Source organism: Sus scrofa, chromosome 6 (assembly GCF_054392235.1).
Source record: "Sus scrofa isolate SSC_HxYL_T2T_F1_AM1 chromosome 6, Sscrofa_HxYL_maternal_Yorkshire_Landrace_v2.0, whole genome shotgun sequence".
Classification (NCBI taxonomy): Eukaryota; Metazoa; Chordata; class Mammalia; order Artiodactyla; family Suidae; genus Sus; species Sus scrofa.
Window position 1 is genome coordinate 13,410,776 of NC_139388.1, and position 143,588 is coordinate 13,554,363.

Below are 143,588 nucleotides of genomic sequence, written 5' to 3' on the forward strand. Positions count from 1 at the left end.
GGCTGTTCTCTCCTAATACATTGCCTTTTTTTTTTTTTTTTTTTTTTTGTCCTTTTGCCATTTCTTGGGCCACTCCCGCGGCATATGGAGGTTCCCAGGCTGGGGGTATAATTGGAGCTGTAGCTGCCAGCCTACACCACAGCCACAGCCATTTGGGATCCGAGCTGCGTCTTTGACCTACACCACAGCTCATGGCAACGCCAGATCGTTAACCCACTGAGCAAGGGCAGGGACCGAACCCGCAACCTCATGGTTCCTAGTCGGATTCGTTAACCACTGTGCCACGACGGGAACTCCTACTTGCTTTTAATAATTTTTTTTTTTTTTTTTTTTTTGTCTTTCTGCCATTTTCTTGGCCTGCTCCTGTGGCATATGGAGGTTTCCAGGCTAGGGGTCGAATTGGAGCTGTAGCCGCCAGCCTACGCCACAGCCACAGCAACGTGGGATCCGAGCTGCGTCTGCAACCTACACCACAGCTCACGGCAACGCTGGATCCTTAACCCACTGAGCAAGGCCAGGGATCGAACCCTCAACCTCATGGTTCCTAGTCGGATTCGTTAGACACTGAGCCACGACAGGAACTCCCTACATTGCTTTTATAAAACATAATTCTGCCAACTGTATGCCTGTTGTACAGTGACCGATTGCCCCATTTGCCCATACCGAGCAGTTTCCACGGTTGGTCACCCTAACCTGTTGACAAATCTGTTTTCCCATTGTTTCCAACTCTCCAGGAGGGAATGGAAGGCTTCTTATCTCTATTCATGCAATGGCTTGCATGTAAAAGCAGCATTAATATAAACACAACAGTAAGTTGTGGCTTAGCTGGTTACGAACCCCAACTGGTATCCATGAGGATGTGGGTTTAACCCCTGGCCTCGCTCAGTGGGTTAAGGATCTGGCATTGCGGTGAGCTGTGGTGTAGGTCGCAGATGTAGCTTGGAGCCTGGTGTAGGCCACCAAAAAAACCCAATAGGGACAGTTTACACTTGAGGATTGGTTATATTCCAGGCCTTGTGGTTAATGGTTAACTCCTTAGGACAACCAAATGAATTTTCTTCTTCTGTAGAGAAACTGAGGCTAAACCAGTTAAGCCCAGGATTTCAGAGGTTGGAGCTGAGGAAGAGAACTTAGTGGCCATTCCCTGTATTAGCATAGCGGTTTTCCAACTTTTTGATCTCAGGTCCCCTTTGCACTTTTTTTTTTTTGGTTTTAGTTTTTGGCTGGGCCCATGGCATGGAAGTTCCAAGGGCCAGGGATGGAATCTGAGCCACAGCAGTGATCCTTAACCCACTGTGCCACCTGGGAACTCCCCCTTTACACTCTTGAAAATTATTAATGATCCCCCCAAACTTTTATGTTGGCTATGTCTAGTTCATCAGATATTAACACTAATAATTAAAAAATTTTGGCATTCCTGTCGTGGCGCAGCAGAAACGAATCCTACTGGGAACCATGAGGTTTCAGGTTCGATCCTAGCCTCGCTCAGTGGGTTAAGGATCTGGTGTTGCCGTGAGCTGTGGTGTAGGTTGCAGACGTGGCTCGGATGTGGTGTGGCTGTGGCTGTGGCGTAGCTAACAGGTCCAATTAGACCCCTAGCCTGGGAACCTCCATATGCTGTGGGTGTGGCCCTAAAAGGACAAAAGACAAAAAAAAAATTAATTTACACGTCAATGAGCGTTAACATTAATAATACATTTTGTAAATGAAAAGTAACTTTATTTTCCAAAACAAAACAGCTTTAGTGGGAACAGTGGCAACTTTCTTTAATGATTGGCTTAAGAGAAAAATCCTAGATTTTCACACCTGCTTCTACATTCAATCTGTTACAAATATGTATTAAGGAGTTCCCGTCGTGGCACAGTGGTTAACGAATCTGACTAGGAACCACGAGGTTGAGGGTTCAATCCCTGGCCTTGCTCAGTGGGTTAACGATCCGGCGTTGCCGTGAGCTGTGGTGTAGGTTGCAAACGAGGCTCGGATCCCGCGTTGCTGTGGCTCTGGCGTAGGCCGGCGGCTACAGCTCCAATTCGACCCCTAGCCTGGGAACCTCCATATGCCGCGGGGAGCGGCCCAAGAAATAGCAAAAAGACCAAAAAAAAAAAAAAAAAAAAAAAAAGTATTAACTAACCTGTGAAAAACACTGTGCATTTGTGAAGGAAAAAGAAAAAAGCAAATAACTTCTTAGTATAACAGTGACATTTTTTTGCCTTCGTAGACCCCCCTCCCCCAGGTCCCTAGACATTTTAGCTGGCGCTGCTGTACTGTATAAAACTGTATTGAATCGCGCATTTACCCTTTTCAATGCCTTTGCGCCAGGCTTCGAGGTAAGAGGTAACCATTGGTTTGTACTAATGTTCAGCTTTGGTTTTTATACAGTCTGGGCCTTGCCATTGACACCACCGAGGAGACGGAGAGGAAAAACACGCACCTCCCCTCGGCCAAACTCTAACCTGCAAGCTCTTCCCCGGTTGTCCATACTTTGGACTACAACTCCCGGCAGAGCTCGCGGCAGGGGGGGGGCGGTATCCGCAGCCGCGAGGGGCGAAAGTGACCCACGCCGTGACGGAGTGAAGGGGGTCGTACCTTTTTCGGGGGGCAGGCGCCGTGCCACAATTGGAGGATCCGGGAAGAGGGGGTGGAGCCAGTGTTTGGGTCAGCCAATAGTTTGCGGTCAGGCAGAAGCGAGGACGGGGCGTGGCAGCACTGACTCGCGGGCTGCGTGGGGCTCGCCGAGCCCAGGAACGCAGGTGTCTGAGGTAGGGACGCGTAGTTCTCGTGTCCCGACGGCTGGGCGCGGAAAATGGCGGCGAGATGGAGCAGCGAGAACGTGGTGGTGGAATTCCGCGACTCCCAGGTGAGCTGGGGACCAAATGGAGCCTTCTGAGCATGCGCCCTTCCCAGTTCCCCTCCCCCACGCTGCCGGGTCTGTCTCAGGGCGGCTGGCGACCCCCAGCCCGGGCTGGGGAGATGGTCAAGGGGGTGACCTGGAGGTGTCAGAGCTGAGTGGGTGAGGGTTACCTTGAAGACCGTTGGGGGTGGTTGGGGCTGCCATGGGCGAGGTTTCGGGGTTTCCCTCGTGGATACAGGAGTGGGGTCGGCCTGAGGATATCCAAGTGCAGATATTGCGCTCTAGTGAGCGCTGAGAGAAGGCTTCCCACCACCAGAGTGGAGAGCGAGGGGGTGTTTGCTCCCCCTGCACCTAGTGACTTTGGTCAAGTTGCAGAACTTCTCTGAGCCTTAGGTAGATGTATTGAACCCTGCCTCACAGGACTTTGATGGAATGGAGTTAATAAAAAACTGCACGCGAGGTGCCCGTTTCAGCGCTTAAACCTTTAAGTGGTCTCTGATGCTAGGGTAGTGGAAGATACCGCGCAGTGAAGAGGCGTATGCATTTCGTGTGTTGCTCGGTTCGAATCCCAGCTCATATCTTAGCCTGTCATTACCCTTTGTGCATCTTTTCTCACCTGTACGAGGTGCCAATTGTGTCTCTCTTAAAGGATTGATGTGAGAATTTTTATGAGGTCATACACTTAAAATGTGTGGCACAGTGCTGGACACATGGTGAGCCTAAAGGAAACTTAGTACTTTTTTTTTTTTTTTTTTTTGTCTTTTTGCCATTTCTTGGGCTGCTCCCGCGGCATATGGAGGTTCCCAGGCTAGGGGTCCAATCGGAGCTGTAGCCGCCGGACTACACCAGAGCCACAGCAACGCGGGATCCGAGCCGCGTCTGCAGCCTACACCACAGCTCACGGCAACGCCGGAGCGTTAACCCACTGAGCAAGGCCAGGGATTGAACCCGCAACCTTGTGGTTCCTAGTCAGATTCGTTAACCACTGAGCCACGACGTGAACTCCAAGAATTTTTTTTTTTGAAGTTCCCGTCATGGCTCAGCGGTTAATGAACCCGACTCGCATCCAAGAGGATGCAAGTTCGACCCCTGGCCTCGCTCAATGCGTTAAGGATCCGGTGTTTCGGTGAGCTGAGCTGTGGTGTAGGTCACAGACACGGCTCTGATCCCCTGTTGCTGTGGCTGTGGTGTAGGCCGGCGTCTACAGCTCCGATCCGACCCCTAGCTTGGGAACCTCCATATGCCACAGGTGTGGCCTTAAAAAGACAGAAAGACAATAATAATAATAATAATTTTTTAAACCGTTTTTGTATTCTGTGCTTTCCATATGCCCAGCCTTGTGCTAAATGGTATATATACATTTCCTTTTTCTTTTTTCATTTTTTTCCTTTTTTCTTTTTAGGGCTGCACCCACAGCATATGGAACTTCCCCAGGCTAGGGGTCAAATCCAAGCTACAGCTGCCGGCCTGTACCACAGAATCCAGATCTGGGCCTCATCTGTGATGTACAGCTCACTGCAATGCCAGATCCTTAATCCACTGAGCGGGACCAGGGATCGAACCTGCATCCTCATGGATACCAGTCGGGTTCGTTACCTTTGAGCCACAATGGGAACTCCCTACATTTCCTTTTTCTTTTTTCTTTTTTTTGTCTTTTGTCTTTTTTGTTGTTGTTGTTGTTGCTATTTCTTGGGCCGCTCCCGCGGCATATGGAGGTTCCCAGGCTAGGGGTTGAATCGGAGCTGTAGCCACCGGCCTACACCAGAGCCACAGCAACGTGGGATCCAAGCCGCGTCTGCAGCCTACACCACAGCTCACGGCAACGCCGGATCGTTAACCCACTGAGCAAGGGCAGGGACCGAACCCACAACCTCATGGGTCCTAGTCGGATTCGTTAACCACTGTGCCACGATGGGAACTCCTACATTTCCTTTTTCTAATTCATGAAAGAACCATGCAAGATAAGTAGATGTCACCCCATTTTTTCAAATGGGGAAACTGATCCCCATTTGGCTGATCTCAAGTGACGTGGCCAAGGCCTCCCATTATGGGGCTGCATTGGGATTTGATTGCAGCATCTGGCCCCAGGGCTTCATTGGACTCATTACATTCTCTGCTTCATCCTTTGTGAGCCTGTCATGCAGTCCACAATAAATATGTCATGCTCTTTTTTTCCCTGCGACAGGCAGTGTCTTGTTGGCTATCTTCATTCATTCAACCATATTTATTGAATGCCTTCTTGGTGCCAGGCTTCCATTCACTCATTTATGCAGTGGGATTTATTGAGCTTTTGCCAGGTGAATAATGTGCCAGGCACTGTGTTGGTGCTCAGGTGATTTATACTGAAGGGGAATCTAGGTTTAGGATAAGGGGGTGATGTGATTTTTCCTTTCTAAAACCCAGCCCTTCTTTTGCCATAAAAATGAACGATTGGAGATCCTCCCATGGTTTTGCTTTTTGGTGCTCTGGATACACAGCCCCCATGGAAAATGTGAGCAGCCACATTTGCATTAAAGAATCCTAAAGCTCTTTGCACTGTTAGCATGTGTCTCCAGGAGGCCTGCTCTCCCGGGGGAGGTGCCAGACTCCTGGGGAAAAAGAACCGCATTCTTGTTACCCTTCTTGTTAATTGCTTTCACCGGGGACTCAGAACAGAATCACGTGTCCTACCTCTGAGCCTGCTAATTTGGAAGTTACTAATCTGCAAACCCTTTAATTTTCACAGAAGCCCAGGTAGTCTCACCCCTACTTCTCTACAGAGATGTAATTGAAAAGACCTGCAGAGAGAGCGCTGTCACACAGATTAGGATACTATGAAGTCGTATCAAATAATTAAACCTAAACAGCGGTTGTCATAGTAAGAGAACAAAGTAAATTGGGTAATTTAACTGCCTTGCAGGAGTTTCTGTTTCTCTGATTTTTCTGTTCATTTGGAAGGGTACGTCTTAGTGAGAATTAACATGGCTTTGTGATTAATTTTGGTGATAATTGGGGGGGTTAGGGACACATTTTATTAACAATTCATTAATGCAGAAAGGAAAAAGTTAAAACACTTCACACTGCCTTTCTGAAAAGGCTAGAACAATAAACTTTCAAACACCCCACCACTTTTATTTATTTATTTGTTTGTTTATTTATTTATTTATCTATCGTCTCTTAGAGCTGCACCAGCAGCATATGGAGGTTCCCAGGCTAGGGGTCCAATTGGAGCTGTGGCCCCTGGCCTATGCCACGGCCACAGCAATGCAGGATCTGAGCCCCATCTATGACCTACACCACAGCTCACAGCAACGCCAGATCCTTAACCCACTGAGAGAGGCCAGGGATCCAACCTGCATCCTCATGGTTGCTTGTGGGGTTCGTTAACCACTGAGCCACGATGGGCACTCCGCCACCGCTTTTAAAAATCATTAAAAGGGAGTTCCTATTGTGGCTCAGTGGATTACAAACCCGACCTTTATCCACGAGGATGGAGGTTTGATCCCTAGCCTCGCTCAATGGGTTAAAAACTCTGGCATTGCCATGAGCTGTGGTGTAGGTTGCAGATGAAACTCAGCTCTGGCATGGCTATGGCTATGGCTATGGCTGTGCCCTGCTATTACAGCTCTAATTTGACCTCTACCCTAGGACCTTCCATGTGCCACAGATGTGATGCTCAAAAGCAAAAAAAAAAAAAAAAAAAAAAATCTTCAAAGCTTTCAGGTTTTTCAGAGGAAAAACCCCAGCCTGAAGGGCAGAATTCTTTTTTACAGTTTCTATGTTCCATTTACTTTGTAAAACAGAAATTATGTCACCGATTAATTGTGAGGAACCTGTGCTGCTTGGCACCTCCTCTGAAGTGGTCCCTGGAATCAATGAGTGCGAACACTAAGAAAGCTTAGACAGTGGAGTTCATGTTGTGGCACAATGGATCGGTGACATCACTGTGGCACTGGGACGCAGGTTCGATCCCTGACCTGGCACAGTAGGTTCAGCAGCAGCTTAGGTCACACAACTGCGGCTCAGATCTGATCCCTGGCCTAGGAACTCCATATGCCACAGGGTGGCCAAAAAAAAAGAAAGACAAGAAAAGGAACCAGAAAAAAAAAGAGAAAACTTAGAGGTAGTCTACTAGAGCACCAGCATCCAGATGTAGAACTTTCTGAGATGACGGAAATGTGGCTCTTTGATATTTGAATTGAGGCTAGTGCAGCCAAGCTGCCTTTTTTTTTTTTTTTTTTTTTTGTCTTTTTGTCTTTTCTAGGGTCATGCCCGTAGCATTTCCAGACTAGGGGCTGAATCAGAGCTGTAGCTGCCGGCCTACACCACAGCCACAGCAATGCCAGATCCAAGCCACATCTGTGACCTACACCACAGCTCACGGCAACACCGCATCCTTAACCCACTGAGCAAGGCCAGGGATCGAACCCGCAACCTCATGGTTCCCAGTTGGATTCTTTTCTGCTGCTGTATTTTTAAAGTGAATTAAATTTCATTAATCACTTGAACAGCCACTTGTGGCTGGTGGCTGTGGTATTGGAAGGTTCAGTTCAGGGGAGTGGAGAGGAGTTTCTACTCAGAGTTAAAGTGGTGGACTGTACAATTAGGAAGTCTCCAGCTGGACAGTAAGTGCAAAAATACTACAGATGGAGACTGCTGTGATGAAGATAAGAACTCTGCACACTGGGGTGTAAGGAATGATTGGCTACCGGGACCTGCGGTGTAGCACAGAGAACTCTACCCAGTATTCGGTGATGGTCTATGTGGGAAAAAAATCTGAAAGCGAATGGATGTGTTGGAGTTCCGTTGTGGCGCAGCGGAAATGCTTGGATTCAGCATTGCTGTGGCTGTGCATGCGGCCCTAAAAAGGCCAAAAAGAAAAAAAAAAAAAAAAGAATGGATGGGTGTATATGCATAACTGAGTCACTTTGCTTTTGTTTGTTTGTTTGTTTTGTCTTTTGTCTTTTTAGGGCCACACCCTCCGTGTATGGAGATTCCCAGGCTAAGGGTCTAATCAGAGCTGTAGCCAACACTGGATCCTTAATCTACTGAGCAAGGCCAGGGATTGAACCCACCTTCTCTTGGATACTAGTAGGGTCTGTTGACCACTGAGCCATTACGGGAACTTCTGAATCACTTTGTTATATAGCAGAAATTATCACAACATTGTAAATCGACTATGCTTCAATAAAACTTTAAAGAAGTGAAAAAACAAAACAAAACTGTGGACTCATAGAAGCTCCACTTTAGCAGGTCACACTTGCATATGTGACATATCTGAAACTCACTGTATATGTGACATACTGTGCAAACTCACTTGCGTATGTGACATATCTGAAACTCACTGTATCCAAAATAGCTGGACATATTCTGGAAGCACTCTCCCTCTATCCCAGCTTCTTGCTTCCTTCCAATCTGTCCTCTACACAGAGTGATTTTTTTTTTTTTTTAGAAAAATCGAGGTTTATTGAGGTATAATTAATGTATAATAATAATTTACTTTTTTTCTTTCTAATGATTTTTATTTTTTCCCATTATAGCTGGTTTACAGTGTTCTGTCAATTTTCTACTGTGTAGCGAAGTGACTCAGTCACACAAAATTCACCCCGTTTTTTGTTTTTTTTGTTTTTTTTCTTTTTGCCATTTCTTTTTCTTTTCTTTTCCTTTTTTTTTTTTTTTTTGTTGTTGTTGTTGCTATTTCTTGTTTCTTGGGCCGCTCCCACAGCATATGGAGGTTCCTGGGCTAGGGGTCCAATCGGAGCTGCAGCCACCGGTCTACGCCAGAGCCACAGCAACGCGGGGTCCGAGCCACGTCTGCAACCTACACCACAGCTCACGGCAACGCCGGATCCTTAACCCACTGAGCAAGGGCAGGGATCGAACCCGCAACCTCATGGTTCCTAGTCGGATTCGTTGACCACTGCGCCACGACGGGAACTCCTCTTTTTGCCATTTCTTGTGCTGCTCCCACGGCATATGGAGGTTCCCAGGAGAGGGGTCGAATCGCAGCTATAGCCACTGGCCTATGCCAGAGCCACAGCAGCGCAGGATCCGAGCCGCGTCTGCAACCTACACCACAGCTCACGGCAACGCTGGATCCTTAACCCACTGAGCAAGGGCAGGGATCAAACCCGCAACCTCATGGTTCCTAGTCAGAGTCGTTAACCACTGCGCCACCCCAGGAACTCCAAAATTCACCCTTTTGAAGTTCCCTCGTCACTCATTGGTTTAAGGATCCAGCGTCACTGCTGTGGTGTGTATTTGATCCCCAGCATGGAAACTTCCATAGGCCACAGGCATGACCCCCCTGCCTCCCCCCAAAAAAATCCTCTTACACTGTTAAATGTATAGTTTGTTGAGTTTTGAAAAATGTGTGTAGTCCGGTAGGCACTACTGCAATTAAGATAGAGAACCATAGCATCACTCCAAAAAATTCCCTTGTGCCCTCTGTAGCCCGTCTCCTTCCCTCACCCCCAGACTGTGGCAGTGCGCTGATGTGCTTTCCATAACAAATGGAATGTACAGTGTACAGCCTTTTGAGTCTTGCTTTTCTTTCCTTTTTTTTTTTCTTTTTAGGGCCACATTCGTGGCATGTGGAAGTTCCTGGGCCAGGGGTTGGATTGGAGCTACAGCCACTGGCCTACACTCCAGCCACAGCAACTCCAGAACTGAGCCTCACCTGCAACCTACACCACAGCTCAGGGCAACACCATATCCTTTTTTTTTGTCTTTTTGCCTTTTCTAGGGCAGCTCCCTTGGCATATGGAGATTCCCAGGCTAGGGGTCTAATCGGAGCTTTAGCCACCGGCCTACACCAGAGCCACAGCAATGCTGGATCGGAGCCGCATCTGTAACCTACACCACAGCTCACGGCAACGCCGGATCCTTAACCCACTGAGCAAGGCTAGGGATCAAACTCGCAACTTCATGGTTCCCAGTTGGATTCTTTAACCACTGTGCCATAACGGGAACTCCAATGCCACATCCTTAACCCGCTGATTGAGGCCAGGGATTGAAGCTGCATCCTCATGGGTACTAATCCAGTTCCTAGCCTGGTGAGCCACAATGGGACCTCCAAGTCTGGCTTTTCTAACTTGGTCTAGTGCTTTTGAGATTTGTCCATGTTGTGGAACATACCAGTGAGTCTGTTCCTTTTAGTTGCCCAGCAGTGTTCCTGGGTTTGGATAGACCCCAATTTGTGTATCCATTCACCTCTTTATGGACATGTACTTGTCATGTACCAGGCGTTGTGCTAGCGTTCGATTCTCTCAGGGAGTTGAAGTCTCATGGTGGAGACCTATGAGTAAATAGACGACTATTATAAAGTAGCAGAAGTGCTGTATAGAAATAAGCCTTGGGTTCTGTGGAAGCACAGAGGAGGTGCTAGATGTGTGCAAGAGGGCGTAGTCCAGGATAACTTCAGGGAGCCTGAACAGAATCCCGAAGGACAAGAGGGAGTTGGCCCGGCGAAGAATGGGGAGAAGGCAGAGGAGGCAGCTGGCGTCAGAGTCCAGAGGGGAAAGAGTGTGTGCTTGAGTTTGGGGGCTGGAAGGAGTTCATTTTAAAGAGTTCACTTTGTGCTCCTGTTAACCGCACACGCGCAAGGATTCATGGAGTGTTGGAATGGGATTGGGAAGGAGAGCCATGAGACGGGCTGGAAAAGTGAGCAGAAGAGATGTCTTTTTTTTTTTTTCCGATCTTTTTGCCTTTTCTAGGGCCGCTCCCACAGCATATGGAGGTTCCCAGGCTAGGGGTCGAATCTGAGCTGTAGTCACCGGCCTACGCTAGAGCCACAGCACCACAGGATTCGAGCTGCGTCTGTGACCTACACTATAGATCACGGCAATGCGGGATCCTCAACCCACTGAGCAAGGCCAGGGATCAAACCCTCAACCTCATGGTTCCTAGTCAGATTTGTTAACTACTGTGTCACGATGGGAACTCCAGAAAGTTTTTTTTTTTTTTTTTTTTTTTTAAAGGGCCGCACCTGCCACATATGAAAGTTCCCAGGTAGGGTCTCATTGGAGCTTCACTGGCAGGTTTACACCACAGCCACAGCCATGTGGGATCTGAGCCTCATTTGCTTACCTGTGCTGCAGCTTGCAGCAACACCGGATCCTCAACCCATTTAGCGAGGCAAGGGATCGAACCCACATCCTCATGGACACTAGTTGGATTCTTAACCCACGGAGCTACAACAGGAGCTCCCGAAGTAGCTGATTTAAATTTTAGTTCATTGTAGGGTATGAAATTCCACTCTCCTTTACTCCTCTAAGTTGTCTTTAATCCACAGCAAGCCCTGCTTGCAGACTGTTGGGGCCTCTCTCTCCGCCTTTATGGGACTCCCTCTCTTGCAATGGGATTGTGTCAAAACCCTCACTCTTCACCCTCTGTCCAGACCTAGCATCTCTCAGCCGTGGCCTCTCAGGTGCGGTGAGGATGGCCAGGCCTTGCGGGGTTGTCCTGTCCTCGGCGAGCACCATCTCTTATTCTGGTCAGTTTATTTTCGCATCCTTTGCTTGGAGCTCTTCCCTCTCTCCATTTCCCACTTTGGCACACCCTCCTTCGTGCGCTTCTGCAAGCATACGGTGGCTTCTTTTTTTCTGGGGTAGGGAAACAACAGGTGTGGGTTTTTTGTTTCGTTTTCATTAAAAAAAAATAACTTGCTCTATTAAGATAATATGGTGAGTTATGTACTATTTTCAGGCTTGGCTCCATTATCTTTCTTTTTATTTTTTTTATTTTTGTTGTTGTTGTTGTTGTTGTTGCTATTTCTTGGGCCTCTCCTGCGGCATATGGAGGTTCCCAGGCTAGGGGTCGAATCGGAGCTGTAGCGACCGGCCTACACCAGAGCCACAGCAACGTGGGATCCGAGCCGCGTCTGCAACCTACACCACAGCTCACGGCAACGCCGGATCGTTAACCCACTGAGCAAGGGCAGGGACCGAACCCGCAACCTCATGGTTCCTAGTCGGATTCGTTAACCACTGCGCCACGACGGGAACTCCTCCATTATCTTTCTGTGTCATTCTTTTTTTTTGCTTTTTAGGGCCGTACCTGCAGCATATGGAGGTTCCCCGGCTAGGGTTTGAATCAGAGTTTCAGCTGCTGGCCTGCACCACAGCAATAGCAATGCGGGATCTGAGCCACATTTGTGGCCTACACTGCAGCTCACGGCAGTGCCAAATCCCCAGCTTACTGATCGATGCCAGAGATCCACCCGGTACTCATGCATATTGGTTGGATTTGTTTCCGATGCGCCACAATGGGAACTCTCTTTCTTTGCATTCTTTAATCCTTCTAGAACATGCCATTGTATAGATATGCATAATTTACTTATAGATAACATCAATTAAATAACTCTGAGTGTGAAAGTTTTGCTGTGTTTTGAATAGGTTCTGAGTCAAAGGGTGTGTTTGTTTGGGTTTTTTTTTGGGTACTGTTACCAGATCACACTTTATTGTCACTGTACCACAAACTTAGCAGCTTGAAACAACACCTGTTCATTAGCTCATAGTTCTGTAGGTCGGAAGTCTGGGCTCTGGGAGTTCCCTTAGGGGCTCAGTGGTAATGAACCTAACTAGCATCCATGAGGATGTGGGTTTCATCCCTGGGCTTGCTCAATGGGTTAAGGACCCAGCGTTGCTGTGACTGTGGTGTAGGCTGGCAGCTGCAGCTCTCATTTAACCCCCAATGTGGGAACTTCCATATGCTGCAGGTGTGGCCCTAAAAAGAAAAAGAAAAAAAAAAAAAAGTTCAGGCTCTGCATGGTTGCTTTCTCTGTTCAGTGAAGGCTGAATCCAGGTGTCAGTTGGTTGTGTTCTTGTGGGTGGGTGGTTGACTAGGGAACAGTCTGCCAACAAGCTCATTGAGGTTGTTAGAAGATTTTGATTCTTTTTTTTTTTTCTTTTTGCCATTTCTTGGGCCGCTCCCATGTCACATGGAGGTTCCCAGGCTAGGGGTCCATTCGGAGCTGTAGCTGCCAGCTTACGCCAGAGCCACAGCAACCCCAGATCCAAGCTGCACCTGTGACCTATACCACAGCTCACTGCAACTCCAGATCTGTAACCCACTGAGCGAGGCCAGGGATGGAACCCACAACCTCATGGCTCCTAGTCGGATTTGTTAACCACTGAGCCACGATGGGAATTCCAGAAGATTTTAATTCTTGAGGGGCATAGGACTGAGGTCCCAGTTTTCGTGCTGGTTGTTATGTAGGGGTCACTCTCAGCTCCTGAAGGCCACTCTCAGGGCCTTGCCATGTGGCCCTCCATCTTCACAGCCAGCCACAAAGACTCTTCCTCACGTTAAATCCCTCACCCTTCTAATCTCTGACTTCCTCTGTTTCTGATCTCTAGACCTAGCTTTAAAGGGCTGCTGTGATTAGGCCTCTCTATCCGCCTACCCCCGCCAGCCCAAGAATTTTTTTAGGGGGCTGCACCTGCGGCGTATGGAGGTTCCCAGGCTAGGGGTCAAATCGCAGCTGTAGCCGCCGGCCTACCCCACAGCCACAGCAACATGGATGGAATCCTAGCTTCATCTGTGACCTCCACCACAGCTCACGGCAATGCCACATCTTCATGGATACTAGTTGGGTTCTTAACCTGCTGAACCACAACGGGAACGCCCCCAAGAACTTTGGAATCATTCCGTATGGAAACTCTGTACTCAAACAATAACACCCGACTCCCACTCCCGCAGCCCCTGGCAACCTCTATTCTCCTCTCTGTTTCTCTGAATTTACCTATTCCAGGTACCTCATATAAGTGGAATTATGCAGTACTTGTCCTTTTTTTGGTCTAACTTACATTTCATGTCATGTGTTCAGGGTTCATTCGTGCTCTGGTATGCATGCCGCTGTGTGTATGTACCGCGTTTTATTTGTCCATCTGCTGGCGGGCATTGAGTTGTTTCATGTCTCCTATGGTCACCTGATTTGGGACTTTAATTACATCTCAGAATCCCTTCACAGCAGTACCTATTTTAGTGTTTGAATAATGGGGAGAATGTATACATACCCCAAGAATCTTGGGGCCACCTTGGGATTCTTGCTACCACATACCCTCTAGAAGGATTGTACTACCCCTGGTTGGAGGTACCATTTTGCCTTTTTCATGCCCTTAATGTCTAAATTGCACAGAAGAGTTCTGGGAGTGGCACCTCTATTCACTGCCTGCCATTCCAGATGATTTTTCTCTGCTCACAACTCCAGTGGAATGAAGGATGCATAATAATCCCTTTTCAGCCTCCACTGAAAGCACTCTGGCTTCTTGTCCCTAATATTACTTGCGACATGTTTCTTGAGGGTGTACAAGTGTGAAAAACCCATTAATAAGACCAGCGAGAGGGAGGAAGAGAATTTCTGTTCACCATTTGTGATTTGTGAATATAGCAGAATGTAGAAAATGCTTTCTCTCTTGATAGTCTCTTAGAAGGAACGCAGAGCATTTAATAACCAAACAGAGGCACAAACTGTTTCCAATAATGCCCTGAGGATGCAGCAGGACTTGAACTTGTCCAAATTAGAGAATTTAGGACTGTAACTACCATGATTAAAGTTAGCCTCGTGTTTCAGCCTGAATACAAATCCATTTTTTTGGTGTGTTCTTTTGGAAATCGGATATTGGACCCTGAAAAGATGATTCTTCCTAGAAATTGGAAGACCTGGGAAATGGAAACCAGTAAAAATGTGCTAGAAATCTCAAATCGAGGAGTTCCTGCTGTGGTACAATGGGCTAAGATTCCGACTGCAGCAACTTGGGTCACTGCGAAAATGTAGGTTTGATCACCAGCCCAGCATAGTGAGTTAAAGGAGTCAGTGTTGCTGCAGCTTCGGTGTAGATAGAAGCTGCAGCTTGAATTCGATCCCTGGCCTGGGAGCGTCCATTTGTGCTAAGGGAGGGAGAGGGAGGGGGAGAGATGCCCTCAGTTAGAGTTTGCTTGGAAGGGGCTGTTAGTATCTCTGTTGCCTCCAAGCTAGGCAGGACTTATTTCCTCAATTTCGTCCTCAATTTCGAATATGCCAGCGCATGGTTGTGTGTATTCCTGGTATTCAGGGGCACAGATAGCAACTGCCCTGTTGTAGAAGGTGAATGTGAGATTTGGATGACAACTAGAAGGGGTTAAAATGTCCCCTGGGGAGAACTCGTGATCCCTGCCAGCTGGGGACGACCGGGTGTGGGCAGAGGAGACCGCAGGTGCCTAGGCGCCTGTCTTCGCCAACCTGAGCTGGCCTTGCTGGCAGAACTGAACCCGTGTTCTCTCTCATAGGCAACTGCAATGTCTGTGGACTGTCTGGGGCAGCATGCGGTGCTTTCCGGGTAAGTGAGCCCCCAGAGCTCGTCTGCCACGATCTCTGGGAACACATTGCAAATCAAGGGGTTTTTGGGAAATTGGAAAATACTTTTTTATTTAAGGAATATAGTCGTAGGGTTGAGTTCTGCTGTTCTAGTGACCTCAAGGGTAGTTGTCGGGATTATTTACAGCTTATTTTTATCTCTGCCCCAATAGGTAAGTAATAAACTTCCTTTGAAATTTGAGTGACTGGTAGTTTGGTCTTAAAATTGCCCTTTTGAAATTGCCCTTTGCTGCTTCGCACGTGGTGGATTTTTTTTTTTTTTTTTTTTTTTTTTTTTTTTGCTTTTGAGGGCTATACTGTGGCATATGGAGGTTCCCAGGCTAGGGGTCTAATTGGAGCTACAGCTGCCAGCCTACGCCAGAGCCACAGCAACATGGGATCCGAGCCACGTCTTCAACCTGCACCACAGCTCAGGGCAACACTGGATCCTTAACTCACTGAGTGAGGCCGGGATCAAATCTGCAACCTAGTGGTTCCTAGTTGGATTCGTTTCTGCTGCGCCACGCGGAGAACTCTGCACACGTGGATTCTTCAGAAGGATGCTGCAGGGTATGGTCTAACAGGTAGTTAGCTACTGGGATTGAGGGGATCTGGGTTCCAGTTTTTGTTTTTTGGCTGCCCTGCGGCATACTGAGTTCCTAGGCCAGGGATCAGATTCGAGGCATAGTTGCAACCTCACCTGTTGAAACACCGGATGCTTACTCCAGTGTGCTGGGCCAGAGGTTGAACCTGCATCCCAGGGCTCCAGAGACCCCACTGAGACCCTGTTCCACAGCAGGAACTCCCAGGTTCCAGGTTGACGGTGCCATTGATTATGAGCCCCTGGAGGCTTATTCAGTTGGCCTCCCTGGACTTATGTTTTCTCATCAAGGAATTCAGGTTCATCATGAAGAAATCAAACTACATGATTTCTCTAGTGTCTTCTGGCTTAAAAGTTTAAAGGTTATGGCAATTAAGGTTCATGCCTGCGTTTGCTAATCAGGCTAATGTTGAAGCAGTCTGGTGGCATCTGATGGTCAGAGAGCCTTCCCTTTCACGTTGCTCTAGATACGCCTCACCTTCAGCTGTGTTTTCATTGACTTAGTTGATGAACCCATATATAAAATGAAGTCTTTTCTAGTAACTTCATTATTTTACGTTGAAATCATGTTTTGATTTACTTTTTAAAAAAACCACAGCAAGCATTTAAATCATTCAAAAGGATACACAATGCAAAGTAAGTTTTGTTCCTCCCTCGACTGTACTCCCTGAGACAATTATTGATACCATTTTCTGTGTCACACTGGATACATGGACAAGGAAAATTGGTATGTCTCTTTTCTGACCCCCAAACTCACTTTTTTTTTTTTTTTTTTTTCGTCTTTTGCTATTTCTTGGGCCGCTCCTGCGGCATATGGAGGTTCCCAGGCTAGGGGTCGAATCGGAGCTGTAGCCGCTGGCCTACGCCAGAACCACAGCAACGCAGGATCCGAGTCACCTACACCACAGCTCACGGCAACACCAGATCGTTAACCCACTGAGCAAGGGCAGGGACCGAGCCCACCACCTCATGGTTCCTAGTCGGATTCGTTAAGCACTGCGCCACGACGGGAACTCCCAAACTCACTTTTTTAAAAAACAACTTTAATCAAGATATAATTTATATACCATACAGTTCACCCATTTAAATGGTTCAATACCAGTGGTTTTTGGTATATATTACTAATCTTCCAATCAGTTTTTAAACCTCTTTTTTTTCATTTATGTTCTTATTTATATATATAATTTATTTATTTTGCTTTTTAGGGTTGCACCCATGGCATATGGAGGTTCCCAGGCTAGGGGTCTCATCGGAGCTACAGCTGCCAGCCTATACCATAGCCACAGCAACACCAGATCTGAGCTGCATCTGCAACCTATACTGCAGCTCATGGCAACGCCAGATAACTTAACCTACTGAGCGAGGCTAGGGATGGAACCCACAGCCTTGTGGCTCCTAGTCACATTCGTTTCTGCTGTGCTGTGACGGGAACTCCTTTTTTTCTTTTAAATCATGTAAATGCGGAGTTCCCGTCGTGGCGCAGTGGTTAACGAATCCGACTAGGAACCATGAGGTTGCGGGTTCGGTCCCTGCCCTTGCTCAGTGGGTTAACGATCCGGCGTTGCCGTGAGCTGTGGTGTAGGTCACAGACGCGGCTCAGATCCTGCGTTGCTGTGGCTCTGGCGTAGGCCGGTGGCTACAGCTCTGATTCAACCCCTAGCCTGGGAACCTCCATATGCCGTGGGAGCAGCTCAAGAAATAGCAAAAAGACAATAAATAAATAAATAAATAAATAAATCATGTAAATGCCTGTTCATAGTTTAAAAAATCAAGGGAGTTCCCCTTGTGGCTCAGCGGTAACAAACCTGACTAGTGTCCATGAAGATGCAGGTTCAATCCCTGGCCTCGCTCAGTGGTTTAAGGATCTGGAGTTGCCATGAGCTCTAGTATAGGTCAGGAACGAGGCTTGGATTCCAGGTTGTTTGGCTGTGGTTAGGCCGGCAGCTGCAGCTCTGATTTGACCCCTAGTCTGGGAACTTCCATATGCCACACATGTGGCCCTTAAAAAAAAAAAAAAAAAAAAAAATTCAAGTAGTGTTTATATTGTCAGACAGCAGAATCCTGCCTCATCTCTTCACCCTAATCCCACTCACCAGAGGCAGGCACTTGAAAATGGCTATTTTCTTGAATTGCCTCCATTTTTCTAAGTGGTATACTGCGGAAACTGCTATTCTTGATTTATCCAGAAGATGAGATTCAGACTGACTTCTTACAACAGAAGACGAGGGTGGAGCACTTTTGCTTTGCTCTGTGCGTCCCCCTTACGTATGTACTTGACTTTCTCTCCTTCCGATACAGGGTTGAATCAGAATTTGGGGTTACTGTGGAGAGGTCCTATGCCATTCTGACTCTGGACTCTGTATGGGACCTATTTTTACGCTTTGCAGAAATCCTGGAGTTCCCGTCGTGGCGCAGTGGTTAACGAATCCGACTAGGAACCATGAGGTTGCGGGTTCCATCCCTGCCCTTGCTCAGTGGGTCAAGGTTCCGGCGTTGCCGTGAGCTGTGGTGTAGGTCACAGACGTGGCTCGGATCCTGCGTTGCTGTGGCTCTGGCGTAGGCTGGCAGCTACAGCTCCGATTTGACCTCTAGCCCGGGAACCTCCATATGCCGCAGGAGCAGCCCAAGAAATGGCAAAAAGACAAAAAAAAAAAAAAGAAATCCTGTCTTTGTCCCAATGTTATCTTTACCTCTTGTCTGTGAATTTTTTACTGCGACCACTTTGAGGCCCGTCTTTTTCCTTCATTATGCTGGGCTCCCCTTTTTGACATTATCACCAGTTTTATCTAAACAAAAAAACAGCATAGACTTGGCATCATACAGCTGTATTAACAGCCCATAAAATACTTTCAGGTGCTCTAGAATAACGGTGTCTCAGGTTCTTGTCATTTGTAGCATTCTAGGAGAGAACAGGATTATGCAACTGGAAATTCTGCTGGTCTTCCTGTTTTGGTGTGTTCTTAGACATGTGTACATTCATACTGTTTTTTAAATGGTCTTGAAGTCCATCATTTGATTATCTTATGTTAAACTTTAAAATATGTGTAGTAAATGAATAGTCAGATGAATTTACAAATATATACACCCATGTGATCACTCTTCAGATTAAGATACAGAATAATTTTTAGCACCCTGGAAGGCTCTTTCAGTCTGGAAATCCGTTTCTTTTAGTTTGGAGAAATTTCCCTGCATTATGTCTTTGATGAGTGTCCTCCTTCTTTCTGGAGCTCCTCTTGGAGCATGCTGGATGTCATGTATGGGTTCTGTTCTTTTTGTCTGCCATTCTGGAAGTTTTTTTCATCTTTAACTTCCAGCCCTCTATCAAATATTTAAAATTTCAATGAGTATTTTTATTTCTAAGAGCTCGTTCTTGTTCTCTACGTTGTCTTCCTTTACATCTTTGAGAATATTAATTCTGGGCTTTCTTTCTCCTGTGCTGCCCATTTCCTTTTTTTTCCTTTCAGTCGCCTTGGCTTCTGTCTTTCAGGTGTCTCTGGATGACCGCTGCTCACAGGTTCTCTGTTAATATTGACGAGTGACTGGAGTCTCTGCGTGTGCGATGGTGGGGTCCACTGTAGGGGGATCAGGTGGGAGCCAGGCCCTTTGGTTGGAGGGTGCCCGGGTGTCATTACATCCAGGGCTTTGTCCTTGTTGTTCGTTTGTTTGCTTTTGTTCTTTCTTGGTCTGATCGTTTCTTCTTGAGAAGAATCCTCTTGTCACTTGTCACGGTCTGGAGGCTAAAAGCGGGTGTTGTGTGTGCTGAGCAGCGGAGTAGTGAGGGTCTCACCCTCTCCTCATGCTCGCCCTCTGCTGTGCGTCTTGTCCGGCCTGGGCCTCCTCTGAAGCAGGTTTTCTTCCCCTCCGGCTCGTGCCGGCCTGGATATTGCGCAGTGAGTCAGCTCGCTCTGTGGCCACTTGGATGCTTGCTGTCGTTCCTCTAGATCAGTTACCATTTTCCTGCCTGCTTTCCATTTCATCTTTCATTTTCTTTTCTTTCTTTTCTTTTTTTTTTCTGGTCTGTTTAGGGCCACTCCTGCGGCATATGGAGGTTCCCAGGCTAGGGGTCTAATCGGAGCTGTGGCCGCTGGCCTACGCCACAGCCACAGCAATGCCAGATCCTTAACCCACTGAGCAAGGCCAGAGATCGAACCTGCAACCTCGTGGTTCCTAGTCAGACTCGTTAACCACTGAGCCATGACGGGAACTCCTTCCCCCCCCATCTTCTTTGTCTTAGTGGGTTTCTGTCTTCTGTGTTTTCACTCTTACCTGAGTGGGTCTTCAGTGGGGAGTGAAGGTAAATGTGTATGTTTAGTCAGGCGCGTTGATCCTCAGGCGCCTGCCTTCTGGTGGGTCTGCATTTGCTCTGTAATATCTCTGAGCTCCCCTGTTGATACACCTGCTGTAGAGAGAGTGCTTGGCTCTTTCCCTGTTTTTGTTCCAAGGGAAGATGCCGGCCTTCCTTAGGAGGAAGTCAGAGGTTCTAGGTCTTTGTTCTACACCACCTTTCTTGAAAGTCCCAGAAATTCTGTGAATATGGGTCTTACCTGTTCTTTCTTTGTCCCTTAACCTGTCCCTCCTAGGGTTTCTGCTAGAGGTCTGTGTGCCGTTTCTACTTTTCACTTCCCGTCTCTCCTGAGCAGGGACAGTTAATATTTTTCTTCATTATCGAGCCCACCTGTCCTCCTTGGAGGGCTGCCGAGAGGTTGATTCACACACCAAGGATTTTTTTCTTAAAACGGAAGGAAAATAGGTGGACAAAAGATATCCCCATTTTCACATCCTTTATGTTGATTGGCACCTTGAACATTATTGTCACTTAATAATATTATTTTCATAATTATTATTTTTGGGTTGCTGTTTTCCCTTCTAATAGCGTTAACTTGGTTCCTGACACTAGGTAGTCAGCTTGCACAGGAATTTGAAGTTATTGGCTAAGTGATAAGCGGTGTATTTAATTTTACACACACTTATTGATTTTTATTTATTTATTTATTTATTTATTTATTTGTCTTTTTGCCATTTCTTGGGCCGCTCCCTCGGCATATGGAAGTTCCCAGGCTAGGGGTATAATCGGAGTTGAAGCCGCTGGCCTACACCAGGGCCACAGCAACGCTGGATCCGAGCCGCGTCTGCAGCCGGCACTACAGCTCACGTCAACGCCAGATCGTTAACCCACTGAGCAAGGGCAGGGATCGAACCCGCAACCTCATGGTTCCTAGTTAGATTCGTTAACCACTGCGCCATGACGGGAACTCCTACACACACTTATTGAATGCAAAGCACTGTGCCCAGTGATGAGGGACGTAGAACAATATATGAGACCTGTTTCATACCCCAGACACTCGGTGGGCTTGGAGCAAGAGCCTCTACATTAGTAGTTCGGCTTCGGAGCTAAGTGCTGTAATCAGAGTGCAGGCTGCAAAGTGGGCGTCCTGGGGAAGCAGCTACAGCCCTTGCTGGGCGATTGGAAATGCCTGGGGAAGGACTGGGCTGGAGCTGAATCTGGGGAGAGGAGATCAGACTAACAGTTCTAGAGGCTGACCTCACAGGGGTATGGCTCCCGCTTGCCCAGCAGCCACCTCGAGTTACTCTTGTCACTTGTATGCCTTTCAGAGTAGATAAACGTCATGCACATCTGGGCATTTTTTGAGCACTGCTTGTGAACCGTATGTAATTCCCAATGGGCTTTTCGATCTTAATGCTAACACCGTTCTGTTGTCATAATGTCGATGCTGTTTTCCTAGCCGCCGATTCCTTTACATCGTCAATCTGGATGCCCCTTTTGAAGGTCACCGAAAGATCTCACGCCAGAGCAAGTGGGACATCGGAGCCGTGCAGTGGAATCCTCATGACAGCTTCTCGCACTATTTTGCAGCCTCGGTGAGCTCTTTCAAGGAGTACAAGAAAGGGCTTTTTTTTTTTTTTTTTGTCTTTTTAGGGCTGCACCCTGGTACATGGAAGTTCTCAGGCTAGAGGTTGAATTGGAGCTGCAGCTACCAGCCTACACCACAGCCCCAGCAACGCCAGATCTGAGCCATGTCTTTGACCTACACCACAGCTTACGGCAATGCCGGATCCTTAACCCACTGAGTGAGGCCAGGGATCCAACCCGCATCCTCATACTGGTTGGGTTTATTTCTGCAGAGCTACAATAGGAACTTTGGAAAAGACCTTTAAACGTGAGGTCTGGACTGGCAGGTCTGTGTTGTATGTGGAGAGGAGAATGTATCTCATTTCTCAGCCAGAAGGAGGCGTGTGCATGAATCTACAAGGAAGATGGAGGCAAATTACAGATTCACGTATATATGAAAAGAACTGGGGTGCCTTCAGTATTTCTAAGGATGGAATCCCGATTTAGAAAGGGAAACCGGTAGCCGCCTCCATGTCTTTCTGTGCTAAGAACCCGTTTTCATTCGCAGGACTATCACTAGGCACCGAGTCTGAAAGAGTCAGAGGAGGGACCTGGTGATCTGGTCTGGGGGTGAGGGCACCGTCATTGCTGTCGGAGGGCTCAGTTGATTCCATACTCCCTTCCACTCAAAGGAAGGGAGTCTCTTCTCATCGGGATTCGTTAGATTGGTTAACCCCATGAAACTTGATGGGTCTGTTTATATGTGAATTTTTCCTGGGAAAAGTTGTGTACGTTTTATTAGGGTTTTTCCTATGGATTCACGACTGAGAAAAGATCTGGGCTAGATCATCTCTGGTGTCCCTCCCCAGATTCTCCATCAGAGTTCTGTTCTGCTGAAACAGTTGGAGATCTAAACCTGTGGCTCCTTTTGCGCTGGGTGGGGAGGGCGGTACTTAACGGAGCTTCTCCTGCCAGGGGCTGTGACTGTGCCCAGTGCCGGCTGGGTCTGTCCTTATCGGGAGTGACAGTGTGTGAGAGGAAGGCGGCTGACAGAGGAAAGGAGAGCACCTCGTCAGCTTTGGAAGGAACACAAAGCTGCTCTTCCCCATCGTGTCCAAAATAGAATCCGACTGTTTGACTGTAACCAGGACGACAGCTGGCTCTCAACTGCTTCTGGGGACTGTTCTGAAAGGGCAGGCTGTCCGTCCTCTGCGTCCTGCTCGCGGCCTCTCCTGTGAGTGAGGGAGGATGCCCTCTCTTGGCTTACGCCTCTCGCCTGTGGCCTCCCCCAGCCCCTCAGCCCTGACCATCGGGTCCAGGGTTTCTTGGTCTTGCACTGTCAACAGGTCGGGCCAGATCATTCTGCGTGGCAGGGACTGTCCTGTGCTTTGTAGGAGCTTCGCAGCATCCCTGGTCGCTCCCCACGAGATCCTGGTAGCATCCCCACCCCCACTATGACAACCAAAACTGTCTCTAGCCATTGTCAGGTGTCCCCTGGGAAGCAAAACGGCTCCTGATGGGGAACCACAGATGTCAGCTGACCCCCCCAGTACTCTGCCCAACTGGGTCAACCCTGCATGTGTTCGGGAGTGGCAAGAATGAGCCTTACTTACTCACTTTTTTCAGTCATTTAAAGGACAATTCAGTGTCATTTACTCCATTAACTGTTATGTAACAGCCACCTCTCTCTAGTCCCCAAACATGTCCATCACTCTGAAGTCAGCCCCCTTAGCGTTTCCCCGGACCCAGAGCCCCTGGCCACCTCCAGTCTGGGTGCCGTCTCCATGGATTTAGCCGTTCTGGATATTTCATCTAAATGCGGTCATACAGTACATGACCCTTTGTGTCTGGCTTCTTTATTCGTGTTAAAGCATGTATCAGTAGTTCAGTCCTTTTTATGGCTGAATTCTATTCCATGGTTTGGATACACCATATTTTGTCTTTTCATCCACCGATGAACATTTAGGCTGGCTATTTGTTTGCTTGTGTGTTTGTTTTTGGCCCTGCCCACGGCATGCGGAGGTTCCTGGGCTAGGGCTTGAGCCTGTGCCACAGCAGCAGCCTGAGCCACTGCAGTGACATCAGTGGATCTTTAACCTGCTGAGCCGCACAGGAACTCCTTGGGCTGGCTATTGCGAGTAGTGCTGATATAAGAACATGTGTGTACATGTACTTTTTTGAATACTCATTTTCACTTCTTTTGGGTATATTCTTAGGAGTGATTAGAGGCCAAGTGGTAAGTCTGTATTTACTCTTTGAGGAGCCATCAAACTCTTTTCTACAATGGCTGAACTGTTTTGCAGTCCCATCAGAGACACAGAAGGGTTCTAATTTCTCCACATCATCACCAAAATTTGTTTTTTCCTGTTTTAGGTTTTGTAATTTAAAAATTCTATCTATCTTAGTAGGTGTAAAGTGGTGTCTCTCTGTGGGTTTGATTTCCATTTCCCTGATGACTAGTCATGTTGAACATATTTTTTTCATGTGCTAGTTGGCTGTTCGTATATCACTTTTTGGAGACAGATCTATTCAAATCCTTTATTCTTTTTTTTTTTTTTTTTACACCTGCAACATGGGAAAGTTTTCAGGCCAGGGATTGAACCTGCCCCATAGCTATAACCAGAGTCAGAGCAGTGACAGTGCCGGATCCTTAACCCACTGAGCCATGAGGGAACTCCTTTGTCCTTTTTTGAATTGAATTGTCTTTTTGCTGTTGAGTTGTAAGAGATCTTTATATACTCTTGTTATTAGACCCTTATCAATGATATGATTTGTAAATATTTTCTCTAAATCTGTAGTTTGTCTTTTCACTTTCTTGATCATGTCCTTTGATACATAAAAAGTTATAGTTTTCTTTTTTTTTTTTTTTGCCTACGGTGTGCAGTGGCTTGATACGGGCTATCGATTCCTGGACCTGGGATTGAACTTGGGCCACACTGTGAAAGCACCAGTCCTAACCGCTAGACCACCAGGGAACGCCTCATAAGAGTTTTGCTTTTGATGAAGTTCAGTTTACTAACCTTTTTTTTTCCTTTCATTGCTCTTGGTTGTAAGGCAGGCGTTTTCAAGAGAAAGAGCTTTGGAGTTAGGCAGATCTGAGGTCAGGTCCCAGTTTTCGCACTCACTGTTTTATCCTCAGCACCCACCCAGCTTTCAGAGCCTCGCTTGCCTCATCTGTGATGTGAGTGATGACACCTAGGGTGCAGTGTGCTGGGAAGGCGCAGAGGGCCGGGTTCCTAAGGTTCCTGCATCAGCGGGCACGGCCAACCTTGGGGATGGCAGGGAATATTATAAGATGAAGGGGCTTTCCTCTCCTCTTCCCATTGGAAGCTAACCTTTTTTTTTTTTTTTTTTTTTAACAGTGATTTTTATTTTTTTCATTATAGCAGATTTACAGTGTTCTGTCAGTTTTCTGCTGCACAGCCAGGTGACCCAGTCACACATCCATATATACATTCTTTTTTCTCACATTATCCTGCGCCATCGCAAGTGACCAGACATTGTTCCCAGTGGGAAGCTATCCTTTTGACAGGATGTTTTCCTATTTGGAATTGAAAACTGACGTTTCTCGGTAAAAATCTCAGAGAGCTTTATACAACTATCTGTCTCTGAGCTAAAATGAATATCAGTCGCATATATATTTATGTATAAGTTTCAGAAATTATTAAATAGCTTCTATTAGTAATCTTTATTCATTTTCAGTGTTTCATGAACGCATGATATTTAGGAAGTGTTTGCTGGCTTATTTCCTTTAAGAGAAATGTAGTTTGATCAAAGCTTCTTTTTCCTTCCTTATTGTAGTTACAGTTTCTTCCAGCCCATTGCCCTGTATCTTTCTGCTTAACCCTTAAAGAAGTTCGTATTTCTTCTTTTTTTCTTTTTTTTTTGTCTTTTCTAGGGCCGCTCCCGCAGCATATGGAGGTTCCCAGGTTAGGGATCTAATCAGAGCTGTAGCTGCCGGCCTACGCCAGAGCCAAAGCAACAGGGGATCCGAGCCGTGTCTGCAACCTACACCACAGCTCACTGCAACGCCGTGTCCTCAACCCACTGAGCAAGGCCAGGGATTGAACCTGCAACCTCATGGTTCCTAGTCGGATCTGTGAACCACTGCGCCACAGCAGCAAGTTCATATTTCAAGGAGTGTTGTCTAATTTTGCCTTCTCTTTTCTTTCTCGTGTTTTTCATGTGTGGTAGATGGCCTCCAGGCATTTGATAGTGGGAAGGGTGAGCTGAAAACATCGAGTGACAGCAGCTGGAGAGATGGGTGATGACCTTCAGAGTGGGCTGATGGTTCCTCTAATGGGCAGGGGACAGCTCCATAGCCCATAGCTCATGTGCTCAGGACTACACTTGTAGCCTCAGTTCTGCTGTAACTAACTGTTCAAGATGGGTCTCCCCTTGTTTCTTTTCAGAGCAACCAACGGGTCGACCTTTATAAGTGGAAAGACGGCAGTGGGGAAGTTGGCACGACCTTACAAGGCCACACTCGCGTCATCAGGTAGGCGCTGCCCTCCGCAGCTCCCTGGCCTGTCCCGCTTTGTCACGGTTCTTTGGAAACTGAAACAAAGACATCCTTCTCCAGGCTTGACTCTCTGTTGCGTTGGCCCTGGGTGACTGCTGGGTCCTTAGCAGTCCTGACGCGATGGCCTTCACAGCAAGGAGCAGCCTGCATTTAGGAACTGGCATCCGTGTGGCTGTTAACCCCCATCGCAGGAGACACTTAGATGGTTATAGCCTGGTCCAGAGTAAAGGGTTAGAGCTGGTTTGCTGCGGGAGGGAGATGAAGTTACACCTGCAGAAGCCTCCAGCTCACGGTCTGTGGTGCCCAGGAGCACGGAGACTTCAGGGCAGAGCCTTCTGCTCTCTCGTCAGCCGCTGTGGGGCACTGCCTGGAGCTCCTGCATCACTGCCCGTTATCCACATGCACAGCACAGTTGCTTCCCACTCGTGGCCTTGGAGCAGGCTTCTGGAGTGTTCCTAGTCCGTCCTTTCCTTGGTCACTGTTTCTGGGTGGGGACAACTTGTGGGAAGTAGCAGCAGGAAGTGGCGAAGCTGACCTTGGAGGTGATGGGAAAGGCCAGATCCCTGGCCTGTGTTGACCGCGTGTGTAGTAAGTGCCTTTTAAGACGTCAGGATGTGGGTGGCGGGGACCAGAGGCCTGCTTGGCACCCCCTTGAGAGCTGCGTGGCCACGTAATGGTGACTTTCCAAAGCCACTGGAAAGGAAATCTGCTAATGCTTTGGACCTGGACTCTGAATTTTTTCTCTTCATTGTGGTCCTGTTTATTGCTTATGTTTCCAGCGACTTGGACTGGGCGGTGTTTGAGCCAGACCTCCTGGTCACCAGCTCTGTGGACACCTACATCTACATTTGGGATATCAAGTAAGAACAACGAAGAGCATAACTGTTTGGCTGTGGGATGATCTGGGACCTTTGTCTTAAAAATCAGGGGTTGTACTTGGTTTCCTCTGGACAAGGACCCTGAGACAAGGAGACCTTGCAGATACGGTATTTAGGAGGTGGCAGCACTGCTGGTGGGGTGGGGAGGAGAGACAGGATTGGGAAGAGAGCTCATTATCCACCTGCGACCAGTGGAGCGTGGTCTTACTGGGGACACTGGGTGCTGGGGTAAAGCCCCCTCCTCAGAGGGGTCCCACGCCCAGGACCGAGGCAGTCATTGGTTGAAGGCTGCCTCCAGGGGCACTTCAGGCCTGTCACAAAGGTTTGCGAAATGGCTTTCAGCAGCCAGGGAAATCCCACTGGCAAAGAAACACAGGAACTGGGATTTCGCGGTCAGGCTGGAGTTTCCTGAAGTGGCAGGTGGCAATGAAGGGGTTTTGATGGGCACAGACCCACGTGGGCTACAGGGGGCCATGCCCCAGGACCACCGCTTAGCTCCCGGTGACGCTTTGCTGCCCCTCTGGAAAGGCGGCCAAGAGCCACCTCTTAGGGTAACTCTTGATGGAGCCAGGAGTGGAGGTGTGCCGAGCCCAGGGCCTGGCGCAGCCCAGGTTCTTCATAAACGTCCATCCCCTTCCCGTCTGTACGGCACGTTTCCTTCGCCATAACCATCAGGGTGACTGACTGGAGGCGGTGGCCTATGGAGACCCCAGGACAGGACACCCTCCCTGTCACCAGGCCTCTCCCCTCTGCTCCTGGACGGCCATGACTGTGTGTATTTTGCACTGAAAGGTAAACTGTGGGCAGAGGACAAGCCCAGTGGTGAGGTCTGCACACCAGACAGGCCCCTGAGGGGGATTCGTAGGGAGTAAGGCTTGCACGGCTGCCTTCACCTGCGTCCCGCGCAGGTCAGCGCGTCCCAGGTGATGAGTCTAAAGGCAGCGCCAGAGGCGAGAGGAGGAGCCAGCCAAGCCCAGGGGGCTCGTGACAAACAGATGTCCCCCTGGGAGCTCTGCAGCAAGGTCCCTCATTGACATGAAACAGTTGTTTCCATCATTTCGAGATCGAAAGACCTGCGCTGACTTGCCTTCTCGGGGTTTCTGAACAGTAAGCTGAATCTGCACACGGTGTATCTGTACCCCGTCTTCTCGACCCCCTCCTCTGTCCACGGCCATTCAGGTCGCTTGCATGTCTTGGCCGTTGTAAATAGTGTTGCAGTGGACATTGGGGTGCATGAATCTTTGTGCGTCCCGATTTCTTCCAAATATGTTCCTGGGAGTGAGGTTGCTGGATCATGTGATAGTTCTAGTTTTGGTTTTTCGAGGAACCTCCACATGGTTTTCCATCGTGGCTGTACCATCTTGACAGGTCTGTTTAAGGCCTCACGTCCCCAAGGAAGTTCGCGTACCTCCTGAAAGGAAAGAGGAGAGGTGTGAGCAGAGGGAGAAAGGCACCAGGCAGCTGGTGGCACAGGAATGGGCATTTGATTTCTGCCTCTTGTGTTTCAGAGACACCAGGAAGCCCACGGTGGCGCTCTCTGCTGTAGGTGAGTGAACCCCTGGCGGCCCCGCTCCCTTGTCTCCATTGCTCCTCTCCCCTGACCTCTCTGTGCCCGGGCCCCGGGCCCCTGGCCCCTGGCCCCGGCCCCGGCCCCGGCCCCGTCCATGCGGACCTGTAAGCCGCACGTGGCAAGGGCCTGGCTCCCGCTGCTCTCAGGAGGTGGCGTCAGGGCTGTGGAATGTGGTCAGGAACTTACTTCAGAATTCCAGGGCAGGGGCCCCATGGGTTTATTTTTAAACGTTTTATTGTGGAAACTTTCCAAAGTGTATAAAACTGGAAGAGGATGAGTTGCCCTGCGTTCGTCATCCAGCTTGTACAGTTGTCATTGGACAGACACTCTGCTTTCTCTGCTTTCATCTTGTACCTACTAGCCTACCCCCAGCCCCACCCCCTTTAGGATTATTTTGCAGCAAAACTCAGGTGTCATGTCATTTCATCAACAGATATTTCAGTAAGTATCTTCTTTACAAGAAAAGAATCCTTAAAAAAAAAAAACCCGAACCATAGTACCATTTAGCATACCTCAAAATATTACCAGGACTTCTTGAATATCATCAAATTAACGGTATTCAAATTTCCCAGTAGTCTCAGTAGTCGTTTGTTTGTTTTTTTTAACAAATGATTTGAATCGTAATCTGCATAAAGTCCATATTTATAAGTGGTTGATGCATTTCTCATCTCTTTCAGTTGGTGGGTTTCCTGTCCCTCCTCTTTTGTGGTTGGTTGGTTTTTCCTTTCTTGCAGTGTATTTACTGAAGGAATCAGATTGTTTGTCCAGTGGTTTCTGCACAATCTAGATTATGCTGTTTGTGTCCCCGTGGTATCATTTAATGTGGACATGCTGAAACTTTGAAATTACTTTTTGATCTGCCTGTTTTCATCCCTCATTTGGAATTGACTCTTTTTGGCAGTTCTGCCCTGGGCTGTTGCTGAGCCCATTCTCACCCCTTCCTAAGAGTTGAACTCGGTCGGAGACCCAGTGTACCTTATCCACCATGCTGAAGCCCAGTCGTCAGTGTTCTCTTTTGGCAGCCTTGAAAAAAAACAGGGTCATATTATCTGTCTCTTAACCTCTGCTTTTTTGTATCTTCTTGGGTCATTGGAACTCACATTTGGCGTTTCCTCCAAGAGAATTACACGATTCTTCTTTTTCTCCCCTGCTCCTCCCTGCCTCATCATTTAAAAGCATTAAATGTATTAAGCAGGGGGATTGTTGGTTCTGTGAGGCTAGGGACCACGTCTGCCTTGTTCATTGCTGCAGGCCAGGGGCAGCCCGCATGCCTGACCCGAGGAGCTGCTTCGTGAGTGTTTGTTTTGTGGATGTAGGACTCCAGCACCTGTGCCTCAGTGCTGAGGGCTTCACAGTTCAGTGGATCTGGTGCCCACCCCATGCCCACCCCTGCCTCCTGCACACATGCACCTATAGGCATTTAGCATCTGAGGCGTGTAAGGACCCACAGATGCGGTTACAGGGGACATCCAGCTAGCTGCAAGAAAATATGCATGATCTGTGAATTACCTCAGTCACCCGTCCCTGACTTTGTTCAGGTTTCTGAGGTAAATGGGTTGTTAGAGGACCTCTGAAAAGAAAGGCTGGGAGTTCCGGTTGTGGCTCAGTGGTTAACGAATCCGACTAGGAACCATGAGGTCGCAGGTTCGATCCCTGGCCTCGTTCAGTGGGTTAAGGATCCGGCGTTGCCGTGAGCTGTGTTGTAGGTCGCAGATGCCACTTGGATCTGGCGTTGCTGTGGCTGTGGTGTAGGCCGGAGGCTACAGCTCCCATTGGACCCCTGACCTGGGAACCTCCATATGCTGCCGGTGTGGCCCTTAAAAGACAAAAAAAAAAAAAGAAAAAAAAAAAGACAGGCTGTTTGAGTTACTCTGCTTTCTTTCCAAAGGCCTTCTGAGAAGACAGAGGCAGGAGACTGCTTCCCTTTTTGCACCTCGGTGCGGTTTCTCAGGGGTGGCCAAGCTGCCCTGGGAGAAAAGAGGCAGCTGAGAGGCTTGTGGGCCTTTATAAGCTACTTGATGGAATATTCCCTGAAAGTGGCAGCCTGGATGCTGCTGTGTGGTCCCATCTCACTGCGAGCATGTTGTTCATACCTTGGGGCGGGGGAGCGGTAAGAGCATGTCTACCTGTGCTCCAGAGCATTCTCTGAGTCTGAGAGCTAGTAGCAAAGGCCTGGGACCTTGGTTTGACCCTGGTGTCATGATCCTGGTAAAGCAGGTTGAATTAGGGGATTCCCAGAATTCCTGGGGAGGTTTCATGTTCTGATGGACCACCTACTGGGAAAGATATATTTTCTTGGAACTCTTTGTTTTCTTTACCTCTTTTTTTTTTCTTTCAGTTTTATTGAGATCTAGTGGACATTAGGCAGTGTCTCAGTGTAAGGTGCCCAACATGATGATTTGACTTATGTACATCACGAAATGATTTTTGCTGTGAATTTAGTGACCATCCGTCTTCTCATATAGATACAACATTCATTTGTTAATTAATGAGTTCATTAATTGATTGATTTTTGGCTGTGCTCACAGTGTGTGGAAGTTCCTGGGCCAGGGGTCAGAACGGAGCCACCGCAGTGACCATGCAGAATCCTTAACCGCTAGGCCGCCAGGGAATTCTCATAGTGCAACTTACAAAGAAAAGTATTTTTTGCTTTTTTGGCTGCCCAGAGGTATATGGAGTTCCTGGTCTAGAGACCAGATCCCAGCCGCAGGCGTGACCTAGGCTGCAGCTGCAGTAATGCCAGATCTTTAACCTACTGTGCCAGGCTGGGCATCGAACCTGCTTCTCAGCGCTCCAGAGACGTCGCCGATCCTCTTGCGCCACTGCGGGAACTCCGAAACAGAAACATGTTTATTTCCCTTGTCTCCTTGAGCTCTTTGGTAACTCACACAGAGGTAGAACAGTCTTTTCTTACACATTTTTTCTTCTGATACTCTTTCTTGCAAAGATGCTGGGTCTTCTAAGTTATCGTCCTCCAACTTTAGGGGTCCCCACTCTTCGTTCTTGGGTGATTTAAGGTGCCTGTGTCTCAAGGAAAAACACAACAAACAAACAAATATCTTCACCCAAACTAAGCCAGGATAAGGCCTGGGCCTTCCCCTATCGCCTGTTAGGTCCTAAGCCCTTGCTTTCTCTCTCGCCCTCTCCCGAGTTCTTGGATCAGATTGATTTCCACAGCCCTGGATCTACTCTGGTGGCCCCAGTAATAAACACTCACCTAAAGGGAGAGGGTGTCAAAGCAGAAATGTCATGTGTTGGCTGAGCAAGAACAAGATGAGGTGGGAAGGAGAGTCGTGTTGTTCGGGTTTAACTTAATTAACGTGATTATTTTAAGAGCCAGCTAAAAGTGCCGAGGTGTCCTAGTTTTCTGCTTCTTCAGGCCCTTCTGGCATCTGCCAGTGTGCCTCCTCTCTTACGTAGCTCCTTGGTCATTGTCGTTACCTCTGTGTCCTGGCAGAGGACCGGGTTCCCACGATGGCAAGAGCGCTCACTTGCCCGGGCTCCATGCAGGGCCGGTCTAACCGCAGCCGGGGCGATGGGAGGAGGGCGTGGGGTGCACGAACTTTCGGAGGGCAGAATCGGGCCACACTGGGGCTTCTTCAGCTGTGCTGCAGTTGAAGGCTGTGTTTGTCTAAGATGGTCCCTCAAAAACCGCCCCCCAAAACAAAACCCACGTGGGGAGGAGCAGGCCTTGAGCGGAGGCGCCCTGGACCAGGAGCGGCGGGGATCACGAGGGCCAGGCTGTGTGGCCAGAGTCACTCCCAGCCAGCAGAGCCGGGCGGGGCTGCTGCTCTGTGAGAAGCTCCGTTTCCCGGCTGATTCTGCTCCGAGGTAACCTGAAGATTTTTTTCCTCAGTGAGGTTATTGCCTCAGTTAGACGGCTCTGATCCTGTTCCCGTGTGGTAACTCCTTTCTTTTTGTGGCTTCATTTTCTCTTCCATGGTGGAGCCGATGCAGTCCCCGAAACTCGAAGAGCTCTCTTCTTATTCCTCTGAAGCGCATTATCCAGCTCCCCTGGATAAGCTCCACTCTGGTTCCGAAGGCCTTGAAGGCAACAGCTTTTCTTCCCCTGATTTTTCTTGGCAGCGGGTGCCTCACAGGTCAAATGGAATAAAAAAAACGCTAATTGCCTTGCCACCAGTCACGACGGGGACGTTCGGATATGGGACAAGCGGGTGAGTAAGCGCGGTTCCCCTCCCCCGGGTGCGAAGAGGATGTTGTGAGCGCAGGGCTTGTCTTGAGAGGCCAGGGTACCCTGTGCAGCGGGGTTCATTGCCGTGTTCCGATCCTGGTACCAGATGACATTCGTTTCCCAAACAGATGGGTGTTGAAGGAACACAGGGGAGAGAGGCATTATGGTCACTGGTTAAGAAAATGAACTTGGCCTGACCTAAGTTAGAGTCCCATTTGCCGATTTGAGGCGAGCCACGAGCTTTCCAAGCCTGTTTCCTTATCTTCAGAATAAAGATAATAATAGTGAGGGAGAGGCTATCACTGAGGGGGCGCAAGCCTGGGGGACCAGCCACTGTTCTAGGATGGCCGGCAGGGCCTCTTATCCCCCCCGCCCAGGTTGCCAGTGGAAACGCATTGTTCTAGGAGGCATGCCATCCAGAGTTCAATCACTGAGGGGCCCTCAGCATGCTCACATCTTCCCCTAGACATCTCGCTTTGCTGTCAGCCTCTAAGGAGCCCACAGATCATACATTCTCCCTGCAGAAGCCCAGGTAACTGATAGGCACGAAAGGGGTGCAGAGCCCTGGGCTGCTGCTCTGACGGAAAGTCTGTCAGAAGTTCGATATGTTGGCATCAGTGAGAATAACGACGCAGGGAGATGCCTCCCCCATATCTACCTGCCAGAGGATTGGGGAATAATGCATAATGCATAGAATGGCTGACTTCTGTAAGATCTGGGGTGTAAGTTCTGGTTCCTGCTCTGTGAAACCTGAGGCTGGAGATCCTATCTTTGTGGGAGGACCTACTGCTAGTTTTCCTGAAACTTGTTCGGGGAATCTTAAAGAAGTCAGCTGCTCTACGTGTTATGCCGCAACTACAGAGCCCCCACTTCCAAAGGGGAAGAACACCCATTACCTTACATCCTTGATTGAAACCGTGTCTGGGGCTGGAGCAGAAAGAGAGGAGGCTCATCCGCCCAATACAGAGCAGGCATGGAAAGCTGGCTAAGGTTTCGGTCCTTGTTTCATTTGTTTTAAACAAAACAGAGTGGACTTTCTTAAGAATAGAGATGGTCTCTGCTGGTATTTTTTTTTTCTTTTTTTTTTTAATGGCCGCACCTGTGGCATCCCAAGCTAGGGGTCGAATTGGAGCTACAGCTGCAGGCCTACATCACAGTCACATCAATGCCAGATCCGAGCAGCGTCTGTGACTACACCACAGCTCACGGCAACACTGGATCTTTAACCCACTGAGCGAGGCCAGGGATTGAACCTGCATCCATGGATACTTTGTCAAGTTCTTAACCTGCTGAGCCACAATGGGAACTCCTCTGATGATATTTTTGTATCTCCACTTGGTACCCAGTAGACACTCTGAATTCTTTCCTTCATTTTTTTTTTTTTTTTAGTGTATAGTTGATTGACAGTGTTGCATCAATATCTGCTCTACAGCGTAGTGACCCAGTACACAGACATTCTGTTTCTCATACTATCCTCCATCGTGTTCTTCCCCAAAAGATTGGACATAGTTCCCTGTGCTGTACTCTGAGTTATTTTAAGTGGACACACCCAGTGCTGATTCTCTTGCAGAAACCCAGCACGGCAGTGGAATATCTCGCAGCCCACCTCTCCAAAATCCATGGCCTGGACTGGCACCCAGACAGCGAGCACATTCTCGCCACCTCCAGTCAGGACAACTCGGTCAAGGTGGGTGGCGCTCCTGGGGCGGTTGGGGGAGTGTGTTTGGGAGGCATCAGGGCACTTTCTTTGGAAGGAAAGCTGCAGTAGGGCAGCGTAGGTGTGTTGCAGGGGCACATGTGCTTCTTGACCTGGGCACGTACACCTGGTTCTGTGGACCAGCAAGAGTGATGGAGTAGCACGTGCCTGATAGGGCTTCTGATGTCTGTTCCCAGGGTTTTCTTCTTTCCCTTCATGAAAGGAAGGTAGAGACAAAAGTATTGAGAAAGAAAAAGAAATTTACTTGCTCAGAAGTTGCCAGGAAGAAGTCACATTTTAGAAGGACTGGCTCATCAGAGGAAAAGCACAGCAGATACACAAGTAAAGGAGAAAAGCTGGAGTACCCGTTGTGGCACAGGGGTCTCGGTGGTGTCTCTGGAGCGCTGGGACGCAGGTTCACCACCAGCTGGGAACAGTGGGTTAAGGATCCGGTGTAGCTGTCGACTCAGCAGGTCAGAGCTTTGGCTTGGCTGGGGGAACTCCATATGCTGTGGGGCGGCCGGAAAAACAAAATTCTAAAGGAGAAAAGCCTACACCATTGTTCAAGGTACCAAGTTTACCGTGAGTCTGGGGTGGAAGAGCAGCCGTTTCCTCACATGACTGACATACCTGCAGAGGTTAAGATGTCGTCTGTCATCAGCCTTGCACAGGTCGGGGCTGAGACTTGTTAGAGTCTCACAGGACGATGCTCAAGGATGCACGTGTGGTGGCGACCCTCCTACTTTTGGTTGATTCCAGGCTGCAGTGTCACGCGTGTGTTTATCCACTCTGACTGTGGGATGTCACATGCACCTTGTTCCTCCTTGTGGTCAGGTCTCTGCCCTGAAGGATGAAGGTTTGACCACAGAATTTTGCTTAGCAATGTCGGGATTCAGCTTCAGCACTTAAATGCTCTGTTTTGTTAAAAACAGGCGTATATATCTTTTCGGTGTGGTTGGCAAAGCTAGAATCATACACTAAGGCTTAAAAATTAACTTCTCTCTTGAGGTTTGTTGATCCCCTAGGGTTGTAACTTGCTTTTATGTGCCAAACGTGGCTTGTTTGTTTGTTTGGGGGTTTAAGTTTTTGTCCCCATACTCTGATGAGCTTGTTTCCCCGAGTTCAAGAACCAGAAACCATCCAATTCAGCCTCTCCTCTTTCTTGGAATTTCCCTGGTTTGTCAATATTCAGTGACGTCTTTGCTACTCTGGAGGCTGGGATTCCACAGAAATAAAGCAGGTAACAGGCCACTTTCCAGCTGTGAAATACAGTCCTTGTATCTTACTGGTCGGCTTAGTTTATGAATTAAATGAGATTTTTGACATGATATTTGATTTATTCCACTGTATCCTGATAGGAAGGAAGGTAACTTTTATTGAAAATATATAAATGACATTAAAAAAGTGAAGCAATTCAGAGGTGCCTTGTATAATTGTCAATCATTGTTTTTAGTAATTAGGGTTTTTTTCCTTTTCTTTTTGTGTTTTTTTGGGCCACACCTGCAGCATATGAAGTCTAGGGGTCCAATCCGGAGCTACAGCTGCTGGCCTTCACCACAGCCACAGCAACACCAGATCAGAGCCGTGTCTGAGACCTACACCATGGCTTGTGGCAATGCTGGATCCTTAACCCACTGAGCGAGGCCAGGGATCAAACCCAAAACCTCATGGTTCCTAGTTGGATCCGTTTCCACCGCGCCATGACGGGAACTCCCAGTAATTAGGGTTTTTTTCAAATCCGTTTGTTTTGTTTCTTATGGCCACGCTTACAGCATAGGGCAGTTCCCAGGTCTGGGATTGAATCCGAGCCACAGCTGGGACCTATACTGCAGCTGCAACAACGCTGGATCCATTAACCCACTGCACCAGGCCTCTTTAGTGACATGAGCCGCTGCAGTCAGATTCTTAACCCACTGCACTACAGCAGGAAATCTAACATGTTGATAAGGACCTAGGCATGCCATTTTTCCTACATAATAATTTTCTTAAGTTTACCTGTGAATTTTTTTTTTTATTTTAATTTTCTTTAAAGCAGAGCCTTTATTAAAGGAAAGGAAATAGCTCCCAGGGTTGCTGGGAGAGGGCGAAGAGTCCTGTTACCTGTGAATTTATTAGCTTAAAATTTATAGTAGTAATTTTTTTATATGATTTTTATTTTTTCCATTGATTTATAGTATCCTGTTAATTTCTACTGTACAGCAAAGTGACTCAGTCATTCATATGTATGTGCATGGTCATATGTATGACCAGTCATACCTACACACATATATATATATATTCTTTTTTCACATTAATCTCCATCATGTTCCATCACAAGTGACTAGATATAGTTCCCTGTGCTCTACAGCAGGATCTCATGCTTATCCTCTCCAAAAGCAGTAGTTCGCATCTATCAATCCCAAACTCCCAGTCCATCCCATTCCCTCCCTCTCCCTCTTGGCAACCACAAGTCTGTTCTCCAAGTCCTTGAGTTTCTCTTCTGCGGAAAGATTCATTGTTCCATATATTAGATTCCAGATATAAGTGCTATTATATGGTTTTTGTCTTTCTCTTTCTGACTTATTTCACTTAGTATGAGAGTCTCTAGTTCCATCCATGTTGTTGCAAATGGCATTTTCTTCTTTTTTATGGCTGAGTGGTATTCAGTTGTGTATATATACCACATTTTCTTAATCCATTCATCTGTTGATGGACATTTAAGTTGTTTCCACGTCTTGGCTATTGTGAATAGTACTGCAATGAACATGCGGGTGCATGTGTCTTTTTCAAGGAAAGTTTTGTCTGGATGTATGCCCAAGAGTGGGATTTCTGGGTCATATGGTGGTTCTATATTTAGTTTTCTGAGGTGCCTCCATAATGTTTTCCATAGGGGTTGTACCGATTTACATTCCCACCAACAGTGTAGGAGGGGCCCCTTTTCTCTACACCCTCTCCAGCATTTGTTATTTGTTGACTTGTTCCTGATGGCCATTCTGACAGGTGTGCGGTGGTACCTCATGGTTGGTAGTTTTGATTTGCATTTCTCTAGTAATTCGTGATGTTGAGCATTTTTTCATGTGCTTATTGGCCATCTGTATATCTTCTTTGGAGAAACACCCATTTTTCCATTGGGTTGTTAGATTTTTTGCTGTTGAGTATAGTAGTAATTTTTAATTCCATTTTTCTTTTGTGAATTCTAAGGGGTCAATTGGAACAAGATACCACTGAATGAGTTTCACTTCAGTTTGTAGATTATAAAATAAGTGTTGAGTTGAGGAGTTCTCATCATGACTCAGGGGTTAACAAACCCGACTAGTATCCATGAGGACATGAGTTCAGTCCCTGGCCTTGCTGAGTGGATTAAGGGTCTGGCTTTGCTGTGAGCTGTGGTGTAGGTCGAAGATGTGGCTCACGTCTGACATTGCTGTGGCTGTGGTGTAGGCCGGCAGCTACTGCTCACATTCAACCCCTAGCCTGGGAGCTTCCATATGCTGTGAGTGCAGCCGTAAAAATACCAAAAAAAACCCCCCAAAGCCCCAAAAAACTGTTGAGTTGAGGGTCAGAGCTGGATCAAGAAGAAAGAAAAGTATTTTTCTTCTATGTCTGTTAAAAATAGAATATGAACCATAATGAAATTAGGTTGTATCATTTTAGATGATCATTTTTTTCCCCTGATCTTGGGTTAAGCAGTCTGTTTTACAAAGTTTCTGTCTTCTAGACTGAGTTCTGGAAGTGCAGACCTAGTCCCTTGGTCCATTCTGACATGTTCATGGTTCAAGGTCAGCCTTACTGAGAAACCTTTGCTCCCAAGGTTGTTCCCTGTGATGTCGACAGTTGGGAGCCTGCTTCTTGACCAACGCTCTTCTGACACTTCTTCAGGAAACATCCTTTCTGGTCCATCGCTTGGAGCAGAGGCTCTTTGGCAGTGGTCAGGGGAAAGCAGAAGTCACCTGTGGATGGGAGGCAACAGGGTTCTGGTTACCTTATTATGACAAGCAACTCGATTGGACAGAAACAGACTAAAGCCCTCCATTCGCAAGTAACAGGTAGTCAGTTATTCCATAAGACTCCGTCAGTGATTCCCTTGAGAATAAGCCCATATTATGAAGGGCGAGGACTTTTTCCAGGGTCCTCTAATTTATCCCATAAATTATATGTTGTATATGTCACCAACCGATGAGCATATTTAAATCTAGAAACAATATATATATATATATTTATCTTTTTGCCTTTTCTAGGGCCACACCCTTGGCATATGGAGGTTCCCAGGCTAGGGGTTGAATTGGAGCTGTAGCCACCGGCCTGTGCCAGAGCCACAGCAACATGGGATCAGAGCTGCGTCTGCGACCTGCACCACAGCTCACGGCAACGTCAGATCTTAACCCACTGATCGAGTCCAGGGATCGAACCCACAACCTCATGGTTCCTAGTCGGAGTCGTTAACCACTGCGCCGCGACGGGAACTCCTAGAAACAAAATAATTAAATTTTTGGGCTCCCGAAGTTCTGTAAGCCGTGGCATGCAGGAGTTCCTAGGCCGGGAATTGGACTTGAGCCACATCAGTGACAATGCTGAATCCTTAACTGCTAGGCTACCAGGAAACTCCCAGAATCTTTTAAAAATTTTTAACCTTTTTCTTTTTATGTATTTATTTTTGCTTTTTAGGGCCTCAGCCAAGGCATATGGAGATTCCCAGGCTAGGGGTCTAATCGGAGCTACAGCTGCTGGCCTACGCCACAGCCACAGCAACGCTGGATCCTTAACCCACTGAGTAAAGCCACGGATTGAACCTGCAACCTCATGGTTCCTAGTTGGATTCCTTTCCACTGCGCCATGACGGGAACTCCTGAACTTCTCTTTCATTTGCTCTTTTTTCACATATGGTAGACCTGATTCACAGGAGAGCATTCACAAAGTGTTGACCTAATTAAAACTATAGAGAATGCCAAGCAGAACTAATTATTTCTAGCTTTACTTCTTTTATAAGTTGAGGGAGCAAGTTATCGTTTAGCCTGTGACCATCTCAAAACCTAAAACCTCATTTCTAGATGGAAATGACATCTTAACATTTTATTATTTTGAATATGGGACTTGAATTTGGCCAAAAGGATTGTCAGAAGAAACAAGAACTACCTCGTGCCATCCCTTTGTAGTCCCACCCTCCCCAGCCCCTAATTCTGGCAACCCCTGATCTAGACTCCGTCAGTGTAGTTTTGTCTTTATGAGAATGTCATTTAAATGGAATCAGGCAAAATGTAACTTTTCGAAGTTGGCTTCTTTCACTTGGCATAATGCCTTTAAGATTCCCCCAAGTTGTTTTAAGAGTCAGTAATTTTTATATATATATGTGTATATATATATATATATATTTTTTTTTTTTTTGCTTAGTAGTCATACATGTTTTTATGTATCTGTGCATGTATGTCTTTGGGGCTGCACCCACGGTGTATGGAGGTTCCCAGGCTAGGAGTCAAATTGGAGCCGCAGTCACCCGCCTATGCCACAGCCACAGAAACGCCAGATTCGAGTTGAATCTGAGACCTATGCTGCTGCTTGTGACAATGCTACATCCTTTAACCCACTGAGTGAGGCTAGGGATCAAACCTGCATCCTTATGCATACTAGTCAGGTCCTTAAACCGCTGAGCCACATGGGAACTCCTGAAAGGGACGTTTTCTTTGCGTCTCTGTCACAGAAGCATGGTCATGGGGGCTCACTCAAATACACTCTTTTGAATTTTTTTTTTTTTTTCGGCTGCACCCACAGCATGTGGATTAAACCCATGCCATAGCACCCACCTGTGCCACAGCAGTGATAATGCCAGATCCCTAACCCACTAGGCCACCGAGGAACTCCCTCAGATGTATTGTTGATTTTATCTTTAGAGGACAGAACGCAAAGAGTTTGAGGGCAATGCTTATTTCAATAGGGGAATTGGGGTTTTTTTAGTGGCATTTATTTCACAAATGATCCTGCTTTCTTTATTACAGTTCTGGGATTACCGCCAGCCTCGGAAATACCTCAGCATTCTCCCTTGCCAGGTGCCTGTCTGGAAGGCCAGATACACTGTGAGTGAGATGTGCTACCTTTTCCTTGGAAACTTCCCCTGGCTGTACTGGACATGAGGGGCCTGGCGTATTTTCTCTTCTTTTCTTTGTGAGGCAGTTTTCTCTTTCTGTCTTGGTTTAGGCATGGAACAAAGGTGGTAATGATGGCATAAAAATTGTTATTTATGGAGTTCCCATCGTGGCTTAGCAGTTAATGAACCTGACTAGCATTCATGAAGATGCAGGTTCGATCCCTGGCCTCACTCAGTGGGTTAAGGATCTGGCGTTGCTATGAGCTGTGGTGTAGGTTGCAGACACAGCTCTGATCCCGTGTTGCTGTAGCCCTGGTATAGGCCAGTGGCTAAAGCTTCGATTAGACCCCTCCCCTGGGAACCTCCATATGCTGCGGGTACAGCCCTAAAAAGACAAAAAGACAAAAAAAAAAAAAATTGTTAATCTATTAAAAAATTTGCCCTTGGAGGAGTTCCTTTCGTGGCTTGGAGGAAATGAATCTGACTGGTATCCATGAGGACGCAGGTTCAATCCCTGCCCTTGCTCACCTGGTTAAGGAACCAGCATTGCCATGGGCTGTGGTGTAGGTTGCAGACATGGCTCGAACCTGGCATTGCTGTGGCTGTGGCGTAGGCCAGCAGCTACAGCTCCAATTCGACCTCTCCCTGGGAACCTCCATATGCTGCATATGGCTCTAAAAAGGCAAAAATAAAAAATAAAATTAAAAAAAATTTGCCCTTGGAATATTGAGTGAGAATCTGTGATAGAATGCTGGGCGAGCTGGGTGGTGTGAAGTGGTCAGTGACGATGGAGGCTGACCACCTCCCATCAGTAAAGGTTAGAAGGCTGGAAGTCAGTGGATTGTGCTGGAAAGAACTCTGGCTTTAGATTCAGAAGGTCTGGATTTTAGGCTCTGCAATGCCATTTAATTTTTCCCCCAGCTTTCTTGCTTGCTTGCTTTTTCTTTGCTTGCTTGCTTGCTTGCTTTTTAGGGCCGCACCTGTAGAATATGGATGTTCTCAGACTAGGGGTCAAATTGGAGCTGCAGCTGCCAGCCTACGCCACAGCCACAGCAATGCGGGGTCCTTAACCCACTGAGCGAGGCCAGGGATCGAACCTTTGTCCTCATGGATACTAGTTGGGTTCATTACCACTGAGCCACAGGGGAATTCCGCATTTTTCCTTTTAAAAAACCTTATAAGTAATAAAGGTGGATTCCTCAGAAAGAGTTCAGTACATGAAGACAGAGTCTGTGGTTACCGTAAACAAGCGTCCCACATGGAGGCTGCCGGCCCGTGGTCTCCAGTTTAGCTTAACGCCAGCGAGGTCCCAGGGCTGCAGGTTCGAGATGAGGCCCCCGGCTGTGGCCCAGGGGGACAGGGCATGGAGGTGAGGGCGACGCCTTCCACAAGTGACAAAGGTCAGGTAGAGATGCCAGAATGGCCTGCTTCCTGTCTGAGGGCAGCAGTTGGAGAAATAAATGTCAGTTGTCAGGGTGGCTGAGGGGGTTCTCCTAGGCCCCCCTTCTCAGTGGCAGTTTCTAAACTGAGAGGCAAACCCTTTTTGGAAATACCTCATTAGTAATATAAATATCAGCCCAGGAGGCTTTTAATTTGAATGATCAATATTAAAATATCAAATGCTGCATTGTTTTCTAAATTTAAAATTTACACCACATGGCTCTCTCTAGGGGGAGAAAGGAAGGGAGGAAAGATTGAGAGCTAGAGAGAGAGGGAAAGAGCTGGGGGGGGCAGTCCCAGAGAGAGAGAGAGAGAGAGAGAATCTCCCCAGCTTTATTGGGATGTAATTGTCATATAACGTGATACACATTCAAGGTCCACCCATGTGCTGACAAATGGCAGGATTTCCTTCCTTTTTCCTGAATAATATCCCATTTATATATATCACATCTTCTTTATCCACTGATGGACATGTAGGCTGTTTCTCTGTCTTGGCTATTGTGAAGAATGCTGCAGTGGCCCATTTAATATTTGTGTGGCCTGGGACAAGCCACCTGATGTTTTTTGAGCAATAGTTTCTTCCCCTGTCGAATATGAATACTAAGGTTTACTATGCCTTGCTCTTTTTAAAAAAAAATTGTAATGAAATTCACTGTGTACAATTTCAGTGGCATTCAGTCTCTGTACAGTATGCTTCCCCTTCCACGAAAGCTGTGTATGAAGAGGCGGTATGAACCTGAAATGCTACAGAGGTAGCACGTAAGCTCTTAACAACCTTCCCGCAGGTTTTTCCCTGCCACGCTGATAGCTGCTGATCAGAGACACCGTATTCACTTCAGTGTCTTCTTGAAAGGGAGCCCGGGGTGCATAAAGCTCCATCAGGCTGTCCTTGTGGAGTGTAGAAGGTATTCGAGGTCTTACCTGGCCTTCACATCTGGGAGCGTTTGGGAAGACGCCAGACATTGTTCTTATGAGTTGAAATTCTTCTCTGGATTAATAGATTTGCTTTAAAAAAGAAAAGCTCAGGAGCAATGCCCAGAGGTGAGGCGAAGAGAAATGTGCTCTTAGGCGGTTGTGGTTTGTTCCTTAAAGAACAGAGTCTGCACATCAGCCACATGGGCTCCCAGGTGCCTCGTAGATGGGGTGTTGATAAGTGAAAGTGCCTGTTCTGAAGTCAGAAGGTTTTCCTTTGAAAAGCTGTGGTCTTGGGGGCAGTGGGGAGGGACACGTGATGAGGAAGGTGCGTTTCTGGTGCCTCTGCACATGGCAGGGGCTGTTGGCTATCTGGGGTTGCCCCTGGTCCTTGCGAGCTCATTTTGGGAGAGCCCTTGGTGACCCTCGGAGCGGGCTCATGGAGAGGCGCCGGATTGTGAGACGGGCTGTTCTCATGTGCAACAGTCAGAGCCATTGGCTGGTTTTTATTTTTATTTTTAATTAATTTTTTTTTTCTCTGCTTCTTAGGGCTGTACTCATGGCATATGGAGGTTCCCAGGCTAGGGGTCGAATCAGAGCTGTAGCTGCCGCCTACGCCACAGCCACAGCCACACAGGATCCAAGCCCGAGTCTGCGACCTACATTGCAGCTCACGGCAGCACCAGATCCTTAACCCAGGGCCAGGAACCCAACCTGCATCCTCATGGATACTAGTCAGATTTGTTCCCACTAAGCCATGACGGGAACTCCCATTTGCTGATTTTTTAAAAAAAATTTTATTTATTTATCTTTTATTAAGGCCGCACCTGTGCCATATGGCGGTTCCTAGGCTAAGGGTGGAAGTGGAGCTGTAACTGAGCCCTTTCCCACAGCACAGGACTGCTGAGATCTGAGCCACATCTGCGACCTACGTCACAGCTCGCAGCAACGCCGGATCCCCGACCCACTCAGCAAGGCCAATGAACCCTCATCCTCATGGACACTATGTTGGTTCTTAACCCACTGAGCTGTGAAGGGAACTCCTTATTTTAGATCTTAAACAGTTCTTCTCTGAGAGTTTGGCTTTGCTTTAGTTTCCCTTGCTGTCGTCCCTTCCGTCGGGAAGGAAGGAAGAAAGGCAAACGTAACGTGTATGTGATGGTCAACTTAGGGAATTGGGGAAACATTCCCCAGGTGGGTCGAGGCCTTCTGTCACCTGATTTGTCCTAGTGAGGCTAGAATTCCAACTTGGGTAACTGAGACCTCGGCTGATTCTCCCTGGAATAGTTGCTGCTTTTCTCTTTCCGGCCATAGCCATTCAGCAATGGATTGGTGACGGTGATGGTCCCCCAGCTGCGGAGGGAGAACAGCCTGCTCTTGTGGAATGTCTTTGACCTGAACACTCCGGTCCATACCTTTGTGGGCCACGATGACGTGGTGCTGGAGTTCCAGTGGAGGAAGCAGAAGGAAGGTGGGTGGTAGAGAGACCGCTGACCCATTTCCTCCCGGGCCCTGTTCACCAGCGATCGGAGGAGAGGGTGCGGGGCCAGAGCTGGCTCAGGAGCGGGAGTCAGGGTGCCTCCCCCTTCACTCGCAGGTGGGTGAAAGGATGTGTGGCTGTGGTTCTTGCCCCAGTTGCCCTCCTCTTCTCTTGTGTCCTGTGCAGTCTTTCTCCTGCATGGAAGGGATCTGTAACAGGTTGGTAGCCTTGCTGTTGGGTCACTTCCAGAGCTGGAAAACTCTGGGGTCATGCCCAGAAATCCCTGGCCCTTGGCCCTTGCTACTCCCACATAGTCCCAGTTCTGCTCAAAAACACGTTGTGGTCTTTTACTTCCCATCGCCTTGAAGGTGGGTTTGGCCACATGACCTGCTTTGATCTTGAACCATGAACGGAAGTGATGCCATCTCTTCTGGGTTGAAGTGGAAACAATCAGTGTGTGATTGTTCATGCTCTCTGCTTCCACCGTGGCTCTGGCAACACGTCATGTGGAGTGAGGGTGAGGTGGAGATGCAGAGAGCAGGAAATCTTTGCTTTAAGCCGCCGAGACTTGGGTCTGATTGTTACTTCAGCTTAATCTATCCAGTCCTTACCAATGCAGCCTAAGTGTCCTGGGAGTCAGGAAGCCCTCGACCTGGGTTTCTCCACCAACTCACCATGCAGATTTCGTTGCAGCCTCCCGTCTGGTCTCTAAATGTTTTCCAGACCAGAAGTCTGTTTTGTGGTCCTTGCATATCACAGAAGGAAATCCAGGCAGGGGAGTGACATGGCTTGGCCAGAGCCTGGGAGAGGTCTTTGGTGGACCTGGGATTAGAATAGTTATCTTATCCCAGCATGTTTGTGACCCTGACAAGCCTTTTCAAAAGCCTCAAAAAAAGGATTTTTTATTTTTTTATTTTTGTCTTTTTGGGGACAAAGAGAAAGAGAACAGACGTGTATATGTGTATAATGAATCACTTTGTTATATAGCAGAAATTGCCACAACATTGTAAATCAACTAAACTTCAATAAAACTTTTTAAAAGTGAAATCAAAGATTCAACTCTTTACCAAAAAATTCTTCCAAACAATAAGATGCCACAATGCATTTATTTATTTTTTATTTTATTCTATTTTATTGTTTTGTCTTTTTAGGGCCACTCCCATGGCATATGGAAGTTCCCAGGCTAGGGGTTGAATTGCAGCTGTAGTTGCCAGCCTGCGCCACAGCCACTGCAGTAGTGGATCTGAGCCGGGCCTTTGACCTACACCACAGCTCATGGCATGGCTGGATCCTTAACACACTGAGTGAGACCAGGGATTGAACCTGTGTTCTCATGGATACTCGTTGGGTTCCTTACTACTGAGCCGCAATGGGAACTTCTCCAGGATGCGTTTAAAACAGTTCATTTTGGAGTTCCCGTCGTGGCGCAGTGGTTAACGAATACGACTAGGAACCATGAGGTTGCGGGTTCGATCCCTTCCCTTGCTCAGTGGGTTAACGATCCGGCGTTGCCGTGAGCTGTGGTGTAGGTTGCAGACACGACTCGGATCCCGAGTTGCTGTGGCTCTGGCGTAGGCCGGTGGCTATGGCTCCGATTCGACCCCTTGTCTGGGAACCTCCATATGCCGCGGGAGAGGCCCAAGAAATAGCAAAAAGACAAAACAAAAAAAAAACCAGTTCATTTTACAAATAACGTATTCGTCTCCAGCTCCTCCGGAGCACATAAACGGAAGATCACTTGTGGAGGTGAAGGTTCAGTGTGACGTTAAATCCCAGCATCGATCTTCACATGCTAATTTTGCCAGCTGTTGTTTCACTTCATTTAAATTTCTGCTCAAATGTGACTTCCTCAGGGAAGTCTGTCTAAAAATACTTCCCCCATCAGTTTCTGTCCTCTTATCATGTTTTTTTTTTTTTTTTTTTTTTTTTTTCCTGCCTTATTTTGGCAGATAGAGTTCCCAGGCCAGGGATCAGATCCAAGCCACAATTGCAGCCTGTGCCACAGCTGCAGAAATGCTGTATCCTTGTAACCCACTGTGCTGGGATGGGGCTCCAACCCGTGTCCTGGCGCTGCGGAGATACCGCCGATCATGTTGTGCCCTGGTGGGAACTCCTATCTTTTGGGTTTTTTTTTAATAACACTGTCACTGCTGGACATGTTATTATATGTGTGTCTGTTTCCACTCCTGAAGTGTGAGATCTGTAAAGAGAGAGATTCTCATGTTCACATTATAGTCCTAGTGCCTAGAACGGCACCTGGCCTACAGGCAGTGTTCCATAAATATTTGTTTGGTGGATAAATGAATGAATCTCATGCCGTCGTGACCTGTAACAAACTTGATGTTGAATCCCGAAAAATCTCCTGGATTCTTATCTGGTGATTTCTAGGGTCCAAGGACTACCAGCTGGTTACGTGGTCTCGGGATCAGACCTTGAGAATGTGGAGGGTGGATTCCCAGATGCAGCGGGTACGTATTCACGTCTGTGGTGGAGGGAAGTAACTGCATACACCGGGAACTTAAAATAGAAGCTTTGGTAGTGGCGGAAGTTAGAGGATACGGGAGGGGCATTGAATACATGGCGCTGGTTGGCCAAGAGGCTGGTACCCTACATGGAGGCTTTGAGGTCTTTAAGAGCCAGCTTCAGTGTCACTGCTTTAAGGCTGCAAAGCCTCTGACTATCTCTTTTTTCTCTTGTTCTGGTCTAAGATAGCATGCATTAGCATACTGAGCAAGTGGCCTGGAGGCTTCACTTCTATTCCTTCTAAACAGGCCAGAAAAGTCTCCCTCACACTCTGCAGTGGTCGGATCCCGGATCCCTTCATCACAAGGACTGTCGCTTGAAGCCCTTTCCAGTTTTTGCCCCCTAAATTGTATCTCTTCTTTTATTTTTTTTTTTGTTTATTTTGTCTTTTTGCCTTTTGAGGGCCGCTCCCGCAGCATATGGAGGTTCCCAGGCTAGGGGTCCAATCGGAGCTGTAGCCGCCGGCCTATGCCAGAGCCACAGCAACGCGGGATCCGAGTCGTGTCTGCAACCTACACCACAGCTCACAGCAACGCTGGATCCCTAACCCACTGAGCAAGGCCAGGGATCGAACATGCAACCGCATGGTTCCTGGTCAGATTCGTTAACCACTGAGCCACGATGGGAACTCCTAAATTGTGTCTCTTCTATCAAGCACAGTGGTACCTGGTGTGAATTGCTTGTGTGGCCCTTGGTTTGTTCTGCCCCATCAGGAGTTCTGACTCCTTACCTGGTGGCTGAATTCCTTGAAGGCGGGAACAATCTCTCACCTCTGTCGTATCACACAGAGCACTCTGCACAGGGCAGATAGAAAATGCTGGGTCACGGAGTTCCCCTCGTGGCTCAGTGGTTAACGAATCTGACTAGGAATCATGAGGTTGCAGGTTCGATCCCTGCCCTTGCTCAGTGGGTTAGGGATCCAGCATTGCCGTGACCTGTGGTGTAGGTTGCAGACGCGGCTTGGATCCTGGGTTGCTGTGGCTCTAGTGTTGGCTGGCAGCAGCAGCTCTGATTGGACCCCTAGGCTGGGACTCTCCATATGCCATGGGTGTGGCCCTAGAAAAGACAAAAAAAAAAAAAAAGGTTTTCTTAGATTTGCATAAACTGTGAACAGGATAAAACATTTTACAGGGTAGAATAATAGAGTCTGTTATCCTTTGGGTTTAACCAGGGAGAGTTGGTGATGGGCAGAACCTATTTTGATTGTGTTGTTTTGCAGCTGACATCTTTCTCCTTTGTGATTCCCAATTTTTTTTTTTTTTTTTAATTTTTAGGGCTGCACCTATGGCATATGGAAGTTCCTGGGCTAGGATTTGAATCGGAGCTGCAGCTTCTGGCCTTCTCACAGCCACAGTGACTCCAGATCCAAGCCGAGTCTACGACCTATACTGCAGCTTACGGCAACGCTGGATCCTTTAACCCACTGATCAAGATCAGAGATCAAACCCTCATCCTCATGGATACTAGTAGGGTTCCCAACCCACTGAACCACAACAGGACCACCCACCCTCCTTTTTTTGGTCTTTTTAGAGTCACACTCAAGGCACATGGAAGTTCCCAGTCAAATTGGAGCTGTAGCCACTGGCCTACACCACAGCTCACAGCAACACTGGCTCCTTAATCCACTGAGCAAGGCCAGGGATTGAACCTGTGTCCTCATGGATACTAGTCAGATTTGTTTCTGCTGAGCCATGATGAGAACTTTGTCTTTTTTTTTTTTTTTTTTTTTAAATCATACTGTTGTATGTGGAAATTCCTGGGCCAGGGTTAGAACCTAAGCCACAGCAGTAACCAGAGCCACACAGTGACCATGCCAGATCCTTAACCCGCTGAGCCACCAGGGAACTCCATGATTCCCATTTTTAAGTCAGAATTGAGCTGAAGATAATGATCATTTCCTGAGACTTCTCCAGACCTAGATGTCCCCCCCTCTGTTGCAGCTGTGCGCACATGACCTCTTGGATGGTGTCGATGAGTTCATTGAGGGCATTTCTCTGCTGCCAGAACCAGAGAAGACCCTTCACACTCAGGATGCGGAGCACCAGCACAACTCAAGCCACGGGGAAGAAGAAGGTAATGGGTCGCCCTGATGTTTTAGGTGAGGCGCCCCCCCCCCCGTGTCTCCGAGTCGTGGCAGATACCCCAGAACTGCTCTCTGAATCCATTTCAGAAATGTTTTCCAACAGTGGAACCTCTCTCTCCTGCTAGTCTTAAAGGAAGACCCCCCGAGCAGTCTCCTGGAAGAGAAGAAATCAGACCCGCTGGGCCTGCCTCCGACTCTGCAGCAGGAGTTCTCCCTGATCAACGTGCAGATCCGCAACGTCAACGTGGAGGTGCTCGCGCTTCCCCAGCCGTCCTCTCGCAGGCTGGCGGGTGGCCCTTGGTGGGGCGGGACTGGGGGCCAGGATTTGGGCTGGCAGACAGCTCTGTGCTCTAACAGGGACACTCCGCGCTTGCTTTTTCGTTTCCTTGGTTTTCTAAAGAAACATGTTTTACAAAGGCAGACTCCCCCCCACTCCTTAGATGTTCCAGCACCTCGTTTTCCCAGATGGGAAGATACTCAGACCCAGAAGGTTTATCGCGTTTTGGCAGAGGTTGCTGGTGGAGTTAATGGCAGGGCAGAGTTTGGAAGCCATTCTCCTAACTCTGCAGGGCTCTTTGTGCTTTGCTGTATGATCTTGCCTTGTTATTGGCCATTTCCTCGGGGATTTAGATTGCTAATGAGAAGGTGACCAAGCCTCTCTGTTCATTTAACACATAGGCAGGTATTGAAGTTCTTTGCTTCAGAGAATTGAGTCTCTCTGTGAAGGGGTTTCAAAACTCAATTAGTTTTTCTTTTGCTCAACTTCATTTAACAGTAGGCCTGGGAATTCCCTTGTGGCTCAGTGGGTTAAGGATCTGGCATTGTCACTGCAATGGCTCTGGTTACTGCAGTGAAGCAGATTTGATCCCTGGCCCAGGAATTGCCACATACCACAAGTGCCACCAAAAACAAAACGAAACAAACAAACCCCAGTAGGCCTGGATATGTGCACCTACATAAATATCTCATTTGGCCTTTAAAACAACTGTGCAGTAAGTGGTTTTATCCCCATTTTACAGAGGAGGAAACAGAGACACTAAGAAATGAAATGGAAGTTCGAGTTGTGGCTCAGTGGTTAACGAGCCCAACTAGCATCCATGAGGATGTGGGTTCAATCCCTGGCCTTGATCAGTGGGTTAAGGATCCAGCTTGCCATGAGCTGTGGTGTAGGTCACAGACGCAGCTCGGATCTGGCTGTGGATTAGGCCGGCAGCTGTAGCTCTAATTGGACTCCTAGCCTGGGAGCTTCCATATGCTGTGTGGCCTTAAAAAGACAAAAAAAGAAAAAAAGAAATGACTTGGGTGAGGTCAGCAGCTATATCTGAGTTTCCCATGTGTATGGCTCTTTTTGCTGTCATCTCTAGATGGTGGCATAAGAAATTGAAAAAGATAAAGGATTCTTTGGTTAATTGGTTATCTATATCAACTCAGTTTATACTCCCTTTGTCCGAGTTGAGAACAGTGTGGCTATTCACTGATCAAGTCTGAGAAGGAGATCTTGATTCCTTTCCCAGAACTGCTTTTTTTTTTTGGGCTTTTTGGCTTTTTGGGCCACACCCATGGCGTATGGAGGTTCCCAGGCTAGGGGTCTAATTGGAGCTGTAGCCTCCGGCCCACGCCACAGCCACAGCCACAGCAATGCCAGATACAAGCCGCATCTGCAGCCTACACCACAGTTCGTGGCAACGCTGGATCCTCAACCCACTGAATGAGGCCAGGGATCGAACCTGCCACCTCATGGTTCCTAATCGGATTCGTTTTGGCTGCACCACGACAGGAACTCCTTCCAGGGCTGCTTTTTAAAAATTACCGAGATATAATTCACATACCAAGAAATTTGCCCTTTTTGAGTGTACAGTTTAGTGGGTCTTGGTGTTTTCACAAAGCCCTGCAGCCATCACTGCTGTCTACTTCCAGAGTTTGCATCATCCCTAAAGAAACCCTACATCCATGGGCAGCCTCTCCCCAGTTCCCGTCCCCTTGGCTCCGTCTTTCTGTCTCTGTGAACTTTTACATATTTATTTATTTTTGTCTTTTTAGGGCTGCACCCATGGCATATGGAGGTTCCCAGGCTAGGGGTCTAATCGGAGCTGTAGAAGCCAGCCTACACCACAGCCACAGCAATGCGGGATCCACGGTGCATCTTCGACCTACACCACAGCTCATGGCAACGCCAGATCTTTAACCCAGTGAGTGAGGCCAGGGACTGAACTCGCAACTTCGTGGTTCCTAGTTGGATTCATTTCCTCTGCGCCACGATGATGGGAGCTCCCACCCTATGGACTTTTAATTTGAGTCAGGTCTTTAACGTCTTCCTGCTGTATTTTCCCATCTCAAAGTAAACATAAGTTTCAACCTTTATTGCAGCTTTGGGATGAAGATTTTTTAAGTTGAAACACCATGACCTTATTATATCGGTGCCGAAGTTAAACATCTGTTTCGAAAATGAGGTTGCCCACATCTTTCACATGCATTGTCTTTGGAAACCCTCTCCCTTCACTTGGTTACTAGATACCTAGAGCATTCACTTACCTTATTTAAACCCATTTGCCAATGAAGACTATTTGCAGTTAGTTCATCTCCAAAGCAGCTATGCATTTGTCCCCTGCAGATGGATGCAGCAGACAGGAGCTGCACGGTGTCCGTGCACTGCAGCAACCATCGCGTCAAGATGCTGGTGAAGTTCCCGGCGCAGTACCCGAACCACGCGGCCCCTTCCTTCCAGTTCATTAACCCCACCACCATCACGTCCACGATGAAAGCAAAGCTGCTGAAGGTGGGCATCTCTGTTGGCAGGTTCTCCTTGATATCCTAAGAGGGAGGCACTGCTCATGTGCATCCGTGTTTGAGTTGAGGGGTAAAGTTGAATGTCAGTGCTGATCAGAAGTCATTGCTAACGATTGTATTCCCTTTGTATAGAAACCAGTGAGCACTGGTTCTTAATCAGTCATGGCCCCCCCTTTGAAAGTTCAGTGAAAACCATGGATCTTTCCACAGAAAAATTTGCACACATGTTGCATATAATTTCAGAAGTATTGCATATAAAAAATAGGAAATTCTATATTTGCATGTAGTCTACTCACAGATCTCATTAATGCTGTGCAAGAATCCCAGGTTAGTAGAATACAGTATCATTTATCTGCAACAATAGGCAAAGAATGTTCTAAACCTAAATGATACTTTCTAATCAGAAAAAATGTGTGTAAGGGCATTACAAAAAATCCATTGCATAACAGAAGATGTGTTGGCTCAGGTTGAAGCTGGCTGGCTGGACAGCCAGGTGTGTGACGGCATAGCGGTTCCTCCTGAATGGAAGGGGCCAGCCTGGCATCTCATCTTTACCTCTACAGGTTCAGAAATTTGATTTGCCAGTTCAGGCAGAATCCCCATCAAAAAGCCCCACAAGCTGGGCTGATATACCTTTTTTCAGTCTGAGCAGCATGACATGTGAAATAGTGGCAGGGTGTTGCTTAAGCCAAGTTGACCTGAGAGCTGTTCGTTTTTTGGCTCCTCGGTATTGCACACACTTGATTATTCCATCTTCTTGTGGCATGATCCATAACCTAAGACTTTATCAGGTGTCTTTTTCAGGTGTCTGAAATGCTAATTTCTCAGATTTTGTGGTACCTGATGTTTTGTCCTTGGAGTCTAAACATTTCACTGTCTCGTTTGGACGTACAGAAAAGATAGATTTTTCTTTTGGCATAAAAATGATAAGATTAGGAAGAGTATTTTTCTTTTTTGGCTGCACCCATAGCATGCAAAAGTTCCTGAGCTGGAGATCGAACCCAGACCACAGCAACAACCTGCTCTGCTGCAGTGATAACGCCAGATCCTTAACCCACTGAGCCACAAGAAAACCCCAAGAAATGTCTTTAAAGGTCTAATTCAGTTCTGTCCAGTAGAAATATAACGCAGACCACATGTAATTTTAAATTTCCTAGTAGCCACACTAAAAAACTTTAAAGTAGCAAGTAAATTAATTTCAATAGTATTTTTATTTAATTCAGTATATCCAAGGTATTATCATATTGAGAATTCCCTGGTGGCTTAGCAGGTTAAGGACCTGGTGGTGTTATTGCTGTGGTGTAGGTTCCATTCTTGGTCCAGGAACATCTGCATGCTTTGGGCTTGGCTGAAAAAAAAAACAAAACAAAACAAACAAGGTATTATCATATCAACATGTAACCAATATAAAAATTGAGATAGTGTACATTTTTTTTTTTTCCTTTTTGTCACCAAGTCTTCAACTTTTGGCGTGAGTTTTACACTTATGATGTATCTCAATCCAGACTTGCTATGCTTCCTGGGCTCTGTGGCCCCATGTGAGCCGTAACTTCCATGCTGGACAGCCCAGGGCCAGTCGACATGCCTGTCTTCATTGAGTGTGTCACTTTATTTCTGTAGCACATGCTTTAAAATGATAGGCTTTTGTATATTTTAAAGGACCAAAAAAAAAAGGTATATTTTCATTTTCACCAAAGTGAAATCGGTTCCCCCTGGCATCTGTGTATCCCTTGGAACAGTTTTCAGTCCAGACTGGAGGATATTACTTTTTTTTTCCCCTACAGAATGCGGAAGTTCCTGGGCCGGGGATTGACCCCAAACCACAGCAGTAACCAGAGCTACAAGGGTGACAACACCAGATCCTTAACTCGTTGAGCCACCAGGAAACTCCAGGAGGATCTTACTTCTAAGTAATCCTGGAGGAGGACGATGGGGTCAGGTGGGGTGAGAGCACAGGCGTAGAATCGGCTGTAAAGGAAGCATAGTTGTTCCAGTACTAGAAACATGTCCTCTCAAAGTGCTTCTTGAAGAGGACACGCAAAAGAATCTTGCTCTGAGCTTCCTGGAGGTTGAGGGCTGAGGGGGGTGTGCTGCGTCGGCAGCCTCAGACCCAGCCACGCTGCAGTCGCCCAGCATCCTCAGCATCGCTCCTCTTTCTGATGCTTCTCATAAATAACAAAAGCGAACCGGAAGAAAGAATGTTGCTATTCTTAACTGTGCTTTGCGCCTTTTCTAGATCCTGAAAGACACTTCCCTGCAAAAAGTGAAACGCAACCAGAGCTGTCTGGAGCCCTGCCTGCGCCAGCTCGTCTCCTGCCTCGAGTCTTTTGTGGTGGGATCCTTGTTAGCAACCTGTGCTTTGGGGTTTTATTTCCTTTCTTCCTCCCTAAACCCCTGGGCTCCCTGATCTTGTAATAACGTATCCCATTTTGTAATTCAGCTTGAAGACAGAGTGTGGGTTTTAGTCTGTTGATTTTAAAATTTCAGAACCAAGAAGACAGTGCTTCCAGCAACCCCTTTGCGCTCCCGAACTCCGTCACGCCGCCCCTACCAACGTTCGCCCGGGTCACCACCGCTTACGGATCCTACCAGGATGCCAATATTCCTTTTCCCCGGACCTCAGGGGCCAGGTTCTGTGGGGCAGGTTGGTCTCTTTTTGGTTCTCTGATTATAGATTTTGAGAGCATGCAGCTAAGAATGTCTATTTAAAAATTTCCGTCACGGAGTTCCCGTGGTGGCGCAGCGGTTAACGAATCCGACTAGGAACCATGAGGTTGCGGGTTCGGTCCCTGCCCTTGCTCAGTGGGTTAACGATCCGGCGTTGCCGTGAGCTGTGGTGTAGGTTGCAGACGCGGCTCGGATCCCGCGTTGCTGTGGCTCTGGCGTAGGCCGGTGGCTACAGCTCCGATTCAACCCCTCGCCTGGGAACCTCCATATGCCGTGGGAGCGGCCCAAGAGATAGCAGCAACAGCAACAGACAAAAGACAAAAAAAAAAAAAAAAAAAAAAAAAAAAATTTCCGTCAGAATATTTGTCTTTGTTTTTCTTTCCTGAGAACTCAGAAGATTTCTGTCGTAGTGTCATGTGGTCTGATGCCTCAGTGGCAGCTAGGGACACATCCTGAGAATGTTTCACCAGAATTACAGTCTAAAGTTTTTTCGTTCTGTTGAGTGTGAATTTGAGTTTTGCCTCAGAATATCGAGAACGTACTTAGGAATAGAAAGTGCCTGTGAAGACTGGTCCAGACCGCATACATCCCATCTCTCCCGGATCCCGGAGATTCTCACCCTTGTCTGTGTGAAGTATCATGCCTGTTGTGCGCCTGTGTAACTTGGGTTACTATGTCTTATCCTTCAGGCATCCCAAGGTAGACAAAAGACTGGCCAGTGCTGTCTTAGGGTTTCCCACGTCCAGCTCATTGACCCTGATGTGCACATGTACTAACTCCTTTGACAGGGTACCTGGTGTATTTCACGAGGCCCATGACGATGCATCGAGCAGTGTCTCCAACAGAGCCCACTCCAAGGTGAGTCTGGAAGGTACAGGCATAAGCGGTGTTCATGGACCAGAAGTGGGCAGACATCTGGGAGCGTGTCTTTGGACAACTGGTTCTAGTTCTTCAGCAAACACTCATTCTGAGATTTCTTCCCGAAAGATCAGGGTTCGTAAACTGGCAGCTCAGCTGAGATTTCTACTGTGAAGTTACTCCTAGAGGGAGTTATTTGATAAAAGCTGTTGTCAAAACAAGGCAGATTCTCTTTTAATGTGCTTTTCCCCTATTTCTAAGGTATTAACTGGACATTAAATAAAATTAGAAAAATGGCAAGAGATCATGTGTAGTCCCATAACACAAATTAGCCACTCTGAAGCGTTACCTCCCGTGTGTAGTGTGTGTGTGGCCATCACTGCAGGCAATTCTAGAACCTTTTCATGACCCCAGAAAGGAACTTTGCGTCGCTTAGGGGTCACACCAGCCCCCACGTTCCCCATTCCTCCAGGCCTGGGCAAACACTGATCTACTTTCTATCTATAAATTCACCTGTTCTAGACCGTTCACATAAATGGAATCTGTGTGTGTTCCTTCTTTCACTTAGTGTATTTTCAGGGAGCATGGATGTTGTAGCTGTATCTGAACTTCATTTCTTTTTATTGCCAAGTGATGTTCCCTCACTCGTATTCTCCATACTTCATTTGTTCATTCATTAGTCAGTGGACATTGGGGTTGTTTCCCCTTTTTGGCTGTTAGGAATAATACTGCTGTGAACATCCTGTTCCAATTTGTATTTGGATATATATGTTTTCATTTTTCTTGGGTATATACCTAGGAGTTGAATGGCCGGATCAGATTATAGATTTTTTTTTCTTTATTAATATATTTTCTCTTTTAGGTTCATAGCAAAATGGATTGCAAAGTACAGAGCATTCTCACATACCCCTATTCCCACACGTTTACGGCCTCCTCCACACTGCCGACTTTTTAAACTTAAATATTATATTGTAGACTTCTGGTTCTAAAGTGTGGTGACCAAGATAACTTAGCTTCCTGCTACAAACACTGGTTATGTTGGATGTGATATGATTAGCATACCTATAATGAACAGATAAGCTAATAAGAAAGAGAGGACATTGCACCAAGGTCACGAGCAGACACTACTGCTGCCCTGAGAGTTTGCTAGTTGCTGTAGTAAACCTGGCAGTTGAGACCTTGTCCCCACAAGAACTGGGAGTTAAATGACAGAGAGCCTCCTACATCATACCAGGTTCCTTAGTCAAAAAGTTGGACAAAGGGAGTTCCTGTTGTGTCTCAGTGGTCACGAACCTGACTAGGATCCATGAAGATATGGGTTCGATCCCTGGCCTCGAGCAGTGGCTTAAGGATCTGGTGTTGCCATGAGCTGTTGTATAGGTCCCAGACGTGGCTTGGATCTGGCATTGCTGTGGCTGTGGTGTAGGCTGGCAGCTGCAGCTCCAATTTGACCCCTAGCCTGGGAACTTCCATACGCCCCAGGTGCAGCCCTAAAAAAAAAAAAAAAAAGAAAAGTTGAACAAGGAAACAGTTACCTTCTCATAAAGGGAAACAGCAAATACCTGTATCTAGACTTTGGATCAGAGGTGAAATGTACCTATGAGAACTTTTTGGTACTGTTTTTGTTGTATAATTTAGGGTACCCAAATGTGAAGTCTACCTTGATGACCAGCACCCAGATCAAGATACATAGTGTGGCCCTTATCCCAAAATGTTCCCCAGTCCCTCTACCCAGAGGAGAGCGCTTTTCTGATTCCATCATTGTAGTTTACTTTCGCCTGTGCTTGAACGTCATCTAGAGTGATGCAGCATGTACTCTTTTATTCTGGCTTATTTTGCTTAACTGAATGTTTTTGGGATTAATCCACATTGTTGCATGTAGCAGTGGTTGCACTATATGAAAATAATACTGCTTGTTCATACTTCTGTTGATGGACATTTAGTTTATTTCCAGTTTTTATTTTGTTATGTATAGACCTACACATACAAGTCTTTTTATGGACATGTGTATTAATTTCGCTACCCAAGGAGTTGCCTCCCTGGGTCATATGATAGGTGTGTGTTAGTTTTATTAGAGTTGCCAAAAAGTCTGTCCCCAGTGCTTTGCCATTTTACTCTCTTACAGTAAATATTTCAGAGTTCTGGTTACTCCACATCCTCTCCAAAACTGGGTGTTTTCAATCTTTTCAGTTTTAGCTGTCGTGGTAGTGTGTTGTATTAGCTCCTCAGGTCTTTGATTTGTGTTTCCATGGTGATGACTAGTGATGCTGAGCTTTTGTGCTAATTGACCACCTGGGTATCTTCTGTTGTGATGTGCCTGGTCTAGGGTTTTGCCCAACTTTTTTAGACTGTTTCATGACCTACGCCACAGCTCACGGCAACATCAGATCCTTAACCCACTGAGAGAGGCTAGGGATTGAACCTCCATCTGCCGTGGATACTAGTTGGGTTTCTAACCCTCTGAGCCACAACGGGAACCCGCATTGTGGTAGTTCTTTATCAATGCTTGTTACATATCCTTGGCTGGATATGTGTATAGATTTTCTTCTAATCTGTTGCTTGTCTTTCTCCCTCTTTTTTTTTTTTTTTTTTTTGTGCGTCTTTTTGCCTTTTCTTGAGCCGCTCCCTCGACATATGGATGTTCTCAGGCTAGGGGTCTCATCAGAGCTGTAGCCACTGGCCTACGCCAGAGCCACAGCAACGTGGGATCCAAGCCTCGTCTGCAACCTACACTACAGCTCACGGCAATGCCGGATCCTTAACCCACTTAGCAAGGCCAGGGATTGAACCTGCAACCTCATGGTTCCTAGTCGGATTCGTTAACCACTGCGCCAATACAGGATCTTCTTTCTCCCTCTTTAATGATTTTTGGCTCTCAGCAATTTGTGATTTTGATGCAGTTCAGTTTGTTTAAGATTTAGGGTTAGTCCTTCTATGTGCTGTCTGAAAAAAAAAAGAAACTGCTTATCAAGAAAATAGGAAAATATTCTTGTGTTTTCTTTAAAATTTATAGTTTTAAATTCCTTATGTGGAGTTCTCATCGTGGCTCAGCAGTAACGAACCCGACTAGATCCATGAGGATTCGGGTTTGATCCCTGGCCTCAGTCAGTGGGTTAAGGATCCAGCATTGCTGTGAGCTATAGTGTAGGTTACAGACACAGCTCTGATCTTGTGTTGCTTTGTCTGTGGCGTAGGCCAGCAGCTATAGCTCCGATTCAACCCCTAGCCTAGGAACATATGCTGCGCCTGCAGCCCTAAAAAGCAAAAATAAATTTAAAATAAATAAATAAATAAATGGCTTATTTAAGGTCTATAATCAATCTCAAATTAATTTTTGTGTTATGATATGAGGTAGGGAGTCAGCTTTTTTTTTTTTTTTCCAGTAGAGATAGATAGTTGTGACACATATAGCATCATTTATGAAGAAGATTTTCCTCTTATTGAATTCACATTGATACCTCTGTTGAAAATCAGTTGACCATATGTTTTGGATCTACTTCTTTTTTTTTTTTCTTTCCTTTTTTTGCTTTTTAGGGCCTCACCGATGGCGTATGGAAGTTCCCAGGCTAGGGGTCAGATTGGAACCATAGCTGCTAGCCTGTGCCAGAGCCACAGCAATGTCAGATCCGAGCCATATATCTAACCTACACCACAGCCCATGGCAATACCAGATCCTTAACCCAGTGAGCAAGGCCAGGAATTGAACCTGTATCCTCATGGTTCCTAGTTGGATTTGTTTCCCCTGCACCACAACAGGAACTCCTGGAACTATTTCTGAATTCTATTTTTTCCTTTGCTCTATTGGTCTTTCCTTATGACAAAATTACACTCTCAATGTAGGTTTATACAGTAAGTCTCCAAATCCGGCAGTTTAAGGCCTCCAACTTTAGTCTTCTCATTCAGGATTGTGTTAGCTATTCTAGACTTTTTGCATTCCTATAAAAATAGAACTCCGCTTCCTGGTTTCTACAAAAAAGTCTACTCATATACACACACACACACACACACACACACACACATATGTATTTTTTGTTTTGTTTTGCCTTTTTAGGGCCACACCCCTGGCATAAGGAGGGTCACAGGCTAGGGGTTGAATTGGAGCTACAGCTTCCGGCCTACACCACAGCCACAGAAACGCCAGATCTGAGCCACATATGCAACCTACACCACAGCTCATGGCAACGCCGTATCCTTAGCCCACTGAACAAGGCCAGGGATTGAACCCGCAACCTCTTGGTTCCTAGTTGGATTTGTTCCCGCGGTGCCACAACGCGAACTCCTTTACTCATATTTTGATTGGAATTGTGTTGATTTTGTAGATCAATTTGGAGAAAATCGACATCGTAACAATATGGAATCTTCCAGTCTACTGACATGGTGTACTTTTCTGTTGCTTTGAGTCCTCTTTAATTTCTTTTCTTTTTTTTCTTTTCTTATCTTTTTTAGGGCCACACCTGTGGCATATGGAGGTTCCCCGGCTAGGGGTCAGATCAGAGTTGTAGCTGCTGGCCTATACCATAGCCACAGCAACACCAGATCCAAGCCGTGTCTGTGACCTACACCACAGCTCACAGCAACACCGGGTCCTTAACCCACTGAGCAGGGCTGGAATTGAACCTATGTCCTCATGGATGCTAGTCAGATTCATTTCCACTGATCCATGACGGGAACTCCATCTCTTTAATTTCTTTCAGCAATATTTTATATCTTCAGTACACAATTTTTTTTTTCATTAAGTTTGTTCCTAGGTATTTAATGTGGTTTTTGTTTTTTGTTTTTGGATGGCTTGTGGCATAAGGAGTTCCTGGGCCAGAGATCAGCTTTAAGCCTTAGTTGTAGCCTACACCACAGCTGTGGCAACACTGGACTCTCTCAACCCACTGTGCTGGCTGGGGATTGAACCTGTGTCTCCAGAGACACTGCTGATCCCATTCAGCCACAGCAGGAATTCTTAATGTGTTTTGGTTAAGAGTTAAGCTATTGGAAATACAATTTTATTTTATTTTGTTTTATTCATTTATTTATTTATTTATTTTTGTCTTTTTGCCGTTTCTTGGGCCACTCCCGTGGCATATGGAGGTTTCCAGGCGAGGGGTCGAATTGGAGCTGTGGCTACCAGCCTACGCCAGAGCCATAGCAACGCGGGATCCGAGCCACATCTGCAACCTTCACCACAGCTCACGGCAACGCCAGATCCTTAACCCACTGAGCAAGGCCAGGGATCGAACCCGCAACCTCATGGTTCCTAGTCGAATTCGTTAACCACTGTGCCACGACAGGAACTCCTGAAAATACAATTTTAAAAATGTTTATTTTCTGAGTGTTTGCTTTTAATACATAGAAATACAGTAGATGCCTGTAGATCGACCGTGTATCTGAATTAAGTGGTTTGTAGATTCTTTTGAGTCTTCTGTGAATACAGTCATAGACACACTCTGCTTCTGCAGACAAAGCATTTTTCAGTTCTTAAAAGTGCTGCTTGGTTCTTTTTTTGGAGTTTCCATTTTTCCTCCACGTTATCTGTCTTTTCCTCCTGATTTCATCAAGGGCTAAGCAGAGCCCTCCTTAGAAATATGCAAAGACTGACGCCAGTTTGGATAATCGTGCCTTCTCAACCCCAGATCTCTCTCGGCCTTGTCTGCCTATCACACTGGCTTGATTGCGCCCATGAAGATCCGCACCGAGGCCCCCGGGAACCTGCGTTTGTACAGCGGGAGCCCCACACGCAGCGAGAAGGAGCAGCTCTCGGTCAGCTCCTTCTACTACAAGGAGCGGGTAAGTGGCAGAGCCCCGCCTTTGTCTTGTCCCTTCCCTGGACTCTGGTTCTTTGCCTCCCTGCCTGCCCCGCACGCACGGCAGCTAAACTAGCCCCTGTGGTCAGTCCCGTTGGTAGTTAGAGTGTTAAAAACCATTGCTTCCTTCTTCAGTCGGTTTTACCTTCTGTCAGTTGTTGGGGGGGAGAGGGGCTGGTTGGTTCTTGTCATCCAGACGCTTCCCTCCCCTTCAGCCCTGATCTTGTGATGCTCATTCAAATGAAGCTGATTCCCGGCCTCTCAGAATCGTTTAGCTTCAGGTCTTCCTTGCAATTCTGATGTTTGTCAGCAAATTAAAGGATATTTTGGGAGGCTTGGAATCTTGATTTATTTGGAACTTCATAGCTGTGGGACGTTTTAAAGTTGACCTCTGCGTTTTTATGCCTTTACTAAGTCTGCACTGAAGGACCCATTTGAATGGACCCGTTTATACAAAAATCGCCTGAAACCGTCCTTTTGTGCCTGGGTTCTTAAGGGACTTGTTGTCCCTAAAGTAGCTGTTGAGCTGTCAGAGGCCTTTGGTGACCAGAAATGTGGAGAACATCGGATGATTCTGAGAACTCTTTCTCTGCTGTCAGGTCGAGTCTGGCTTAAACCAGCTCTTAACTGGCAGGACGTAGTCAGCTTACCTCTTAGGTTCTCATAAGCTCAGTCCTTAGGAGTTCTTTGTTGCTTTCTCCTGCTAATTGAGACAGCATGAATTGACTATAATTAAATCTATTTTTTTTTTAAAAATTGAATTACTTAAAATAAAACCCTGATTTCCAGCAAGTTTTAGAAATTGCTGTGTTAAGGTCTCCCCTTCCCAGTTCGCACTACAGGTGGCCGTCTGATTTGTCCAGTCTTAGGACTGTGTGTGACAAATGAGTGACAGGAACTGGTGCTTGAGACAGGACTGGTCTCTGGCAAAACCTCAGTCAAATAGGGCAAAGGGCTTTTTGGCTGGTTGTCTTTCTGGTCACCTTTCCAGAGTCTGCTTCCTCACGTCACTGACGGAGGGCTGCCCTGCCCACTGAACTGCCGCAGACCTTCTTGGAACACCTTCGTTTTCTCAAGTCCTTTACATTAAAGAAAAAAAAAAAAAGACAATATTTTTGCTTTTAGTGTAAGCTAGCAGGTAAATGGTGAGATTGGTTTGATAAACTGATTGGAGCTAAGGCATTTTATTTTTGATTTAATAGCCAAACAAACTCAAGGCTGGGAAATGGGGGAATTTTCTTTAGGGTCAGGGCCAGGTTGAGGGGTGCTTACAGTCAAAGGGGCAGTTCTGAATTGCCCTTTGGATCATACCGCACGCTTCTCGTGCTTGGGTTCGGATGGGGCAGCATAGATGGACTAGCACTTTGGATCCCGTGGTGGTCTGTAAAGGCCACGTTTCACCGAAATGGCTCCCGGTCCAGGGAGGGAGCTCTCCTAATCGAGAAGCGCTCGTAAAGCCTGCATTTATGTTGTTGAGGGTCTTGGCTCTTTTGCTACAAACACCGTAATCATGAAGAGGAACTAAAGGCGGGTAGATAATTACCTCTGTTTTTTAATATTATTATTTTTTTATTGAAGTATGGTTGGTTTACAATGTTATGTTAATATCTGCTATACGGCAAAGTGATTCAGTTTATATATTCATATATAATACATATATACATTAATACATATACATGCATATATACACACACACACATATATATATTCTTTTCCATTGTGGTTTATCATAGGATTAAAAAATGTTTTCATTGTTATAGTTGATTTACAGTGTTCTGTCAAATTCTGCTGCACAGCAAAGTGACCAGTTATACATTTATATACGTTCTTTTTTTCACATTATCCTCCATCATGTTCTGCTTATCCCATTAGATTATGGGGTGGGGTGGGGAAGGGTCGTGATATAGTTCAGCTGGGGGGATTCCCAGTGTCTGCTTCTCCACAGAAAGTGGGCTCCTCTGGTCCTCTAGGGTGATATAGTCAGTGGCTCTGCATTTTATTTCAATAAATAAAATTATTTATTGAGCAAATAAAATTAGGGGAGGTAGTGTCACTGTAATTTCATAGGAAACCTTTGTATTGATGTATAAGATACAGAGAAAAGTTCACAAATCATAGCTTTGTAGTTCAGAGAATTAGCAGTCACACAGGCCAAGAAATAGAATATTCTACAAACACTAGAAGCCTTGGGGTGGGAGGCACTTTTTAATGGATGAGGCATAGTAATTACTGGGTCAAGTCATATGAAATTGCTGCTATTTGAACATTTTTGACTTGAAAAAAAAGTTTCATGTGGTTCAACCTAATAAGTTAAAATCAGTTACTAATAACTGGTACATCAGTTTTTTGTGATGAAGCTGAAAGAATCTCTTAAGTTCTCCTTGAAGCTTGTTCTTGTCCACCCCATTTACATGGGGCATAGGGGAAGAGTTAAAAGGAATGAAATATGGCCATGGTATTGTATGTACACAGGCCGTCTTATTTTCCTCGTGGAGGGCGATAATGGTTTTGGCTCTCAAGGAATATTTCCTGATTCTTGGGTATCTAGTTTCAAATGTGAAATAATATCACTTTTATTACTTTTGTCCCAGAGATGATTCCAGTTTACTAAATTTCTCTGTGCTTAACTCTTCATTTTCAGCTGAAGTTTTGTCTCCTGCATACTTTCATTCTTGTTTAGATCGCTTACCCCTGAAAGCTTTAAATGAGTAAGAATAAAGGAAGAGAATATAGCTGCATTAAAGCATAGCACTGAAGGAATTATAGCATATTTTGGAGATTGCAAAAAAGAAAAAATCTTCACAGAGCCACGAGGGCCTAATATTCATTTCTCTCATCTTTTTGTGTTTTTAACCTGCCTTACTTCAGTCATATTGTTGTATCACCCAAATGGAATTCCAGTGTTCACTCTTAAAAATTTTTTTAATGTGAGAGATGTAAAAAAAAAAAAAAGATTAAATTTCATAGGAAGTTAGAAAGTGCAGAGAGATTCTAACTAGGTAACTAGACAAACAATTAATAGCTGATGAAATATTGTTTATTCTTAGGTTGAATCAGAAGGCCCAGAATTTGAGACAAACTTTAGGCATTGCCCTATAAACATTGAAAAATGTAAATTGTATTGGGGAAATAACAATTAAAAAAAATAATAAAAAATAATAACAAATACACACACACAAAATAAAACCGATAGTGCAATAGGTTAAAAAAAAATGTTTGCAGCTTCCCACGTTTGCTTGCATTTATGTCACTAAAATAGCTGTAATGTAAATACGCAGGGAGTTCTTGAAGTTAATAGAATAATTTCTGATTTCCCTGAACCGTGTTTTGTGCCCCCAGTTTCATACTGATGCTGGTGTGGGTAGTGTGAGCCCTGGGGCGGGTCACCCTGCATTCCTCAGGGGCTGTCGCTCCCTCGTGGCACCAACTCTGAGAATGTCCTGCCCTCCCAAGGTCAAGACTTCAGGTTCTCCAGCACTGCCCAGCCACAGGCCAGACACTGTTCGGTGTTCAGTCTACGGAGGAACCTTCGTGTTCAGGGGCGAGAGTCCTCTCGCACATACGAGTGCTCTTGAAGGGGCAGCAGAGCTCTCCACCTGTTGCTCGTGATCTTCATCCTCGTAAGAGAACCACAGATCCCCACAGTATCCTCTGTCAGCCTCCTGTTACCTTGAGATGTGTTTCAGACTAAAGGACGGTGTATGGATTGTGATGGATTGAGGGAGGGGGGTGAGGGAAGCCAGATACTGCTGTGCTGAGGTTCAGATTTTTCAGTCATTCCCATCCGATTTTGCAGTATATTATGGTACCTTTGAATCCATCAGATGTATGGGAAGCTTTTGTTTTATTCTATATTTTTCCCTTTTAATTTTCTTGGTGTTTTTCTTCCCTTCTCCTGGGTGTAACGTTTTCACGCACAGATGTCTCCTCGCTCTGCCCGGCGACGTTGGTCCATACAAGCAATTAACGACTTCCCGGTACTGTGCGCTGTGCAAATGCTCTCCTTAACTAATCCTGTCTCTGCCCAAAGGCCCAAGAATAAAATGCCACCTGCCTGGCTTTGAGGAACCTGAAATGACAGGCTGACTGGTTTTCAGGACCAGCCTGATCAATTTTTCACTCTTGGGAGTCAGGTGCCAGGGACTGCCTCCTGGTTCCATCCGTTTCAAATGGGTGAATACGGATCCCGGTAAGGATTGTGAACGGACTCCTATGAAAGTGAAGGCAAATCCTGGGTTTCTTGGAAGGAACCCCAATAATAAGCCTTTAGCTCACCTGATTTCACTTGAAATATTTATACAACTTCATAGAGTTTCCAAGAGCCTACCTTTGGCATTGAGGGCAGCAGAGGAAGATATAAGAGGCTTTTACCATCTTGTCTCTGTTTTTATCGTCTTGGTCGAGTTCAGAGAAGGACATGCCTGCTTGCTTCATTGGCGTGACGCAGAAGCTAGTTTGTAATCCTTTGGGAATTTCCTGGAACAAATTTTTCCTAACCGTCAGTATTTTGCATTGACAGTAAAACCTCTGCTATGGACACCCTCTCTTCCTTTTCTCTTGCTTACTCTGTCCTCTTCTGTCTTCCTCTCCCACCCCCTTCGTGTTTCAGTCACGCCAAGGTGAGCTCAGGCTGTGCAGGGCAGCCTTGAGGCATTTGTGTAAATTTCATTTGGTGTTTAAAAAAAAAAAAAAAAATGTATGTATCTGTTTAGGGAGATAGTCCTGTAGCCTTTACATATAAAAAACAGTTGAAATCAGGAGCCCTGATTAACAAGTGCCACTGCTGCCTAACAACTTGGAGGTGAAGCCACCACCGTGGCCACCTTTCCTCTCTGTCCCATCACCCTGACTGCAGCGTTTCCACTGATTTTCCCACAAGTCCCTGCTCCCACTGCTATTTAAATAGGAACTGATTTTGACTCACTGCCCACTCTACTGATTATGCATTGTCGACGGGGTTGCTGCGAAGCAGTTGGTGGCTTATTCTTGGGCTGTTTTTACATTTAACCCATTTATTGGCATCGATGTTGCCTCCGGTTGTAGCAGTAACACTGGTGGTGCAGTCGCAAGCTGGCTCTCAGTTGTCATTCAGCGCTCTCTGCACCCGTGCCTCCCTCCCCACCCTCTCTCCACCCGCTTCCCCCCGCCCCGCCCCCGTCCTCTTTCCCTGTAATTCCATGAACACCTTCTTGGTCTGTTCAGAGGAGCATCCTGGTCTCATCGTGTGATAACTTGTCTGTCTCACTTTGTCTCTCCTCCCTCGATCCCTGCTCACGGAATCTGTGGGGAAGGGGCGTTTTCTATCGATGGGGCATTGAGAAAGACCTAAGAGCAGTGCAGAGTCCTGGGCCTCCCAAAGGGACTGATTTTACTGCACAGAAAAGTTTCCACATTTAAGCCCGTCAGAGTGGGACTGGAGCAATGCAGGGGGTTTAGGGGGCTTTGGGGCCATGGTGCCCTTCCCTCACCCAGAAAGGGCAGCCACGCCTCAGCCCCTGTGTCACCGCTGTCCTTGCCTGACAGTGGCTCAGACGAGAGAGGCCGTCCTTAACAACGTCAGCGCAGTACTCGGGCAAAGAAGTTTTGGGGAGGTGTGGATGCGACAGGAACTGTGTTTTGTTGCCAGAGTTCAGGAGGAAACACCCTGAAACATTGTCTGAGCCTGATAGGGACGAGCAGGGACCTGAGGCCCTGTTGCCTGATTGGGAATTTACCAGATCTTGGTTTAGGCAGCCGTGTTGGATTTGAATCCCCAGAATAAGTGGCCACGAGACAGGATTACTGAGTGAACTCCGTAACCTGAAGGGGAGCTATTTCATATTTAAAAATCATCAAGCACCAAATTAAAAAACAAAACCAAAACGAGAATGAAACTATTTTATGACCCCCTTAAGAATTTTTTGTCATGTTCTTTTGCAGCTCTTTCTTGCTGGATTAAATGAACAAGAAGAGCTGTCTGTCTCTCAGTGGCTTTTACAGTTTGAGTCTTGGCGGCAGCTTCCTTAGGGCGATCCTGGGCAGGGCATCTCCTCTTGCAGGCTCAGAGGCAGTTTAGCAAGGTCCAGAAAGCAGCCATCCCCTGTACATCAGTACAGATCGGACAGATCACCCAGAAGCCTGGCGTCTCAGGAAGTCGACAAGGTGGTCCCAGGAAATGCTGTGCTCTCCGTAGCCCAGTGAAGGATGGTTGCGGAAAGTTACCTCAGACCACCGTTTATATTTTCATTAAGTACTTGGATGACTCGCCGGGGCCGCCTCCATGGACCCCTGTCACCCAAGACTGCAAAGCGAGAAAAGCCCCGGGACCTCTCTCTGGACCCTGAGTTTTCTTTTCTCTGAAGGTGCCAAATCCTAACAGATTCAGAGAGGAGTTAAAACAGTGCGAAGTGCACGCCTGAAACAAGGCACCTTGGCCCGATCCTGGTGTGCGAAGCCCTGCAGCCTGGAGCTGCTTGCCTCGGCCCGTCTCCCGCCCACGCTGAGTGCAGCCCCCAGGCTTGGCAGAGAAGTGACTTTGGAAGGGAGTTATTGTAGGAATTCCCTGAGGGCCTAGCAGTTAAGGATCTGACATTGTCACTGCAACTGCTAGGGTCACTGCTGTGGCCCGTGTCCAATCCATGGCCCGGGAACTTTCGTATGTTGTGGGTGCAGCCAAAAAATTTGTTTTTAGAAAGTGAGTAATTGTAGATGCTGGCGTGTTGGACAGGCCTCACTAGAATGGATATATTTTTCAAATTTTTATTATTTATTTTCTTGGCTGCACCCACGTCATATGGAAATTCCTTGGCCAGGGATCAAATCTGAGTGGCAGCTTCACTCTTAGCCACAGTTGTGGCATTGCCAGATCCTTAACCTACTGTGCCCCAGTGGGAACTCCTGGATCCATTTTTACTCCTGGACCAAACTACTTACATATTTACAAGTAGCTTAGTCAGGACTTAATCCTCCCCCCCCCCCCTTTAAATCTAAACTCTTGCTCCTGAAACCAGGTGAACAAGTATGGGCTTAGCAGGCTGCCAGCCTGAGTGCAAATCTCAGCTCTTAGGAGTGGCATTGAGTAAGCTCCCCTCCTCACTGGTACAGTCCAGGACGCCTCTCATTTCCCACACTTAGGCTCCTCCCTGGCCGTCGTAGAGGAGGCTCTGGGGAGATGGGATAATTGCTCATGGTCTTCTTCCATGACCATTCCCCAGGTCCCTCTGCTCAAGTATTTTTGACATTCTGAAAATGATCCTTTTTAGAAATATTTCAGGTCTGCTGGGAAAAGCATTCTTACATGAACTAGTCTATTTGCAAATGAACCACTTTGGGCACGTGGGCCTTATTAACCTTACGCTTTCATGAGGTTTGCTTAAAAAGTCAGGGAATTGTGACTGTTGCCAGTGTCATCTGAAAGCTGTAGCCCCCATTCGTCCTGAGGCCTCTTTTGGTCTCCGCTATTGAGTGGTAACAGCTCCATTGCCCAAGGGCTTCTCATTTCCTCTTTGTATTAAGGAGCCAGAGTCAGTGCCTGGAACAGCATTTTAGAAGCCTTTCAACCAGCCTGGAAGAGTACATTAGATGGAGCCTGTTGGATTCCAGGTGGAATCTTTTTAATATAGATCTTTTCTTTCTGCCTAAAAAAAAAAAGAAAGAAAGAAAGAAAGAAAAATCCAGTACCCTAAGTCTCATTTGAGGTGACTAATTACGTGGGGCCTGTGGGTGTGTCGTTTCTGGGAATTTTTAAACCCCCAGAAAGCTGAATGAGGATCCCAAATGAAGAGTTTGTGCCCTCCCTATAATAGTTAACCATACTGTGCTGTCCTGTCACCGCCAGGTTACTGTCCCTAAAATGCGTCACAGTGTTTAGTGTACATGCGGCCACACTGTCTCGTGTCGGGGAACGCTGCCTGGCTCCAGCCCATTCTTACAGGCCATTTGCTCGTTAGCTCACGCTCCCCTTCCTTGCACCCACATCACGATTCTTCTCTAGAAAACAACCAGGGCTCACAGAGGAATGAAGGGCTACCTCGTGACAATAGATGAGACTTCCTCTTGGCTTGCAGAGTAATGGCTTGTGGATGGACACCTACCACTTCTAAGACCAGATGGGTTAAGGCTCCAAATTGACAATGTAGCATATGTATTTACAAATTATGATCAACAATCCAGGTGCTTCAGTTAAATGCCTGCATTTACCTGCCATGCCCTGAGTCCAGCTGTGCTGGATTTAGGAGGCTCCACGCATGGGACAACTTTGGGGCTCAGGTGGGACATCAGTGGTCAGAAATGCCTGAACATAGACCGAGACTGGCTTACAGAAGAGTGATTGGATAAAAATCGCTAGAGGAAAGCGAATTTCGCAAGAGTCATCTGATGAATGACCTAGTCTCTATGCCCGAGAGTTTGTGTACATTGACAAGAGTTACAGAGTTTTAAATTGCACTTTTTCAGTTCACGCTTTGTACTCTCACTTTTTAATTGTCCCCTGACTCTCCTTGTAGATTGGAACCACAGAGCTTGCCATGAGCCCAAAAGTTACCAGTGAGCGAAGAGCGAGTGACATGACAAAAAGGCAGGGGCCCAGGGTCACATGACAGTACACCTTGGTTTTCAGACTCCATGTTACAGGGTCTTTCACCAGTTCCTTTTGCCTCCTTGTTAATATGTCACTTCCCTCCTGAGTTGAGTCACTTTCGCGGCCCCCTTTTTAACTTCTGGCAATAAAATAGACTATTGCTCCCTTGGCTGGTCATCATTTTGAAGATACCAGTTGGGGCTGCACTCTAATAAGTCTCATTTTCCAGGAGGTCTTCCATTTCCCACATCAGGCTTCTCTTTAGCAGTTTGTAGGGATGCCTCTGGGGAAAAAGGATAATTGCTCATGATCTTCCACATCTATTACCCCGGTCCCTCTGCTCAGGTATTTCTGACATTCTAAATGATCACTTGTAGGAATAATTCAAATCTGTTAGGAAAAACAGGGTAGTTCTCCTTGAGTTGCTAAGTTTCTGCCTGCCTCCCGTAGATGAAGGTTTGCAGATCCCACACTGCTGTGTCTGAATTAAATTTCCAAAATCCAGTTAAAACTGTCCAGGGAAAACAACAACAACAAAAAAAACTTTCATTCGTTTCAAGCAAGAACTTTGACCCTGGAGCTGAACCCAACCTTAAAAGTTGCTCTTCTCCCACATTTTTTGTGGTCTTTACTAACTTATTTACCTCCTGTTCTTTCTTTCTTTATTTTTTAAAATTCTGGTGTCAAGGCATCTATTTTGAGCCCCTGCAGCTAGTGCTGCAGTCGGTGCTTGTTTTCCTGGTAGGATTTTGGACCATGAGCTCAATGCCCTTCGCCATCCTTTTACTTCCTACAGACGCTGATTCATGTAATTGTGGGCATGATGTAATGCACAGTCCCTGCAAATTACCAGTGGCCCGACTAGGATGTGCTCTGCAGCTGTAGGTTCCCATTCCTCAAAGTCCCCATCAGTCATATCTTGTCCTCTCCCTCAGAAATCGAGGAGATGGAAAAGTAAGCGGGAGGGCTCGGACGCTGGCAATCGACCCATCAAGGCTGCTGGGAAAGTGATCATTCAGGATATCGCCTGCCTTCTTCCTGTTCACAAGTCCCTGGGAGAACTGTACATGTAAGTTCAGCATCTCAACCATGCCGGAGTATCAAAGTTGGTTGGTTGGTTGGTTGGTTGATTTTCTAAGGTATCGGACTCCTTTCTTCAAAAGCAGTTTTAGGAGAAGCCCAGTGCCTTTGCTGTCTTTGGCTGCGAAGCAAATGACCACAGCCCTTGCCATTTAAACACACCTGTATTATCTTGCAGTTTCCGTGGGTCAGGAGTCTGGGCTTGACTTATCTGGGTCCTTGCTCAGGTCCCCCCAGGCTGAAATCATGAAGTCAGTCAGGTGGGGGCGGGGGAGTCTTAGCCAATGCTCAGGGTCCTCCTGCAGGCGCCTTCAGGTTGTTAGTAGAAGTCAGTTCCTTGCAGCCCGAGACATCAGGGAAGTTCAACTTCTCCCAGACCAGCCAGTGTCACTGATGCTTCATCTTCTTGCTGAGACCTCATCTGATTAGGGCAGGCCCACCCAGGAGCATCTCCCTTTTGACAGTCATGGGAGTGATAATGCCTCAGTATTCACTGGTCTCTCAGGTTCAAGGGAGGGTTTATACGAGGCATGCACAGCAGGGGGCAGAAATCTTGAGCGCAGTCTCAGAAGTCTGCCTCCTACATGTAAAACAGTTAAAAGCAGAGCCACTTTAGTTGAAGGGAGTTGGGAGGTGAGCGATAGGCATACAGAGGCTGCTGACCTGTGGTTTCCCCTTCCAGAACTTGAATATGTTACAAAAATAGTTATTTTTTTGTTGTGGTATGTACATAGCGTATACCCTTTGTGTTAGAAACTACAGTCAGTATTATAGCCATCTAAATCCATTTTTATACAGCCCTTAAGCCTGGGAAACTCCCCAGAAAAGCTGACTGGCAAATTGGTCTTTGAGTCTAGCCTCCTGTCCTGACTACAAAGAAGTGAGCAATTTGACCTTCCCCAGGTCTGAACTCACAGCTTAAGGTCAGCTGTAGATAAGCTTTTTCTCCACATTACATAGAAAGGGAGCTTAAGGCCAGTCCAAATAAAACTTGCTTTTTTTTGTCTTTTTGCCTTTTTCTAGGGCCGCTCCCATGGCATATGGAGGTTCCCAGGCTAACGGTCAAATCGGAGCTGTAGCCGCTGGCCTACACCAGAGCCACAGCAACGCGGGATCCGAGCCTCCTCTGCGACCTACACCACAGCTCACGGCAACGCCAGATCCTTAACCCACTGAGCAAGGCCAGGGATTGAACCTGCATGCAACCTCATGGTTCCTAGTCGGATTCGTTAACCACTGCACCACGACGGGAGCTCCCCAAATAAAACATTTTGAGTGACAACCAAAGAGTCAGTTTTTAGTTTATTAAACTAAGCTATTATTAAAATTATTATTATTTAATTTATATTGAAATGTATTTATTTAAATTATTGTTTAAATTATTTAGTTAAACCAGAAGGAGTTACTGGAGAAAGGCAGACTAGGAGGAAACTATTAAATTGTTTTTTAATTTCAGATTGAATGTGAATGATATTCAAGAAACGTGTCAGAAGAACGCCACTTCTGCCTTGCTTGTCGGAAGGAAGGATCTTGTCCAGGTATTTTCCATCCCTTTTGTTGGCTGTCTGGATTTTTCTTTTGGGGCAGGTTCTTTTTGCTTTATAGTTGTGGTTTAGTAAAATTTCAGGGTGTGCCTCCTATTCTGTAATTCCTTTCCCATTTTCTTTGCCAAACTATAGGACGAGAGCAGCTTTCTAAATCCTTCAGATGTTTTTCTTATTAGTGCTTTGTTGAGAAGATCCTTAAGCATTTATTAAGTTTTTATAACATCCCTTTTCTATTCTAGTGCCATGATGATTGCAATGTACCTAAATTTGGATATCTATATCCTTGCCATTTGTGCCGATTTGGTTTTTTTAAAAACTTTTATTTAGTTAGGTTTTTTTGGGTTTTTTTTTGGTCTTTTTGCCATTTCTTGGGCCGCTCCCATGGCATATGGAGGTTCCCAGGCTAGGGGTCGAATTGGAGCTGCAGCCGCCAGCCTGCACCAGAGCCACAGCAACGTGGGATCCAAGCTGTGTCTGCAACCTGCACCACAGCTCACGGCAGTGTTGGATCCTCAACCCACTGAGCAAGGCCAGGGATCGAACCCGCAACCTCATGGTTCCTAGTCAGATTCGTTAACCACTGTGCCATGACCTAGTTAATTTGTTTTTGTCTGCATCTGCGGCATGTGGACGTTCTTGGGCCGGGGATTGAACCAGTGCCACAGCAGTGACAGTGCCAAATCCTTAACCACTAGGCCAACCAGATAACTGCATGTTTTTTACTTTGAAAAATGCTTCATTTCATAAAAGCTTTACCAAGGCATCCCTTAAGATGGAGACATGTTCACTTTTAAAATGTGATGTAATATTGTAAAAATTTAAATTTCCCTCATCTTTGCGGGAACACATTAGTGCACTAAAGCAGGTTGCTCCTATATTGGTTTTTTAGACAGCTTCATGAGATTGTAGCTCATAGACCATGCAGTTCACCCATTTAAGGTGTGTCATTCAATGGTTGTTAGTATATTCACAGACTTTTGCAATCATCACCACAAGCATGGGACATTTCCATTACTCGCTGAAGGCATCCCACACGCCTTAGCTGTCACTGCTCAGTCCTCTCTTGCCTGACCCAGCCCTCTCCAGCTATTAATCTCTATCTGTCTCTATCGCACCCTTTATTCTTTAGTGTGAGGGTTGGATTGAGGATTGGAAACCACTAGCTATTGTTGTTTCTGGTGTTTTTCCTTATAACCCTCCAAAGTTAAGGCCTTCCCTTGATTTTTATCTCCCTGAAAAAAAAATCCCAAGATTTCCATGCATGTATATATAAATAACCTGGTCACTTTGCTATACAGCAGAAATTGGCACAACTATACTTTAATACAAAAAAAATTTTTTTAAAGATTTCCTGGAGGAAGCTTCCACGTACATCTCATTGGCCAAAATTGAATCATGTGGCCACTCCTAACTGCAAGGGAGTCTGGGAAGGTGAGCCCTTTTAATTGGGCATCATACTGCCTTGAGCAAAATTAGGGTTCTGTGGGTAAAAAGGAGAGTGATGAATATTGGAGAGGCCACTCGCAGCATCTTCTAACTGCGTCCAGAATGCTGTCGTTGTACACTTGTGAGCTCTTGCAATGCAGATAGTCTTTTCAGTTCTTTACCATCAAGAGCCCAGACTAAGAACACTAGCGGTCATTCAGAATGCAAATGTTTACAAGACCCCATTACACATCCTTGGCAAGCTTCCAAAAAAAAGAGACAAGAAAAATCCCAGGATTTCCTTTTGTCTCCTAGTAAACACTGTCAAGTCCTATGCCCCAAATCCTTTAGGTGAAACTTAGTCATGGGCTATTTCTCTAAGAACCCAGCTACCCCAAATTCTGTGAACCCTAAGAAAGCAAAACGAAGTGGGGGAACTAGTGGGGAGTTTCTCACAGGAGGCCCAGGTCCAAGGAGTATAACCCTGGGCTGAGTATTTCAGACTCTCTCAGCCTCTAGGTAGAATGAGATGCGCAAAAGGAGTTACCTCGTAGTGTTTGAGGAGGAGATTAGTTCCCATTCTGAAAATACATTCTCTGAGAAAAATTACTGCCTAAAGTAGGTTTTTTTTTTCCCTTTTTTCTTCACGTTATCCATACTTTTCTGGCAGAGTTGATTTGGAAGGTCAGGCTGGTCCGAGTGAAGTGAAAAGACCCCTCCCTGGCGTTCAGACACACCTGGGTTTACATCTGGGCTCTGTCCCTTTTGTATTGTGTGATCCTAGGCAGCCACCTCATCATTCTGAACTTTAATTTCCTCAACTGTAGAGTAAGAACAACACCTCGCAGGTACTTATGAGACATATGTAAAAATTGCCATGTCTTTATCTGGTGGATGGTAAATACCCAATATGTGCTAAGTTACTGCTGCTGCTCCTGCAGGGAGTCATTACTATGGTGTGGTATTGCTTAAAGGAATGGAAATGACATCTGTGTACATGCTGGGAGAGCTTTTTTTCATTCTTCACGCACATGTTGAAAATAACGTGTCTGCCACATATAGACTCCTGTATGTCTTCCGCGGAGAGATGCAGAAATAAACCTAAGTGTCAGCCATTTCTGTTGAAGACGTAGGAAATGCATATTGTAAGGGAGGGAATAGTGGACCCCAGTTGTCAGCCAGGGCAGTGCAGATCCTTTCCTAAACCAGAAACCCGTTAACTGCTTTCAGCAACCATCCCAGTGGGCCATTGCTCATAGAAATGAATATTTCTCATTTGAACCCATACTTTCAGGCATTATTTAAGTATATTGGTGCCACATGATTTAATTGATTTTTTTTTGCATATCTGATATGTTTCATACCTGTTTTTTTTTTTCTTTTTCTTTTTTTTTTATCTTTTTAGAGTGGCACCCAAGGCATATGGAAGTTCCCAGGTTAGGGGTCGAATTGGAACTGCAGCTGCTGATCTGCGCCACAGCCAGAGCAATGCAGGATCTGAGCTGCATCTGTGACCTACATATACAGCTCATGGCAACTCCGGGTCCTTAACCCACTGAATGGGGCCAGGGATCGAACTTGTGTCCTCATGGATACTAGTTGGGTTCATTACCGCTGAGTCACAACAGGAACTCTGTTTTTTGATATTTTTATTTGCTTGTTCTTTTTTCCTTTTTTTTATACTTCTTGATTAAAAGTCTGTATCTTCTTCCTCTCGAATTTCTCTGAGTAGAGTATAGTTTAGTGGGCATACAGTGATGTATTGCTAAGAAAGATTTCCCCAAAATAGTATTTCATTTTTAAAGGTCTGGAGGCGAGGGGGCTCTGTTGATGGCATGATGTATTTCTTTTTTTTTTTTGTCTTTTTGCTATTTCTTGGGCCGCTCCCGCGGCATATGGAGGTTCCCAGGGTAGGGGTTGAATCGGAGCTGTAGCCACCGGCTTATGCCAGAGCCACAGCAACGCGGGATCCGAGCCGCGTCTGCAACCTACACCACAGCTCACGGCAACGCCGGATCGTTAACCCACTGAGCAAGGGCAGGGACCGAACCCGCAACCTCATGGTTCCTAGTCGGATTCGTTAACCACTGCGCCACGACGGGAACTCCGGCATGATGTATTTCTATTTAGCGTGTGCTAAATCTTAAATTTAATAGACACTTCATGGATATTAGTTTCTGCTTGATGACTCTGAGCTTTCAGATTTGGAGATATTCCTCAGACTTGAGGTCAACAAAAAGAAAGCTGAGTCTATTTTTCTTTAGCTTCAGAAGGTATCCTGAAACTTTTATAATGGAAGCCACGAGCAGAGGACAGGTCTTAAGTGTGATACCAAATGTGTATTTTTTTTCCTCCCTGACAATTCACTAATGAAGCAGTGGAAAAAGTCACATGAGTTAGTGGTTAAATAGACAGCCTGGTGAAATTATTGCCAGTGTCATTTCTCTGAAGTTTGTTTCATAAAAGTTTTTTTTTTTTTTTTTTCTGATGGCTGCACATGTGGTATATTGGAAGCTCCATGGCCGGGATTGATTCCAACCACAGCTGCATCCTACACTGCAGATGCAGCAACACCAGATCCTTTAATGCACTGCTCCAGGCTGAGGATCAAACCTGTGCCTCTGCAGCGACCCAAGCCGTTGCAGTTGGATTCTTAATCCACTGTGCCACAGTGGGGACTCCCATAAAACTTTTAAAGGCTAGTGTTTCTCAAATATGCATACGAGTCCCCTGAGAATCTGGCTAAAATGCAGATTCTGATTGAGCAGGTCTGGCACGGGGCCTCTGTTTCTGCCTTTTAGTAAGCTGGCTTTGGCCATCCCCAGAGGAGCAGGGCTTTGGGCTGCGTGTGGAGGGGAGGGGGGGTTCGCTCCCATCCTGCTTCTGTGCTCCCCAGTCTGAGTGTGGGTGTTTCTCTTTGTTCTGTCCAGGTTTGGTCACTGGCTACAGTAGCTACGGATCTTTGCCTTGGTCCGAAGTCTGACCCAGATTTGGAAACACCCTGGGCTCGACATCCGTTTGGGCGACAGCTGCTGGAGTCCCTGTAGGTTTTGAGAGCAAAAAGTGAGGAGAAAGAGTGAAGTCTGTTTTAGGTCTGTGAACACTCTCAGCGACACCGTCTGAGAGGAGGGTGCAGAGGCCTGAGGCCTGAGCAGGGGAAGTGAGGCCTCTCCTCTGGTGCCTCAGTGCTCGCCGGGAGAGCTCCCTTCTCACAGCGGAAGGAACCATTCAGTACTTACCCTGTATGACAGGGACTTGAGACTCTTGTCCTTGAGAGAGTCATGCTTCAGCCCAGAAGGCACGTCCGTCTCAGCGCAGGAGGTGGGCTCTTGAGGTGGGAGGTTTCTCGGGTGCTGTGTGTCTCGCCCCTGAGAGCAGGTTAGAGACGTGCACGCCGGCCTTTGTGCTTTCCGAAGGCCCCGATGCATCCACCCTCCTGGGCAGTTCCTAAAAACACGGAGTTTGCGTTTGATTTATTGCACTGACGTATGGCACACTGGAAATACCATGTGCAGAATGGTTTCCCACCTGGAAAACCACATGCGCCTCCGTGGCAGGGAGACCTGGGTCCTGACAGGGAGACGGAGACGCTCCGGGCCTTCCGGTGGAGGTTCCCTCTCCTTGCCTGTTGAGGCCAGACCTGGGCGCGTGATCAGGCTTCCCGTCCTCACAAGCAGGTCTGCTAGTGCTTGTTCTGCCTGCCTCCTTTGGGGGCTCCAAAGATGGTGTGAGAACAGCTTTGAAAGATGAGACGCTGCTTAGTAGGAAAGCATCCGTGTTCATCCAGCGTGGAGGCCGCGCCTCGTGGTCTAGCCCAGTGGTCCTGAAAGGCACAAAGGGGTGCAAGTACCTAGAAGGCAGCCCTCTCCCCTGCTGTTCTGATTCAGTAGCTCACGCTGCCACCTTCCGAGTCTGCGACACACTCCCCGCCCCATGGTGGCACCGTGCTCGCTGAGCACCTGCACGGGGCCTCCGGTTGCGTGAGCGGAGGGAGTAGGACCCCCCTCCCCACCCCTGAAAGCAGCGTGATGCCTCCCGCATCGGGGAGGCCGAGAGTGCGTGTGGCCTCCCTCGGATGGGAGTTGAGTCTTCTTAGTTCTCGGAGAAGCTCCCTTCAGGTCTGAGCCCACCAGGAAGTGTCAGGTTGGTTCTGTGGGTCATTTGACGACAGATTTAGCCAGACTCAGAGTCAGCCAAGCCCTGGATATGCGGGAGGCCCTGGGTCCTGAGCGGGTGTTTGAGGCGGAATTGAGAAATCTCCCTTCCCTACCCGATAGCAACACCCGCTCGTGACTCTCCCGTTCTCCAGGTTGGCTCATTACTGCCGGCTCCGGGACGTGCAGACACTGGCCATGCTGTGCAGCGTGTTTGAAGCCCAGTCCCGGCCGCAGGGGGTGCCAAACCCCTTTGGGCCTTTTCCCAGCCGCTCCTCTAACCTTGTGGTGTCTCACAGCCGATACGTAAGCTGGGGTTTCCTGGTCTGCCTCTGACTTTGCCCGGAGGTCAGCCGTCCCAGGGATGGGTTCTCATGCTGCTCCCGTTTGCTCTGCAGCCCAGCTTTACTTCCTCTGGTTCCTGCTCAAGCATGTCCGACCCAGGGTTCAACACCAGTGGCTGGAACATAGGTTGGTACGGAGCTGCCGGGCGTGCTGAATGCGGTGTGTGACTTAAGGGGTTATCTGTAGTTGATAAACAGTCTCCTGATTTCCCCTGGTTTCTCATCTTCCTTTAAACTGAGTTCATCGGAAATGCTGTAGTCAGCAAGGCCTGGACTCGTGTGTTTGAACAGGCTGGTTTCTGGTACGACATTGTGCCCGACCTTGAGAAACTGACACTGGGACTTCCCAGTGTCCAGCCCAAACCCTAACCCGTATCCTTTCTCCTGCCTGTGGCCCTGCGGGATCACCTGCCACGTCTGTTACCTCCCTCGTCCCGTGCACCTCCTTCAAGGTCGCGGAATAAACTGAGCCTGATTCCAGCTGGCCCCAGAGATAACATAGGCATATTTGTGTTTTCTGGATTTTTAAATTTTCTTTTTAAAAAGGATCTTAATTTTCTTGATTATAAAAGTACCAGATGCCCAGTGAAGGAAAACAAACAAAAAGTATTAGTGGAGAAAATAGTAACCGTTGATGATTACCTAAAAATAACATCTGCTAATGTTCCAGAACATTTTCTTCCCATCTTTGTGTGTGCGGGATCATGGTGTATTTGTGATCTATTCCATTTTTTATCGTGAGCATTTTCTCATGTCATGTAAAGAGGTTTTGTAAGTAATGCCTGCCATCAGTGAGGTCCTAGTGTATAGCACAGGGAACTATATCTAGTTTCTTGGGATAGACTCTGATGGAAGGTAGTATAAGAATGAACACACATGGAGTTCCTGTTGTGGCGCAGTGGTTAACGAATCCGACTAGGAACCATGAGGTTGCGAGTTCGGTCCCTGCCCTTGCTCAGTGGGTTAAGGATCCGGCGTTGCCGTGAGCTGTGGTGTAGGTTGCAGACGCGGCTCGGATCCTGCGTTGCTGTGGCTCTGGTGTAGGCCGGTGGCTACAGCTCCGATTCGACCCCTAGCCTGGGAACCTCCATATGCCGCGGGAGCAGCCCAAGAAATAGCAACAACAACAAAGACAAAAAAAAAAAGAATGAACACACACACACACACATTGCTGTACACTTTGCTATACAGCAGAAATTGGCACATTGTAAATCAACTATGATTGTTTAATGATTTTTATTTTTTCCGTTATAGTTGATTTACAGTGTTCTGTCACTTTTCTCCTGTACAGCAAATTGATCCAGTCACACACATATATATACACATTCTTATAATTTTTTTTAAAAAGGGAAGAAAATAAGTAATGCTTGCCTAATCTTGTCACTCTATTATAATTTGGTTAATCGTTCCGTGTGTACTTAATTATCAGGTTACCGTACTAGTAGATACCTAGACGCAAAGGGAAGGCTGGGAAAGTGTTCGCTATAGTTCACATTTCTCAGGATCTGTAACTTGGCTTGTTTTTCTTCCCGACAATAAATTGGACACACGCTGTGTTATGCGAGTTTTCAGGTACTTCCCATGCCGTCTCTGATTTCCATCTTCCCTTCCCATTTGATTTTCTTCAGCGGGCAGAGAGACAGAACACATGTCTTCCCCTTGGGGAGAGTCTTCACCAGAAGAAATCCGCTTTGGGAGTCTGACCTACAGCGATCCTCGGGAGCGCGAACGTGACCAGCACGATAAAAATAAAAGGTAACGAGCGCCCTTCCCAGGCGGGAGCTGCAGGTGCGTGAGGCTTAGATTCTCCGAAATCAGGGCGCCCGCTTTAAGAAAGGTATATTAAGGGCCGTCGGGCATTGAAGGTGTTTTCTCTTAAAGGAGCTGACAGGAAGTCTCTTGAATTTGATTCAGGCTTCTGGACCCGGCTAACACCCAGCAGTTTGATGACTTTAAGAAGTGCTATGGAGAAATCCTCTACCGCTGGGGTCTGAGAGAGAAACGAGCTGAAGTGCTGAAGTTTGTCTCCTGCCCTCCTGATCCTCACAAAGGGATCGGTGAATATGAGTCTCTTTCTTTTCCCGTCCCTCTCCTGAAGGTCCTGGAAGTTGATGTGTTCATCACATGATACTTGGCCTGACGTCCCAGCTTCTCATGTCTCAAGCATCTTGAGTCTGTTTTAAGCTTCTGAAAACTCTGGTGTTTCCTGAGAAGATTACGCTTCTATTGTAAGGGAAGAGGTTTTAGAGACAGTACTCGGAGATAGATTGGAAGTAGGGATATTTATTCAGTTATCAATATTTATCACACTCCCCTTAGTCACCGGTACACTCCTTCCCGTCATGGAACTCACAGACCAGTGGGGGAGAAAAAGAATTACAAATTGTAGTCAGTATCTATGAGCCAGCAAAGAGGATGTTGGGGTAGGGACCAGGGTGGGGGTGGGGGGAACATTTGGAAGAAGCGTTGAGGTGAATTGGGAAGGCCTCTTTGGGGCGCTCAGGTGTGAAGGGTGGGATGGAGCCATCTGTGCAGCAGGAAGGGCCTCCCATGCAGAGGGAGCAGGCCCAGGGGAGAAATGACTTGTTCATGTGAACACGTGAAGGAAACCGGTGGTGGCCAGAAGACAGCGAGTGACAAGAGAGGCATCAGTTAGACTGTAGGACAGTCAGGGACTCAAAAGTCACGGTTAAGAATTTGGATTATGTATTCTGAGTCCATTGGTAAGCTTCGAAGGACGTTAAGAAGTGAGTGATAAGCTCTGGTTTCCATTGTAAGAGGATCACTTTGGCCATTAGAGGAAGAAAGGGTTAGCGGAGGGCGGATGTAGAGGTAGGAAGGCAGTTTGAAGACGGTTAGAGAGTCAGAGAGAGATGGGCCGTCTAGCCTCAGGCGACATCAGTGGAGATGGAGAGAGAAGGACGGAGTTCAGGTGAGTTTTAGCGGTGGCTCAGTATCACTTACTCTCAGGTTGGTTGTGGGCTTGAGGAAAAGAGATGAAACTCCCTTGATTCCTAAGTTCCCAGCTTAAGCAGCTGGGGAGATGGTGGTGCCATATTGTAAGGGAAAAAAGATTGAGGGGTTCGCGTTGTGGCCCAGCAGAACCAAAGCTGACTAGCATCCATGAGGATGAATATCCGTGATGAAGTGAGTTCCATCCCTGGCCTTGCTCAGTGGGTTAAGGATCCGGCATGGCCGTGAGCTGCGGTGTAGGTCTCAGACGCAGCCTGGATCCCGCATTGCTGTGGCTGTGGTGTAGGCTGGCAGCTACAGCTCCAGTTCGACGCCTAGCCTGGGAACTTCCATGTGCTCCAGGGGTGGCCCTAAGAAGCCAAAAAAGAAAAGATTGGAAGAAAATTGAAAACTCAGTGTGGGACAGTTGGAAATGGTGGCGAGGTTGAGACTGTAGAAATCCTGTAGGCAATTGGATGTGCGTCTGGAGCTTAATTAAAGGAGCTTTTAGGGCTAAGACTAGGAATTCGGGAATCTTCAGCACATGGTGCTGTTCACGCTGTGAGAATGAATGCCTTTACCTGGGAGCGGGGGTGGGGCGGAAGAGTATGGGGGGAGCAGGCGGAGAGACCCACTCCCTCTGGGCCAAGAGAGAAACCAGGACGTGGAGCTTCAGTCTTGGAGGAAGAACCGGAAACAGACTTGGAAAGAGATAGCAATGCGTTTTGAGGAAAAGCAAGACTGTGTTATCAAAGAAGCTGAGAGAAAGAGTTTTAAGGTTTCTAAAGAGTGACAGGGAAGATACATAGAAAGAGTGGCCTGAAGATGCATTAATTTCCGCTCTCCTCCAGACCCCACTGAAGTGCCTGTACAGAGCTTTTCTTTTTTCTTTTTTAGGGCTGCACCTGCAGCATATGGAGGTTCCCAGGCTAGGGGCTGAGTTGGAGCCACAGCCACAGCAGCACCAGATCCGAGCCACATCTGTGACCCACCCCACAGCTCACGGCAACGCCAGATCATTGACCCACTGAGCGAGGCCTGGGGTGGAACCCGCGTCCTCCTCGATCCTAGTCAGGTTCGTTAACCGCTGAGCCACAAAGGTAACTCAATGACTTCCTTTCTTTCTTGCATATTTTGTTTTTAAAAGAATTAGCCGTGGGTTTTTTGGTTTGTTTGTTTGTTCTTAGCTACATATAGAATGCTAATTCATCTCCAAACATCTGAATCTTCTATAAATACACTGAATACTGAAATACACTAGATAATTTCTTGATCTTTTCTTCTTGGAGACAATGCCCTGAAGCTCCAACCTGGACCGGTCCATCTCTGGGTCTGTCAGGTGCCTCTCCCCTCATTACCATCCCGCAGCCCTGGTTCCCCGGACTGAACCCACTCCTCCTCCTCAGATAGGCTGAAGGTTTACTTTCACACTTTGCGGATCATCTGGGTGCAAAATTCTCAGTTAGGATCCTAGGAGATTGAAAGAGGAGCATTTTCTTGAGGGGTAAAGCGCTGCTGCACTGTTACTGTCTAGTTCCCTGCTCCTGAGAAGCATGAGGCCATCCATATTCCTTATTCTTTTAATTTTTTTAAATTTTTCAATTCTTTTGCGTTTTAGAGATGCACCTGCGGCATACGGAGGTTCCTAAGCTAGCTGGGATCTCATCAGAGCTGTTGCTGCTCGCCTGTACCACAACCACAGCAATGTGGGCTCTGAGCCTCATCTGAGACCTACACCACGGCTCACAGCAAAGCCGTCTCCTTAACCCACTGAGCGAGGCCAGGGATCGAACCCACATCCTCATGGATCCTAGTTTGGGTTCGTTAACTGCTGAGCCGCAAAGGGAACTCCACATTCCTTATTCTTTATGTGTGACCTGTTTTCTCCCTCTAGAAGCTTCTAGGATCTTCTCTTTAACTGTGGGTCTTTCCTCATTTGTTTGCTAGCGACTTGCAGCCCCTTTATTGGGAAATGTGCTCTCCTTTTCTGGAGGATGAACTTCCAGCTCTTGGCTGGAGCAGAGGAAGAATAATAATTGCTCTGCAGACTAGGAGGGGGGACCTGGGGACCCCAGCAAAGCCATCACAAAATACTCCTGTTTCGGATCTTACCTCCGTGCCACGTGAAGACGGACCGGGTAACACTAACTCCTGAGCCATTTGGGGACTCTGTCATGTCCATTTACTGTTTTTCCGCCTCCAGCTCGGGATTCAGCTTTCTCCCTCTAAAATCAGCTGCCACGAACCTAGCTGACGCCCAGGTCCACAATTTTATTGCCAGCATTACTTCTCCTTCACAATTGCGCCTTTTCAGAAAAGCTCTGTACGGGAGTTCCTGTCATGCAGCGGAAACGAATCTGGCTGGGAACCACGACTCGGGCCAGTTCCTTAACCATGAGAGAAGGGGTTAAGGATCTGGCGTTGCCGCAGGTTGCAGACACGGCTTGGATCTGATGTTGCCGCGGCCAGCTGTGGTGTAGGCTGGCAGCTATAGCTCCAGTTGCACCCCTAGCCTGGGAACTTCCGTATGCTGTGGATTCGGCCCTAGGAAAAAAAAAGAAGAAAGAAAAGCTCTCTACAGACACTTCAGTGGGGTCTGGAGGAGCTCAGAAATCTGCGTCTTCAGGCCACTCTATATGTGTCTTTCCTGTCACTCTTTAGAAAACTTAAAACTCTTCATCGTGGTACATGGCTTGGCTTGAGTAATTTTTACCTAGAGAAATAATGGTAGAATGATACTGATCCAACCAAATGGTAACAGAACCGTGTGGGGAAGATGAGGGACAGGTGGAAGGTGAGGCCGGTTGGGGAGTGAAAGCATTTCCATCGCGGAAAGTCAGTAGTGCTTAAATGTGACCACTAAGAAGTAGCTTTATAAACATGTTGAGGAGGTAGAAAGATAAAAACAGAAGAAACAGTTAAGTAGGTTGGAAGAATTTCTTCCAGAGAGTGATGGAAGTTGGGATGGAAGGGAATGCTGGTTTTGGTAATATGATGTATAGAATAATTTGACTCTTTAAGTCATCTGACCCGTGGTTTCACTTTAAAAAAACAAACCAAAGTAATACATAGACTTAAATACTGGATAACAAGGATCATTTTAACATGGACCAGATATGGTGAGTGCACGTGAAGAAATGCAGATACAAAATCCCATTTGGGTAATGTATTTTTCAGAGTATCTTCATGCATGAAAGTGTATCTGGGAGAAGTTAATGATGGCCTGGAGCAATTTGTCTTTTAAAATTAGTTTTCAGGCAAATAAATGAATCACAGAGATATGTAACTGCTGTGACAATCCATCAGCCCGCTAGACTTTTATTGAAATCTATTACCAAGGTCTGCTGGGTTCTGTGGGCTGGACAAAGAACTGCAAGATGTGGTTTGGGAAGGGGGTGGTTCAGGAAGTCTGTAATCCAATCAGAGAGATGAAACATAAGTTTATGAAGACTTAAATGATTTTCAAGAAGATTGGGGACTTCCCAATTTGACAGACAGTGATGAGGCCGACTAGAATCCATGGGGATGTGGGTTTAATCCCTGGCCTCCCTCAGTGGGTTGGGGACCTGGCGTTGCCGTGAGTTGTGGTGTAGATTGAAGACGGGGTTTGGATCCCACATTGCTGGCTGTGGCTGTGGCCGGCAGCTGCAGCACTGATTCAACTCCTAGCCTGGGAACTTCCATATGCCATGGGCACATCCCTAAAAAGGCAAAAAAGACAAAAAAAAAAAAAAGAATAGGAGTTCTGTGGTGGTGCAGTGGGTTAAGGATTCAGCGTTGTCACTGCAGTGACTCGTCACTGCTTCGGCACAGGCTCAGTTCCTGGCCTGGGAACTTCTCTGTGCCATGGGCGTGGCCCAAAGCCAAACAAAAAGAATGAACAGCATGTCCTAGAACCATTACAAAGAATATCACAAAATGTTTAAAAGTGGGAATGGGGTGGATTGTGAAGGAGTCATAGACAAAAACATTATGTGTTTCATCCTTAAAGTTTTTCCTTTGGAAGAGTCAGACTGTCCAAACACAGGACACGGCGAGTATTGAATATGATGAGGATGTAAGCCGGTCCCATCCTGATGGAAGGACCAGCATTTTCCTCTTGGACGTAGCACATCCACCAGGGTCATCCCGTATTGGTGGCAAGATTTGAGGAATAACGTTGTTTTCATTTAGGGGATTAGATATTTATAGATATAGAAAGACTCAAGACGTCATTTATTTTGAGGGGATAATGCTCAACAGAATATCCTTTCTTCAGAAAATCTCCATATGAAAGGTGACTTTTGTTTTTGTTTTTACCACTGAGGTATGTTTTACCACGGAGTATGGGCAAGTCTATAGTACAGTCAGAGAGATGAAACATAAGATATGAAGAATTAAATGATATTCAGTCATCTGCCAGGTCAGAATGGTGGCCGAGAATGTTGCAGCCCTCACCCCCAATTCCTGCCCCAGGGGTGCAGAACTGCTCACCAAAATTTTACCCAGCCATTTTCTGTTTGGGTTTATTAATTTAATGTCTTCTTTACCTGGCTGGTTTTATTTACATACATGTGATGTGATGTTAGTTTATTATTATTTTTTTTTTACTCAGTGGATTTTATTACATTTATAGTTGTACAACAGTCATCACAACCCAGTTTTATAGCATTTCTATCCCAGACCCCCAGCCCTTCTCCCCACCCTCCAACCTGTCTCCTTGGAAACCATAAGTTTTTCAAAGTCTGTGAGTCAGTATCTGTTCTGCATAGAAGTTCATTGTATCCTTTTTTTAGATTCCACATGTAAGTGACAGCATATGATGTTAGTGTCTCACTGACCATATAATGTTAGTTGACACACTCAGCTCTTCTACATGGTTAACATAACTAGAACTATGTGATGCTAAGCCTTTGGAGTTCTCTTCTGCTTGGAGGTTTCCTAAAGCCTTGGGAATCGTAATTTGATTGTTCCATGTACCAGCACTATTTTTATTGTTCTTATTAGTTTTTCTTTTAGGAACCAAGAATGATCCATTTTGCCTCTACCAGATTTCAGCTTCAGAGGCTATGCCTGTGGTTGTCTGCCTCCTTCCCCAAGATCCCCAAGTTTGTCAGTGTTCCTATGAAAGGCACTTGACAGCTTGGTGATTTTCATCCATGCCTTAGTTTTCTTAGTACTGGTCTTTTATCTCCTTAGGTTGGTCTATTCCTAGATATTTTATTCTTTTTGATGTGATGTAAATGGAATTGTTTCCTTAATTTCTTTTTCTGATAGTTTGTTATTAGTATATAGCAGTGCAAGAGATTTCTGTATTTTAATTTTATATCCTGCAACTTTACTGAATTCTTTGATGAGCTCTAGTAGTTTTCTGATGGTGTCTTTAGGATTTTCTGTGAATGGTGCCATGTCATCTGCAGATAGTGACATTTTTGCTTCTTCCTTCCCAGTTTGGATTCCTTTTATTTCTTTTTCATGTCTGATTGCTGTGGCTAGGATTTACAGTACTATTTTGAACAAAAGTCACGGGAGTGGGCATCCTTATCTTGCTCCTGATCTGCATCTGTTGATACAGTCACATGGTTTTCTTTTTCTTTCTTTCTTTCTTTTTTTTTTTTTTTTTTTTTGTCTTTTTAGGGCCGCACCCACAGCATATAGAGGTTCCCAGACTAGGGGTCTAATTAGAGCCGTAGCCGCCGGCCTACACCAGAGCCACAGCTAAGCCAGATCTGAGCTGAGTCTGCGACCTACACCACAGCTTATGGCAACACTGAAATCTTAACCCATTGATTGAGGCCAGGGATCGAACGTGTGTTCTCATGGATGCTAGTCAGATCTGTCTCCGCTGAGCCATGATGGGAACTCTGGTCATATGATTTTTATTCTTCTGTGTGATAACGTGTTGTATCATGTTATTGATTTCCGGATATTTGGAAATCCTTGAGTCCCTGGGATAAATTCCACTTGATCATGTTGTATGATCCTTTTAATGTATTGTTGGATTAGTTTGCAAATATTTTGTTGAAGATGTTTGCATCTACGTTCCTCTGTGATATTGACCTGTAATTTTCTGTTTCTGTGATATCTTTGTCTGATTTTGGTACCAGGGTATTATTGTAAATTACAGAGTGTTGATTCCTCTGTAATTTTTTGTAATCGTTTGAGAAGGGTAAGTGTTACCTCTCCCCTGAATGTTTGGTAGAATTCACCTGTGAAGCCCTCTAGTCCTGCACTTTGGTTGGTTGGGAGTTTTAAAATTACTACTTTGATTTCATTACTGGTAATTGGCCTTTTTGATATTTCTCTTTCTTCTTGGTTCAGTCTCTGGAGACTGTACAGGTCTAAGTGATTGTGAACACATTTCGCACCCCTTGGTACTTCTGAGAGTGGGAAAAGTTAGCGTGTTCACCAGCAAGGCACAGAGTGATCACACATTCTTCCTGACTGTTAACTAGTGGTCATTTCATTATGTGTAGCAGTACGAGGCCAGAGAGAAACATTAAGATCATGCACAGTGACTTAGTGTTTTATTGTATTTTGTATCTTTGGAAATTTATATCCATTTAGAAATTGTCCACAACCCCAAAAATAATTCATTAGTTAAATGAAATATTAGTTCAAGGTCTTAGAGTTAATAAGGATACTAAAATTATGTTTAAGTGACACACTAAAAACAAACACGATTACTAATGATAGATTCAGTTTTTCAGAGAGATGATATTTTAATCATTTTACTCATAGAAATTAAGAATAATTAAGTTTACATTTACAGTTATCTCAAGTGCCAAAGAACAACCCTTTTAAAAAGACACGTTACTATATTTCAAATTCCTTGAACACACTCTTTTTACACTTCTACAGTTTTAAATGTTGAATCTTACCAAACCAATAAAGCTAGTACAGGAAATTTAAGGAATATAAACAAATCAGTTTTTAATGGGAACATAAACCAAAGGCTTTCATAATGTGCAGTAATTCGGCTCCTGCTCCTCCATCCTTAGAACTTAAGACAGAAACGGGCTTTCCTTTGGAGGCTGAGAGGCAGTGGGGTTTGGTTAGGGCACCATTCCGGGAAGATCACTGGAGCACGTGGGAGGGTGGCATCGTGGAGGGAGGGGAGGGCCTCCAGGACATCAGGGGATGATCCCGGGACTGGGCAGTCAGCGTGGGCTGCCTGGACTCAGGGCTGTGGCCGAAGCAGACTGGAACATGCAGAGGAAGCTGGGGACCAGTGGAGCTGGGCGATTCTGACCGCTTTCCCCTGCACTGCCGTGTCCTGACTCTGTCCGTCTGGGTCACTGGCAGGCAGGTAGGGAAGAGACTGTAAGACCGGCCAGCTCCCGCTGGGTGTGGACTGAGTCCATCAGTACTTTGAGCAGACGTTTGTTAACGGCCCCCTAGCTGCGCCAGGCCTCGTAGCTGTTGGGGTGGGAAGAGAACAAGATGCAGCCGCCACGATTGCAAGCTCCGGGGGTTCCGACCCAGGGCCTCAGAGGGCCAGGCGCCTGCCACACCCTCTGCCTGCGCCCTGCCCTGCGGTGCAGAAGCTCCTCTGTATAAATAAGACTGAGTGAGACTGTCGAAGGGGTTCTGCCATTGAAACAAAACGGTCTGGTAGGATCCTCCAGAATCCCAAAGAGAGTGCATCTTTCTTAGCTTACAAAGTGCAGTTCTCTTTTGCAGAAGGAAACTCATCGTGTCTCTCTTTTTGGCCATTTCCCCCCCTCCAGAGTTCGGCGTGTACTGCAGCCACTGCCGGAGTGAGGTCCGGGGCACGCAGTGTGCCATCTGCAAAGGCTTCACCTTCCAGTGCGCCATCTGCCACGTGGCCGTGCGGGGCTCATCCAATTTCTGCCTGACCTGCGGGCATGGGGGACACACCAGCCACATGATGGAATGGTTTCGGACCCAGGAGGTGTGTCCCACCGGGTGTGGGTGCCACTGCCTGCTTGAAAGCACTTTCTGAGCTTCTGGCCCTGGGGAGTTGTTGGAAATCCCAGAGGACCCCGTCACTGCCGTGACAGCTCTGCCAGGAGAGAGGCTCCAGAAGCCACCTCCAGCTAGACCAGGACATGTCCCCCTCTGTGGTGACACGGCGCCAGCTGCTCATGAGCCTTTGCCTTCTCCTTTGCGGGTGGCGGTGAGGTGGGTGGCGGTGGAGGAGGACACAGGCAGATGTGCAGCGCTGCGCAGACAGCTGGAAGTTTCCTTGGAGAAAAGCACCTGCCTCCAGAGCTGTGTTTACCTTTATGATATTAACTTTAAACCACGAAACAGCATCCTTTCTGTTGTCATCACAGAGACCAAGGTCGGCTGCAAAGGACAGTCTCCTGAACCAAAGGACAGTGGACTAATTGAGTTGACAAATGGGCCTATGACATAAGTTGGTGCATTTAATGAACGGATGGAATGTGGCCTTTTAAAATACGAAACAAATTATAAATATGTAATGTACTTAAGGATCCTTAAGATGTATTTTTTTTGTTTGTTTGTTACTTCTAGCTGCTCCCCCTTGGAGAATAAAATTCTAATAATCATTTGAAAAAATAAGGAATGAGGAAGTTGAACGACATTTTAAAGAATCTTCTTTTTTTTTTTTTTTTTTAATTCTACTTCTAATTGAAATTAACTCTTTGGGATGGGACCCAAGTCAGTGTTCAGATTTTTTTTTTCCCCCCAAAGGAAATGGTGCTTTGCTTTTGTCATCTGACAGGGGAAAATAGAATTGAACATTTAAGGTTCTTCCCAACCCTGAGAGTTTTTAAAGATAATTTATTTTAGCAAACGGGAAATGAGATTACGCGACAGCACTGCTGTGAGAGGGCCCCGTTGCTGCTGCTTAGCTTGGCTGGGCTCCAGGACACGACTTCATTCTTCCTTGGGCTCCTTCCTTGGGGGTTTGACCCGTATTTATCTGTTCACGAGTTCTTCAGAGTGATTCTCAAAGCTTCCCACTTTGTATGTGCCAGGAAAGAGAAGTCTTCTTTTTGTTATTTCGACTGAAATTATATTTCTTTCTTAGAATTTTATACTTCCAAAATGATTAGCTTAAGAAATGGAACTCCATTTCTCAAAATACGAAAGTGTACATCAACTGTGTTTAAACTACAGGGCTGGACCCATTAATAGATGGTGAAATCAACCTAGTGGATAAAGCCCAGAATTTTTTTTTTTGTTTTTTTTTGTTTTTTTGCCTTTTCTAGGGCCACTCCCACGGCATATGGAGGTTCCCAGGCTAGGAGTCGAATCAGAGCTGTAGCCGCCGGCCTAGGCCAGAGCCACAGCAACGCGGGATCCGAGCCGCGTCTGCGACCTACACCACAGCTCACGGCAACACCGGATCCTTAACCCACTGAGCAAGGCCAGGGATCGAACCCGCAACCTCATGGTTCCTAGTCAGATTCATTAACCACTGAGCCACAACGGGAACTCCATTTTATTTTATTTTTATTTTTTTGTATTTTCTACAGAATTTTTAAGAGGTGTAATAGAGGAGGTTCCTTGGTGGCTCAGCAAGTTAAGGATCTACAGCATTTTCACTGCTGTGGCTCCAGTCACCGCTGAGGCATGGGTTTGTTACCTAGCCCAGGAACATCCATGTGTCATGGGCATTGCCAAAAAAAAAAAAAAAAAAAAAAAGGAAGAAGAAAATGAAATAGAGAAGAAAAGAAATATCAGAACTTACCGGTAAGGATAAACATTGTTTTGTGTAACTTGTTTGAAGCGTACATGCACACACCTGCACATGTCTAATGGATCACAAGGTAAATTGATTTCTTACAGAAGGTTGTGGTCAGAACGTTTTTGAAGTCCTGTTCTGGTACATATACACGATGGAATATTACTCAGCCACTAAAAGGAAAGAAATAACAGCATTTGCAGCAACATGGATGGACGTAGAAATTAGCATGCTAAGTGAAGTCAGTCAGACAAGGAGACACCAATATCAAATGCTTTCACTTACACATGGAATCTAAAAGGATACAATGAACTTCTTTGCAGAACAGATGAGACAGGTTGGGGGCTGGGGGGATGTGCTATGGGTTTGGGATGGAAATGCTATAAAATCGGGTTATAATGATCGTTGTACAACTATAAATATAATTGAGTAATAAAAAATGCTATAAAAACAATAAATGTAATAGTTTGCATCTACCAAAAAAGACAAAAAGCTAACTAGGAAGACGGCGTAGCTTGGCAGAAATATGCTTAGTATGTTTAATGTGAACATGAAAAGTGGTAAAAAAAACAAAAGCAAAACCAAAAAGTCCTGTTCCGAATGATGCTCATATGGACATCATCCTTGTGTTATAGGGCGCAAAACACCATTACGTGAGAAAAGCCTGGATCCCGTGCAGTGGAGCAAAGGTTGAACCCTGGGCTGTGATCCGAGGTAAGGTGCCAGTCTGTCTGCCAAGTGGGCTGGGTAACTCCGTGTGGTACGTACATGGGAGGCTGATAAAGGAGGGGGCCAAGGAAACCCCAGTTTGTTCACTGCTTCTTGTTCCCTTGTTTGTGTTGACCCCACAGAAGAGCTTGACGAATTTACCCTGAGCTGAAGGGTCTGTTGTGTCTCTCAGTGCAATCACATCATTTGCAGAGAACAATCTTCGCCTGTTCCCCCACTGCTCAAGCTGATGTCAAAATCTGCCCTTGTCTGTCCCCAACAAGAAGTAGATGTTTTGTGTTATAGGAACTTTGTCTTCTAAAGCCCCTTAATAATGGGCATTAAGAAATTGAATGCTTAAAGACATTGCATACTGTCTTCATTCAATATGTGCTTTTTAAAAAAAATTCCAAGTTACTGGAACAAAAGTCTAATATTTTAAAAATATTCATGTTTAGAAATATTTTAGTCTGGATGCTGGCCATGATCAATATTCTTTCGACTTCCAAATAGATTGTTACAAACACTTAAATCCTTTTCTGGTTGTTTTTAAAAATAATACAAGCTGTGTTCCAAAGTACCTTTGAGCCTGGCAAGGAAAGCAGGGGCTAGCAGCCTTCTTTGTGCATCAGAAACGGAAAGTTTCTTAGGGGCCTCCTGGAAGGAACGAGGGAAAGGGTGACCCTTCTGGGCCACCAGCTTGATTTTGTGCCCCTGTCTTCAGTGTTCTTTCAAACTCAGATGGTGTCACGCCACATAGATAGAATCAATCCTGCTCTCATTATTAAAACATTTTTCATCTAATATAAAAATGCATTTAGGACTTCCCATCATGGCACAGCAGAAACGAATCCAACTAGGAACCATGAGGTTGCAGGTTCAAACTCTGGCCTCGCTCAGTGGGTTAAGGATCCGCTGAGGCCATGAGCTGTGGTGTAGGTTGCAGACATGGGTGAGATCTGGCGTCGCTGTGGCTCTGACGTAGGCTGGTGGCTACAGCTCCAATTGGACCCCAGGCCTGGGAAGCTCCATATGCTGCAAGTGTGCCCCCGAAAAGCTCCAAAAAAAAAAAAAAAAATGCATTTAGTCTGAAGATGCTGAGTTCACATGCCCCTTCACTTATTCACTGATTTCCCTGGTGGCTGATAGGATTGAGGAGAGAGCTGGCTCCTTTTTGGTGGCTTCAGGCAGCGGAAAATTGGGGAAATATCAGGAGTTGTGCATTTTTATTTTTTGTGTGTGTGTTTTTGCCTTTTCTAGGGCCACTCCCATGGCACATGGAGGTTCCCAGGCTAGGGGTCTAATCAGAGCTGTAGCCGCCGGCCTACACCACTGCCACAACAATGCCGGATTCGAGCCGCGTCTGCGACCTACAACACAGCTCACGGCAATGCTGGATCCTTAACCCACTGAGCGAGGCCAGAGATCAAACCTGCAACCTCATCGTTCCTAGTCGGACTCGTTAACCACTGCGCCACGACGGGAACTCCCAGGAGTCGTGCATTTTGTCAGAAGACTGATGCTCTAGCCACCCTTGTGCAGAAGGGAAGGAGGAACCATCGGTCGTCTCTGTGCAACAGAACAATTTCTTAGAGGATTGCTTTTGCTGGTTGTGGAAAAACAGCTCAGAAAATGGGGTTCCAGCATTTCATAGCTTCCTCCACATTGGAGCTGGCGTTAGGGTCTCGTACACACACTCCACGGGAGAGTCCAGAGGATAACCCCCATCTTGGTTTCCTCATTCTCCTTAGAACCTGCTGTCCTAAGTCTATCACACTGGCCTTCTGTATTCCTGGCACGTGGATTTCCCCCCATCGTCACTCATTGGATATTTTTTTCTTCAACCCAGGAAGGTCTGATTTAATGCACCAAGTATTTAGCACAGATGAGCACTTGAACAAAGATGAGCTGTGTGGAATGTGGTCTCCATCCTCCTGAAGCTCAGAGTTTAGTAGGAGTTTAAGTGTTTATGTAAATGATTTCACCATGTAGAGCTGGTGGGCAGGGGCCGGGGAGAGGAGCCACCCGGCTGAGGACAGAGACGAGAAGGAGGCCTTGGCGAGTTTAAGGATGCGGGAGTGTTCTTCAGGTGGTGAAGAGCAGGGAAGCGCTACTCCGGGGATGGAGAGGCAGGCGTCGTACTTGGGGGCACCGAACATGGTTTCTTGCAGGTGGAAAGTGGACCTGGGCTGAGAAAGGAGTTTGGGACCAGGGCAGGAATCAGAGCCGCATGGGTCCCGAGCTCTGCCAGGGGGTCTGGGCTTAGTGGTAAGTAAGCCAGCGCTCCCCCGTCTCCCTTTCCTCCCTCCCTCCCTCTCTCTCTCTCTCTCTCTTCCATTCTCCCTCTTTCTCTTTCTTTCTTTCTCTCCCTCTCCCTCCTGCCCTCCCTTCCTTCCTTCTTTCCTTCCTTTCTTCTTTTCTCTCTTTCTTTCTTCTTCTGTGGCTTATGGAAGTTCCCAGGCCAGGAACTGAATCCAAGCCACTGCTCTGACCTACACCACAGCTCCAGCAATCTTTAACCCACTGAGCCAGGCTGGGGACCAAACCGGCCCCTCTGCAGCGACCTGAGCCGCTACAGTCAGATTCTTAACCCACTGCACCACAGCGGGAACTCTGTCCTTGGTTTTTGTTAATGTACTGACTGCATTGTGGATATTTGGCACAAATATAGAGCAGCAGTTTTAATTTTTAAAAAATTACCAACGGAAGTGTTTAAATGAATCTTATCATCAAAGGCCCTATCTTTCATCAGTTTTCTTATATTTGGCTTAATGATGTATAACATAAACTGTAGGTGAGGTTCCATACCTGGTCTATTTTAATTTTAGGTTTTTTATTGCTTATTTTTTTCCCTTTTGTCTTTTGAAGGCCTCACTTGTGGCATGTGGAGGTTCCCAGGCTAGGGAGCGAATCGGAGCTATAGCCGCTGGCCTGCACCACAGCCACAGCAACGCGGGATCCGAGCCACGTCTGTGACCTACACCACAGTTCCCAGCAGCGCTGGATCCTTAACCCATTGAGCGAAGCCCAGCATTGAGCCCTCATCCTCATGGATACTAATGGGGTTTGTTAACCACTGAACCACGACGGGAACTCCTATTTTAATTTTTACTCTTTCTCCCTCCTCCCTTAAATAAGAAAATCCAAAACTCATTATTACAGGTCATTGAGAACACAGGCTTTTGGTGGCTGTCAAACAATAATTAGTGTCTCTGTGTATAGTCTCTTGATACTTTTGATATTTTGATGTTATAAAATTCTTGATATTTTAGAATCAAACATGGATGATAAATTATGGAGAGAGTTTCCCCTAAAGACTTCATTCAGCATTTTGTCCAGTGGGCAAACGAGTGTATTTCTCAGAAGCTGTAGCCATAACTGGGTCCTCAGTCCCCTTTTTTGTCCTGTTGTAGCCTTTGGCTGTGCTTTGAAAGATACGCCCACTAATAATGTCATCTGTTCCTTTCTTTAACTAGTAAAGAAAATCATCAGGTTTGGAGGAGACCCGAATACTTGTCCATCGAGCCACTTAAAACACAGCCCCTCTGTGACCTCCGATACTTCACCCTCAGCATTAAAAAAACAGTTTCTGGGAGTTCCTGTCATGTCTCAGTGGTTAGCAAACCCGACTAGGATCCATGAGGACATGGGTTCAACCCCTGGCCTCACTTAGTGGGTTAAGGGTCCGGTGTTGCCGTGAGCTGTGGTGTAGGTCGCGACACGGCTCAGATCTGGTGTTGCCGTGGCTGTGACACAGGCCAGCAGCCGTAGCTCCAATTGGACCCCTAGCCTGGGGACCTCCATCTGCTGCAGGTCTGGCCCTAAAAAGCAAAAATAATAATAAAAAATGTTTTCATTGCAGTTGGCGAAACGACACATGGAAAGAAATGCTCTTCCTCCGTCTTCCCCAGCAGCCAGTGTTAACAGCTTTAGGCCTATGCTCACACACTTTTCTCTCACACAAAAATGCAAACAAATACAGAAAAAAGAAATGTTATGTGACACAGTTTACACTGCACTTAGCCTTTTTCTCTTGTCTTCTCTGTCCCTACCTGCCTGCAGGCAGCAGGCTACCACCTGGAAAACTTCTTCGGCCCTACAGGCAGCACCAGCAGGGACCTGGGGAGGCCCAGTGGCACCAGATAAATTAAGCATACCAAAATAATACGACAGAGGCGCTGAGAATTAAATTGTCGTTGGAACCACGGCCCACAAAAGTAGGCCAGGCCCACTTACGAAAGTTAAACCTAAGCAGGGTGATTGTCTGCTAAAAATACAAGATTCTAATAGAGCGCCTCCTCACAACTGCAAACATGTCCAGGATACAGCCGAAAATGGCCTGTCATACTCTGACCAGGACGATTGCACTTGAATGAGAAAAGATAGCGATCGGATCAACACTGAGATGAACAGATGTTAAAGTTAGTTGACAAGGATTTTAAAGCAGCTGTCACAGCTTCTACAACCGATTACAAACTATTGAAACAGGTGTAGAAAATCTCAGCAAAGAACGTTATAAAAAAATAACGGCATGGAAATTATAAAACTGAGTCAAAAGTAGAGTAGACATGACAGAGGATAGAATGGATGAACTTGAGGATAGAATGTACTTCCCCAAGCTAAACAGAAAAATTTCACTGAAAAAAAAAAAAGGTCGGAGCCTCAGGGACAGTAACAAAAGATACGTTTTTACTATCCTAGTTCCAGAAGGAAACACAAAAAGATAGGGGCTGAAAATAGCATTCCAGGAACTAAGGGCCACACTTGCCAAATATTTATTGAAAAGCACAAACTTACTGATTTAATTAGTTGAGAGCTGAGATTTGTTTTAAATTTTTAAATTTATTAATTATCCAAATAGGATTTCCAAAGAAATCCACATCAAGACACATCATAATTAACTTCTTTTTCTTTTTTTGCTTTTTAGGGCCACACCCACAGCATATGAAGGTTCCCAGACTAGGGGTCGAATCGGAGCTGAAGCTGCCGGCCTACGCCATAGCCACAGCCGCACCAGATCCAAGCCATGTCTGCGACCTGCATCACAGTTCATGGCAACGTGGGATCCAAGCCATGTGTGTGACCTACACCACAGCTCACAGCAATGCTTGCTCTCCAACCCACTAAGCCAGGCCAGGGATCGAACCCTCATGCTCATGGATACTAGTCAGATTCATTTCCACTGTGCCACAACGGGAACTCCAAGACACGTCATAATTAACTTCTGAAACTAAAAGATGTTACCATTGGCGGAAACTGGATAAAAGGTACACAAAGTATCTCTATTTCTTTTTCTTTCTTTCTCTCTCTCTTTTTTTTTTTTGGTCTTTTTGTCTTTTAGGGCCACAGCTGTGGCATATGGAGGTTCCCAGGCTTGGCGTCCTATGGGAGCTGTAGCCGCTGGCCTATGCCACAGCCACAGCAGTGCTGGATCAGAGCCATGTCTGTGACCTACACCACAGCTCACGGCAACACCAGATCCTTAACCCACTGATGGAGGCCAGGGATCGAACCCAAGTCCTCAAGGATGCCAGTCAGGTTCGCTAACCACTGAGCCGTGATGGGAACTTCTCTCTTTTTTTTCTGAAAATTTTATTATTTTTTTCTTTTTTGGCTGCCCCCACGCCCCACCACCCTCGGCATATGGAGTTCCCATGTCAGGGATCCAAGCCTCAGTCACATCCTATGTCACAACTGCAGCAATACCAGACCCCTAGCCTACTATGCCAGGCTGGGCATTGAACCTGCGTCCCGATGCTCCAGAGATGCCACCATCTCTGCGGGAACTCCTCCGAATTTTTTATTTTAATTAGCTTGAATTTATTTTTCTACATATTATTTCTTTTTAAAAATTTTTTATTTATAGTTGTGCAACCATCATTACAACTTAATTTTAGAACATTTTCATCCCAAACCCCCAGTCCACCCCTCTCTTCCCATGTCCCCTTTGGTAACCATAAGTTTTTCAAAGTCTGAGTCTGTTTCTGTTCTGCAAATAAGTACTTTCATACCCTTTTTTTTCCGACTCTCCACGTAAGTGGCATCACCTGACGCCCGTCTCACTGTCGAACTTCAGTCAGTGTGATCATCTCTAGGTCTGTCCATGTTGCTGCAAATGCCGTTATTTCATTCACATTCTCCATTTTATTTCTTAAAATGTGTGTGAATCTATAATAATTTCCAAAAAAAGTTTATTAAAAAAAAAAAAGTCCAGATTCTGTGATTCACCACAATTGGTTCTGATAAATGGCTATGACCTTTGGGCACCAACCTGGGCATGCTAGTCCCACCCTGGACCTAACTGAAGTCTTTCTTGACTCATGCTCATAGGACTTGTTTCAACCACTCGCACAAGGGCTTATGGACTTTTTCTATCCTACCTGGTGGAGGGGAGGGAAAAAATTAGGTTCTCCAACTGGAGTAAGCAGACTGTAAATCAGGCTGACAGGAGGAACAAGAGAAACGTAAATAGAAGTTTCTTCTGTGTATCACTGCACATGTGACACATGCAAGCACCCAGAGATGAGTAACTCAAAGTGGTGGCTTAGCATTCAGGCTTATGGGGCATCTGCACAAAGCACAGTCCATTTTTAGAGATGTGACAAGTCACAGGAGAAGAACCTCGAGGCAGCAAATTTTGGGAGGCAAATATATGGGAAACTAAAGGTAGTAGAGGCTGGTTAGTAAAGTTTGTTATGTAGATGCCTCCACAAGGGTCTAAAGGGAGACAACGGTGATTAATTTTATCCTTCTTGGTAGAGATGGGGGGAGGGACACCTTTGTAAATTTATGTCTTGCTTTTTAAGCAAACGGAGGGAGGGCAGAGAGTGCTTCCTACCTTTGCTGCTTCATTGCCTTTAGCTCAAAATGATTCTTATGTCAAAGAGGGATATTTTGGAGGGACATTTTCCAGTTTCCTTCACAAAGGAGCAAGATTAAATCCTTCATTAGCCTTGTCAGCCCCTGGTATGCCACCCACAGGTGTGTGAATTTTGTCTTTCCTTTAATGGTGGTGGGATATGTTTAGAGTTGAGGCTTGGCGCCGTTAAAGGGACTTGCCCAAGGCTTTCCGTAAATGAGCAGGATCAGATGTGAGGCCAGGCTGCCTGCCTCAGGAGCACCCATCGTGCTTTCATAAGTGGTGGGAACTTTTTGGAGAGGGTGGGAGGGTCTGGCACTCGGCATGTCTGAGGTCAGCCTGGGTTTGCCCCCATTCGAGGGAGCAGCGCATATTAATAAGCCTTTCTAGTCGCTCCAGTTTTAGTCCTTTGACTCTGCTCCCTTCTGGTGGTTGTCCTTCTGTTCCAGTAATTCTTGGGTTGAAAAACTTTCAGGAATAGATGACAGATGTGAAGTTGGCCATCACTTTGAAAATACACCACTGGAGTAGGGGGATGCGCTGAGGGTTTGGGATGGAAATGCTATAAAATTTGGTTGTGATAATTGTTGTACAGCTATGAAAGTAATAAAATTCATTGGTTAATTAAAAAAATAAGAAAATACACAGGAGTTCCCGTCGTGGCGCAGTGGTTAACGAATCCGACTAGGAACCATGAGGTTGCGGGTTCGGTCCCTTCCCTTGCTCAGTGGGTTAAGGATCTGGCGTTGCTGTGAGCTGTGGTGTAGGTTGTAGATGTGGCTCGGATCCCGCGTTGCTGTGGCTCTGGTGTAGGCCGGTGGCTACAGCTCCGATTCTACCCCTAGCTTGGGAACCTCCATATGCCGAGAGAGTGGCCCAAGAAATGGCAAAAAGGCAAAAAAAAAAAAAAAAAAAAAAGAAAGAAAAGAAAAGAAAAAAGAAAATACACAACTAAACCTGGGAGTCTGGTAATTACCTCCGAACCAGCTGTCAGAAATCCCCAGTGCTGCCTCCGGGGAGGACGCCTGTTTGTGTTTGGGAAGGGCCGTGGATAAACCTTCCAGACAGGACTAGAAGGAAGGTAAGAAAAACACAGACACAAGTATCCCTCTCTCCCTTCTTTCATAAATATATGGTTCTTAACAGTAACATAACTCTCCTAACAATCTCTTATTACCGCCTTTTAAAATAGAATTTTAGGACTTCCTTTGGTGGCGTAGCAGAAACGAATATGACTGTGACTAGTATCCATGAGGATGCGGGATCGATCCCTGGCCTTGCTCAGTAGGTCAGGGATCTGGCGGTGGTGTGAGCTGTGGTGTAGTTCGCAGAGGCGGCTCCGATGCTGCATTGCTGTGGCTGTGACATAGGCCAGCAGCTGTAGCTCTAATTCGACTCCTAGCCTGGGAAGCTCCACATGCTGCGGGTGCAGCCCTAAAAAGCAACACTGCTACTACTACTACTAATTTTACTGGAGTAGAGTTGACTTATAATGTGTTATTTTTCAGGTGTACAGCCAAGTGAACCGGTTATACGTAGCACTATACGTATATCCATTCCCTTTCAGATTCTTTTCCCACATAGGCACCTGCAGAGGATTGAGTAGATTTCTTTGTGCTGTACAGTAGGTCCTTGTTACTCATCTGTTCCACATATAGTAGAGCGTAGATGCCAGTTCCAACCTCCCAATCCATCCCACCCCCCTCAGCGTTTTCCCTTTGGGGACCATAAGTTTGGTTTTGAAATCTTTTGAGTCCGTTTCTTTTTTTGGAATAAGTTCTTTTATATCATTCTTACTAGATTCCACATATAAGTGATATCATGGTATTTGTCTTTTTCTGTCTGACTTATTTCACTTATTATGATAATTTCTAGGTCCATCCATGTTGCTACAAACGGCATTGTTTCATTCTTTTTTATGGCTGAGTAATATTCCGTTGTATATATGTACCACATCTTCTTTATCCATTCCTCTGTTAATGGACATTTAGGCTGCTTCCATCTCTTGCCTGTTGTAAATAGTGCTGCAGTGAACACTGGGGTGTGTATATCTTTTTAATTATGGTTTTCTCCAGATATATGCCCAGGAGTAGGATTGCTAGATTATATGGTAGTTCTATATTTAGTTTTTTAAGGAACCTCTATACTCTTCTCCACAGTGACTGCACCAATTGACATTCCTGCCAGCAGTGTTAGGAGAGTTCCCTTTTTTCTACACCCTCTCTAGCATTTACTGTCCATAGATTTTTGATGGTGGCCATTCTGACTGGTGTGAGGTAACACCTCAGTGCAGTTTTCATTTGCATTTCTCTAGTAATTCGTGATGTGGAACATGTTTTCAGATGCTTTGTGGCCATCTGTCTGTCTTCTTTGGAGAAATGTCTGTTTAGATCTTCCAACCATTTTTTGATTGGGTGGTTCTCTTTTTTGATATAAAGCTACACGAGTTATTTATGTATTTTGGAGATTAACCCCTTGTCAGTCACTTCACTTGCAAATATTTTCTCATTCCATGGGTTGTCTTTTGATTTTTTTGTGGTTTCCTTTGTTGTTCAGAAGCTTTTAGTTAGGTGTTATTTGTTTATTTATTTATTATTTATTTATTCATTGTCTTTTTGCCTTTTCTAGGGCTGCTCCTGAGACATATGGAGGTTCCCAGGCTAGGGGCCGAATTGGAGCTACTGCCGCCGGCCTGCACCAGAGCCACAGCAACGCCAGATCCTTAACCCACTGAGTGAGGCCAGGGATCAAACCCCCAACCTCGTGGTTCCTAGTCAGATTTGTTAACCACTGAGCCACGACGGGGACTCCTCATTTGTTTATTTTTGTTTTTATTTTCATTACTGTAGGAGGTGGATCAAAAAAGATACTGTTGCAGGTTATGTCAGAGAGTATTCTGCTTGTGTTTTCCTCTAGGAGTTTTATAGCATCTGGCTTCATGTTTAGATCTTTAATATATTTTGAGTTTATTTTTGTGTGTATAAGAGAGTGTTCTCATTTCATTCTTCTACATGTAGCATTCCAGTTTTCCCAGCACCACTTTTGAAGAGACTGTCTTTTTTTTTTCCTTCCCTCCCTTCCTTCCTTCCCTCCTTTGTTTTTAGAGCCGCACCGAGGCATATGAAGTTCCCAGGTTAGGGGTCGAATCAGAGCTGTAGCTGCCAGCCTACACCACAGCCATAGCAACGCTGGGATCTGAACCACATCTTCGACCTATACCACAGCAATGCCACATCCTTAACCCACCTAGCGAGCCAGAGATTGAACCCCCACCTTCTCTCCTCATGGATACTAGTCAGATTTATTTCCGCTGCATCACAATAGAAACTCCTCTTCTTTCTTTTTCCTTTTTTTTTTTTTTTTTTTTTTGGTCTGTCGTCTTTTTGCCTTTTCTAGGGCCACTCCTGCAGTATATGGAGGTTCCCAGGCTAGGGGTTGAATCAGAGCTGCAGCCGCAGGCCTACACCACAGCACAGCAACGCAGGATCTGAGCTGCATCTGCAACCTACACCACAGCTCACAGCAACGCCGGATCCTTAACCTACTGAGCAAGGCCAGGGACCGAACCTGCAACCTCATCGTTCCTAGTTGGATTTGTTAACCACTGCGCCACGATGGGAACTCCTCTTTTTCCTTTTTTGTGTCTTTTGTCTTTAGGGCTGCACCCGAGTCATATGGAGGTTTCCAGGCGTGGGGTCGAATCAGAACTGCAGCTGCCAGCCTACGCCACAGCTCAGGGCAAGGCCAGAGCCTTCACCCACCGAGGGAGACCAGGGATTGAACCTGTCATCATGGATACCAGTTGGGTTTGTTATCCACTGGGCCATGGTGGGAACTCCTCTTTTCTTTCTTGTTACTACCTTTATCTTACTAAATTAAGCTGAGATACAATCAAGAATAAGGAGATTGGATGGAGATGGCATCTTCTTTCTCTCTGCGCTCAGCTCTGCTATCACAGCTCTGGATTGCCATGCAGGAAAGCTTTCTCCCTCACCCCCAGTGCTTTCAGAAGATTAAAAGTTTGGCTGCCACACACTGGCCCACACTGCTAGATGCCTTTGTGTCTAAACTGGGAGTAACTCTGGTTTAAAGGCCTGGGGCCAGACCAGATATGACCTTCTTCTGCCACTCTCTTCATTTAGAATCATTGACTGAGAACAATCCCAACTGTCTCTGTGTTTTTTCTTCTTTACCTAATAGAGACCAGAAATGGAAGAAAGAGAGAAAAAAAAAATCAACATTGGTACCCAAAATAGGTGGATTTTGGGGGGTTCCCATGTGTCTCAGTGGCTTAGGGATCTGGCATTATCACTTCTGTGGTGCTGGTTCAATCCCTGGCCTGGGAATTTCTGCATACCATGGGTGTGGCCACCCCCCCCCCCAAAAAAGGAGTATTTTCTTTCCCATTAGGAAAATGTTTCAGTTTTCCCAGAAAAATCTTGCGGGCTTTCAACAGCTTGCGCCAATCTGTATCTTAATTTTTTTTTCCTTTTGTAAGGGTTTTGGAAATATTTTGTATGATGGGGTTTAAATATTTGTGCAGTACCAATAAAGGATACATTCTTTCTTGTTTTCCCCACAAAAGGGTTTTTTGGAGTTGGAAATACTGAACTAGAAATGGTTGAAGGAGCTCCAGGTGCTGTTTTTTCAGAGCACAGAGCTTCTTGAATTTTTACCTTTTTAAAGCTGAGGAATTTATGAACATTAGGTGGCAGCAGAGATCTAGATTTGATGAGTCTGATAACGCTCTGAAACATGAATGGGGTTGAGGATAAAGATAATCCAGTCTAGTCTATACCTGTTTCTCCAGTTGTGAAATGAAAAATCTGCTCACCTGTACAATTCATCTAGATCTATCGATCTAATGATTGAACAGACATAACATCAAAAGAGAAAAGCCATTTGAAATCCTGCTCGTCACCTTGTTATGAATATTTTTTACTTACTGCTGATAAACCTGAGCCTTTTGTTTGTTTTATTTTATTTTTCAGGGCCACACATATGGCGTATGGAAGTTCCCAGGCTAGGGGTCAAATCGGAGCTGCAGCTGCTTGCTTACACCACAGCCAGATCTGAGCCATGTCTGCAACCTACACCACAGCTCCAGAGGCCAGGGATCAAACCTGCATCCTCATGGATACTCGTCAGGTTCATAACCCACTGAGCCACAATGGGAACTCCTAACACCTGAGCTTTTAACAATAATATATACGTATTTTTTTGGTCTTTTTAGGGCCACACCTGAGGCATATGGAAGTTCCCAGGCTAGGGGTCCAGTTGGAGCTGTAGCCACCAGCCTACACCACAGCCACAGCAACGTGGGATCTGAGCCGTGTCTGCAACCTACACCAGAGCTCATGGCAACACCAGATCTTTAACTCACTAAACGAGGTCAGGAATCGAACCTGAGTCCTCATGGATGCTTGGACGGTTTGTTAACTACTGAGCCCAAACGGGAACTCCTTAACAATAATTTTGAAGTGCATTTTAAAATGCACGTTTAAAATGCATGTTTAAAAACGGTTATAAATAAATAGAGATCGATGTGTTCAAACCAAATCAAGGAGCCTGGTCTCGGGTGGTTCAGAAGAGTTTACCAACAGCGAATCTAGAAGCAAATAAAAAAGGCAGAAGCTGAAGCAGGGAGAAAGTGAAATAATTTAAAACGTTAACCTGAAGGCAGGTGTGCATCTTTTTATGTACTTTCACCATTGACCTTCACACCGACTTGATCAGGGACATAGTATGTTTTACAATCAGCGAGACTGAGACTCGGAGACATTGTGGTCACAGAAAGGACAAAGCTGGGCTCAAAGCCAAGGTTTCCTCTACTTCAGCCTGACTTCCTTCCTTCTATCTTGTTGCTTTACCTGGGGGAACTGTGGCGATCCCTGATGGATGGCTCGCGGGAAAGCATATTCATATAACATTGGTCAGTGAAACAGAGCCGAGATGTACAATTTACGTGTTGGATAACTGCATCAAATCAAGATTAAAAAACAAATTGTGGTCACAGAGGAAAACTAAAAAGATACGTTTTATGCAGGATGACTAAAACGTCTTCGGTTGTTTTGGAACAATTAACTGTAGGTGTGTAGGATGAGAGAGTTCACACGAAAAAGACCGAGAGTGTTTAGCTCCCTGGTTACTCCTGAGCGGGCCAATAATGTGCATTTATGGCCCCAAAGTCGGCGACATCTCACACGTCATTGTTAGAATGCGGAGAGGTGACAGCCCTGTTTGTGCCACTTTATCAGTCCACGTGGGGATCATTCTGTTTAATTCAGGGAATTTTGTTTGCTTGTTTTGTTTTTTTGCTTTTCTAGGCCACATTTGCAGCATATGGACGTTCCCCTGCTAGGGATTGAGTTGGAACTCCTCAGGGGCATTTTTAAAAGAACCGTATATTGTTATTTATTTATTTATTTATTTACTTTGCTTTTTAGGACTGCACCCGAGGCATATGGAGTTTCCCAGGCTAGGGGGTCGAATCAGGCTGTAGCTGCCAGCCTACGCCAGAGCCACAACAATGACAGATCCGAGCCTCGTCTGTGACCCACATCACAGCTCACGGAAATGCCAGATCCTTAACCCACTGAGCAAGGCCAGGGATCGAACCCGCAACCTCATGGTTCCTTGTTGGATTCATTTCTGTTGTGCCACAACGGGAACTCCAGAATGATATGCAAAGAATAAGCAGGAGTTCCCGTCATGGCGCAGTGGTTAACGAATCCGACTAGGAACCATGAGGTTGCGGGTTCGGTCCCTGGCCTTGCTCAGTGGGTTAAGGGTCCGGCGTTGCCGTGAGCTGTGGTGTAGGTTGCAGACACGGCTCGGATCCCGCGTTTTGCTGTGGCTCTGGTGTAGGCCGGAGGCTACAGCTCCAATTCAACCCCTAGCCTGGGAACCTCCATATGCCGCGGGAGCGGCCCAAGAAATAGCAAAAGACAAAAAAAAAAAGAATAAGCAAAGTGGTGAAAAATTTTAGAAACTGTGTGAAATAAGGAGTTCCCACTGTGGCGCAGCAGGTTATGATCCTGATGAGTATCCCTGAGGACGCGGGTTCGATCCCTGGCCTTGCTCAGTGGGTTAAGGATCCAGTGTTGCCATGAGCTGTGGTATAGGTGGCAGAGGAGGCTCAGATGCCAGGTGGCTGTGGCTGTGGTGTAGGCTGGCGGCTGCAGCTCTGATTCGACCCCTAGCCCAGGAACTTCCATATGCTGTGGGTGCGGCCCTAAAAAGAAAAAAAGAAAAAAAAAGAAAGAAAGGAAAGACATGGGGGAGTTCCCACTGTGGCATAGTGGGTTAAGAATCCAAATGCAGTGCCTTGGGTTGCTGTAGAGGCATGGGTTTAATCCCTGGCCCGGTGCAGTGGGCTGAAGGATTTAGAGTTGTCACAGTGGCTGCGTAGGTTGCAGGTGTGTCTCTGAATCCCTGGCCTGGGAATTTCCATATGCCATGGATGTGGCCATTTAAGAAAAAAAAACAAAAACAAAGGCAAGACATGGACCACAGACGTCAATGGCTGAAAATAAATTAGATTGATTCTGTAACTGACAGTCAAAAAGCAGGATTAATGGAAACAAGTTTCAAGGAGGTAGAGTTCAGCTCAGTATAGTGTAGGGAGGGGGGAAATAAAATGATTCTAATGGTTTTCACATGGCGTGGGTATAACATAACTTGGAGTATTTCTGCTTAGGGAAATAATCTCGAGGAGCTTCTTTGTGTCTGAAAGGTGAGCTGCTGCCAGTGTGGTCGGGAGACGATACAAAAAAAATAGAGTTCAGGTTTCCCATGAAATCAGGTGAGAGGAGTTTCCACATTCCCCGGGAGCTACAGGGAGAAGGTGAACGGGGGCGGGGGGGTGAAGAGGTCCAGCCCCCTGGAGGGACACGCGCAGGTGCTCGGGTGGGGCATGGCCCAGTGATTCCTCAGAGCAGGGCTGCTTGAAATCATTTCCTGTTCTGGGCCACAGCGGCCCTCAACTGCTACTAGCCCTTCCGTAAAAGTCAGCCACACACAGAGACTTGGTGTCTCCGGGATTGGGGGGAGTGGGGATGATGGAAGAGGAGTAAGGTTCAGGATGGAATCAAGTGACCAGTGAGAAAGGACCAAGAACGTGGACGCTGAGGTGTGAGCAGGTTGTGGCTTGGATCACTGGGGTCAATACTGGTTTCCGGGAAATCCGTGAGAATGTCGGGGGAGGTGGCCCAGATATGTTCATATCTTTAACATAGATATTGAAGGTATAGGATCAAGGGTGCCCAGATCACACTAGGGGAAACTTAAAATTGTCCAACAAGAGGTAGTGAGCTCCCCGTCACTGGACGGATTCCAATGAAGGAAATCCCTAGGGTGCTCTAGAGGGATTTCCTTCATTGTTTAGGAGGCTGCACCCCTGAGCGCTAAGAATCCTGATGAAAGAAACCCACTGTCTTACCCCTACCTGCCCCATTATGCCCTTTCATTCTGAGGTCAACTTTGGGTTGGCAAAAATTGAATGCGCCCCAATACATTAATGCTTAAACAACATTTTTTTTTTTATAAAGACCTGACTCTGCTTCTCCATCCACCCACTTAACAAGTATCTATTCGGTTTCAGGCACCATCATGCCCTTTGTAGAGACACACTTGCTCATTAGACGCAATTCTTACCGTTTCATGACCTTAAATGTTAGCATGCACCATGCTTGTTTTAATGAAGGCTTTCTGGGTTAGGAATTTGGAGTAGTGGGGACAGTGGCTGTGAACCTGAAGACCTTTGTCCCCACCCCAGCTTTGCTGTGTGACTGTAGAGCAGGCACAGGGCTTCTGTAAGTAAATCTCTAGTCACCCAGCTATCAGGTAAGGGTGCATGACCATTGCAGGTGTTGCAAATTCCAGAGCTTGTGGGGATCAGGCACGTAGCAAATACATGAAGCAAAAGATGTCATGATTTCTTTCATAAAGACACTTTAGGTGGGATTCTCTAGAGGGACAGTTGGCACACGAAGCACACTGGACTGATCTCTCACACCAAGAATCGTCTTCTCTCCCAGTTTGTCTTGAAACACGCAGCCTTCAAGAGCTTCCATTTACCTTCCAGGGTTGGCAGAGTCCCATTGCTGCGGTGTCGCCACAGCAGACTCCAGCACAGCTAGTCTAAGCAGGAAAGAGCCTGGTGAAGGAGAAGCAGCTCACAAAATCTAGGCGGGCTGGAAATCAGGTGGGCCCTGCAGGCAGGGGAGTGTTAAAAAACGGGATGCCCCGGCAAAGCTGGATTTTAGTTGGACCATACCTGTTGTTAATCTGAGGCTCAAATTTCAGTGGGGATCTTGTACTTTTATTTGCTAAATCTGGTGATCTTTGCCAAGGGGCTGCTTAAATTATACGCTGAGATGATTCTGGCTGCGGGCACCAGCAGGGCCCCCGCTCTGGGCGGGACGCCACCCCTCCAGGTCTCTGCCAGCTCTGACTCTGGGGTCTCATCCCGAATCTGTTCCTCACAGCTCCTCCTTAATAATACCTTTCCGAAGCCAGGTCTTGAAAAGAAGTCCAGTAAATCAACTATATTTCAATACAATAACATTTTTAATGTTATTGATATTTTAATTTTTCCATGCACGAATGGAAAGATGTCCAATCTCACTAGTAATCTGGGAAATGCAAGTTAAGACAAAAGATAGCATTGGTAAGGCAGTGTGTGCACAGTGCTAAGAGCCTGTGGCCAGACAGCGTGGGTTGCATCTCAGCCTGCCTGTATCCTTGGCACTGTGCCTGTCTCCTCCTCTGTAACGTGTAACAGTTCTCACCCCAATGGGGTGATTTTAGACAATGGATTTCTAAATTTCCAGTATTGCTTCAAAGTTCATTGTGCTCTGGCATAGAGTTCTTCCCACTCCTGCAGCCGGGTCTCCTAGAGAATCAGGGGTCTCCAGGCCCCCTAATAGTCAGCCTCACCACCACAACTTACCTTGCAGACCCTCAGGACTCAGCTCGCCATGTCCTGTGCCCTTGCTTATGCCAGCAGTTAATAAATGCACTTCACCCGGCCAGGTGCTCAAGGTCAGCGGCCACGGATTCGTCATATTCACAGCGTGATGGTTTGTAGGATGTGATGCATGACCTCTCTGGTCATCCTCTCCCAAGTCCATAATCTCAATCGAAATCATGAGAAAAATACCAGAGAGGTCCCAACGGAGGGACCTTCCACAAGATACCTGGCCAGTGCTCCCCCAAAACTGGCAAGATCATCAAAAACAAGGAAAAACTGAAAACCTCACAGCCAAGAGGAGCCAAAGGAACTGTGATGACTGAAAGTCATGTGTGATCCTGAACGGGGTCCTGGAACAGAAAAAAGTCAGGGAAAACTAAGGAGAGCTGAGTCAAATATGAACTTCAGTTACTAACAATGTTGATTAATTGTGACAAATGGAGCATATTAATGTATGGTGTTAATGCAGAAACTAGATGAGGGGATGTGAGTACTGTAGTATCTTGGCAATTTTTCTTTAAGTCTCAAACTCTTCGAAACGAAAAAGCTTACTTAGATGTATTCCAGTAAGGGATTTTAGATTTCTCCTAGCGTCAGTAATAACTTTCTTCCAAAACCATTCATATGAGAAAAGGCAACGTTTAAAGAGGTACTGAATTACCTTTTTCTATTACCCCATTCTTTCTTCTTTTTCTTTTTTTAAGGGCCCACACCTGCGGCCTATGGAAGTGCCTGGGCTAGAGGTTGATTCGGAGTTGCAGCTGCTGGCTTACACCACAGCCACAGCAATGCCAGATCTGAGCCGTGTCTGCAACCTATACTGCAGCTCCCAGCAATGCCGGATCCTCAACCCACTGAGTGAGGCCAGGGATATGAACCCACACCCTCATGGTTCCTAGTTGGGTTTGTAACCCGCTGAGTCACAAAGGGAACTCTCTTCCTACCTGTTCTTAAGACTTTGTGTTTCACGTACACATACAATATGCATTGCCAACGGTATCACAATTTCAAATGACATGTGCTGACATTTCTGAAGAATTGAATCAAAATTGCAATCATTCCCTATATAATCTGCATCGTTCCCTCAATTCTTAGCTTGACATTTTAAGATCAAACAATAAATAGTAGGTGACCCCAAAGCACAAGTCAATATACAGTTAAACTTTCCAATTTAGGCTGCAAAGTCAATTAGTTACTCTTAGAAATAAGGATAAACTTTTTTTTGGTCTTTCTTTTTAATTTTAGGGCCCCACCCACAGCATATCAAGATTCCCAGGCTAGGGGTCGAATGAGAGCTATAGCTGCTGGCCTAAACCACAGCCACAGCCACATCAGATCTGAGCCGTGTTTGCAAACTACACCACAGATCACAGACCCATTGGATCCTTAACCCATTGAGCAAGGCCGGGGATCGAACCTGCGTCCTCTTGGATTCTAGTCAGATTCATTTCTGCTGAGCCATGTTGGGAACTCCCAGGATAAACTTTTGAAATAGCAGCCATCCCTGTTATTACCTTGATTTCATTTAATTGGGTCACCATATTCAGAAATGGCAGCAACATTGCCCTCACGGTAGACTGGCTAAAAGCACACACCCAGGAAATATAATTTTTCCATGTATCAGACTGGTAAAGATAAAAAAACGCTGAAAAAACACGGTGTTGGCTAGTGTGTGGGGATGTGCGCAGTGTTACCCACTGCGGGTGGGAGTGGTCATTGCTGCAGCCTTTTTAGAAAACAGTTTGACAGTAGCTCTCTATTTACTCCCCAACCCTCAGACTCAGTGTTATTTTTAGGAATTTATTTCACAAATGCAGTTACACGTGTGAAAATGCTTATATGAGAATGTTTAGTTTCACATTGTTTTTTATAGTAGAAAAAAATGAGACCTTCCCATTGTGGCTCAGTGGTTACCCAACCCAACCAGCATCCATGAGGATTCGGGTTTGATCCCTGGCCTCGCTCAGTGGGTTAAAGATCCTGCATGGCTCTGGCTGTGGTGTAGGCCGGCAGCTGCAGCTCCAATTGGACCCCTAGCCTGGGAACCTCCATATGCTGTGAGTGCAGCCCTAAAAAGACACACACACACACACACACACAATGAGAGACAACATGATGCTCATCATTAGGGGAATAATTAAATTGTGATGTGTTCATACACTGGAATATTACACCACCATTGGAAAAACATGGATGCGGATTATGTGCTGCAATATACATTGTTAAATGAAAGAACATACTGACAAACCATGTCTCACGTGTGGTCCTATTTCTGTTTTTTTAGTGATATGTACATACATATTTATAAATACACAGAAAATTTCTGGAAGGATATGCTATTAAAAGGAATATTCTCTGGAGAATAGGCCTGGAAGGGTTTGGGGTAGAAAATAACTTCATCTTTAATTTTTTGTACTATTTGATATATATATATATATATATATATATATATATATATATATATATATATATTTTTTTTTTTTTTTTTTTTTTTTAACGGCTGCAACCAAGGCATATGGAAGTTCCCAGGTGAGGGATCGAAATCCTCCCTCTGCAGCACCTTGATCTGCAGTCAGATTCTTAACCCACTGAACCACAGTGGGAACTCCTACACCGTTTTATTTTTTAATGTTACTTTGACATTTTAATGTAAAAAAAAGGTTAAATATTATAAGGCTTCCTGGTCAAAAACAAACAACTTTTTTTAAATATAAAAAGAGAAGTTTTTTTGGCTTCTCAGTGCTTGACTGAGAAAAATTTTGTGTATTAAAGGCAGCTGGGAACAAACCACTCTAATTTCTCAATTTTGTTTTAAACAGGGTATTTCTGTACCTGGGGCAAAATGTTTACCTAGGTCAAAAGGCACACAACCTCAGTTCCTTTGTGGCATAACAGGTTAAGGATATGACATGGTCAATGCTGTGGCACGGGTTCAATTCCTGGCCTGGGAACTTCCACATGCTCTGGGCATGGCCAAAAAAAAAAAGCATACACCCAAATAACATGTGTTTATCACTTATATTGAAAGTTTTATTGAATGGATTTATTACTAGGTAAATTTTATGGGTGTTTGTATGTTTCTGATGCAATATCTGTTTGATCTGAAGTAACTGGCCTGAAGTAATTAACTTAAGGTTAATAGTGTAGATAATAGGTAATTACAATTAAAGCCAGATCTTAAAAGTCCTTCCCTAAAGAGTTTTGGCATTATGCATATTACAATCCTTGGAAGAATAACGCTACCTGAGAAAACGCGACTCTTCTTCCAAAATAGTCTCAAAAGGTGATTATAAAGTGTAAAAGAAAAGAGATTTTATCTCAAACAGGCTAGCTAAATTCCGTTCCAAGGAATTTGAATTCAGGAAGTTTGGAGCAATTTGGAACAAATAACAATAATATATTAAATAGCAAAAAGAGACTAAAGAACTTAAATTTAGATGAGTGTTCTAATTCCGTAAAACAAAAATCTACACATCCACCCATTTTACATCTTGGAATAATACCACCATTCCCCACCCCCACCCGTTTCCAACTCCAGTCCTTCTGCCTGTGGGCTGCTGGATGTAGTGGCGACTTGGGCCCACCCAGAGCGGGGGGAGTGCGTGCCAGGGAGCCTGGGGGGCCCTGCTGGGTGGGCCTGGAAGCTTCCTGGGCTCCATGGGAGGAGGTCTACACTGGCCTCATACGGAGGACCTCAATCCCCAGGGCCTGGGGAAGCCAAGGAATGGCAGGTCAAGCTGAGCGTCGGGGGGGGGGGGGGGGCGGGGGGAAGGGTGCTACCGCAAAGAAAAATTAGCGGTGGTTATCGCGAGAAATGGGACTTGGCGGCCGGGAAGATGATCACTAAATCCACTCACTGCGGGAAGCAGTCGTCAGGAAGGCTTGACCTATGCCTCTGTATTTGGAGGCAGGATCCAGTGTTTGCAAAGGTTTTCTTTCCTTCTAGTTTTATTGATATAATTGATATACATGTTGAAGTCCAGCATAATTTCACACTGTGAAATGATCATCACAATAATTTTAGGGATCATCCATCGTCTATAGCTGCAAAATCAAGGAAATAGAAAAAATATTTTCCCTTGTGATGAGAACTCCAGCATTGACTCTTAACTTTCACATACAACGTACAGCGGAAGGTCACCAGGACCACACCGACAGGTGAGCAAGTCCAGTTTACTGCCACTCGCAGGGAGGGAGACCACTCGCCCTGGGCCGTCTTGGTGGGACGGGGCTCTCGGGCCCTTCTTACAGGATGTGCACTTGTGCTGGGTGATTCTTATGTGAGTCCGGTGACGTGGCGGCCTGCTCCGGTCGGGAGCCCGGACGTTCCGTGATCGGATACTGCGGGGGGAGATGGACTAACTCAGGCGCGTGCAGCCCAGCCGCCACGTCGCTCCGGTGCGGGATGACGCAGCAACTGCGGGGTAATCAGGGCCATGCTTGTGCTTGCGCCGTAGAACGTGGTCGCGACCGCCGCTCATGTAACATGCGGACAAATTGCCAGTGGAAACGGCGGATGGGGCGTCCACGCCGCCGCCGGCCCTCTTAAGGCCGGGGAGGCCAGGAAGGGGCCCACAGCGCTTCGGCTCTTTCGGTTGCCTGACTCCCGGTTGAACCTGCCTGGGCTGGAGAGACTGCGGAACAGGTACATGAATAACACACATGGTGAGAGGAAGGGGCGACCGAGTGAGGCTACCGCGGTACTCGGTCAGGGAGCACGTATAAGGCATCGCTTATGTTGGCTGGCACAGGGGATGGTTGGTATTTTGGGGACAGCACGGTGTTCAGGTTTTATCTGTTTAGACGCGATTCCCGGGTGGCCGTGCTTTCATTTTGTCCCACGTGGTCTCCGCGTAGCCCTGTCCCTCGTGGATGTGAAGTTGCTGTGTTCACCCGGAGAACAGCACGACCTCGCCGAGGGAGCCAGACCTTTGACCGTCAGGAACTGTTTTTCGCCGGTTTACCCACAGTTACTATTTTGTCAGATGAATGCCTCTTTCAAAGCAACAAACCGGGGCGTTCTGTTGCGGTGTCACGGATTAAGGATCCGGCATTTTCACTGCAGCAGCTTGGGTTGCTGCTGTGGCTTGGGTTCGATCCCTGGCCTGGGAACTTGCCCAAGCCACGCGCAAGCGTCAAAAACCAAACAAAATAACAAACCAAGTTTTTAATCTACCTTGGTAGCATTTGTTTTTCTCAAGCATCATTTAAAAACAAAGTGGTATATATAAAAAGGCCACAGAGCAAAGTTTTATCAGTATTTTGATCCTTTAACTTTCAATCAAGGGTTATTTAACAGATGACAGCGAGGCAGGAACTCAGAAAAAACACTATGATGCTATGCAGGTTCTGTGGTCCATATATATACATCTATAAATGCACAGAGAACATTCTGGAAGGACACGGGTTAAACCAATAACTATAGTTCCCTTGAAGCATCAGGGAGACTGCTATTGGCAGCGATGATCAAAGAGACTGTCGCTTTTTTTTTGAAGCTTCATTTCTTATTTGCTGGCTCGCAGCAGAGTTGAGTGAGAGATACGGAAAGTTCCATCTACCCATCTCCCTTTACACAGACACAGCTCACCTCCTTACCAACATTCCCTTCCTAGAGGGACTCATTTTATTACCATGAACCTAGATGGACACATCATCATCACCTCCAGTCCAGGGTTCACTCTGCCTGTTGGGTTCATTCAGGGTTCATTCTCTGGGTTTGGACAAAAAGGATAATAACTTGTATCCATCCTGCTGGATATACCTAAGTTACGGTGTTATATAACTTCCATGGTGTGAGGAATGGTTTGCAAGTATTTGCCAAATTGGTCTTTAGCCAGGCATGGTGGTGCGCCGGATCGTTAACCCACTGAGCAAGGCAGGGACCGAACCCGCAACCTCATGGTTCCTAGTCGGATTCGTTAACCGCTGCGCCACGACGGGAACTCCCTGATTGGGTCTTAATTCATATCCTAAGTTACACATTTACACCTCAAGTTTTTCTTAAACATCCCCCTTTTAAAAACCTTTTTTGAGTTTTACAAAGGTGGGAGACTAAAATGAACCCTCACATTCTGCTCATCAGTGTCAACAAATGTTAACACCTGCTTATTTCACTTTTGTCTCTTCCTGACACCCTTCCCCTCCCATCTAGCCAGGGGATTATTTTTTTTGGGGGGGGGGATTAGCTTTTTAGGGCCGCACCCAGGGATTGAATCTGCAACCTCATGGCTCGTAGTCTGATTCGTTTCTGCTGCGCCATGACAGGAACTCCATCAGGGGATAGTTTTGAAGCCAATCTCAGACATCATATCATTACATCAGTACCTTCAGTATGCATACTTAAAAGATAAAACTTGACGGAATTCCCGTCGTGGCACAGTGGTTAACGAATCCGACTAGGAACCATGAGGTTTCGGGTTCGATCCCTGGCCTCAATCGGTGGGTTAAGGATCCGGCGTTGCCGTGAGCTGTGGTGTAGGTCGAAGATGCGGCTCAGATCCGGAGTTGCTGTGGCTGTGGTGTAGGCCGGTGGCTACAGCTCCAATTGGACCCCTAGCCTGGGAACCTTCATATGCCTCGGGAGCGGCCCTAGAAAAAGCAAAAAGACAAAAAAACAAAACAAAACTTGTCTTGTGAAACACAGCCATGATCCTTAAAACTTTTAACACTAATTCCCATTTATTCAGTTAGTTTTCACATTTCCTATGTTACTGTCACGAATGTTTATTCAAATCAGGAGTCAAAGTCCACACATTCAGTTTATTATCATGCCTCTCGGATCTCTTTTAATCTAAACATTCAGTTTATTATTATGCCTCTTGGATCTCTTTTAATCTAAAGGATCTATAGATTTCCTCGCTTTTCATCCTTGCAATTCGTCTGCAAAGGACAAACTTGTTTTTTCTTCCAATTAGCAAATAAGCTATTGTTTCTTCCCAAGTTACTTGCAAAGGACACATGTCCCAGAGAGTTTTCTACATTCTAGATTTTGCTGATTTCATTCCATTTTCTATGAAATGGAAGTTAGATCTAAAGTAGGATTTTTTTTTTTTTTTTTTTTTTTTTTTTTTTTTTTGCTTTTTAGGGCTGCATCCTTGGCATACAGAGGTTCCCAGGCTAGGGGTCAAATTGGAGCTGTAGCCACCAGCCTATGCCAGAGCCACAGCAACACCAGATCCGAGCCACATCTAGGACCTACACCACAGCTCACAGCAACGCCGGATCCTTAACCCACCGATTGAGGCCAGGGATCGAACCCTCAACCTCATGTTCCTAGTTGGATTTGTTTCTTCTGTGCCACAATGGGAACTCCAAGAGTTGGATTTTTGATAACTACAGGACACCCAATTAAATTTGAATTTCAAATAAACAATGAATATTTTTTAGTGTAAGAGTGCTCAGTAGTGCAGTATTTGGTCATCTTGTATTTTTGTTTGTTAAGTTTGACAACCATAAACCTAGAGAGTTGCTCATATTCAGGCTTGGGTTTTTGGCAAGAATACATTCAGTTTGGTGTTGTGTACTTCTGTCAGGAGACACCTAAGGTCTGGTCGTTTCTCTTTTTTGTGGAGTGAAGAGTGATCCAGGGGGTCGTATTTTGTCAGCTGGCTGCATCCATCATCAATTCAGCCCCTCAACTTTTCAGCTGATGACTTTGGCCGTAGATGGTCTTTGCCCAGAACCTTATTAGCTTTTGCAGGATAACACTCTGCTAAGGCTGTCATTCCTCCTGCGTTTATTAGCTGGTGTTCTTCCATAAAGAACTTACTCTTCTGTACAGGTTATGCAGAAAAGTTAAGCTCTTTCCTTAAGTCCGAATCTTGCAAGCATCTAAGAGAGAGCCTTACGAACCTAACAGTAACATCTTGCTTGGGATTTAGATAATTCTTATAAATCCGATAAATCAAAATATACATTCAGAAAGGTAAACATTTTTAAACATCTCTGTATGTTAAAAATCAAACTTATACATTTAGAAAATCAGAACTCTTCAGCACTTAAATGTTGACAGCACACTTAATTCATTAAATCATCCTAAGTATTACAATGAAGCAGTTGCTGTCGTGGCTCAGTGGTTAACGAATCCGACTAGGAACCATGAGGTTGTGGGTTCGATCCCTGGCCTCACTCCGTGGGTTAAGGATCCGGCATTGCCGTGAGCTGTGGTGTAGGTCGCAGACGTGGCTCGGATCTGGCATTGCTGTGGCTGTGGCGTAGGCCAGCGGCTACAGCTTCCATTCGACCCCTAGCCTGGGAACCTCTATATGCCACAAGTGCAGCCCAAAAAAGCAAAAAACAAAACAAACAGAAAAAGAGCTCATTGGATTCTGCTCTCTCTCTCTCTCTCTCTCTGTTATGCTTCCATGTTCACCCATCAGCCCCCATTGCACAGTGTTAACAAATCGACCTTAGGACTCCAGATAACATGTGGAAAGTGTCTCCTCGTCAAGTTTCTCATTTTCGTTGATAGTTTTTAGGTCAAGAGATAGCCGCTGAGAAATTAAGCAGGTGTCTCTCATACGGGTTTTCAGTTGAGAAGCCAGGATGTAATTGAGGAGAACGTTGCCACATCCCTAGGTCAGGAGAAGGCGGTCTGTGCCCTGGATGCTCTTGTTGCGTGTTCGTCCCATTGCCTCATGGCAGAGGCCCTGTCTGCCCTTCAGCTTCGCACCCTCCATTCTGCCGTTTCTTCACATCTGTGGGGGCGAGAGCACTGGCGACACATAAGCTCCTTTACAAAGGTACACGGGTGCAGCAGATTGACTGTGACATCCGCATACCTTGAACGCAAAATTATCTTTATAGTCATTGTCCACTTCGGTATACGAAGTGCTGATGTCCATGAACGTGTTGGAATGGGCTTTGAGGCTTTCAGGTAAAGGTATTATTTAAAGTAACCTGCATTACTTTTTTTTTACTTTTTGTGTGTGTGTGTGTGTCTTTTGAGGGCCGCACCTGCGGCTTATGGAGGTTGCCAGGCTAGGGGTCAAATCGGAGCTGTTGCTGCCAGCCTACGCCACAGCCACAGCAGCGTGGGATCCGAGCCGCATCTGTGACCTACACCACAGCCCACGGCAACGCCGGATCCTTAACCCAGTGGGAGAGGCCAGATATTGAACCGGCAACCTCATGGTTCCTAGTGGGATTCATTTTCTCTGCGCCACGACAGGAACTCCTTTTTTTTTTAACTCTTAAGTAACAAATTTCCAGTCTAAAGATGGGGATTGCTATTGCTCAGCTCACCTGTCCCTTTTCTGTTGTTGGTTTGTCCTTGTTGTATAGAAACATTTGCAGTTCTATTGCACTTAGAATAAAAATCTATTCTGGAAACTCCTAAGTGTTAAAAAAAAATCTTATATACTTGCCTAATTTTGTATTAGCTTAGAAAATTCCATGTACTTCTTTTTGTTCGTTTTTGCTTTTTAGGGCTGCACCTGAGGCACGTGGAGGTGCCCAGTCTAGGGGTGGACTAGGAGCTGTAGCCGCTGGCCTACGCCACAGCCACAGCCACATCAGACCTGAACTGCGTCTGTGACCTACACCACAGCTCATAGCAACACCGGATCCTTAACCCCCTGAGCAAGGCCAGGGATCGAACCCCAAACCTCATGGTTCCTAGTTGGTTTTGTTTCCGCTGTGCCACAATGGGAGCTCCAAAAATTCAGTGTACTTCTTTAAAAGCAGAATGAAAGGCAGAGTTTATCGAGGGCTCTGATTTTTTTTTTTTTTGTAAAGACATCGTTATTAGCATTGTGTGACCTTGAGAGGGTGGATGGAAATATCCCAAAGGAGTGACCCAGCCATGGCTTGGTTAGCTCCTAGAGAGAGGGGTCGCAAGCACCCAACACCTCCAGCCTTATCAGGTGATAGTTCCACGCCTCAACCTTGGAGGGATTTTGAAAACTCTCAGAGGTTCCCATGGCTCATTAGCTCTGGCTACTTGAATGCTAAGTTGGGCAACAAGAGCTAAACTGATACAATCAAGACCGGAACCAGGAGTTCCTGTTGTGTCTCAGCAGTGACGAACCCAACTAGTATCCATGAGGACATAGGTTTGATCCCTGGCCTCGCTCAGCAGGTTGGAGGATCTGGCGTGGCCGTGAGCTGTGGTGTAGGTCAGTTATGAGGCGCAGATCCTGAGTTGCTGTGCCTGTGAATAAATCGACCTTAGGATTCAGCCCCTAGCCTGGGAACTTCCATGTGCCGCAGGTGCGGCCCTAAAAAAAAGGCCAGAACTAAAATTCCATTTTCTATTCATTTGTCAAAACATTATTGTTGCAGGCAGCATATAGTTTAAAATCTTCCTTTGTTAGCCTGGAGGCTAGACCCTCCCCTCAAAGATACACACATCCTGATCCCAGGAACCTGTGAATTTCTCTCAGGTGGTATCTCAGTCTGTTTGGGCTGCTGTAACACAATGCCATAGACTCGAGGCGCCTGTAAACAGTAGATATTTATTTCGCACTGGCAGATTCAGTGTCTGTTCAGAACTCATTTTCTGATTCATAGATGACAGGCTTTTTGCTGTGTCCTCACAGGGCTGAAGGGGTCGGGGCGGGGGGGGGGTGCTTGGAGTGTCTTTCATAATCCCGTCCTCAGCCTGAGGACGCCACCCTAAATCACCTAGTCACCTTCCAAACCCCCATCTCCTCATAGCGTCCCATTGGCAATTAGGTTTCTTTTCTCTTTTTTTGGTGGTGGTGGTGGGGCACCCGCAGCATATGGAGAGTCCCAGGCCAGGGGTCCATTCGGGGCTGCAGCTGCCGGCCACAGCCACAGCCACAGCCACTCGGGATCCTACACCACAGCTCACCACAATGCTGGATCCTGAGCGAGGCCAGGGCTGGAACCCACAGCCTCATGGTTCCTAGTTGGATTTGTTTCTGCTGCGCCACGACGGGCACTCCATGAGGATTAGGTTTCAACACGTGAATTTTGGGGGAGCCGGGAGACACATTCAATCTATAGCACATGGTGAAAGAGACTTTGGATTTGTCTCCAAATTAAGGACCTTTAGGTGGAGAGAGTAGCCTGGATGAACCAGGTCGGCCCAGTGTAATCACAGGCGTCCTTTGGGAGGCAGGAGAGTCAGAAGCAGGAGACCTGAAGATGGAATCAGATGTGGGAGTGATGTGCTTTGCAGACAGAGGAAGGGGCCACAAGCCAAGAAAGTGAAAAAGTCAAGGAAGCAGATTCTCCCCTAGGCTCTCTGGAGGAAATAGAGCTTTGGCAAACATTGAGTTTAGCCCCAGAGACCCATTTTTGGACTGGATAATGAAAATGAAACGTGTCGTCGACAAGGATTTCTATTGCTGTTGCAAAAGTTCGATTTTGGCCCAAAACAAATTCATTAGCTGCCAGGTGAATCATTATGTCATTTGCATTTCCCAGAGGATGTGTCTTCCTCAACAGTTTCCATAACTCTTGCCCGTATTTTTTTTTTTTTTTTCCTTTCTCTTTTTCCCTTTGGCTGCACTGATGGCATGTGGAAGGTCCTGGGCCAGAGATCGAACCAGAGCCAAAGCAGTGACAGTCCCAGATCCTTAACTCGCTGAGCCCCCAGGCAAACTCGCATGTTTTGACTTCTGACCTCCAGGGGTCAGATCTTCAGGCAGTGGACCTGGTTGCGATTCTGTACCAATTCCTGGGCTGTAGCCAAAGGTTTGGCTAGATGGCCAGGGACTTGGAAGAGACATGATTAGAAAATTTGGGACAAAGAAAGGTGAGGAAAGAGGTATATGGATAGGTCTTTCTGAATGGACAAAAAATGTGAAGCTATCTGTGGCTCATGTGCATGCTTGCTAAAGAGTGAACTCAGCAGAGGAGGATTTTATTTATTTATTTATTTATTATTTTTTTGTTGTTGTTGCTGATTTGTTTTGTTTTTAAAATTTCCCATACCAGGGACTGAACCAGTGCCACAGCAGTGACCCAGCACTGACAATGCCGAATCCTTAACCACTAGGCCACCAGGGAGCTCCAAAAGGGCCAGAGAAAATCAACAAAAACCAATCCAAAACAATTAACAAAAGGGCAATAAGAACACACATATCAATAATTACCTTAAATGTAAATGGACTAAATGCTCCAACCGAAAGACATAGACTCGCTGAATGGATGCAAAAACAAGACCCATATATATGCTGTATAAAGAAGATGTGGTGTGTACACACACACACACACACACACACACACACACTGGAATATTACTCAGCCATAAAAAGGAATGAAATAATATCATTTGCAGCAACATGGATGGGACCTAGAGACACTAAGTGAAGTTAGACAGTGAAAACATCACATGATATCACTTATATGTGGAATCTAAAAAAAAGATACAAATGAACTTCTTGCAGAACAGAAACAGACTCACAGACTTTAAACAAACTTATGGTTACCAAAGGAGACAGGTGGGGTGGGGGGAGGGGGTAACTGGGGATTGGAGATTGGCACATGCCCACTGTATATTGAATGCCTGGCCGGTGGGGACCTGCTGTACAGCACAGGGAACTCTACGCAATCAATATTCTGTGATCATCCATATGGGAAAAGAATCTGGAAAAGAATGGATGTATATATATGTGTAACTGAATCACTTTGTTGTACAGCAGAAATAATCACAACTTGTAAATCAACTATATACTTCAATAAAATTTTTTAAAATGGGAGAAACAAAACAAAAATTTCCCCCCCTTTTTTTAAACTTCTCATCACAAGAAAAAAAATTGTAGCTATGTGAGGTGATGGATGTTAAACTTATTGCAGTTATCATTTCATAACTTAAACGTCTATCAAATCATTATTTGTACACCCCAAACCAATGGAACATTATATGTCAATTATATCTCAATTTTAGAATTTGAAAAGGAGAAAATAGATCATTAATATTTACTCTTCCATTAAACAAAACAGCATCACTTACAAAATTTGGTGGTAAAGTTATGGAGTGGGTATAAAGCAACCAAATATTTACCCCTTAAAAAAAATGAGGTGTTCCCACTGTGGCACAGTGGGTTAAGGATCTGGCATTACCACAGCGGTGGTGTAAGTCACAGCTGAGGCTCAGATTTGATCCCTGGCCTGGGAACTTCCATATGCCACAGGTGTGGCTGAAAAGAAAGATAAATAAGTAAAAGGAAAGATGCAGTTCAGAACAAATTTCCTACTGATAAAAATGTGCCCTGTCAGACGTGTCCCAGAGAGGGGCTGTAGGGCTGCAGCCATCCACTCTCAGGTGGCACCTACGTATCTACGGAGCCAACTCTCAGTCTGGGCTGAGTCTTTTAGTCTTTTATTTATTTATTTATTGTCTTTAAATTTTTTTTTTTTTTAGGGCCACACCTGCGGCATATGGAGGTTCTCAGGCTAGGGGTTGAATTGGAGCTGTAGCCACAGGCCTACGCCACAGCCACAGCAAGGCCAGATCCAAGCTGCATCTTTGACCTACACCACGGCTCATGGCGATGTCGGATCCTTAACCCACTGAACGAGGCCAGGGATCGAACCCTCGTCCTCACAGATTCATTTCTGCTGAGCCACGATGGCAACTCCCTGGTCTGAGCCTTTACTTCTCCTCTATCAGTTGGCCACAGGGAAGTCCCCATGAAGCCATAAATCCAGCCTGGGAAAAACAAGACAGTGTAGCAGGGCTGGGACCGCAGGCGTTTGGGCCACTTCATCATGGAACTTACTCGTGCCTTGAGAGCCTGCTTGGGCCTGAATATATACATACCACCTCCGCTGGGTGACGATGGAGTGTTGCTGTGTATCTCAACACTGTGGTCAGAGAACCCAGTTCATGATGAGCCGCTCAGGTCACAGGGGAACTTGGCGGCCCCTAGTCAAGTGGTCAGTTTCTACGAAGGTCCAGTAGCAGCCAAGAGCGGTTTCTCAGAGGGGCAGGAGTTACCTGTGGGCGATGGCAGGGTCTTGCTCTAAAGCCCTGCAGGCGGTGCTGTGCTTTGCCCACCTCCCGTCTGTCTGTTTCGCTTGCTCATCTCGCACGTTGCTAAGGGCCATCTCCTTTCCTCAGGGCGCCGATTCAGATGCTCATCTCTTCCAGCAACACTCTTCCAAACACACTCAGAAATCATGTTTTACCAGCCCTCTGGGCCTCCCTTAGCCCAGTCCGGTTGACACAGGGAATGGACCGTCCCACCTGGTAACCATCAGCCACATGGGTCTATGGAAATTTAAATCAAGTGAAATGAAAAATTCAGTGTCGTGGTCACACTAGCCATGTTCAGATGCTCACTCACCAGGGGCCGCAGGTTGGACGGTGCAGATGGAGAACGTTTCTGTCATCACAGAAAGTTCTAGTGGACAGCACTGCTTTGGAGGGTGAAACCAAGATAGGCAAAAATTCTCTGCTCGACAGAGATGAAAGGACAAGGCTGTGGAACCATCAAGAGACACGCTCTGAAGCGTTCCGAGAGTATCAGCTCATGGCAGGATGATTGATAGAAGGCCGGGGAAGGGGGTTAATGTCCTTCAAACGTCCGCTAGCTTCTTGGGACATCCAGCTTTGGGTCTGTGCCTGCAATTCCAGGTCCTTCCCCAACATGACAATTCTTAAAAGCTCCTTCAGGAGTTCCCATGGTGGCTCAGTGGTTAACGAATCCGACTAGGAACCATGAGGTTGCAGGTTCGATCCCTGGCCTCGCTCATTGGGTTAAGATCTGGCGTTGCCATGAGCTGTGGTGTAGGTTGCAGACATGGCTCAGATCCCACGTTGCTGTGGCTCTGGCATAGGCTGGTGGCTATTGCTCCGATTAGACCCCTAGCCTGGGAACCTCCATATGCTGCGGGAGCGGCCCAAGAAATTGAAAAAAGACAAAAAACCAAAACAAAACAAAAGAAAAAACTCCTTCTGCAGAGCCTCCTTCTCATGTGGAGACCCCCGACTTTGTTTCTGAGGTTGCTAAACCTATGAATCCGATGCAAGTGTCATGACCTGTCTCCACCCCACCCAGCCCATTTTTCTATGAATTAAATGAAGGACTGGGGAAAAGATTGTAAGATAGGATCATAATTTATGTCCCTGCTTTAGGGAGCGTCACTGACCCACTTCCCAAGACAAAAGTTAAAATGAATCTGTTTTCTGGAAAGATGTGCATAGATAGGTAGAGCCCGGAGATGAGAGTCTCGTGGGAGTGAGCAATGAGCTGCTCCCCGCCTCTGGCAGGGCTCCCTGGCCCTTTCTCGTAATAAGCACCCCTGCTGACATTCGTTGAGGGGTAACTGGGTACCCAGCACTGTGATCGTTGCTTTGCCTTCTTTATATAATCCGTATCCTCTGAATCGATTACTAAGCATAGCTTTTCTTTGCGGGTGAGGAGGCAGTGAGAGGTTAAGCACCTTTGGCTTGAGCACGTCTCTGCTACTGTGTTTATTACTGTGTGGAGTTTCATCTGTTCATTGGGTGTCTCTCCTTTCAGACTTGGAGCCCCTTAAGGCCCAGGCCGGTGCTTTCCTTACTGAATGTGTAGGTGCTTTTCCCGCCACAGCCTTTCCTCGGTTTGGGTGAAACTGTATAGTTTACCTCCCGCGGGAAAGCGTAAAAGGATAAGAAACTCTCTTTCCATTAGGGCCTGGACCCAGGTCCTGGTGTGGCCAGTCCCTGCTCCTGCCTGGGACACAGAATCTCAGACGGTGAGAGGGATAGGTCTTGTTCAGTGACGGTGGCGTCCTGCTGTGGCCTGTGGTAGTAGCATCCCAACCAAGTGGTGTCTGCTAGAAAATGGTTGTTGTCTCCCTGCTTGCTGGCCTTCCACAGCTGCCTTACTTCCTGTCCATTTTCCAAGCCCGGTTTTCCTCTGTCCCATCTATTTCTTCTAGAATATTCTGTGTGTTCATGTAGAGTTGGTTTCTGCTTCTTGCAACCAAGAATCATGACTAACACGGCCATCTTCCCACAACCAAAGGATGGGGGTAGCGTTTTAGATGGTGTTTGTTGAGTGAATCAATGAAATTGCATAAGCTGTCAACAGACCTTATAGAAGGATGGGCTGGAAGAGGGAAGGAGGCTAAGAATGAGCATGTTATAAGAATTGCAGAAACTGGAGTGCCCCTCGTGGCTCGGCGGAAATGAATCCGACTAGTATCCATGAGAACTCGGGTTCAATCCTTGGCCTCGCTTAGTGGGTTAAGGATCCAGCGTTGCTGTGAGCTGTGGTGTAGATTGCAGGCACAGCTCAGATCTGGCATTGCTGTGGCTGTGGTGTAGGCCAGCAGCAACAGCTCCAATTAGACCTCTAGCCTGGGAACTTCCATATGCTGTGGGTGCAGCCCTAAAAAGATGAAAAGACAAAAAAAAAAAAAAAAAAAAGAAAGAATTGCAGAAAGTGAGGTGGGGAGGAATAGTTTTCCATTTACATCTCCTTTTAACTTGCCAGATGTGCTTGCTAAATGTGGAAGCTAACAAAGACAAGGCATGAGACAAGTATCATTCTAAAAATTAAAAAAAATTTTTAATTAAAAATTAAAAAAAATTGTCATTCCCCCAATTTTTTAATTTAAAAGATAAAAAATTTTTTCTTCTTTTTCAGGGTCGTGCCCACAGCACATGGAAGTTCCCAGGCTAGGGGTCGAATTGGAGTTACAGCTGCTGGCCTACACCACAGCCACAGCAACACAGGATCCAAGCCGTGTCTGTGATCTGTACCACAGCTCACGGCAATGCCAGATCTTTAACCCACTGAGTGAGGCCAGGGATCAAACCTGCATCCTCATGGATACTAGTCGGGTTTGTTACCACTGAGCCACAATGGTATCTCCCAGCTTTAAAAATTTTTAATTAAAAATATTTTTTTTTCTTTTTTTGTCTTTTTGTCTTTGTTGCTGTTGTTGCTATTTCTTGGGCCGCTTCCGCGGCACATGGAGGTTCCCAGGCCAGGGGTTGAATCGGAGCTGTAGCCACCGGCCTACGCCAGAGCCACAGCAACGCGGGATCCGAGCCACATCTACAACCTACACCACAGCTCACGGCAACGCCGGATCGTTAACCCACTGAGCAAGGGCAGAGACCGAACCCGCAACCTCATGGTTCCTAGTCGGGTTCGTTAATCACTGCGCCACGACGGGAACTCCTAATTAAAAATATTTTTTAAACTCTGTATTTTATTTGGCTGCACCCACGGCATTGGAAGTTCCCAGGCGAAGGGTTGAATCAGAGCTACAGCCGCTGGCCTCCGCCACAGCCACAGCAACACCAGATCCAAGCTGCATCTGTGACCTACACCATAGCAGATGGCAACAGCGCATCCTTAACCCGCTGAGGCCAGTGATCAAACCTGCAACCTCATGGATCCTAGACAGGTAACCACTGAGCTGTTAACCACTGAGCCACGAAGGGAACTCCTAATTTAAAAAATTTTTTTTAATTATTAAAAGTACAATTAGGGAGTTCCCGTCATGGTGCAGTGGTTAACGAATCCGACTAGGAACCATGAGGTTGCGGGTTCGGTCCCTGCCCTTGCTCAGTGGGTTAACGATCTGGTGTTGCCGTGAGCTGTGATGTAGGTTGCAGACGCGGCTCGGATCCTGCGTTGTTGTGGCTCTGGCGTAGGCCGGTGGCTCCAGCTCCGATTCGACCCCTAGCCTGGGAACCTCCATATGCCGCGGGAGTGGCCCAAGAAAGAGCAACAACAACAACAACAACAAAAGACAAAAGACAAAGAAAAAAAAAAAAAAAGTACAGTTAAAGAATAAAATCCCTCTGCTTAAATCTGAGGTTCGGGCCTTCAGCTTCCTCTGAAACTTCCTATAAATTCTGCTGAGTCTGTCTCTTTAACAGCGGTAACCCTGAGCCCCTCTAGGTCTCCAGTTACTCAGCTCACATGGTAACGTGCTTGTAGGAAATTGTTCTGTTCTGTTTCCTGCAGCTTTGATAGAGAGCAAGGATTAGTGTGACTTCACCTTGCGCCAGTCACACCAGGACATTAGGAAAGAGTTAGAATGGATATGGTTCAGACATTCATCAAGAAAATACTTTATACAATTAAGCCTCACTAATCAGCACTATGATACTCCAGAGGGCATCCAAAGAGACATTCGACTTTGCATAAAATGCAATTGAATAAATGAGCTAGAATGCAGGAAACTTGTTAAAACTTTGTATAGGAAAATGTTCACTCTAGAGCAGTATATCAAAGCAGTTAATTATACATCTTAGGTACACTCTTAAGTGTTCAAAGAAGTTGCTCTTCCCTTGAATAATTATTTGATGGCCTATACCTACATGGACCTAGTTCCTTTTTTTTTTTTTTTTTGCTTTTTAGGGCTGCACCTGTGGCATATGGAGTGTTCCAGGCTAGGGGTCTAATTGGAGTTACAGCTACCACAGCCACAGCAATGCAGGGTCCAAGCCGTGTTTGCGACTTACACCACAGCTCCTGGCAACGCCAGATCCTTAACCCACTGAGAGAGGCCAGGGATCAAACCCAAAACCTCATGGTTCCTAGTCGGATTTGTTTCTGCTGCGCCAGGACAGGAACTCCTCCTAGCTGGACTTTCTTAGTTTGGTTCTACGCACTGTTTGTTTTTTATTAAAGTGTAGTTGCTTTAAATTGTTCTGCCAATTTCTGCTGCACAGCAATGTGATCCAGTCATCTGTACATATATATACACTTCCCTTTCCATCTTACCTTCCATTATGATCCATCCCAAGAGACTGGATACAGTTCCCCGTGCTGTACAGCAGGACCTCACTGCTTACCCATTCTAAATGTAACAGTTTGCATCCACGAACCCCAAACTCCCCGTCCATCCCACTCCATCCACACCCCCCCCCATCAACCACAGGTCCGTCTCTGTGTCTGTGATGCACACTGTTTACCCTTGTGTGGGTCAGGGGTCCCCAAGAGACAGGAGATACACTCAAGATTCTGCTTGCTCTTCTTTCTATTGGAGACAGACAGACAGACGGAGAGACATCAGAACCCACTGTACTCCTACCCTTTGAATAAACGCCAAACTTGGCTTATCAGGCTTTGCATGACCCTAGGGTCCTGCCCATATCTCTGATTTCTACCTTCTCATCCTGCTCTTCGAACTCTTCCTCAAACACGCCTCTGTTACTGCCTTTGTTTGTGTTAAATCGTTCTTTGCTAGGGTGCTATTTTAATTCCTTTGTCATTCCTTTTACTATACTTTTGAGGTTTTGTGGGTTTTTTTTTTTTTTTTTAGTAGTTTCCCTGGGAATTACAATTAACATCTGACCCTGAAAGAATCTAGTTCTGACGGGTATAACTTAATTTCAGTAACACACACAATCTTTATTCCTCCATGGCTTCATTCTCTCCCCCTCCTTTGTACTGTTATTTATTTTTATTTATTTATTTGTTTTTTGCCTTTTCTTGGGCCACTCCTGAGGCATATGGAGGTTCCCAGGCTAGGGGTCGAATCGGAGGCTAGGGGTTAAATCGGAGCCACAGCCACTGGCCTACGCCAGAGCCACAGCAACGCGGGATCCGAGCCGCGTCTGCAAGCTTCAACACAGCTCACAGCAACGCCAGATCCTTAACCCACTAAGCAAAGCCAGGGATCGAACCCGCAACCTCATGGTTCCTAGTCGGATTTGTTAACCACTGCGCCACAGCGGGAACTCCTATGCTGTTATTATCATACGAGTGACATCTTTATAGATTATGTGCACATCAGCACGGATTGATACTAATCGCTTTAAGCAGTGGTCTTTTAAATCAGCAGAAAAAAGAGATTTGCAAACAAAACTACATAAATAATGTCTGTAAATCTACCTAGGTAGTTACCTTTACTTTCTTGATTTCTTCCTGTCAATTCATGTTACTGTCTCATTTCAGCTTGATGGACTTGCTTTAGCATACATAGCTTGCATGGCAGTTTTGCTAGTAATGAATTCTATCAGTTTTTTATTTATCTGAGAATATTTTAATTTTTTCCTCATTTTTGTAGGATGATTTTGCCAAAATAATTCTTTTTTGTATCATTTTTTATTAGAGCCTATATGTAAGTGATATCATATGATGTATATCTTTGACATTTCACTTAGTATGATAATCTCTAGACCCACCCATGTTGCTGCAAATGGCATTATTTTGTTCTTTTTTATGACTGAGTAGAATTCCATTGTATGTATGTACCACATCTTATTTATCCAATCCTCTGTCAATGGACATTTAGGTTGTGTCCATGCCTTGGCTATTGTAAACAGTGCTATAATGAACAGTGGTATGCATGTATATATCTTTTCAAATTTTGGTGTTATCTGGATAGATGCCCAGGAGTGGGATTGCTGGATCATATGGTAGTTTTTTAGTTTGTGTGTGTGTGTGTTTTGTTCTTTTTTTTTTTTTTTTTGCCATTTCTGGCTGGGCTAGGGGTCTAGTCGGAGCTGTAGCTGCCAGCCTACACCAGAGCCACAGCGCAGGATCCGAGCTGCGTCTGCCATCTACACCACAGCTCACAGCAACACTGGATCCTTAACCCACTGAGCAAGGCCAGGGATTGAACCTGCAACCTTCCTGGTTCCTAGTTGGATTAGTTAACCACTGCGCCATGATGAGACTCCTAGTTTTTAAAGGAATCTCCATACTATTCTCCATCGGAAGTGCACCAATTTACATTCCCACAAACATTGTAGAAGGGTTTTCTTTTCTCCACACACCCTCTCTAGCATTCATTGTTTGCAGATTTTTTTTTTTTTTAGGGCCACGTTTGCGGCAAGTAGAGGTTCCCAGGCTAGGGGTCGAATTGGAGCTATAGCCGCTGACCTACACCACAGCCACAGCAATGTGGAATCTGAGCCGCATCTGCGACCTACACCACAGCTCATGCAAATGCCAGATCCTTAACCCACTGACCAAGGCCAGGGATCAAACCTGCTTCCTCACGGATACTAGTCAGATTCATTTCCTCAGGGCCACCATGGAAACTCCCATTTGTAGACTTTCTGATGATGGATATTCTGACTGGTGTGAGGTGATACACCTCAGGGTAGTTTTGATTTGCCTTTCTCTCATAATTAGTGATGTTGAGCATCTTTTCATGTACTTTTTGGGCATCTGTCTGTCTTCTTTGTAGAAATGTCTATTTAGATCTTCTGACCATTTTTTGACTGGGTTGTTCATTTTTTTGATATAAAGCTGTAGAAGTTGTTTGTATGTTCTGGAGATTAATCCCTTGTCAGTCTCACTTTGCAAAGATTTTCTCTTATTCTGTGGGTTGTCTTTTCTTTTTTTTAATGGTTTCCTTTGCCATTCAAAAGCTTTTAAGTTTAATTAGGTTTCATTTGTTTATTTTCGCTTTTATTTTTACTACTCTAGGAGGTGGGTTCAAAAAGATATTGCTGTGATTTATGTCAGAGGGTGTCCTGCCTATGTTTTCCTCTAGGAGTTTTTTGTTTTGGTTTGGTTTTTTTCGGTCTTTTTAGGGCCGCACCTATGGCATATGGAAATCCCCAGGCCAGGGATGAATCAGAGCTGTAGCTGCCAGCCTACACCACAGCCACAGCAATGCAGGGTCCGAGCTGTGCCTGTGACCTATACCACAGTTCACGACAACGAGGAATCCTTAAACCACTGAGCAAAGCTAGGGATCAAAACCGCGTCCTCATGGATCCTAGTTGTTTTCATTACCCCGAGCCACGATGGAAGCTCCTCTAGGAGTTTTATAGTATCCGGCCTTAAGTTTAGGTTTTTATCTGGCCTTAAGTTTAGGTTTTTAATCCTTTTTTTTTTTCTTTATTTTTTAGGGCTGCACCTGTAGTATATGGAAGATCCCAGGTTAGGGGTCGAATTGGAGCTACAGCTGCCACCCTGTGCCACAGCAATGCTGGATATAAGCTGCGTCTGTGACCTGGACCGAAGCTTGCTGCAACACTGGATCCTTAACCCAATGAGCAAGGCCAGGGATCAAACCTGCATCCTCATGGATACTAGTCAGGTTCTTAACCTGCTGAGCCATAACAGAAATTCCAATTTTTCAGTTTATTTTTGTGTATGGTGTTAGAGAATGTTCTAATTTTATCATTTTACATGCAGCTGTCCAGTTTTCCTAGCAGCACTTACTTAAGAGACTGTTTTTTCTCCATTGTATAGTTTTGCCTCCTTTGTCATAGATTAGTTGACTATAGGTGTGTGGGTTTATCTCTGGGCTTTCTATCCTCTTCTACTCATCTATGTTTTTGTGCCAGTAATGTACTGTTTTGATGACTGTAGCTTTGTAGTATAGTCTGAAGTCTGGGAGCCTGATTCCTCCAGTTCCATTTTTGTTCTTCAGGAGTGCTTTGACTATAAATTTAAAATTTTGGGGGAGTTCCCATCATGGCTCAGTGGAAATGAATTCCACTGAGGACACATGCTTCCATGAGGACACAGGTTCGATCCCTGGCCTCACTCAGTGGGTTAAGGATCTGGCATTGCTCTGAGCTGTGGTATAGGTCCCAGATGCCACTTGGATCTGGCACTTCTGTGGCTGTGGCGTAGGCTGGCAGCTATAGCTCTGATTTGACCCCTAGGCTGGGAACCTCCATATGCTGCAGGTGCGGCCCTAAAGAAACAAAAAAATAAATTAAATTAAATAATTTTTTTTGTTTTGGTTCTGTGAAGTATTTCCTTGGTAGTTTGATAGGGATTGCATTGAATCTGTAGATTGGCTTGGGTATTGTAGTCATTTTAACAATATTGATTTTTCCAGTCCAAGAGCAGGGTATATCTTTCCATCTGTTTGTGTCACCTTTTATTTCTTTCATACAGTGTCTTATAGCTTTTGAAGTACAGATCTTTTGCCTCTTTAGGTAGGTTTATCCCTAGGTATTTTATTACTTTTTATATGGTGGTAAATGGGATTGTTTCCTTAATTTCTATTTCTTTTCTTTTTTTTTTTTTTTTTTTTTGCTTTTTAGGGCCACACCTGCAGCATATGGAGGTTCCCAGGCCAGGGATCAAATCAGAGATCCAGCTGCTGGCCTACTCCCCAGCCACAGAAATGCAGGATCCCTGTCTGGGATCTACACCACAGCTAACAGCAATGCTGGATCCTTAACCCACTGAGGGAGGCAAGGAATCGAATCCGTGACCTCATGGTTCCTAGTTGGGTTCATTTCCGCTGTACCACGATGGGAACTCTTTTTTCCCCTTAATTTCTGTTTCTGATCTTTCGATGTGACTGTATAGAAATCAAGGGATTTCTGTGTATTAGTTTTATATCCTGCAACTTTACTGAATTCATTGATGAGCTCTACAAGATTTCTGGTAGCATCTTTAGGATTTTCTCTGTATAGTGTCATAGCATCTGCAAACAGTGACCTTTTTACTTCTTCTTTTCCAATTTGGCCCCCCCACCCCCGCTTTATTTTTGGTCACCCTGTGGTATATGGAATTCCCAGGCCAGGGATGAGATCTGAGCTGCAGTTGTGACCTAAGCCACAGCTGCAGCGACTCTGGATCCTTAACCCACTGTGCACCAGGGATCAAACGTGCGTCCTGGTGGTCCCGCGGCACCACCCACCCTGTTACTTCACAGGAGGAACTCCTTGGATTCCTTATATTTCTTTCTCTTCCCTGATGGTCGTGGCTGGGACTTCCAAAACTATGTGAAGTGAAAGTGGTGAGAGTGGACATCCTTGTTTTGTTCCTGATCTTGGCAGAAATGCTTTCAGCTTTTCACCATTGAGAATGATATTGCTGTGGGTTTGTCATATATGGCCTTTGCCAAAAAATTCTTGATTGACAGTCTTTTTCTTTGAGCACTTTGAATGTGTCATCCTATTGCCTTCTGGCCTCCGTGGTTTCTCATGAGTATCAACTATTACTTTTACTGGGGCTTCCTTGAACATGATGAAGTGCTTCTCTCTTGTTGCTTTTGAAATTCTCTTTTTGTCTTTCAAAAGTTTGATCACAGTATGTCTTGTTGCAGATATCCTTCTCTTTCCTTGGAGTTCGTTGTGCTTCTTGGAAGTGCGGGTTGATTTTTTTTTTTTTTTTTAACAGTCGCACCCAAGGCATATGGGATGTTTCCAGGTTTCCAGGCCAGGAATTGAATCCAAGCCACAGCTGTGACCTATGTTGCTGGATCTTTTGACCCACTGTGCCAGGCAAGAGATCATACTCACACCTCCACAGCAACCTGACCCACTGCAGTTTCATTCCTTGTTTTTTTTTTTTTTTTTTTTTTTTTTGCCTTTTCTAGGGCCGCTCCCGCGGCATATGAAGGTTCCCAGACTAGAGGTCTAATTGGAGCTGTAGCCGCTGGCCTACACCACAGCCACAGCAATGCTGGACCTGAGCCGCATCTTCGACCTACACCACAGATCATGGCAGCGATGGATCCTTAACCCACTGAGCAAGGCCAGGGATCGAACCCACCACCTCATAGTTCCTAGTCGGATTCGTTAACCACTGTGCCATGACGGGAACTCCTGCAGTTGCATTCTTAACCCGCTGAGCCACAGTAGGAACTCCTAATTTTTTAAATCAAATTTGAGGAGTGGTCAGTCAGTATTCTTCAAGTATTCTTTTTGCTCATTTTACTCCTTCTGGGACTCCTTTTGTGCACTGGTATACTTAATAGTGTCCTGAAGGTCTCTGACGCTCTGTTCGTTTTTGTTCATTCAGTTTTCTCTTTTTCTTCCTCAAACTGGATAATCTTAGTTGACCTATCTTCAAGTTCTCTGATTTTTGTCTTCTGCCTCTTCACATATGTTGTTGATCCCTTCAATGATTTTTTTTTTGTCTTTTTAGTCATTTTAGGGCCGCACCCACGGCATATGGAGGTTCCCAGGCTAGGGGTCCAATTGGAGCTGTAGCTGCTGTCCTACACCACAGCCACAGCAACGCCAGATCTTTAACCCACTGAGCGAAGCCAGGGATCAAACCCGCAATCTCATGGATACTTGTCGGGTTTGTTAACCACTGAGCCATGATGGGAACTCCAACCTCAGTGAATTTTTAATTTCAGCCATTGTGTTTTTCAACTCTAGAATGTGTATGCGATTCTCTTTTATAAAGAACCTGTCTTCATGGAATTTGCACTGTGAAGCATTGGGTTAGGATCCGGTGTCGTCTCTGAGTGGTGCAGGTTTGATCCCTGGCTTGGTGCAGTGGGTTAAGGATCCTGTATTGCCTCAGCTATGGTTTAGGTCAAAGTTGCAGCTCAGATTCAATCCCTGGCCCAGGAACTTCCATATGCCATGGGTGCAGCCAAAGAAAAAACCGAAACAAAAACTTATCTCTTGGTATTTTCTGTTTGGTGAAATATCATTCCAAAGCCTTTTGTTGGGTTCTTTATATAAATGTTTCATTTAGTTCTTTGGACATATAGAAAATTGCTGATTTAAAATCTTTGTCTGGGAGTTTCCTGGTAGCCAGCAGTTAAAGGATCTGGCATTGTCACAGCTGTGGCTTGAGTCATTACTGTGGTGCAGGTTCCATCCCCGGCCTACGAACTTTGGCATGGCATGGACGCGGCCAAAAAAATAATAATATAATCAAATCCTTGTCTGGGAAGTCCAGTGTCTGGGCTTCTTCAAGAACAGTTTCTATTGATTGCTTTTTTCCTCTGTAGTTTCTGTACTTTCTTGTTTCTTTATATGTCTCATAATTTTTTTTCCTTCTTTTTTGTTTTCTCTTTTTGCTTTGTTTTTAGGGCTGCACCTGTGGCATATGGAAGTTCCTAGGCTAGGGGTTGAATCAGAACTGCAGCTGCCACCACAGCCACAACAGCATAGTATCTGAGCCACATCTGCAACCTACACCACAGCTCACGGCAATGCCGGATCCTTATCCCACTGATGGAGGCCAGGGATCAAACCTGCATTCTCATGGATACTAGTCAGGTTCATTACCACTGAGCCACACCAGGAACTCCCATATATGTCTCATAATTTTTTGATTGAAAGCTGGCTGTCTTAAGAACCATAATCTGGTAAATCTGGAAATCAGATCCTTTTACACTCTCCTGCCAGAGTCTGTGGTTTCTCCTGTTTGTTGCTACTGCCTTCCTGTTTAGTAACCTTTTGGAAAAAATTCTGTGAAGTCTGTAACCTTGGTCATGTTGACCACTGGCATCTCTGCTTGGTTTGCTTAGTGTCGGCTCATGATTGGAGAGATTTCCTTAAGCCCTTGGAAGCAACGTCTTTGCCGAGGGACTGTGTGTGCATGTTGGGGCTGGCTTTTAACACTCAGTTGGCAGTTGATAATTCCACCTTCTCCTTCACTTCCTGCGTGGGCAGAGCCTCAGGGTCAGCCAGAGGGGAGAACTCAGGGCTTTTTTTGCACGCGTCGTTGCTGAGCACGTGCACAACCCTTCTCTCCTGTGGCTCTCACGAGTTCCAAGATTGTATCAGAGTGTGTCAGAGCTCTAGGAAGATCTCATAACCCAGGTTTTCCTTGTAAACTCTTTTTTGACAAACAACCCGGGGAAAAGACTTTTCCCTGGGTTTGCTTCAAGTCAGGTGAGATGAAGAGAGCCTTGCAAGTGGTTTTCTCGGGAGCCAGCAGACAGGTGGAACCATGATTCTCCAGGAAGGAAGCGTCTAAGGAGCTCCATCCAACCCACCCCCTCTGCTGCCTGCCAGACCTCCTTTCAGGCCCTTGCGTTCACGGTTACCGTGGAGATTAGGAGTAGGGCAAACCCCCCGATCTAAGGGAATCCCACGTCCAAATGGTAGAGAAATTGCCGCAAGAGCTTCATGTCCTTGCTTTCCTTAAAGTAGCTATTTTTGCAGTGGCCTGTGTGCAGCTGGAGAACGTTGATGACATGTTTCGAAGAATCTTAGCCTTTGTAAGAACCACTTCAATCCCATTGCCAAACATGGAGAGAAGCAAAAAGAGCCGTTTCCTCTTCTGATCTCTGTGTGAAAATTAACAACCTGCATAACTGAAAATCATCAGTCAAATCAATAGGGAAATAATTTACAGTCTTTTACTTCTGAACTACAGGCAGACAGATGGCTGCAATGGAAGTCACACCTTGTCTCTGAATAACGTATGAAGCGGTGAATGGGGTCATGGTGATGAGGCTTCCATTGGGCTGAAATGAACGCATAGCTAGAGCTCAATCTTTACCAACTCAGCCTGAAAGAATGTTCGGGTAGACTTATTTTTCAAAAAAACACAAGAACCTGCTTTGCAAGGTGGATGTGGGGATCTGGGGGAGACCAGGCGGGAGCTATTCATGAGGGCAGCTCCTGCTAAGGCTTCTTGGCCAGGCTTTTTCGCACAGGAGCTGCGCAGCTTTGGGTTAGTTTATTAACATCTCTAATCCTCACTTCCCTCCCATGGATGAGCGAGCCTCCTGATGGTGTATATTCACAGGCATGCTGCGAAGATTAATGCAGTAATCCAAGTGAAGCCCTGAGCAGAAAGACTGCCTGGCGTGGGGTTAGTCTGAGGCACACAGTCCAGGCTGATTATGGGATAAAGTGCTCAGTGTGGAGGCTGCTGTTTGCAGATGCCCCTAGTCTGTGCCACCCAGTGTGGTAGCTCCTAGCCACGTGTCTCCTGAGCATTACAGTTCAGCTGATCTGGGAGTTCTTGTTGTGGCTCAGTGGGTTAAGAACTGGACATGGTGTCTGTGAGGATGTGGGTTCGATCCCCGGCCTTGCTCAAGTGGGTTAGGGATCTGGCATGGCCGAAAGCCTCAGTGTAGCTGCAGATGTGGCTCAGATCTGGCATTGCTGTGGCTGTGGCGTAGGCCGGCAGCTGCAGCCCTAGCCCAGGAACTTCCATATGCTGCAAGTGTGGCTATAAAAAGAAAATAATAATAAAAAAAAGATATTCGGCTAGTCTGTCGTGAGATGTGCTGGATTTCAGAGACTTAATGCATTTTTTTTTTTTTTTTGGCCATGCCTGCAGCCCGCAGAAGTTCCTAGTTCAGAGCTCAAACCCATACCACGGCAGCAACTAGAGCCATAGCAGTGACACCGCCAGATCCTTAACACACTGAGCCACTAGGGAACTTATTTAATACATGTTTAATTAAACTTTAATGTAAAGTTTAATAATTTTTATTATTTTTAATTTAAATTTTTAAATTTATTTTATTTTATTTTTTGCTTTTTTTTTTTTTTGCCATTTCTTGGGCCGCTCCCATGGCATATGGAGGTTCCCAGGCGAGGGGTCGAATGGGAGCCACAGCCACTGGCCTACACCAGAGCCACAGCGACGAGGGATCCGAGCCGCGTCTGCATCCTACACCACAGCTCACGGCAACGCCGGATCCCCAACCCACTGAGCAAGGCCAGGGATCAAACCTGCAACCTCATGGTTCCTAGTCGGATTCGTTAACCACTGAGCCACGATGGGAATTCCTATTTTTTGCTTTTTAAGGCCACACCCATAGCATATAGAAGTTCCCAGGCTAGGAGTCGAATCAGAGCTACAAGTGCTGGCCTACACCACAGCCACAACAATGTCAGATCCAGGCCACATCTGCAACTTACACCATAGCTTGCAGCAACGCCAGATCCTTAACCCACTGAGCAAGGCCAGGGATTGAACCCAAGCACTCATGGACACTAGTCGGATTCGTTTCTGCTGTACCACAATGGGAACTTCTAATACATTTTTTAAAAAGAATGAAATATCTTATTAAAGTTTTCTGTAGTGATGGCATGTTTCCTTAAAAATATTTGGGGTTTATTGAGTTAAATAAAATACATTATTGAAATTAACTTCAGGAGCTATTTCTTTTTATCTTTTTAAGCGTGGCTACCAGAAAATATAAGTTTCCGTTGGTGGCTTGCATTTATGGCTTTACATTGTTTTCTGTAAAACGTATTTTATTAGGTTTACATTTAACCAATGTATTGAATAGGAATGTGCCTCGTACCACAGGAGTACAGGGGAAGGAGAGCCGTGTCCAGGGCATCAGGGAGGCCTTCATGGAGGAAGTGGTGTCTGAATTGCACTCTCCAGAGATTAGCAGGAGATTCAAGGTGCTGACTCGCTGTGGGCTTTGCTCCATTCAAAACCTTTGCCCAGGAGTTCCCGTCGTGGCGCAGTGGTTAACGAATCCGACTAGGAACCATGAGGTTGCGGGTTCGGTCCCTGCCCTTGCTCAGTGGGTTAACGATCCGGCGTTGCCGTGAGCTGTGGTGTAGGTTGCAGACATGGCTCGGATCCCGCGTTGCTGTGGCTCTGGCGTAGGCCGGTGGCTACAGCTCCGATTCAACCCCTAGCCTGGGAACCTCCATATGCCGCGGGAGCGAGCAGCCCAAGAAATAGCAACAACAAAAAAAAAAAAAAAAAAAAAAAAAACCTTTGCCCACATTTTAAAAGCATGGAAGACATCATCATACTGCCCTGCCCTCTGGAAACTTGACAGCAGCCAAAGTCCTGGCTTTCCAGCAAAGGGTCAGATCAAGGTCAGGGGTATTCTGATGTCTGAACCTTAGTCTTAGTATCTGGCCTCATGCGGTTAGTATTTACTAAGAAGTAGATAAACATTGCTGGAAAAGTTGTTTGCCTTTCAAGGATATCTAAGTAACAATTTCTAAAACTACAGCGCTAAGGAAAGGGTACTGGTTTTGTGTGGGTTTACAACTTTACCACTGAATTAATATTTGGTTTGGTTTGGAAAGTCCTACTCGGCGGCGGCGGCTATGGTAATCTTTGAGTGATAGGGTACTTTGCAATGACTTTGTTGGCCGGCCACTTTTCTCTTTCAAAAACCACTTTATGAGTCAGATACTCAATAATTCAATTTTTAGGGAACCTTACTGTGCCGGAGATGTGGGGCAAGAGGCAGGGCTTTGGTTGGTTGGTTGCTTTAATCGTGGCTCCATAAAGAAGCAGACCTATCACTCATAGTTGAATAGTAGGGAGTGCATTAAGATGCTGTGGCTCTTTTTTTTTTCTTTAATGAAGTATAGTGGATTTACAGTGTCATATTAGTCTCAGGTGTATAGCATAGTGATTCATAGTGAGATATATATATATATATCTTCTTCAGATTCTTTTCCCTTGTGGCTTATGACAAATGCTGAGTCTCGCTCCCGGGCCTCCGCGCTGGGTCCTCGCTGGTTCTGTGTTTACTGCAGTGTGTGTTCATGCGGGTCCTCTCCTCCTCACTCATCCACCCCCTTCCGCTCTGGTGACCATAAACTTGTTTTCTGTGTCTGTGGGTCTATTTCTGTTTTGTGAATAAGTTCATTTGCATCTTTTTTTTTTAGCTTGCACGTGTAAGTAATATCATATGTTATTTGTCCTTGCCCGACTTACTTCACTTAGTGTGATAACCTCTAAGTCCATCCATGTTGCTGCAAATGGCATTATTTCATTCTTTTTATGGCTAAGCCGTATTCCACTGATGATGGCCGTTCTGACTGGTGTGAAGTGATACCTCGTTGTAGTTTTGATTAGCATTTCTCTAATAATTAGCTTTGTTGAATGTATTTTTATGTGCCTGTTGGCCGTCTGTATATGTGACTCTTTATTTTAATAGCAGCTTTATTGAGATGGAATTCACATACCATACAATTCAGCCATTTAAAGTAAACAATTCAGGGAGTTCCTGTTTTGGCTCAACAGGTTAAGAACCTGACTAGTACCCATGAGGACGTGGGTTTGATCCGTGGCCTCACTCAGTGGGTTAAGAATCCCGCATTGCCAGAAGCTGCAGCATAAGTTGCAGATGTGACTCAGATCTGACATTGCTGTGACTGTGATGTAGGCCAGCAGCTGCAACTCTAATTTAGCCCCAGCCCAGGAACTTCCATATGCCGCAGGTGCAGCCCTAAAAAAAATAAAAAGTAAACAATAAAAAATTCAGCATCTTACAGTATATCCATAAAGTCGTGCAACCATCACCATGATCATTTTTTTTTTGGCCACACCCACAGCATGTAGAAGTTCCCAGGCCAGGGATCGAACCTGCGCTGCAGCAGTGACTTGAGCTGCTGCAGCGACAATGCCAGTTCCTTAACCTGCTGTGCCACAAGGGAGCTCCCACAACCAATTTTAGAATGTTTTCATCATCCCCCAGAGGAACCCTGTACCTCATAGCCGGTACCCCCATCATTGTGGTTCCCAGAGATACGTCCACTTGGAATCTCAAAATATGACCTCATTTGGAAGAAGAGTCTTTGTGGATGTGCTGTAAGTAAAGGTCATGAGATGAGATCATTGTGGACTAGGGTTATTAAAGCCAGTGCTGAGTGTCTTCATATGAGGTTCCCGAAGGAGAACATGCGGAGACCCGGGGGGGCGGCTGTGAAGACAGAGGCAGAGCCTGGAGTGATAAAGCCCAAGTTCTGGAGCATCAGCCGATCACCCGTAACCGCCAGGCTCGGGGAGAGGGGCCCAGAAGGGATTTCCCACTGCTTTTGGTGGCTGAGTCATAGTCCATTTGCTGGGTCCACCACATTTTGCTCATCCTTTCATCAGTCGATGGACTTTGGGGTGGTTTCTGCTTTGGGATTGTTGCGAGTCCGGCTGCCGTGCACACGCACGTAGACGTTTCTCCGGGGACCTATGCTCTCATTTCTCCTGAGTGTTGGACTCCCACGGCGGTGGCTCTGTGTTTACCGTCGTGAGAAGCCGTCAGACTGCTGTCCAGAGCGGCTGCGCGCTTCACATTCCCACCTGCCGTGTATGCGGTTCCGGCTTCTCACCCGCGTGTGTTATTGGCTGTACTGAGGAGACCGGTATCCACACCACAAGCCCCCTTGGCTTCCAGATCCATACACGCTGCCTGGGCTGACACAGTGTACTGCGTCCACAGTACGAGCCATCTCAGGCCAACAGAACCTTCTAGGTCAGCCCCACAGGTCACCTCAGGTACTTAGAACCCCTGCTCCCTACGACAAGCTGCCTCCTGCCCGCACAGCCTGCTTGTCCAACTCGGAGGTTGCTTCAGGGACCCACAGCCTCTGTGTCCACACCGCAGGCCCCTGTGGCGCACGTGGCCTTCTATCCACAGGGACACACAGCCTTTGAAGCCCACATCCCAGGTCCTCACCCCACGCAGACGTGTGCGCGTCCACACCGCCCGTCAGGCTGGGAACCGGCAGCCTTCTGCATCCTCGGGATCTCGGACTGCACGTGCTCATGTGCCCAGCACGCGTCGTCTCGGGCACGTCCCGCCTTCCTCGTCCCCGTCACTCGTTCCCTCAGATACATACGCAGACCCAGGGGTCCACACCACACGCCCCTCTGAGTTCCCACAGCCTTCTTTTCTGATGCCTGTGTCTCTGGTCCCCTTGGGTTTACACAGCCTTCCCTGTCTTCTCCCCAGACCGCACGAACCCTCAGGAACACGCCGGGTTGTGGGTCCGCACCACAAGTGACGTCACACGCACACAGCCTCTTCCTTCCACCGCAAGTTCTTTTTGGGGACACACAGGCTTAAGCCCCCTGCCAAAGTCCCTCAGAGATGCACAGGCGTCTCTGTCTATACACTCAGTCCTCTCAAAATACACACTCTCTTCTGTGCTCGGAGCCACACCACCTCTGGGACACACAGCCGTCTGTGTCCACACTGTAAGTGCCCTTAGGTACTCTCACTGTCCGTGTCTATACCACTGTTCCCCTGGGTGCACAAACATTCTGTGTCCACACCACCAGCTCCTGGGGTACCCACAAATACCCATGTCCACACCACAGGTCTCCTCGTGTCTATACAGCCTTCTGGGACCACACCATGTGTGTCCCCAGGAACACGCAGCCTTCTCTGTCCACGCTACCAATCCCCTTGGCTAGGTACCCATGTCCACACCACACGTCCCCTCAAGTACCCGAAGCCTTCCGTGTCCACACAGTAGGTTCTCTCAGGTGTGTGCATCCACATCCCAGCTCCCCTCAGCACACGCAGCCCTCCTACCCACACGAGACTTCTCAGATAGACAGCCACTCGCCTCTGGACCCCAGGTCCCCTCGTGAGCACCCAGCCTTCTGCTTACACACCACATATCTCCTTGGATACACACAGCCTGTGTCTACACCGCAAGTCCCCTCAAGTGCACACAGCCCATCCCCACCTCTGTTCCTTCAGAAGCACGCAGCCTTCTACGGTCACCCCACACATTCCCTCTCGCCCTCCTCCCTTCCTGGCTTAGGCCTTTGCAAAGACGGCCCTGGGCAGTGAATCGTGTCAGATTCCCCAAATCAGGATGATTCAAGTCCATTGTGCCACCACCCAGTCACCACAGGCTGGTATTCTGATCAGGTTTGGTTTTATTTCTTTCCAGACCTTACATCGAAGCCACTGGTTTCTGTGGTTTTTTTGTATCTGGAGACAATTCAGCTGTTGCTCGGAGCATTCGGGCAGGTTTCACGTGTGATGTTATAATCTTAAGTGGAATTGTATAATTAGGGAATCAGGCATCTCAGAGTCTTCTTTTCAGTGCGCCTCGGCGTTTTATTTGGAGTTTGGAAGTTCAGCGGTCAGGAATTTTCAGGGAGGCCTTGGAGGTTGGGGGCGGAGGCATCCAGCTGCCTCCCTCAGATGCTCTCGAGGGCCTTGAGCTCCGGGCCAGTGGGGCCTTAGGAATCTGCCGTCACCAGTCCTCCAGGGGGACCCAGCCCTCTGCAGGCAGCACACTTCCTCCAATCAGATGGAAGCCCCAGGGACAGAGTGGACACCAGGACTCTAGAAAAACAGTTATTAAAGGCCCTTGGGGATGGGCACTGGCTTCAGCACATTCAGTATCAGCGGCGTCGGGGGACAGGGAGGGTCGAGAGGAGGCTGGTTCTGTCCTTCCTGCCCTGTTCCTTTCATCGCCTCTGGTCCTCCAGCTCTGCCGTGTCCCAGTCGACATCATGTTTTCCCGGTCCCTGGACCTACCTGCCAATCCACTTTGCTCATAGGGAACACTTTCATTCATACTCGCTTGAAGCAAAGAAAAGAGAAGATGGACTCTGACACCCTGGTGTCCGGCATGGAACTGGGCTCTGGAATGTCTTCAGCTAGGAGAAAGCCAGACATTCTCTATAGCTGACAATACTTTGCCCGTTTGGTGGTGATCCCCGGTGGCCCTTGAGTAGAGCAGAGGACAGAGGAGTCATGATTATGGGTCAGAGGTCAAGCCAGCAGGGCGAGGTGGATGGTGCTTCCGTACCCAGGCCTTAGGCTTTTGATCCGGTTCTAGCCTTGCCATGTGCCATGTATGGACTCGGGTGCCTGCCGGTCTGGGAGCTTCCCCGAAGTTACAGAGAGCAAATCCTTTCTAATCCCCAGCCAGACTGAATCCAAACCCCAAAGCCAGCCTCAGAATAGACTCAGTCTTGGAATATTCTAGATCAGTGGTTCTTCCCCAGATCCCTTTCCTACCCTCCACCTACTTCTTCTGAACCTGACCGGCTTAGCTGGGCTAAGGTAAGCACGAACGGGATTAAGCAGGTTTCTTTATTGCCAGGTCTCTTGGAGCCTTTAATATTCATTATGACTCTCTTGGAGGGGCACAGTTTGCAGTGTTGCTCCCCCTTGACCATGAAACTTCCTTCCTCCCTTCCTCCCTCCCTCTCTTTCTTTCTTTCTTTCTTTCTTTCTTTCTTTCTTTCTTTCTTTCTTTCTTCCTTTCTTTCTTTCCTTCTTTCTTTCTTTCTTTCCTGTCTTTTTAGGGCCACACCCGTGGCATATGGAGGTTCTCAGGCTAGGGGTCTAATCGGAGCTGTAGCCGCTGGCCTACACCGGAGCCACAGCAACACGGGATCTGAGCTGCCTTTGCAACCTACACCACAGCTCACGGCAATGCCAGATCCTTAACCCACTGAGTGAGGCCAGGGATCGAACCTGCATCCTTATGGACACTAGTCGAGTTTGTTACTGCTGGGCCATGACGGGAACTCCTGAAACTTACTTCTTGTGGATGTTTTTATAAGATGAGTTTCGGGCAAGAAACCATTGGGGTTTTTTTGGTTTTTGTTTTTTGTCTTTTTGCCTTTTCTAGGGCTGCTCCTGTGGCACATGGAGGTTCCCAGGCCAGGGGTCGAATCGGAGCTGTAGCCACCGGCCTACGCCAGAGCCACAGCAACGTGGGATCTGAGCCGCATCTGCAACCTACACCACAGCTCATGGCAACGCCGGATCCTTAACCCACTGAGCAAGGGCAGGGACCGAACCCGCAACCTCATGGTTCCTAGTCGGATTCGTTAACCACTGAGCCACGATGGGAACTCCAAGACGCCATTGTTAGATGGGTTTTCTAGAAGCAAGATTTGAAATGATGATTCTCAAATGCAAGAAATTCCCAAGAGAAGAGTCCCCAAAGCTGTAAGGCAGCGGGGGACACAGCATAGGGAAGGGGTGAGTCAAGGAGAGACGTGGGTTTGGATTA

The 143,588-nt window shown here is 46.3% G+C and overlaps 1 protein-coding gene across 13 annotated transcripts; it reads left to right on the forward strand.

Moving 5' to 3' along the window:
• The first annotated feature begins 2,688 nt into the window (after positions 1-2,688).
• Positions 2,689-110,584, forward strand: WDR59 (WD repeat domain 59). 13 transcript variants are annotated; one of them, XR_014805457.1, is made up of 30 exons: positions 2,689-2,857; positions 15,101-15,150; positions 21,513-21,648; positions 26,032-26,117; positions 26,921-27,001; positions 28,528-28,565; positions 32,676-32,764; positions 34,352-34,468; positions 40,447-40,524; positions 44,202-44,358; positions 46,756-46,835; positions 48,831-48,963; positions 49,099-49,223; positions 51,585-51,749; positions 53,997-54,092; positions 54,248-54,404; positions 55,216-55,285; positions 60,907-61,060; positions 70,570-70,703; positions 72,171-72,252; positions 76,617-76,729; positions 77,996-78,146; positions 78,239-78,311; positions 79,813-79,939; positions 80,099-80,241; positions 88,846-89,030; positions 91,430-91,508; positions 93,674-93,770; positions 108,397-109,592; positions 110,372-110,584. XR_014805457.1 is itself a non-coding variant. In XM_084959597.1 (29 exons), exons 1-28 carry the CDS (start codon positions 2,804-2,806, stop codon positions 93,766-93,768), a joined length of 3,048 nt encoding a protein of 1,015 aa, XP_084815723.1. In that variant the 5' UTR covers positions 2,689-2,803; the 3' UTR covers positions 93,769-93,770; positions 95,365-97,715. The 13 variants fall into 13 exon arrangements, 9 of the variants coding, with proteins under 9 accessions (XP_084815723.1, XP_084815728.1, XP_084815724.1 ...); XR_014805458.1 differs by having other exon boundaries at positions 108,397-109,062; positions 110,348-110,584; XR_014805459.1 differs by lacking the exons at positions 93,674-93,770; positions 108,397-109,592; positions 110,372-110,584 and adding exons at positions 90,586-90,802; positions 91,646-92,034.
• Positions 110,585-143,588: the final 33,004 nt, after the last annotated feature.

What these genes read in the sequence shown, in the direction of transcription:
- WDR59 (XM_084959596.1), top strand. Translation starts at nt 2,804, where the DNA reads ATGGCGGCGAGATGGAGCAGCGAGAACGTGGTGGTGGAATTCCGCGAC. An exon ending in GTGGAGGAAGCAGAAGGAAG is followed by an intron (nt 44,359 to 46,755) that starts GTGGGTGGTAGA and finishes GGTGATTTCTAG; the next exon opens with GGTCCAAGGACTACCAGCTG. An exon ending in CAGCACGATAAAAATAAAAG is followed by an intron (nt 79,940 to 80,098) that starts GTAACGAGCGCC and finishes AATTTGATTCAG; the next exon opens with GCTTCTGGACCCGGCTAACA.